This window comes from Phyllobates terribilis, unplaced genomic scaffold (assembly GCF_046119375.1).
Source record: "Phyllobates terribilis strain yellow unplaced genomic scaffold, ASM4611937v1 Scaffold_1__5_contigs__length_1240528914, whole genome shotgun sequence".
Classification (NCBI taxonomy): domain Eukaryota; kingdom Metazoa; phylum Chordata; class Amphibia; order Anura; family Dendrobatidae; genus Phyllobates; species Phyllobates terribilis.
This window is the reverse complement of record NW_027362761.1, coordinates 741165140-741309318: the sequence shown is the minus strand read 5'-3', so window position 1 is coordinate 741309318 and position 144179 is coordinate 741165140.

Below are 144179 nucleotides of genomic sequence, written 5' to 3'. Positions count from 1 at the left end.
TAGGTCCCTGATCTGAGACCACTCCTCCAGCGTGATTTGCCCCACCTCTGAATCTCGTTGGCCCAGGCTATACGTCAGAACGTATTGCACCAGGGCTTGTCGGTGCTGCCACAGTCGCTGCAACATGTGCAGAGTTGAATTCCACCAGGTAGGCACATCGCATTTTAGCCGGTGAAGTGGCAGGCCCAACGACTTCTGTAGAGATGTAAGTCGCTGAGCTGCGGGATGCGAACGGCGGAAGTGAGCACACAGCGACCGTGCCCTCTGCAGAAGGCCATCTAGTCTGGGATAGTGGGCTAAAAATTGCTGGACAACCAGGTTCAACACGTGAGCCATACAAGGCACGTGTGTGACATTGCCCCGGCGAAGGGCCGCACCCAGGTTTGCAGCATTGTCGCACACGGCCTTCCCTGGTTTCAGGTCCAGTGGAGACAACCATTCATGAAATTGGTTCTCCAGAGCTGACCACAACTCCTCAGCTGTGTGACTCACATTTCCCAGACATTTCAATGTAAAAACCGCCTGATGACGTTGAGCCCTACTGCCAGCATAGTAAGGAGGTGTGCAGGATCCCTTCTGCGCAGTTAGAAAGCTTGTGGCATGACCAGACAGGCATTGGGTGCAGGTGGAAGACCGAGAGGAGGTTGAGGAGGCAGAAGCAGTGGAGGAACTTTGACATAAAGAGGATTGACGCACAACTCGTGGGGACGGCAAGACTTGGACAGCAGCCCCTTGTCCTGCTGTCACCATAGTTACCCAGTGCCCAGTCAGCGACATGTAACGCCCCTGTCCATGCCTACTCGTCCAAGTGTCTGTGGTGAAATGCACCCTGTCACACACAGAGTTTCTCAAAGAAGCGGTGATGTTGTGTGCGACATGCTGGTGGAGCGCAGGCACACCTTTCTTTGAGAAGTAGTGCCGACTGGGCATCTGGTACTGGGGCACTGCGACGGACATAAGGTCTCGAAAATCCTCTGTGTCCACCAGGCGGAAAGGCAGCATTTCTGTAGCCAAGAGCTTGCAGATGGTGAAATTCAACCTCTTAGCTTTCTCATGGCTAGGAGGAAATGGTCTTTTACTTGTCCACATCTGAGGGACCGAGGGCTGGCTATTGTGCTTGGACGGGGTTGATAAGGGTGTCCCCGGCAAACTGCCGGTCTGTGAGGAAGATGCAGGCGGACATGTTAGGTTGCCTTGATCCAAAGGTGGTGCTATCGATGTCGGACAGCGCTCAACACCAGCTGGTGTTACCACCTCCAAAGAAAATGATGACCTGCCAATCACGCTGGCTGTTGCGGGTAAAGAGGTGGCAGGTCTGCGCCCCAAAACAGGTGTGACTGCTGTCCCCCCAGTCACAGAGGATGAAGAGGCCGCGGATGCACAAGATATGGCAGACGGTGATTGGCCCGGCTGGCTAGGCCGCATTGTAGCACACTGAGCTTCCCACTGCAACTTATGCTTCATGTCCATGTGCCGGTTCATGCATGAAGTACTCAAACTATGTATTTTTTGGCCTCTACTTAGCTTTTGCTGACAAATGTTACAGATAACACGAGTTGGGTCATCTTTATCGATCTGAAAAAATGCCCAGGCTATGCAAGGCTTAGCACCCATGCGACCTGAAGAGCCACCACGACTTGTGGTGAGAGGCAGAGTTGTGTTTGAGGATGCAGTTGTTGACGTGCTTCCAGTACTACGTCTCTGTCCAGGAAGGCGCAACCTGACCTCGTCGTCACTAGCATCTTCCTCCACCTCCTCTGCTGACCTCATCTCTTGGCTGACTGTGGGTTGACAGTAAGTGGGATCTCCGACCTCATCATCATCACCCTGTGCGTTATCACACCCGTCGTCCTCAGAGCCAACCTGTTCCTGCCCTGACAAAAAACTAAAGTTGTCGCTCCAATCAGGTATTTGAGTCTTATCATCGTCTTCCTCATTGTCTCCACCAACAGGAGTTACAGTTTGGGAATGAGGGTCTACATTATGGTCAGAACCTTCTGCGTCTGGTCCTGGATCCGACTCATAAAGATTCTGGGCATCAGTGCAGATCATTTCCTCGTCTGGATTCACAGAAGCGCTGGAGTCGACCTCTGATTCCCAGGCTATAGTATGAGTAAACAGCTCTGCAGACTCAACCATCTGTTCTACCTCATACTCAGACGGGCAGCTGGAGATTTGGGAGCTGTGAGGAAGCAAGTGCGATTTGGGTGACACCTTTGAGGACTGGAGTATTTGTGATGTTGAAGTTGATGTGGAGGAGAGCCCACTTAAAGGAGCACTTGATATCCGTTGAAGCACCTGCTGTTTTTGTGCCTCATCTGGAATTTGTAGCGATTGGCGTGGCCGTAAGAAAGGGATCTTATCACATTGTCCGCTAAAAGAAGTAGACATTTTAGTTTGGCTGGAAGATGGTCTTTCTTCTGCAGATGTTACTGTTGCTTTAACACCTACCCCACGGACACAACCTTTTTTCCCCTTCCCAACACGCCTATTCCCCTTTCCACCAGCAGCAGGCCTTTTTCCACTCATTTTGGTGGTTAACTAATTCACAACTCTGGAGTTGTTTGCACAAAAAAACAATGGATGGTAACCGAGCAGAGCTGAGTGGCCAAACTGTGGTATTAGGCCAAAACTATTGGCTGGGTTAGATGCAGATAAAAATTATTTTGAATTTGCAACCTGATGGAGGTCAGTATAGATGGACTAATACAAATAGTCCCACACACTGCTAGAAGCCCAAATATTTTTTCAGAGGTACTGTAGATGCAGATAAAAATTATTTTTAATTTGCAACCTGATGGAGGTCAGTATAGATGGACTAATAGACCAAGTCCCACACACTGCTAGAAGCCCAAATATTTTTTCAGAGCTAGATGCAGAAAAAAATTATTTTTAATTTGCAACCTGATGGAGGTCAGTATAGATGGACTAATAGACCAAGTCCCACACACCGCTAGAAGCCCAACTATTTTTTCAGAGCTAGATGCAGAAAAAAATTATATTCAATTTGCAACCTGCTGGAGGTCAGTATAGAAGGACTAATAGAACAAGTCCCACACACTGCTAGAAGCCCAAATATTTTTTCAGAGCTAAATGAAGAAAAAAATTATTTTTAATTTGCAACCTGATGGAGGTCAGTATAGATGGACTAATAGACCAAGTCCCACACACTGCTAGAAGACCAAATATTTTTTCAGAGCTAGATGCAGAAAAAAATTATTTTTAATTTGCAACCTGATGGAGGTCAGTATAGATGGACTAATAGACCAAGTCCCACACACCGCTAGAAGCCCAAATATTTTTTCAGAGCTAGATGCAGAAAAAAATTATTTTTAATTTGCAACCTGATGGAGGTCAGTATAGATGGACTAATAGACCAAGTCCCACACACTGCTAGAAGCCCAAATATTTTTTCAGAGCTAGATGCAGAAAAAAATTATTTTTAATTTGCAACCTGATGGAGGTCAGTATAGATGGACTAATAGACCAAGTCCCACACACCGCTAGAAGCCCAACTATTTTTTCAGAGCTAGATGCAGAAAAAAATTATATTCAATTTGCAACCTGCTGGAGGTCAGTATAGAAGGACTAATAGAACAAGTCCCACACACTGCTAGAAGCCCAAATATTTTTTCAGAGCTAAATGAAGAAAAAAATTATTTTTAATTTGCAACCTGATGGAGGTCAGTATAGATGGACTAATAGACCAAGTCCCACACACTGCTAGAAGCCCAAATATTTTTTCAGAGCTAGATGCAGAAAAAAATTATTTTTAATTTGCAACCTGATGGAGGTCAGTATAGATGGACTAATAGACCAAGTCCCACACACTGCTAGAAGCCCAAATATTTTTTCAGAGCTAGATGCAGAAAAAAATTATTTTTAATTTGCAACCTGATGGAGGTCAGTATAGATGGACTAATAGACCAAGTCCCACACACCGCTAGAAGCCCAACTATTTTTTCAGAGCTAGATGCAGAAAAAAATTATATTCAATTTGCAACCTGCTGGAGGTCAGTATAGAAGGACTAATAGAACAAGTCCCACACACTGCTAGAAGCCCAAATATTTTTTCAGAGCTAAATGAAGAAAAAAATTATTTTTAATTTGCAACCTGATGGAGGTCAGTATAGATGGACTAATAGACCAAGTCCCACACACTGCTAGAAGCCCAAATATTTTTTCAGAGCTAGATGCAGAAAAAAATTATATTCAGTTTGCAACCTGATGGAGGTCAGTATAGATGGACTAATAGAATGATGCTATGCCCAAAAGATTTTACTTCACTAGGTGCAGTAAAAAAATTGGTATTCTATACACAGGTGTTATATCTTGCAACACAGATAGGCTACTCCACTGACTAACACACTCTGCAATAGGCCAAAAAGGATTAGCTTTGCTAGATTCAGCCAAATGCTGTGAAAAAAACTTGCACAGCACTGGCACAGACCTGCCTGGCAAAAACTGATAGGAACTCATGTAACCTAGTCCTGAAAAGGACTCCAATTACAATTAGTCTTTACTCCCACAACCTATCTATTTAAGAGCACAGACCTCCCTGATAAAAGTCGTAGGAAATGCTGTAACCTAGTCCTTAAAAGGACTGCAATCACAACTATTCCCTACTCCCAAGCTATCTGTATATTTGTGCGAAAATTGGCTTGAAATTAACAAGGTATAGCGCACACAGCAACAGCGGTGCCGTCTAACACGCAGCTGCAGCAGTGAGAAAATGGTGGCGACGGGGAAAATGGCTTGGTCTTATAGGGCAAGGACATGTGACATACACTGCCAATGACACATGCCCTTGCTTGTGTGAAAAAAAGCACTTTGCTCCGTGTGTGCGCTGCTGATAGGCTGACAGATTGCACCTCCCCACTGCAAATGCGGGAAAGAGAAAAAAAAATGGAGATCTTCATTGTTCCTGCAGAGATCCATCCCCTGCCCCTCCCCCCACCCCGCTGTACACTCAAACTGCGTATTAACATTAATTTTCATCATTACTGAGAAAAAATCCAGTTATGATTTTGGTGCACGAACAGTTATCGAACATAACCTCGAACAGCCGAATTTTTCTCAAATTGTTCGTGTTCGCCGAACGGCTCGAACACCGCCCAAAACAGCTCGAATTTGAGATTGGCGAACAGTTCGAGTAGAACAACGCTCATCTCTAGTAATGATATGCAGATCCAAAAAATTGACTTCTCTCCCATACTGGTAGGTGAGTTTTATGTTAAGGTTGTTCCTATTCAGTTGTTCCATGAACTTCTCCAATTGGGTTATTGTACCCTCCCAGATGAACCAGATGTCATCGATGAACCAGTGGAGGTTGGGGCGATGTCACTCCACTCTCAGGAAAGAGATCGCAGGCTTTCCAAGGGATTGTGCTTTTACTGTGGTAAATCTGACCATTTAATTAAGAACTGTGAGCTTCGTTTAAGCAAAGAAAAAAAAAAGGTCAGTTACGCTAGTATTGCTTGTTTGAATTCTAAGGGAGTATTTCTTTCAAGGAGTACCTTATTGCAGGAAGATTTGATTGATTTTCAGGTATTTGTGGATTGTGGTTCAACACTTAATGTGATTGATAAGGGGTCTTTGGAAAAACTTAAATTGGAATCCAAACCTTTGTCATCATCTATTTCTGTGATTGCTATTGACAACACTCCTTTGAAATGTATTACTCACAAGGTTGCTGAATTTCCCCTCACTATCAATGGTATTCACCAGGAAAATTTGGATTAGGTGGTATTAAATAATTTACTTTCTCCAGTAGTTTTAGGTTTGCCTTGGTTAAAACTGCACAATCCTTTACTGGACTGGTCTACTAATGAGATTAAGTCATGGAGTCCTAAGTGCTATGATAAGTGTTGTAACGGTCGCATTGCGGCTGTGGAAAAAGGGAAATTACCTGTACCTATTCAGGATTTTTGGAAGTTTTTTTCAGAGGAGGAGTCGCAAGTTTTACCTCCTCATAGGGACTATGATTGCACAATTGAGTTTGTTCCTGGAGCTACTCTTCCCAAGAGTCGCTTATTTAATCTGACTATCCCTGAGAGAAAGGCCTTGGAGGAATACATACAGACGAGCTTGGCTGCTAGTCATATTAGACCTTCTAAGTCACCTGTGGCTGTTGGATTTTTTTTGTAAAAAAAAAGGACGGCGGTTTACGTCCATGTCTGGACTTTCGCGAAATTAATAAAATTACCGTACGCAATTCCTACCCATTGCCGTTAATTCCTGACTTGTTTAACCAGTTAGTGGGGGCCAAGTGGTTCTCTAAAATTGATCTCTGGGGGGCATACAATTTATTACGAATAAAGGAGGGTGATGAATGGAAAACTGCTTTTAACACTTCGGTAGGTCATTTTGAGAATCTGGTGATGCCTTTTGGTCTTACCAATGCACCCGCGTTTTTTCAGAACCTTATTAATAACATCCTGAGACCTTTGATTGGTAAGAATGTGGTTTTGTATTTGGATGACATTTTGATTTATTCGCCAGATCTGGAGTCTCATTGGCAGAGCGTACGTGAGGTATTGCAGTTATTAAGTGACAATTCAGTTTTTGCTAAGCTGGAGAAATGTGAGTCCGCTGTGCAGAGAATTAGTTTTTTGGGCTACATTATCTCCAGCGAGGGCTTTGAGATGGACCCGGTGAAGGTTCAGGCTGTGCAGGAATGACCTAGGCCTATTGGTTTGAAATCGATACAGAGATTTTTGGGTTTCGCCAATTATTACAGAAAATTCATTAAGAATTTTTCTATAATTGTTAAGCCGCTGACCGATCTCACCAGGAAAGGTGCGAATACGGTCCAGTGGACTACTGAGGCCATTGAAGCTTTTGTGTATTTCAAGGAGAGGTTCAGTTCTGCCCCTATCCTTATGCAGCCTGATGAGACCAAGCCTTTTTTGGTCGAGGTTGATGCTTCTTTGGTGGGGGTCGGTGCAGTTTTGTCTCAGTAGAACAAGGATGGAGTACATCCCTGTGCTTTTTTTTCGAAAAAAATTTCAGAAACCGAACTTAATTACGATGTTGGTAATCGGGAATTGCTGGCTCTTAAACTCGCGTTTGAACATTGGCGGCATTTCTTGGAAGGTGCTAAATTTCCGGTTCAGGTTTTCACTGATCATAAAAATTTGATTTATCTGGATGCTGCCAAGCGCTTGAATGCCCGTCAGGCTAGGTGGGCACTTTTTTTTTCTCGGTTTAATTTTTCTGCTACTTACATCCCTGGTACCAAGAATGTTAAAGCCGATGCTTTATCTCACAGTTTTTCTCCCATGGTTGGTACGGAGGAGGAGGAGAGCATTTTACAGGAAGGAGTTGTGGTAGCAGCATTGGACTCCATTTTGGAAGATGGAATTCTGAAAGCCCAGGAGGATGCCCCATCTAACACTCCCCATGGGAGGTTGTTTGTGCCTAGAACCTTTAGGAAAGATTTGTTTGTGGAATATCATGAGTCTCGGTTGGCAGGTCATCCAGGAATTTCTGAGACTAAGAGACTTATAAGTCGCAGTTTTTGGTGGCCTGGGTGGCAGAAGGAAGTCATCAAGTGGGTGCGTCAATGTACGGTGTGTGCTAGGTCAAAGGCTTCTCATACCCCTGCTGTGGGGTTGCTTTTCCCTCTGGAGGTTCCTAGTGCGCCTTGGACGCATCTGGCAATGGATTTTATTACTGACCTTCCTGTGTCCGAGGGTTTCACTGTCATCTGGGTGGTCGTGGACCGTTTTAGCAAGATGTGTCATTTGGTTCCTTTCATTACTACCCTGCACTAAGACACTCGCTAAGGCGTTTGTTAAGTAAATTGTCAGACTCCATGGCGTTCCCACCGACATTGTTTCTGATAGGGGACCTCAGTTTGTGGCTCGCTTTTGGCGTGCTTTTTGTGACAGGTTGGGAGTCCATTTGTCATTTTCATCTGGGTATCATCCTGAGTCTAATGGACAGACAGAAAGAAAGAACCAGGATGTTGAACAGTTTTTGCGTTGTTTTGTGGCAGACAATCAAGAGGGGTGTGGTCTGAGTTTCTGCCACTCGCTGAATTTGCTCTTAACAACCATACATCCTCTTCTGCTGGGTGTTCTCCTTTTTTTTGCTGTACTGGGAGACATCCGTCGTTTTGTTCGTTCTCCAAATTGGTGTTGGCTGTGCCGGAGGAGGAGAATTTTTCCGGTGATTTGGAGAGAGTTTGGACTGACGTACATTGTAACCTTCAAGCGGCTAACAAAAAGTCCAAGAAGTATTTTAACAGGAAGCGTAAAGAGGTTTTGTTTACTGTGGGTGACATGGTTTGGTTGTCCTCAAAGAATCTGCGATTGAGGATTCCCTCTAAAAGATTGGGTCCGAAGTTTGTGGGGCCATTTAAGGTGCTTCAGGTGGTTAATCAGTCTGCTGTTAGGTTGGAGGTCCCCACCTCCTGGAAGATTAATCCTATGTTTCATGTTTCCTTGTTGAAAAAGGCTGATGTATCGGATAGGGATGCTACTGTCACAGTTCCTCCAGTGGTGGAAGACGGCGAATATGAAATTTCTCGTATCCTGAATTCCAGAAGACATAGAGGGAGATTGCAGTATCTCGTCGCTTGGAAAGGTTTCGGTCCTGAGGATAACTCCTCGGTAAGGGCGGATGATGTCACTGCCCCTAGACTTGTCAGAGCGTTCTACAGGAGGTTTCCTGATAGGCCTGGGCCTGGAGGATCCGGAGGATCCTCATAGGAGAGGGGGTACTGTTAGAACTCTCCTGTTAGTTTTTTTCTATTTGTGGTCACGTGACCTGCTGCCTATTTATTCCAGCTCCGCCCTTCTGGCTTTGCTGGACTTCAGTGTTATTTGACTCTCTATCTAGCCAGGTGCTTTTGTACCTATCTCTCTAGTTCGCTTGGTCCTTTGGAGCTCTAATTACTTTTTGTCTGTTTGTCTTTTTGCTCTGCTACAACATCTGCTAGGAGGTGTCCAATTTTGTCCCAGTCCTTAGTTCTTTTAGGGACCCCTCCCTTTATTCTATAGGTCAGCATTCAGACTAGATGAGGAAGAAGGCGGGTCTGTTCACAAGGAACAGGTCGCCCGCTGCAACGTAGGGAATCAGCTTAGTCTTATTGTAGGGACAGATTCCCTTTCTTTCCTTAGTTCTTGTAGCAGATCATGACATTAACAAGACGGTTTTAATGCTCCTTGGAAAAGTGGTGGAGGTTGCAGTAGCTTAACAAGACGGTTTTAATGCCCCTTGGAAAAGTGGTGGAGGTTGCAGTAGCTTAAAAAGACGGTTTAAATGCCCCTTGGAAGAGACATGGTGGTCGAAGTAGCTTAACAAGACGGTTTTAATGCCCCTTTGAAAACTGGTGAAGGTCGCAGTAGCTTAACAAGACGGTTTTAATGCCCCTTGGAGACGTGGTGGAGGTCGCAGTAGCTTAACAAGACGGTTTTAATGCCCCTTGGAGAAGTGGTGAAGGTCGCAGTAGCTTAACAAGACGGTTTTAATGCCCCTTGGAAGAGACGTGGAGGTCGCAGTAGCTTAACAAGACGGTTTTAATGCCCCTTGGAAAAGTGGTGGAGGTCGTAGTAGCTTAACAAGACAGTTTTAATGCCCCTTGGAGAAGTGGTGGAGGTCATAGTAGCTTAACAAGACGGTTTAAATGCCCCTTGGAAGAGACGTGGAGGTTGCAGTAGCTTAACAAGACGGTTTAAATGCCCCTTGGAAGAGCCATGCAGTACAGCATCTTAAAAACATTATTCCCATTATTGGGGAGTGGGTCTCCCATAGTCTTTGCCTATGCCTTCCAAGCAGAGCGAGTTCATTCCAAGTGTCCAGCTTGGATAACTAATAATTAAAAGGAACGGAGGAATCACAGAGGATGCTGGTACGGTCGGCAAGGTACTCCCTCACCATCTTTTCAAACTTTCCACTCCTTGTGAGAGTACCCCGCGCCTCAGGGCCTGTAAGCTTGGCAGGTCTCAGAAAACTGTCCCAGAACGTTGACAGTGTTCCCCTGCCTCTGCTGGACTGGAGTTGCGTCTCTCTCGCCTGTATGCCTTGGTTGGTCAACGAACTGTGATCTCTGCCGCTAGCGTGTTCAGATGGGAATTTTTTTAACAGTTCTGCAGCAAGGGCCTTCTGGTACTGCCCCATTTTTGTAGACCTCTCCACCTCAGGAATAAGAGAGTGAAAGTTCTCCTTGTAGCGGGGGTCTAAAAGTGTCACCAACCAGTAATGACTGTCACCCAACATTTTTAGTACGCGAGGGTCACGGTTAATTCAGCGTAACATAAAGTCAGCCATGCGTGCCAGAATGGTAACGGGCAAGATTTCCGTGTCCTCATCAAGATGATGACTGACCATGCTCTCCTCCTCCTCCTCCTCCTCCCCCCAGTCCTCAGGCCACCCAAGCTGGACCGACGGTATGACAGTTGTACAGGTAGTACCGTTTACAGCTCATGATACCAGCTCCTCTTCTTCCTCCTCCTCCTCCTCTCCCTCATTGTCCCCCAATGCACGTTGGGATGAGATGAGGCTGGGCTGTGTGTAATAGCCCGCTACTGCTACTTGATCCATCTCATCATACTTTGGCTGCAATGCCTCCTCTTTAATTCTCTGCAGAGAACGTTGCAAAAGACAGACAAGTGGAATGCTGACGCTAATGATGGCGCCATCGCCACTCACCATCTTGGTGGACTCCTCAAAGTTTGTCAGGATGGTACATATGTCAGATATCCAGGTCCACTCCTGAGGTCTTATGTGTGGAGTCTGACCTGAATATCGACGGCCTTGTTGCAGCTGGTACTCCACAACTGCTCTCTTCTGCTCACAAATCCTTTGCAACATGTGGAGGGTAGAGTTCCAACGTGTGGGGACATCACACACCAGTCGGTGTGCCGGAAGCTGCAAACGCTGCTGCAACACAGCAAGGGCAGCGGAAGCTGTAGCCGACTTGCAAAAATGAGCTGACAGGCGGCGTACTTTGACGAGCAGAACTGGCAACTCGGGGTACGATTTAAGAAACCGCTGAACCACGAGGTTAAGCACATGAGCCAGGCATGGTACGTGTGTGATTTCGCCTCAGAGCCGCCACCAGGTTGCGGCGATTGTCACACACGACCATCGCTGGATGTAGGTTCAGCGGTCTCAGCCACAGATCTGCCTGCTCTTTCACAGCTGTCCACAACTCACAAGCAGTGTGAGGTTTATCCCCTAAGCTTATGAGTTTCAGCACGGCCTGTTGCCGCTTGGCTGAGGCAGTACTGCAGTGCTTCCAGCTTGTAGCTCATGTGGTGATATCTGAGATGGAGACTGAACATGAGGAGGAGGATGATGCGCAGGAGCTGTACACTGTGGGGGCAACTTTGACTGACATAGGGCCGCAATCCTCGGTGTGGGGAGGATGTGTTCCGTCCCAAGGTCCGACTGGGTCCCGTCTTCCACTATGTTTACCCAGTGTGCCGTCAGGGAGATGTACCGTCCCTGGCCACAAGCACTTGTCCACGTGTCCGTTGTCAGGTGGACTCTCCCACTAACTGCATTGTTGAGGGCACGGCAGATGTTTTGGGACACGTGCTTATGTAGTGCGGGGATGGCACACCGGGCAAAATAGTGTCAGCTGGGGACCGAGTACCGAGGGACAGCCACCGCCATAAGGTTGCGGAAGGATTCCGTCTCCACCAGCCTAAAACGCAGCATTTCCAACACAAGCAGTCGTGAAATGTGCGAATTTAGGACTGTGGCCTGTGGGGCGTTGGCTGCGAATTTGTGCTTTCGTTCAAAGCTCTGGGATATGGACAATTGAACACTGCAGTGGGACGTGGACGTGGACGTTGATGCTGTTTCTTGAGAAACTGCCATAACAAGTGAAGACTGAGAGGAGTGGGCATCTTTGCATGCAGTACGGACAGGGGATTGCCTTGCACGCACAACAGGGGGTTCTATTACACGCACAACAGCGGAAGAAGCACTGGTGACACCCGCTGACACTGGTCGTGGACTCTGGGGTTCGCCCCACAAAGTCGGGTGCTTTGCTGCCATGTGTCTGATCATGCTGGTGGTGGTCAGGCTGGTAGTTTTGTCACCCCTGCTGATGCTGGCATGACAGGTGGTACAAATGGCCTTCTTGGGGTTATCAGCAGAGTCTTTCTAAAAATTCCAGACTCTGGAAGACCTACAGGTTGTACTGGCAACGTCCCTCGTGTTGGTGTTACGGGAAACTATTGCCTGCCTTCTGTGTGCGGCCACCACACTGCTTCTTCCTGCCTGTTGGGGAACTCTGCCTCCCTCTCCCTCTGTGCTGCTGGCCTCGCTCTGCCACGTTGGGTCAGTTACTAGATTATCCACCGCCTCCTTCTCTTCCACTTGCGCACCACGATCCTCCTCCTCACTTCGTGGCAATTGTGTCTCGTCATCGTCCACCTCTTGTGACAAATTGCCAGCGTCGACTTCCTGTGGCCGTGGCTGTTCAAATATTTGGGCATCGCTACATGGGATCTCCTCTTCCACCACTTCAAGCGGAGCAGGCGAGGGGCACAAATCTGGAAATGGACCAGTGAACAGCTCTTCAGAGTGTCCAAGTGTGGGATCACTTGCTGTCTGACGACACTCGGCATGGTGGGAGGAAGGAGCATCAGGGTGAGGAGGAGTATGCGGTCGAGACTCACGGCTACTAAAACTTGACCGTGTGGAAGACAGACCGGAGGTGGTGGTGCCCAGGTAACTGGAAGTATTATCTGCTATCCAATTAATAACCTGTTCACACTGATCAGTTCGCAATACTGGTGTTGTAGTGTGGTTCCCTAGTAATTCGGTCAAGAAGTGGGAGCGAGAAGATGTGGCTGTTGGTTGTGGCACATTTTCACCTTGGCCACGGCCCCGTCCTCTACACGCACCATCACCAGAACGTCCAGTTCCACGTCCCTTGCCATGCGCCTTGCCAATTGTAAGTGAAGTAAAATAGCTTACACTCACACTATCAATGGAAAAAGGGTAATAAAAAGGAGATTAGAACCGTGGAAGAGGAAAACCACAGTTCTATTTCTCTGGCCTACACCAGAATCTTTTAACAGATATATTGTGACTGAACAGACAGGGAGACACTATTTTTTTTGGGGGGGGGGGGGTGGAATACCAAAAAGTTAATAAGACACGTATTTGGACAGTCTGACTGAGGAAAAAAAAAATACAGGATTTAGATGAAAAAAATTAAATTTTTCCTGGCCCCTGAGACCGGGGTGATAAGTCTAGCAATTTGACCAACAGGAGCACACAGGACTGTAATGCAGCATTTGCTGGTATAACCACTGCGTCTCCTATACAGCCTGCCCGCCTGCCTGCCTGCCTGATATTTGGGATGGATATTAGTCCTGAGAAGGACTGTTTGTTTGATTTGGCAGGCTTTAGAGACCCTACACTACCTATTTCGCAGTATAAATCTCTCCCTAGTTCAGCAGCACTGACCCTACACTGTCTGATCCGGAGCGACTGTGTCCAAGATGGCGGCGCCCGGTTTTAAATACTCGAGGTGACGCTGTGCGGCCAGCCAATCACTGTAATTCCCACAAACAACATGGCTGCGGCATTACATTGACTGGCTGGCAATCCCTGCATGTTCATTGGCTCTGTAAAGAGCGCCAAACGTGCAGGGCGGAGACCCGAGCTCCCGCCCGAGTAACCCGGAAATGCTCGGTGCTCGCCGAACATCCCAAGTAGTGAGATGCTCGGGCGAGTACCAAGCAGTGTCGAGCATGCTAGCTCAACACTAATGAACATACTGTTTAAAAAAAATTTTACGGACATCATAAACACTGTTTAAAAAAGTTATTTGGGTGTTGCATCACGGACCACGGTCACACTGGTGATATAGTGGTGGAAGATAAGGAGGAGGACAAGAGCAAATAGCCAAAATCAGGAAGCGTATACCCATGTGTGGGTGTTAAAAGGTGCATGGGAAAACACCTCCCAAAAAAAGACACTGGATTTGAGTTTATGTTACGCTGCTATCATTCGGTGGTATTGAGAAGTCTGGCACAATCCATCCAGGCGGATGCGCTTATCAGTTATAATTCCACCAGCGGCACTAAAAACCCGCTCTGATAAAACACTAGCGGCAGGGCAGGCCAGGACCTCCAAGGCATAGAGAGCCAGTTCATTCCACGTGTCGAGCTTGGATACCCAATAATTATAAGGCACAGAGGAATCACAGAGGACGTTAGTACGGTCGGCTAGGTACTCCCTCAGCATCTTCCGAAACTTTGCACTCCTTTTGAGAGTACCCCGCGCCTCAGGGCCTGTGCGATGGGAGGGGCTGAGAAAATTCTCCCAGAACTTTGACAGTGTTCCCCTGCCTCTGCTGGATTGGAGTTGTGTCTCTATCGGCTGTACTCCTTGGTTTTCCAACAAACTGTGACCTCTTTCGCCAGCGTTTTCAGATGGGAATTTTTTTAAATAATGCCGCAACAAGGGCCTTCTTGTACTGCCCCATTTTAGTAGACCTGTCCGCCGCAGGAATAAGAGATAGAAAGTTCTCCTTGTAGCATGGGTCTAGAAGTGTCACCAACCAGTAATGTCTGTCACCCAAAATTTGGAGAACCGGAGGGTCACGGGAAAGGCAGCGTAACATAAACTCAGCCATGCGTGCCAGACTGCTAACAGGCAAGAGGACAACTGACCATGCTCTCCTCCTCCTCCCTGTCCTCAGGCCATTCACGCTGAACAGACGGTATGACAGTTGTGCAGGTAGTACCGTCTATAGCGCATGAAACTAGCTCCTGTTCTTCCTCCTCCTCCTCTTCCTCATTGTCACCCAATCCACATTGGGATGAGATGAGGCTTGGCTGTGTGTAATCACCCTGTATGGTTCCTTGCTCCACCTCATCGTGCTCCGCCTGCAATGATTCCTCTTTGATTGTGAGCAGAGAGCATTTCAGTAGACAGAGAAGCGGGATGGTGACGCTAATTATGGCATCATCGCCGCTCACCATCTTGCTGGAGTCCTCAAAGTTTTGGAGAATGGTACAGATGTCTGACATCCATGTCCACTCCTGAGGTTTTATCTATGATGTCTGAACTGAATACCAATGGCCTTGTTGATGCTGGTACTCAACAACTGCCCTCTTCTGTTCACAAATCCTTCCCAACATCTGCAGTGTAGAGTTTCAACACGTGGGGACATCACATACCAGTCAGTGAGCCGGAAGCTGCAAACGCTGCTGAAGCTCGGCAAGGGTTGCGGAAGCAGTAACTGACTTTCTAAAATGGGCACACAGGCAGCGTACTTTGACAAGCAGATCCAGCAGCTCTGGGTAGCTTTTGAGAAACCGCTGAACCACGACGTTAAGCACATGGGCCAGGCATGGTACATGTGTGAGCTTGCCTCGCCTCAGAGCAGCCACCAGGTTCCGGCCATTGTCACACACGACCATGCCTGGCTGTAGGTTCAGCGGTGTCAGCCACATATCTACCTGCTCTTTCAGAGCTGTCTACAACTCTTCAGCATTTTGTCACCTAAGCATATTAGCTTCAGCACAGCCTGCTGCCACTTGGCCAAGGCAGTGCTGCAGCGCTTCCAACTTGTGATGGATATGGTCATTTTGGAGATGGAGGCTAAAGAGGAAGAGGAGGCTGAGGAGGATGAGGTGCAGTAGCTGTAGACTGTGGGGGCAACCCTAATTGACCTAGGGTCTGCAATCCTCGGCATCGGGAGGACGTGTTCCGTCCCAAGGTCCGACTGTGTCCTGGCTTCCACTATGTTAATCCAGTGTGCCGTCAGCAAGATGTACCGTACCTGCCCACAAGCACTTGTCCACATGTCCGTGGTTATGTTGACTTTCCCTGTAGCTGCATTGTTGAGGGCATGGCTAATGTTGTGGGACACGTGCTTGTGTAATGCGGGGATGGCACACCAGGAGACATAGTGGCGGCTGGGGACCGAGTACCGAGGGATGGCCGCCGCCATCAGGATGCAGAAAGCTTCCGTCTCCACGAGCCTAAAAGGCAACATTTCCAGCACAAGCAGTCGCAAAATGTGGGAATTTAGTAGTGTGGCCTGTGGGGTGTTGGTAGCTTATTTGCGCTTGCGTTCCAAGGACTGGGGTATGGACAACTGAACGCTTCCCTGAGACAAGGACGTGCTTGCTGATGGTGCTAGCTGAGAGTGTGCAATGACAGGTGCAGGGCAGTTGGCACTATGCACTATGGACAGTGGATTGGCTTGCACGCACAACAGCGGAAGAAGCAGTGGTGTCACCCGCAGACACTGTTCCTGGACCCTAGTGTTCGGCCTACAAAGTCGGGTATTTTGCTGCCATGTTTCTGATAATGCTAGTGGTGGTCAGGCTGGTATATTTGCTACCCTTGCTGATGCTGGCCTGGCAGGTGGTGCAAATGGCCTTTTTGGGGTTATCGGCAGAGTCTTTAAAAACAACCAAACTCGGGAAGACCTAACAATTGTACTGGCAACTTCCTTCGTGTTGGTGTTACGGGAAACGGTTGCCCACCTTCTGTCTGCGGCCACCACACTGCTTCTTCCTGCCTGTTGGGGTGCTCTGCCTCCCTCCTCCTGTGTGCTGCTGTCCTCGTTCTGCATGTCCTCCTGCCAGGTTAGGTCAGTTACTATATCATCCACCACCTCGTCTTCCACTTCCCCCCCCTGGTCCTCATCCTGACTTTATGATAATTGTGTCTCATCATCGTCCACCTCTTGTGACACTTTCCCACCATCACCTTCGTATGACCGTGGCTGCTCAAATATTTGGGCATCGCTAAATGCGATCTCCTCTTGCCCTGCTTCAAGTGGATTGGTCGAGAGGCCCGAATCTATAAATGGAAAAGTGAACAGCTCTTCGGAGTGTCCAAGTGTGGGATCAGTTGTCTCTGAGCACTCTGCATGGTGGGAGGAAGGCGGATCAGGGTGAGGAATATGTAGTCCAGACTCTCACAGCTTGTGAGACTTGACCGTGTGGAAGACAGGGAGGTGGTGGTGGCTAAGTTTTTCTTTTTTAATAAATTTGCAAAAATTTCTACATTTCTGGTTTTTTTTCAGTCAAGATGGGGTGCAGAGTGTACTTTAATGAGAAAAAAATGAACTTTTTAGAATTTACCAAATGGCTGCAATGAAACAAAGAGTGAAAAATTTAAAGGTGTCTGAATACTTCCCGTACCCACTGTATGTGTTCAATAGTGGTGTTCTGCGGTTCCCTATTAATTGGGACAGGAAGGTTGAGCGAGAAGATGTGGGTATTTGTTGTGGCACAATTTCAGCTTGCCCACGGCCTCGGCATCTGCATGCACCATCACCATCACGTCCAGTTTCCCATCCCTTGCCACGTGCCTTGCCCATTTTAAATGAAGGGACAATATCTTCCACGCTCACTACAAATGGCTGAATTTGGTGTGAACTTATATGTGATCCGTGTGACCGACAAACCACAGTTTTAAATAGCTGGCCTGTAGGTAACTTTTTTTAACAGCAAACTCGTGCCAATAGCTTCACTGACACACTGCAACATAATTTAAATGGAGGCAAGAAATGGCAATATTTTCAGCGCAATTATATATGATCCGTGTGACAGAGAAACCACAGTTTTACATACCTGGCATGTAGGTAACTATTTTTAACAACAAACTGGTGTCAATAGCTTCACTGACACACTGCAACAAAATTTCAATGGAGGCCAGAAATAGCAATATTTTCAGCGCAATTACACACGTGGTCAAAATTGTTGGTACTCCTCGTTTAATGAAAGAAACACCCACAATGGTCACAGAAATAACTTGAATCTGACAAAAGTAATAATAAATTAAAAATCTATGAAAATGAACAAGTGAAAGTCAGACATTGCTTTTCAGCTCTGCTTCCACAGATTTGTTTAAAAAATTAAACTCATGAAATAGGCCTGGACAGAAATGATGGTACTCTTAACTTAATATTTTGTTGAACAACCTTTTGAGGCAATCACTGCAATCAAATGATTCCTGTAACTGTCAATGAGACTTCTGCACCTCTCGACAGGTACAGTTAGGTCCATATATATTTGGACAGAGAAAACATTTTTCTAATTTTGGTTCTAGACATTACCACAATGAATTTTCAACAAAAAAATTCAGATGCAGTTGAAGTTCAGAGTTTCAGCTTTCATTTGAGGGTATCCACATTAAAATTGGATGAAGGGTTTAGGAGTTTCAGCTCCTTAACATGTACCACCCTGTTTTTAAAGGGACCAAAAGTAATTGAACAATTGACTCCAAGGCTATTTCATGGACAGGTGTGGGCAATCCCTTCGTTATGTCATTCTCAATTAAGCAGATAAAAGGCCTGGAGTTGATTTGAGGTGTGGTGCTTGCATTTGGAAGGTTTTGCTGTGAAGTAAACATGCGGTAAGAGGAGCTCTCCCTGCAGGTGAAACAAGCCATCCTTAAGCTGCAAAAACAGAAAAAAAACATCCGAGAAATTGCTACAATATTAGGAGTGGCAAAATCTACACTTTGGTACAACCTGAGAAAGAAAGAAAGCACTGGTGAACTCATCAATGCAAAAAGACCTGGGCACCCACGGAAGACAACAGTGGTGGATGATCGCAGAATAATCTTCATGGTGAAGATAAACCCCTTCACAACAGCCAACCAAGTGAACAACACTCTCCAGGAGGTAGGTGTATCAATATCCAAATCTACCATAAAGAGAAGACTGCATGAAAGTAAATACAGAGGGTTCACTGCACGGTGCAAGCCACTCATAAGCATCAAGAATAAAAAGGCTAGACTTGACTTTGCTAAAAAATATCTAAAAAAGCCAGCACAGTTCTGGAAGAACATTCTTTGGACAGATGAAACCAAGATCAACCTCTACCAGAATGATGGAAAGAGAAAAGTATGGCAAAGGCATGGTACAGCTCATGATCCAAAGCATACCACATCATCTGTAAAACACGGCGGAGGCAGTGTGATGGCTTGGGCATGCATGGCTGCCAGTGGCACTGGGTCACTAGTGTTTATTGATGATGTGACACAGGACAGAAGCAGCCGAATGAATTCTGATGTATTCAGAGCCATACTGTGTGCTCAGATCCAGCCAAATGCAGCCAAACTGATTGGTCGTCATTTCATACTACAGATGGACAATGACCCAAAACATAAAGCCAAAGCAACCCAGGAGTTTATTAAAGCAAAGAAGTGGAATATTCTTGAATGGCCAAGTCAGTCACCTGATCTCAACCCAATTGAGCATGAATTTCACTTGTTAAAGACTAAACTTCAGACAGAAAGGCCCACAAACAAACAGCAACTGAAAACCACCGCAGTGAAGGCCGGGCAGAGCATCAAAAAGGAGGAATCACAGCGTCGGGTGATGTCCATGAGTTCAAGACTTCAGGCAGTCATTGCCAACAAAGGGTTTTCAACCAAGTACTAGAAATGAACGTTTTATTTACAATTATTTAATCTGTCCAATTACTTTTGGTCCCTTTAAAAACAGGGTGGCACATGTGAAGGAGCTGAAACTCCAAAACCCTTCATCCAATTTTAATGTGGATACCCTCAAATGAAAGCTGAAAGTCTGAACTTCAACTGCATCTGAATTGTTTTGTTTAAAATTCATTGTGATAATTTCTAGAACCAAAATTAGAAAAATGTTGTCTCTGTCCAAATATATATGGACCTAACTGTATTTGGCCCACTCCTCATGAGCAACCCGCTCCAGTTGTCTCGTGTCTGAAGGTTGCCTTTTCCAGATGGCATGTTTCAGCTCTTTCCAAAGATGCTCACTAGGATTTAGGTCAGGGCTCATAGAAGGCCATTTCAGAATAGTCCAATGTTTTCCTCTTAGCCATTCTTAGGTGTTTTTAGCTGTGTGTTTTGGGTCATTATCCTATTGCAAGACCGATGAACTGCGACTGAGACCAAGTTTTCTGACACTGGGCAGCACATTTCTCTCTAAAATCCCTTGATAGTCTTGAGATTTCATTGTACCCTGCACAGATTCAAGACGCACTGTGCCAGATGCAGCAAATCAGCCCCAGAACATAACAGAGCCTCCTCCATGTTTCACAGTAGGGACAGTGTTCCTTTTTTTTTATATGCTTAATTTTTCTGTCTGTGAACATAGAGCAGATGTGCCTTGCCAAAAACTTCCATTTTTGTCTCATCTGCCCATAGGACATTCTCCCAGAAGCTTTGTGGCTTGTCAACATGTAGTTTGGCAAATTCCAGTCTGGCTTTTTTATGATTTTATTTCAACAATGGTGTTCTCCTTGGTCATCTCCCAAGAAGTCCACTTTGGATCAAACAACGACTGATGGTGCGATCTGACACTGATGTTCCCCTTTAATCTCTTTAGAAGTTATCCTGGTCTCTTTTGTTACCATTCGCATTATCCGTCTCTTTGATTTGTCATCAATTTTCCTCCTGCGGCCACATCAAGGGAGGTTGGCTACAGTCCCATGGATCTTAAATTTCTGAATAATATGTGCAACTGTAGTCACAGGAACATCAAGCTGCTTGGAGATGGTCTTATAACCTTTACCTTTAACATGCTTGTCTATAATTTTCTTTCTAATCTCCTGAGACAACTCTTTACTTTGCTTCCTCTTGTCCATGTTGAGTGTGGTACACACCATGTCACCAAGCAGCACAGTGAGTATCTGTAGCCCTATATACAGGCCCACTAACTGATTACAAGATTGTAGACACCTGTGATGCTAATTAATGGACACAACTTGATTTAACATGTCCCTTTTGTCACATTATTTTCAGAGTTTACCATCATTTCTGTCCAGGTCTATTTCATGAGTTTAATTTTTTTTTTAAATTCTGTGTAAGCAGGGTTGAAAAACAATGTCTGACTTTCATTTGTTCATTTTAATAGATTTTTAATTTATTATTACTTTTGTCAGATTCAAGTTATTTCTGTGACCATTGTATGTTTTTCTTTCATTAAATGAGGGGTACCAACAATTTTGACCACTTGTGTATATGTGATCCATGTGACAGACAAACCACAGTTTTAAATAGCTGGATTTTAGCGCTGTAATATGGAAAGGACCTGGCTGTATTCTGCAGTGCCAACAAGCAAATGGCCCTGATAAACAGTGTTCTCTGGATTGCTTTTTCGCAAATAATCAGGATTAAGATAAAATAAAATTATTGGCCCCTGATATCTGGGCCTATTTCTACAAATATCTGTAAAAGCACCAGCAGACAGAACTGGAACTCTTTTTTATTAGAAAAATACAAAATACAACACACAAAACATAAACACAAGCATCCCATAGAAAAAGTGAACCATATTATAACCCCATAAAGCCCAAAAGTCAAAAGTCCAGCAGAACTTGAAAGCAAAGAAACCCCCAGCAAGGGAAGAACTTAACTTTCCACCCTATTTTCTAGTATAGCTCTACAAAATTTTACAAAGACTTTACGAAATTTTACAAAAACTTTACCAACAACAATACCTACAACAATACCTTACCTGGGACAATACACACCATGTCATCACATTCACACCTATATTCCCTAATAATAAAAATAAGGGGAACCAAAATCTGGCCCACTGCCCAAAAAAGAAAAAGAAAGGCTGCCTGGCCAAAACTTAACACACCTATTTTTATATAATTTTTTTTTTTATACACACCTAAACTAGAGCCACCATCTCACCCAAAGGTCCCACGAAAGTTTGTGGCCTATCACTCCCCGCATACCACACCAAGGTCCACAAATGTTTATGGCCTCCATACCAAAAAGGTCCTCCTTGCCTTCTCGGCATCCCACAGGATGTCCATTTTTTAGAAAAACCCCACCCCCCACACACCTCACCTAAACTGAACCCCCTAAACATTACAGTATATACACAGGAAAGGCAACATACATGAACTTACGATAACAACTACCGAAAAATACAACTAAACATGACAAAACTTACCATAACAAACATGACAAAACTTGCCACAAGCTAACCACCAACTTTTCCAGACCCAAGTCTGGTGCCTGCAAGCCCTATATCCAAGATTCTGATACTACAAAACAAAAAACTATATGTGAGGGTAACAGCCCACCACCAGGAATTGGAGACTAAAGAGGCTCTCATCCTAACCTATTGCCTATTGCCCTGACCCTCTCTAACAAAGAAAAAGAAGGAAACTGCCCCTACTGCCCTACCAACCATTCCCTATCTCTCCCTATCTGTCCCTCACTGGCCCCTACTACCAAAACTAATACTAACCACTTATCCCTAGAGGCTGTCCCTACCTGTCCCTCTCTGTCCCTACACATCTACCTAACCCTACCAAAATAAAGGCAAAAAAGGGCTAAGCTCACCCTATCTCATATACACAGAAACTAACTCCCCCTAGGGCACATTAAAAGAGAACCTCCTCCACAGAAGGGAGGCTCTCCCTGCACCCAGCCTCTCAAACTCCAGAGTGTGCACTTTTGCCAGGTCACTCAGGATGTTCCTAATCACCTCTTCCCGGGGAGGGCTTTCTGCTAAGTGGACACTAAACACCGTGCGTTCCAAGTGTAGAACCTAGTCACTAGACTAACTAAGAGAACAGTGCCCCGATCTTGGCCACCAAGGGACCTGAATGCCCCATAGGCCCACTCCGCATAGGAAGGGCTTGCCAGCCTAGGCCAGCCAATGGAAGCACCCACCTTACTGTAGACCTCTGTATTAAAAGGACACTGAAGCAGGAAGTGCTCCATGCTTTCAAGCATGCCGCCACACTCCTCGCAGGGACAATCCCGGTCGTCAGAGTTTCTGTACTGCAGGTTGTCCCTCACATACAGTTTCCCATAGAAGCAGCGCCAAGCCAACTCCCAAAACTCCAAAGGGATCCGTGAAGAATTTAACAACCTGAGCCCAACCTCCAGATCCTGACTTGGGCAATCCTTGAGCACCAGAGGCTTCCAAAAGTGGGTCAGCAGGACCTTATTGTCAAGAAAACTCCTCTACATGGTCCTGATCTCCCACACTCCCAGACCCCACCGGTGGATCACCTTCAGAACCGAGGTAGCATAAGCCAGAAGATGTCCATGAGGCGTTCGAAGGTCCTTCACCTGCCCTCCTGTCTCCCATTCCTGGAAGAAAGGCTGAAACCACCCCCTACAGGAGAATACCCACAGAGGAGCCCTCTCTAAACAGAGGTTGGCCATGTTAGCCTTAAGAAAGGTGTTTATTAAAAACACCACTGGGTTGACCATACCCAACCCCCCTAGTCTCCTCGTGCGGTACGTGACCTCCCTCTTGATTAGGTTTAGCCTATTTCCCCATAATAATTGGAAAAACAGGCTGTAGACCCGTGTCCAAAGAGGTATTGGCAAGATGCAGACGCTGCCCAAGTATATTAACAAAAGGAGCAAATACCCCTTGGCCAGGCTAACCCTTTCCCTCAGGGTCAAGGACCAACCCTTCCACTGATCCACCTGCTGGGCGGTGATCTTGAGTCTGCCTTCCCAATTTTGCTGGGGATAGTCCTCCACGCCAAAATCGATGCCTAGAATTTTTGCTGTGGCCTGAGGCCCTGGAAGGGTGTCCGGGAGATCAAAACTTGGATCTCACCCTCCCAGGCAGAGACTATCACACTTATCCCGGTTGATCATGGACCCGGATGCCATGGAGTAGCGCTCAACCTCAGACATGACTAGTGATGAGCGAGCATGCTACTGCTCGGTGCTCGCCCTAGCATCTCACTGCTCGAGATGCTCGGCGCTCGCCGAGTATTTCCGGGATTGCTCGGAGGGAGCTCGGGTCTCCTCCCTGCATGTCTGGCACTCTTTACAGAGCCAATGAACATGCAGGGATTGCCTGCCACTCACTGTAATGCCGCAGCCATGTTGGTTGTGGCATTACAGTGATTGGCTGGCCGCACAGCGTCATCAGGTCTATATCAGACCTGGCGCTGCCATGCTCGTCACAGTCACTCCGGAATCAGACAGTGTAGGGAGAGGTGCTGCTGAGCTAGGGAGAAATTTTCTTGTTTCTAGTTATTGTAGGTGTACCAAGCTGTATTAGAGATACATATCCATCTCAACAAACAGTCCTTCTGAGGACTAATCCATCTGCAGAGATATCAGGCAGGCAGTGTATATAGGCAGGCAGGGTATATAGCAGACTGCAGTGTACATAGCACAAGAGGCTTCATTCCAGTTTTGTCTGCTGCTGCTGTTAGATATTTCTAGAAATAGGCCCAGGTCTCAGGGGCCAGGAATAATTTTTTTGGGATCTTAATCCTCATTATTTGCTTAAAAAGCAATCCAGAGAACACCGTTTTTCTGCGCCATTTGGTTGTTGGCACTGCAGAAAACAGCCAGGTCCTTTCCATATTACAGCTATAAAATCCAGCTATTTAAAACTGTGGTTTGTCCGTCACACGGATCACATATAATTGCGGTGAAAATACTGCCATTTCTGTCATCCATTAAAAATTTATTTCAGTGAGTCAGTGAAGCAATTGAAACCAATTTGCTGTTCAAAATAGTTACCTACAGGCCTGGTATTTAAAATTGTGTTTTCTCCGTCACACGGATCATATATACGTTTTCAGAAAATACTGCAATTTCTGGCCTCCATTAAAAATTTGTTTCAGTGTGTCAGTGATGCAATTGACACCAGTTTGCTGTTCAAAACAGTTACCTACAGGCCAGGTATTTAAAACCGTGTTTTCTCCATAACATGGATCACATATACATTTTCAGAAAATACTGCCATTTCTGACCTCCATTAAAAAAAATTTCAGTGTGCCAGTGAAGCTATTGACACCAGCTTGCTGTTCAAAATAGTTACCTACAGGCCATGTATTTAAAACTGTGGTTTGTCCGTCACACGGATCACATACACATTTTCAGAAAATACTGCTATTTCTGACCTCCAATAACAATTTTTTTCAGTGTGTCAGTGAAGCAATTGACACCAGTTTGCTATTCAAAATAGTTACCTACAGGCCAAGTATTTAAAACTGTGGTTTGACCATTGCACGGATAAGATATACGTTTTCAGAAAATACTGCCATTTCTGAACTCCATTAAAATTTGTTTCAGTGTGTCAGTGAAGCTATTGACACCAGCTTGCTGTTCAAAATAGTTACCTAGAGGCCAGGTATTTAATACTGTGTTTTCTCCATCACACGGATCACATATGCGTTTTCAGAAAATACTGCCATTTCTGGCCTCCATTAAAAACATTTTTCAATGTGTCAGTGAAGCAATTGACACCAGTTTGCTGTTCAAAATATTTACCTACAGGCCAGCTATTTAAAACCGTGTTTTCTCCGTAACACGGATCACATATTCGTTTTCAGAAAATACTGCCATTTCTGACGTCCATTAAAAATTTGTTTCAGTGTGTCAGTGAAGCTATTGACACCAGTTTGCTGTTCAAAATAGTTACCTACAGGCCAGGTATTTAAAACTGTGTTTTCTCCGTCACATGGATCACATATACATTTTCAGAAAATACTGCCATTTCTGACCTCCATTAAAAATTTGTTTCAGTGTGTCAGTGAAGCAATTGACACCAGCTTGCTGTTCAAAATAGTTACCTACAGGCCAGGTATTCAAAACTGTGGTTTGTCCGTCACACGGATCACATTTACGTTTTCAGAAAATACTGCCATTTCTAACCTCCATTAACATTTTTTTTCAGTGTGTCAGTGAAGCAAATGACACCAGTTTGCTATTCAAAATAGTTACCTACAGGCCACGTATTTAAAACTGTGGTTTGACCGCCGCACGGATCACATATATGTTTTCAGAAAATATTGCCATTTCTGAACTCCATTAAAAAATTGTTTCAGTGTGTCAGTGAAGCTATTGACACCAGCTTGCTGATCAAAATAGTTACCTACAGGCCAGGTATTTAAAACTGTGCTTTGTCTGTCACACGGATCACACATAAGTTTGCTCCAAGTTCAGTCATTTGTAGTGAGCGTGGAAGATATTGTCCTCCATTTAAAATGGGCAAGGCATGTGGCAAGAGACGGGGAACTGGACGTGATGGTGCATGCAGAGGCAAGAGGTGAACGATGATGAGACACAATTGCCAGAAAGTCAGGAGGAGGACCAGAGTGCGGAAGTGGAAGACGAGGTGGTTGATGATATAGTAACTGACCCAACCTGGCAGGAGGAAATGCAGAGCGAGGAGAGCAGCACATAGAGGGGGGGAGGCAGAGCACCCCAACAGGCAGGAAGAAGCTGTGTGGTAGCTGCAGAAAGAAGGCAGGCAACCGTTCACCGTACCACCAACACGAAGGAAGTTGCCAGCACAATTGTTAGGTCTTCCTGAGTCTGGCTGTTTTTTAAAGACTCTGCCGATAACCCCAAAAAGGCAATTTGCACCACCTGCAAGGCCAGCATCAGCAGGGGTGGCAAAACGACCAGCCTGACCACCACCAGCACGATCAGGCACATGACAGCAATGCACCCGACTTTGTGGGCTGAACTCCTGGGTCCAGGAACAGCGTCTGCGGGTGGCACCACTGCTTCTTCCGCTGTTGTGCATGCAAGCCAATCCCCTGTCCATGGTGCATGCAAAGATGCCTCCTGCTCTGCATTTGTCATTGCACACTCTCAAGTAGCAGCATCAGGAAGCACGTCCATGTCCTTGTCCCAGCGCAGCATTCTGTTGTCCCTACCCCAGTCCTTGGAACGCAAGCGCAAATACGCAGCCAATGCCCCACAGGCCACACTACTAAATTCCCAAATTTTGGAACTGCTAGCGCTAGGAATGTTGCCTTTTAGGCTCGTGGAGACGGAAGCATTCCACAACCTGATGGTGGTGGCCGTTCCTTGGAAACTTGGTCGCCAGCGCCACTATTTCTCCCGGTGTGCCATCCCCGCATTAGACAAGCACGTGTCCCAAAACGTTAGCCATGCCCTCAACAACGCAGTTAATGGGAAAGTCCACCTAACCACGGACACGTGGACAAGTGCTTGTGGTCAGGGACGGTACATCTCGCTGACGGCACACTGGGTAAACATAGTGGAAGCCGGGACCCAGTTGGACCTTGGAATGGAACACATCCTCTAAAAAGCGCCAAACATGCAGGGAGGGGACCCGAGTTCCTGCCGAGCAACTCTGGAAATACTCAGCGAGCGCCGAGCATCTCGAGCAGTGAGATGCTCTGGCGAGCACTGAGCAGTAGCGAGCATGCTCACTCATCACTAGTAGTAAAATGTTAAAATGACATTTACCGGTAAATGTATTTTTCACCTTTGAAAGTGCAAAAAAGCATCAAAAACGCTACTTGTGAATGTAGTCCAAGTTGTAGAGGAGCATTTTTGTTTTTGGTTATTTATTTTACCTTATATACAAGTCATTATCCTGGAAAGGATGTTCCTTAACATTTTCCGAAGAAAATTCATTTTGGTTTCGTTTTTGTATTTATTTATTGTGAGTCCGTAAAAGTGACGTTATACTCTGACAATATTGTTCACAGCAGTGACCTGGGAGTCAGAAATGCTTCCAGGGGTCTTCCCCATGCTGTCCCCATGTCATTTGAGCACTATTCCCATTGATTTGGGCAATTTTTAGGTCCCCTGCAGACCTGCCATAGACTTACATTGGGCTCGTTGCTCGGGTCGAGCACTCGAGCATTCCAATTTGCTCGACTCAAGCAACGAGTAACCGAGCCTTTTAGTGCTTGCTCATCACTAGTCAAAATCATTAAGAAATGTCTCATTTCTAAAGATGGGCAAACCCGAATGGTAAAGTTCGGGGTCCATACCGAACATCTAGTGTCCGTGCATGGACCCTGAAAAAGGACTTCTCCAGGAAGTCCGTGTTACTGTTTGGGATTGGCAGCCCGATCAAAGTTTGTTGAACAGCTGCAGAGCAGCAAATCAACAAGCTTTGGTTTGTGTGGGCACTTCAGGCTCAATCACAGCCATGACAAGTATTGGCATGGCTGTGATTGGTCAAGGCACAGAGTGTAAAAAAAAAAAAAAGATGTGTGGTTTGCTCTATTTGTGCTAACCAACGCAAGTAAAGCTAACAGCTGCAGGCTGCAGCCCCTAACTGTCAGCTTTATATTGGCCGGTTATCAAAAATAGAGGGGTCCCACAGTATTTTTTTAAATTATTTAAATAAATAATTTTAAAAAATGACAAGGGTCCCCCCCATTTTCGACAACTAGCCAAGCTAAAGCAGACAGCTGGGGGCTTGTATTCTCACACTGGGAAGGGGCCATGGATATTGGCCCTCCTCAGCCTAAAAATGGCAGCCCACAACCTCCCCAGTAAAGGCGCATCTATGCACCAATTCTGGAATTTTGCCGTCTCTTCCCACTTGACCAGGTGCAGTGGCAAGTGGGGTAATATTTGTGGGGTTGATGTCAGCTTTGTCATGTCAGCTGACATCACGCCTAGAGGTTAGTAATGGAGAGGCATCTATTTGATGACCTCATTACAAACATCATAGTCAAATGTAATAAAAATACAGAGTAAAGTTCTTTAATTGAAATAAAAACACAGACTCCTTTATTTGAAAAAACACTCCCACCCCTTTTCACCTATTTATTACTGTAAAATAAAAATAATAAAATACCATATTCCTCACCTGCCCAATGATAAAGGCACAGTGAGCTGTCATAAGATCATATAGCTAAATATATAAGCAGAGCACCAGATAGAGCCCATCAAACAGGCCCGCCCCGGAGCACAGGCAGATCATTATCTCCAAACTGAAAGTAAAGATTACACAAGAACCACAGGATGGATTTCATCAACCAAGGTATCATTTTAATCAGTATAATGTCACCAACCTGACAGTGTATGTGGTTTACTGAGCACAATCTTGCTGACAGGTGCGCTTTAAAGGACTTTACTCTGTGTATGTTTTTATTACATTTGACTATAAGGTTAGTAATGGGGTTGTCTTATCAAAGCCTCTCCATTTCTAACCTATGGGCTTGATGTCAGCTGAAATTACAAAGCTGACATCAACTCCACAAATATTACCACACTTGCCACCGCACATGGACAAGTGGGAAGAGCCGGGCAAAGTGCCACAATTGGTGCCTTTAATAGAGGCACCTTTTCTGGGCCGGCTGCGGCCTGCTATTTTTAGACTGGGGAGGGTCAATATCTATGGCCCCTCCCCAGTCTGAGAATACCAGCCCCCAGCTGTCTTCTTTAGCTTGGCTGGTTGTCAAAAATAGGGGTGACCCCACTCCATTTTTTTAAATTATTTATTTAAATAATTTTAAAAAAAGGCGTGGGACCCCTCTATTTTTGATAACCAGCCAAGATAAAGCTAACAGCTGTAGGCTGCAGCCCATAGCTGTCAGCTTTACATGCACTGGTTATCAAGAATAGGGGACACCTCACGTCTTTTTTTTCTTTAATTTATTTATTTTTTTACATTCCATGCCGGAGCTTACTGTACATGTATTTTTTTAATAAATAAATTATTAAAAAAAAATTACATGGGGTCCACCTTAATTTTCTAAACCAGCTGAAGGAAAGTCTACAGCTTGGGGCTGGTGTTATTATTCTGGGAAAGGGCCAATATCCAGGAAGCTTCCAAGGCTTCTAATACCAGCTCACAGCTGTCTGCATAGCCTTTACTGGTTAGTAATGGAGGGATCCCCCCCCCAAAAAAATGAAGGGGGGTGCCCCCTAAAACTACTAACCAGCAAAGGCTAAACAGACAGCTACAGGCTGATATTAATAGTCGGTGAAGGGACTATGGATATTGGCCTCTCCCAGACTAAAAACACCAGCCTTCAGCCGCCCTAGAAATGGTGCATCTGACGCGCCCCTGGGCCTTCTGTGTCGTGCGGCATCGCGCGCACGGGGGCTTACCCGGAGCCGGATCAGATGGGGGTAGTAGTCTCGTGGCGGTGACCCGGTCCGTGCCCAGGGAGTCAAACTAAGTGGCGGTCTATTAGCAGTAGATGTTGGATGACTACGCCACCCGTTGAATGCAGCTTTGGGAGCTGCCGCTGCAGGGCAGACCGCTGAGGCCGGTGGAAGGATGGTGCAGCGGGGATGGTATAACCCCCAACGGGAGGGGTATGGCCTCAGGGCAGCAGGTGTAGATGATGGAGGTTGTGATGGTGCAGCAAGGAGAGTCAGAAAAGTATGGTGCAGTTTCAGGGTTTTTACTCACAGATGGTACTTCAGTCACTTCGGCCGGGAGTGACCACCCGAGCCGTACTGCGTTCACCAGGTGCGGGACTCGGCTAACCCCCAGGCAGTTCCGGAGCGTGGTCCTGAGCTCCCCTCTCTCTCTCTTTCTGCTGGCCGTCCCCACCAGGGATCCACCTTTGTCCGGCTCCCTCGGGCCTCTTGGTGGTTAAACCTTCTCTGGCTTTCCTGACCCTACTCGTGGTGTGCCTTCCTGGTGGATATGGTGAGGGTCGTGGCAAAACTTGACCACGACCTCCGGTTCCTGGCTGAGGATCATTAGCCTCCACCAGTTTGGGTTCCGGTACCCGTTTCCGCCAACCCTTCACCCGGTAACTTGTGGGATCTCAGGGTTCCCTCTGGCTCTGCGTCTCTGGGCCTTTCTTCCTCCTCTCTCTCCACTGCAGGCTTGGCCCTGGAGCTGGGCCCAGCCGGAGCCACAGCTCCCTGTCAACCCTCCTGGCTGAACTCCCTCTCAGAACTCTCCCTGTCTCTAGATGGTGCCCACCATATATACTCCCTCTATGTGTGAGCCCAGGTGACTAGCACCCAATGGGCTCCTATCTCTATGCCCAGAGCCCCTCCCCTATCTGCCCCTACACTACTGGGATGTTCCACCCCCCCTCCCACTCCAGCCAGGGACAGACACTGTCGTACCTGCACATTCACCTAGTGGGAGTACCATTGATCTGTCCCCCGGAAATGGGATGAGTGTAGTGCATGCAGCTAGCTGAGCTCAGTCCCACACTCCATCCTTACCCGGGAGTGGAATACCACACCTCTGGCTTGAGGTGCACTACCCCTGTAGCAGCCGAGTCCTCGGGGTGCTACATTCCCCCCTGGTAAACCACAGCACGTCCTCGGGCTGTAAAAGAGCAAAACATACAAACATACAAAAAAAATTTTTAAAGTGCACTTACATATAAGATATATTAACTTTCACTCATCCCTTTATGGGAGGTACTTTTCTCTTTTAACGTTACGAGTATAAAACATTACGAACACACACATTTATAAAATATCATTAACTCTTTTAGCATAATAAAAACTTTTTCATAAGAAACATTCTTGATCCCTGGCCACCGTGCAACTTGTGACCAGGTAAAGTGCAACAGTCACTTGTAGAAAAACAGTTTTTCTTTAAAACCGGTAGGGGGCGCTTTAGAAAGCGCAACTATATACAGGGTATGGCCGCTCTCAGTCCTCGGCCAGGTAGAGGGAAAGGACGACCGCTCTCAGTCCTCGGTCAGTGGGAATAGGGGAATGGCTGCTCACAGTCCTCAGTCTGTTTAAGGATAGGGGACACAGGTAACAGTTCACACTTGTCCCAACGGGGAACTCACTTTACTTCTAGCAGCATGACAAGTACCCTACGGGTAACTATGTACAGTTCCACTTTACCGTACTTCAGTAACGGCGTCCTCCTGCTCCTTTCTGAGGGTAATCTTCAAACCCGTCCGGGTCCTCTTGATCCTCCTCATACCGCAGCTCTTCCTCCGTCAACCGGTGTGCATGAAGGGCATACGGTCCTTTGGCACACTGATGCCGGGTGAAAGTGACCTCGTCACCCAGGTAAAGGTCACGACCACGGTGTCCCTCCGGCAGATGAGACTCGACATCCCTGCGGGTGACAAAGACGTCGCCGGGGGTTCGGTGATCCCGGATAAAGCCCCAACCGTGCTCCAGTTGGAACTTGATTACGGTCCCGGTGGCGCGGGGACCGTGGGCCGCACGGCGGTCTCGCCGGGTCCGGCTTTTCTGCTCCGCACTCTGAACTCGCAGCCGCTCCTCGCGGACCCGCCTCTCTTGCCGCTCTCTGTCGAAGACCTCTAGCTGTTGTCGGCAGCACTCCGCACGCTCGGCTGCGGCCGCCCGGGTCTCTTGGGTGAAGCCGATGAAGTTTTCTCCAGTGGGGTCCCATGCGAACTGCGCCTCCTCCAACGGGAGTGGGGTGATCTTGGCGGGTGCCGGAGCCGGGATCAGGGGCTCACACAGGGGCCTTTCCTTCCGGAGTCGGGGAGGTAGTACTCCGGTGGCCACTCAAAGGGCTGCCCATCCGGGCAAGTATGCTGGGCGGACAGATCTTCACCCAAGGGCAGAACTTTGAGGGTTGAGGGCGCGGTGATGGCAGCGGCGCCCGGATTCACCAGGCCTTGTGACCAGGCCGGTGGCACCTTAAAGGTGAAGGGCACTGCGGAGACGGCGGCGCCCGGGGGTACTCGACCTTGCGACCAGGCCAGTGACTTGGTGGAGATAGAGGGCTCTGTTGGAACTGCGGCACCCGGGGGTACTCGGCCCTGCGACCAGGCCGGTGGTGTCTCCTGCTTGGCCGCGCTCGGGGTTGAGGCGCGTGACGTCACAGGGGGCGTGGCCGCGGCTCCTGCTTGAGGCCTAGTCTGGAGCGGTGGCGGTGCAGCAACGGGCACGGTCGGTGGGATTTCGGGCTCTGCGACGGGGAGCTGGGGCAGGCTTACGGTTGCTGGGCTTGGGGTAGTAACGTCCCCTTTACCTGCCTCCGTCTCTTCAGCTTCTTCCACGGCGTCGTCTCTGGCCTTCATCCCCTCCGCACCGGCTTCAGGGGCAGGCGTGCTCCTCATTGCGGGTGGTGTCCTTTGCTGGTGGGTTCCAGCCTGCAGGGCCATCTCTCTGCTCCACTCAGCTAGTACTTCTCGCTGTACTCGGGCCATCTTCTGTGCCAGGCCCTCCAGCGCGGTCCGTGCATGCTCCCGATCTTTGGGGAGCTGTGCCAGAATCTCCACCAGGCCTTCTGGGGTGGTGGCCTGCAGCAGGCTCCTGACCACAGGGTCGGTGCTGCCTGACTCTCCCTCCATCTCCGGGTGCGAACTCTCCAGACTCCTCCAGGCTGCACCCATCCTCACTCTTTTGTTCTTGATCCGCCCACACTGAGGGTGGTCCCGGGGCAACTTGGTGATTGTCAGTTCCAGGGGCAGTCCCCCCACGCTGATGGACATCTCTATCATTGCAGTCTCTGCTGGTGGGGGCGGTCTTTGCTTTTGGTGCTCTTCTGGGACCAGGCCCACGATGGGAGGTAGTCTCTTGCCACCCTCTGGCACGCCCATAATGGCGTCCGCTCTGCCAGGGCGGGAAATCTTCTCAGATGGCGGGAACCGTCTCCCAATGGCGGGAAACTCTGTGGATAGCGGGAAAAGACTGCAGATGGCGGGCAAACGGCGGGAAACGATCCGAGATGGCGTCCGATGGCGGGGACCCTCCGGAACCGGCGGGAGACTTCTTCTTACGGTACAGATAAACTTTTCTTCAGGCACGCAGTACCCGGTGGTAGCGGGCACGTGATCCTGCCGACTACGCCAAAGTTGACGCGCCCCTGGGCCTTCTGTGTCGTGCGGCATCGCGCGCACGGGGGCTTACCCGGAGCCGGATCAGATGGGGGTAGTAGTCTCGTGGCGGTGACCCGGTCCGTGCCCAGGGAGTCAAACTAAGTGGCGGTCTATTAGCAGTAGATGTTGGATGACTACGCCACCCGTTGAATGCAGCTTTGGGAGCTGCCGCTGCAGGGCAGACCGCTGAGGCCGGTGGAAGGATGGTGCAGCGGGGATGGTATAACCCCCAACGGGAGGGGTATGGCCTCAGGGCAGCAGGTGTAGATGATGGAGGTTGTGATGGTGCAGCAAGGAGAGTCAGAAACGTATGGTGCAGTTTCAGGGTTTTTACTCACAGATGGTACTTCAGTCACTTCGGCCGGGAGTGACCACCCGAGCCGTACTGCGTTCATCAGGTGCGGGACTCGGCTAACCCCCAGGCAGTTCCGGAGCGTGGTCCTGAGCTCCCCTCTCTCTCTCTTTCTGCTGGCCGTCCCCACCAGGGATCCACCTTTGTCCGGCTCCCTCGGGCCTCTTGGTGGTTAAACCTTCTCTGTCTTTCCTGACCCTACTCGTGGTGTGCCTTCCTGGTGGATATGGTGAGGGTCGTGGCAAAACTTGACCACGACCTCCGGTTCCTGGCTGAGGATCATTAGCCTCCACCAGTTTGGGTTCTGGTACCCGTTTCCGCCAACCCTTCACCCGGTAACTTGTGGGATCTCAGGGTTCCCTCTGGCTCTGCGTCTCTGGGCCTTTCTTCCTCCTCTCTCTCCACTGCAGGCTTGGCCCTGGAGCTGGGCCCAGCCGGAGCCACAGCTCCCTGTCAACCCTCCTGGCTGAACTCCCTCTCAGAACTCTCCCTGTCTCTAGATGGTGCCCACCATATATACTCCCTCTATGTGTGAGCCCAGGTGACTAGCACCCAATGGGCTCCTATCTCTATGCCCAGAGCCCCTCCCCTATCTGCCCCTACACTACTGGGATGTTCCACCCCCCCTCCCACTCCAGCCAGGGACAGACACTGTCGTACCTGCACATTCACCTAGTGGGAGTACCATTGATCTGTCCCCCGGAAATGGGATGAGTGTAGTGCATGCAGCTAGCTGAGCTCAGTCCCACACTCCATCCTTACCCGGGAGTGGAATACCACACCTCTGGCTTGAGGTGCACTACCCCTGTAGCAGCCGAGTCCTCGGGGTGCTACACATCCATTAGGTGCGCCAAATCTGGTGCTTAGCCTCGGCTCTTCCCATTTGCCGCAGTATGGTGACAAGCGGGGTAATAGTTTTGGGGTTGATGTCAGCTGTTTTGTTTTCTGACATTAAGCCCAGGGGTTAATAATGTAGAGGCTAACCCAGTTATGAAAATTAAATAAAGACACACACATGAAAAAGTCCTTTAATTGAACAAAACACATATAAAATCCTTTATTTGAAAGAAGCACTCCCCACCCTCTTTTACCCATTTATTACATTATAATTAAAAATAATAAAACACCATATACCAAACATGTCCAACGACAATCCATTTGTCCCACGAAGAAGCCAACTCTGCTTCGCCTGGATTGAATGGCTGAATGATGCAACCGCTCAGCTGTGAATCCAGTAGACACTGAGCTGAGCCTGAAAACTCATGAGTGCTGACGTCAGTGAGGTGACTGGAGTTCATCGGCCTGTGACTGGCAGTGACGTCATTAAGGTTACCACTGGTCATAGGCAGAGCTTCTCACACTCTGCTCAGTGTGTTCCTGCTGGCGTGAACAGCGGTAGCATACTGATCAGACCACTCTCCAAATCTTCCGAATCGATGTGGGACATGGGCATGAATGGATTATCGGCAGAAAGGTGAGTATAACTTTGCTTTTTTATTTTTGGTGAATAAATGGGTATGGGTTGGGGAGTGTTTATTTCAAATAAAGAAGTCTGCATGCTTATTTCAATTAAATGACTTTACTCTGTCTCTGTCTTTATAACATTTGACTATGGGGTTAGTAATGGGGGCATCTGATAGATGCCCCCCCATTGCTACCCCCTGAGCTTGATGTCAGCTGACATTACAAAGCTGACATCAACCCCACAAATATTACCCACTTGCCTCGCACCAGATCAAGTGGGAAGAGCAGGGAAAAGTGCCAGAATTGGCATATCTAATAGATGCGCCTTTTCCGGGGAGGCTGCGGACTGCTATTTTTAGGCTGGGAACAGCCAATATCAATGGTCCATTTCCAATACCAGCTATCTGCTTTAGTTTGGCTGGTTGTCAAAAATGGGGGGATACCACACCTTTTTTTTAATTATTTGTTTAAATAATTTAAAAAATACGTTGTGGGGACCCTCTATTTTTGATAACCAGCCAAGATAAAGCTGACAGCTGTGGGCTGCAGCCCGCAGCTGTCCCTTTTGCCTGCACTGGTTAGCAAGAATAGAGGGGACCCCATGCCATTTTTTTATTTTATTTATTTATTTATAGCACAGGCGCCAGCTGGTGAATACTCTCATCATTGTACGTCTGCTCTTGATGCTATCAGCAAGGCCAGGGGTACAATGATGAGAGTAGGACTTTCTTTAGCCGATGCCTGTGACCGGCGGTAGCAAACTTGCCGCCAATCAGAGTCGGTGTTTCCAGCGCTGTTATACAGATGACAGATTGAGAAATGCTGGATGTTCGGGACCACTATTCATTTGAATGTGGTCCAGGTTCGGGTTCGAGTTCGGGTATACCGTTCTGGTACTCAAACCAAACTTTTTCTAAATGTTTGGCCGAACCCGACGGACCCAAACATCCACAGATCCGCTCATCACTACTCATTTCATAACTGAACCTGACAACTTTTGAAAATATGTAGAAAAGCGAGATACTTCAAGCACAGAAAACACTTCAGGCACAGGAGATACTTCAGGCACAGAAAGCACTTCAGGCTCAGGAGATACTTCAGGCACAGAAAACACTTCAGGCACAGAAGATACTTCAGGCACAGAAAACACTTCAGGCACAGGAGATACTTCAGGCACAGAAAACACTTCAGGCACAGGAAATACTTCAGGCACAGAAAACACTTCAGGCACAGGAGATACTTCAGGCACAGAAAACACTTCAGGCTCAGGAGATACTTCAGGCACAGAAAACACTTCAGGCACAGGAGATACTTCAGGCACAGAAAACACTTCAGGCACAGGAGATACTTCAGGCACAGAAAACATTTCAGACAGGAGATACTCATCCTTTGTGGCTACACCCCTGATATTGATGTTATTATTAATATTACAAAATGGTGCAGAATTATAAATAGTAAGTATGGAAATATTGAAAGAAGGGAGAGCTCAATGGAAAAATATCTTTGTGCTCAAAACAGTAGAAGAGAATGAACATAATCACAAATAGCTATCAGAAATAATTATGAATATGTTATTGAAAGCGTGAAGACTCAAACAGAGTTTCACATTCTTGTGAAGCATAGCTGAAAATTAGTTAAATCTGATTTGCTGGCTAAATTTAATAGATATTCAAATATGGAAATGGAATTTGTGTGCTATACAGTTTTATTTAATAGATATAAACTTTAATAAACTAGTTAACTTAAAGGGAATGTGTCACCAGAAAATGACCTACTGTTTAAATCAGGCTTCTATGTTATGTATGTTTTAAACATTTTGGTAATGTTTTTTTTTTCACATCATGAAATTTTAAAAAAAATCGAAATCCTGCAATTTTCAAGCCGGCCATTGGGTCTCATACTTTCAGGAAATCTACATGTACACCACACTTTACGCCTTTGATTTGAATTATCTAATGAGCACCTGCAAAGGTCATTGGAAGGATGGCGGAATAGGGTCAGCTGTGACAACGCCTATTGTGATTGGTGGATCTTGTTTTATCCACTGTGTATAGAGGTGTAATTGTAATCCTATCTGTGGTAATATTAATTAAACTTTGGAAAAAAATCTGTAAAGAACAGAAATTCTAAGTCTAAAAGGCCTCATTCACATAGCAGTGTGTCCAGTATGTGTGGTGACGGTTTTTACACGCACTGCAAACACTTATACAGGTTGACCCATTTTAATGAATGGGTCTGCACACATGTGAGAGTGTTTCTACAGACCATGTGTCAGCAGGCAAAACACGCTGACATGTACATTTTTGCATGCCACGCGGGCCGCAAAACGTCCAACACACATGCACACTGATGACACATGAATGACATCTGTGCGTCATCAGTGTGACACTTACTGGCACCTGGGAATCAGTGGTACAGTTAGCGCTGTTCCCAAGTGCCATGTGCTGGAAGCAAGTCTCATAATTGTTCCCTGCTGACGCTGATCAGCCCCAGCAGGGGACAATGTTGAGAGTTGTACTCAGCCCCCACTGTCTATAGGTGTAAAATGAAGAATAAAATAAAAAACACATTATACTCACCTTTTACATCGAATTCCCTGAAGTCATTGTCCCCTGTAAACAGACAAAAAATAAAAAAACACAATATCGCTCAACTGTCCGAAGTTTAAATAATCCAGTGTCCGACGACATATTCCATCTGCGACTCATGCTGAGGAGCAGGGGAGAATTACTCGATGTAGCGAGTGGGCGCCTGAACTTCGCTGAACTCACTGAGTGATAGGACACTCCTCACTGAGCTCAGCGCAGTTCAGGGACCCGCTTACTGCATTGAGTCATTCTCCCCTGCTCCTCAGCGTGAGTGGTTACCTCAAGCCACAGCTTAAGCTGATGAAGAAATGTCACAGATGGAATACGGTGTGGGACAGTTGGTTATTTAAACTTCGGACAGGTGAGGGATATTGTGTTTTTTAGTTTAGGTTTGTTTACAGGGGACAATGGCTTCAGGGATTTAGGTGTAAAGTTGAGTATAATGTGTTTTTTATTTATTCTTATTTTTACACTTGTTGTAGACAGTGGGGGCTGAATACAACTCTCAACATTGTCCTCTTCTGGTGATGATCTCAGCGCGAGCAGGGGACAATGATGAGAGATGCCCTCAGCAACTGATGCCTAATTGTACCACTGATTCCCATGTGCCAGTACATCTGATACTGATGCGGCACACGGTTGCCACACGTATGCCACACATGGTGTTAAGGGGACGGTTGCAAACAACTTTATTAATAATGGAAAGCAACCGAACCCGGGGTCCGCGATGCTGCCTGGAAGACTGCGGCCGAACACCTTCCGGGTAAGAAGGTAAAACAACCAATTAATATATAAATCCCTCCAGTGTTACTGCACACCAGAACGGGAAAAGGGATTCGCACGTGTGTGTGACTCACGCCGGCGTATACGTGCTCCCAGCCAGTGTGCTACCAGACTGCGGAGTAATTCTCCACGTGGCTAACAGGAGGTGCCGGGAATACGGAGTCCGCAGTCTGCTCGGGGTGTATAGAAACCCCCTAGTCGGAGCCAGACTGTCAAACGGAACTATCTGCCTCCCTCCAGCTAAGACTTCCTATCCCCAGCTAAACCTGCCTGTCCGAAGCTAAAGCAGCAAAAGAGCACATGGAGCTCAAACATACAAGCGTCCACACATGAACACAGCCTTAGCTCAATGATCAGAGTGCACCGCCATGTTTGTGGGCGGGCTTTTTTAAGACTAAGACCTGCCCACCGTCACATTATTGGTCGCGCTACTGATGACGTCACCCGCGGCCAATCAGGCTGTGCCAGGTCACCGGATCAGTTGACACCAAACCACCAATCACAGTCCGCCATGTCACGGGCACACTCAGTGAAGTGTATCCTGGACTTAGGCTGCAGCAGCCCTTGTTCCCCTCCGCAACCTATGCTTAACACTACTAGGAACAAGGACCTGAGAGACAGCGTGTACTTCTCGTGCACTGGCTAGGCGTTGGGACTAGTGTTGAGCAAACATGCTCGACACTGCTCGGTACTTGCCCGAGCATCACGCTACTCGGGATGTTCGGCGAACACTGAGCATTTCCGGGTTACTCAGGCGGGAGCTCCGGTCTCCGCCCTGCATGTTTGGCGCTCTTTACAGAGCTAATGAACATGCAGGGATTGCCAGCCAGTCACTGTAATGCTGCAGCCATGTTGGTTGTGGGCATTACATTGATTGACTGGCCGCACAGCCTCACCTCGAGTATTTAAAACCGGGCGCCGCCATCTTGGACACAGACGGCTGGGATCGGACAGTGTAGGGACAGCGCTGCTGATTTAGAGAGAGATATAAACTGCGAAATAGTTAGTGTAGGGTCTGTAAAGGCTGCCAGATCAAACGAACAGTCCTTCTCAGGACTAATATCCATCCCAGATATCAGGCAGGCAGGCTGTATAGGAGACGCTGTGGTTATACCAGCAAACGCTGCATTACAGTCCTGTGTGCTCCTGTTGCTGAAAATGCTGGACTTAGCTCCAGGTCTCGGGAGCCAGGAAAAATCCTTTTTTTTTCATCTAAATTCTCTTCTTTTTTTTTTCCCTCCTTCACACTGTACAAATACCCATCTTATTAACCTTTTGGTGTCCCCCCCCCAAAAAAAAAAAAGTGTGTCTGTGACAGTTCAGACACAAATATATATTTTTAAAAGAGTCTGGTGTAGGCCAGAGAAATAGAAGTGTGGTTTTGCAGTTCCACGGTTCAAACCTCTGTATTATCCACTTTTGGGCCATTTTTACCTTAAAAAAAACAGTTTGAGTGTGTCGCTCACTGTTCAGCGGCAAATATATCTATTTAAAAAAGTCTGGTATACACCAGTAAATTATAACTGTGGTTTTGCCGTTCCACGGTAAAAAATCTCTATTATCCTGTTTTTGGCATTTTTTGCCGTTAAAAAAAAACTGTAAGTGTCTCCCTGATTGTTCAGACACAAATATATTTGTTGAAAATAGTCTGGTGTAGGCCAGAGAAATAGAAGTGTGGTTTTGCAGCTCCACGGTTCAAACCTCTGTATTATCCACTTTTGGGCCATTTTTACCTAAAATAAAACAGTTTGAGTGTGTCGCTCACTGTTCAACCGCAAATATATCTATTTAAAATTGTCTGGTATACCCCAGTAAACAATAACTGTGGTTTTGCCATTCCATGGTAAAAAATCTCTATTATTCAGCTTTTGGTAATTTTTCCGTAAGGAAAAACAGTAATAGTTTCTCCCTGATTGTTCAGATTGTTTAAAAGAGTCGGGTGTAGGCCAGAGAAATAGAACTGTGGTTTTCCTCTTCCACTGTTCTAATCTACATTTTATTACCCTTTTTCAATTGATAGTGCGAGTGTAAGCAATTTTACTTCCTTTACAATGGGCAAGGCGCGTGGCAAGGGACGTGGAACTGGACGTTCTGATGATGGTGCGTGCAGAGGACGGGGCCGTGGCCAAGGTGAAAATGTGCCACAACCAACAGCCACATCTTCTCGCTCCCACTTCTTGACCGAATTACTAGGGAAGCACAGAACAACACCTGTATTGCGAACTCATCAGTGTGAACAGGTTATTAATTGGATAGCAGATAATACTTCCAGTTACCTGGGCACCACCACCTCCGGTCTGTCTTCCACACGGTCAACTCTCAGTAGCCATGAGTCTCGACCGCATACTCCTCCTCACCCTGATGCTCCTTCCTCCCACCATGCCGAGTGTCGTCAGACAGCAACTGATCCCACACTTGGACACTCTGAAGAGCTGTTCACTGGTCCATTTCCAGATTTGTGCCCCTCGCCTGCTCCGATTGAAGTGGTGGAAGAGGAGATCCCATGTAGCGATGCCCAAATATTTGAACAGCCACGGCCACAGGAAGTCGACGCTGGCAATTTGGCACAAGAGGTGAACGATGACAAGACACAATTGCCAGGAAGTGAGGAGGAGGATCGTGGTGCGCAAGTGGAAGAGGAGGAGGTGGTGGATGATCTAGTAACTGACCCAACGTGGCAGGAGGACACGGAGAGCGAGGCCAGCAGCACACAGGGGGAGGGAGGCAGAGTACCCCAACAGGCAGGAAGAAGCAGTGTGGTGGCCGCACACAGAAGGCAGGCAACAGTTCCCCGTAACACCAACACGAGGGACGTTGCCAGAACGACCTGTAGGTCTTCCAGAGTCTGGAATTTTTTTAAAGACTCTGCTGATAACCCCAAAAAGGCCATTTGTACCACCAGCCATGCCAGCATCAGCAGGGGTGACAAAACTACCAGCCTGACCACCACCAGCATGATCAGGCACATGGCAGCAAAGCACCCGACTTTGTGGGGCGAACCCCAGGGTCCACGACCAGTGTCAGCGGGTGTCACCACTGCTTCATCCGCTGTTGTGCATGTAAGAGAACCCCCTGTTGTGCGTGCAAGTCAATCTCCTGTCCATACTGCATGCAAAGATGCCCCCTCCTCTCAGTCTTCACTTGTTATGGCAGTTTCTCAAGAAACAGCATCAACGTCCACGTCCACGTCCCACCGCAGCGTTCAATTGTCCATATCCCAGACCTTTGAACGAAAGCGGAAATTCGCAGCCAATGCCCCACAGGACACAGTCCTAAATTGGCACATTTCACGACTGCATGCATTGGAAATGCTTCCTTTTAGGCTGGTGGAGACGGAATCCTTCCGCAACCTTATGGCGGTGGCCATCCCTCGGTACTCGGTCCCCAGCCGACACTATTTTGCCCGGTGTGTCATCCCCGCACTACACAAGCAAGTGTCCCAATACATCTGCCGTGCCCTCAACAACGCAGTTACTGGGAGAGTCCACCTGAAAACGGACACGTGGACAAGTGCTTGTGGCCAGGGATGGTACATCTCCCTGACGGCACACTGGGTAAACATAGTGGAAGCCGGGACCCAGTCGGACCTTGGGATGGAACACATCCTCCCCACACCGAGGATTGCGGGCCCTATGTCAGTCAGAGTTGCCCCCACAGTGTACAGCTCCTGTGCATCCTCCTCCTCCTCCTCCTCCTCCTCATGTTCAGCCTCCATCTCAGATATCACCACATCAGTTACAAGCTGGAAGCACTGCAGTACTGCCTCCGCCAAGCGGCAACAGGCTGTGCTGAAACTCATAAGCATAGGTGAGAAACCTCACACTGCTTGTGAGTTGTGGACAGCTGTGAAAGAGCAGGCAGATCTGTGGCTGAGACCGCTGAACCTTCATCCAGGCATGGTCGTGTGTGACAATGGCCGTAACCTGGTGGCGACTCTGAGGCAAGGCGAGATCACACACGAACCATGCCTGGCTCATGTGCTTAACCTCGTGGTTCAGCAGTTTCTTAAATCGTACCCCGAGTTGCCAGATCTGCTCATCAAAGTATGCCGCCTGTCAGCTCATTTTCGCAAGTCGGCTACAGCTTCCGCCGCCCTTGCTGTGTTGCAGCAGCATTTGCAGCTTCCGTCACACTGACTGGTGTTTGATGTCCCCACACGTTGGAACTCTACCCTCCACATGTTGCAAAGGATTTGTGAGCAGAAGAGAGCAGTTGTGGAGTACCAGCTGCAACAAGGCCGTCGATATTCAGGTCAGACTCCATACATAAGACCTCAGGAGTGGACCTGGGTGTCTGACATATGTACCATCTTGACAAACTTTTAGGAGTCCACCAAGATAGTGAGTGGCGATAACGCCATCATTAGCGTCAGCATTCCACTTGTCTGTCTTTTGCAACACTCTCTGCAGAGAATTAAAGAGGAGGTATTGCAGCCAGAGTATGATGAGATGGATCAAGAAGCCATAGCGGGCGATTACACACAGCCCAGCCTCATCTCATCCCAACGTGCATTGGGGGACAATGAGGGAGAGGAGGAGGAGGAGGAAGAACAGGAGCTTGCATCATGCGCTGTAGACGGTAGTACCTGTACAACTGTCATACTGTCGGTTCAGCGTGGGTGGCCTGAGGACAGGGGGGAGGAGGAGGAGGAGGAGGAGAGCATGGTCAGTCGTCATCTTGATGAGGACACGGAAGTCTTGCCCGTTACCAGTCTGGCACGCATGGCTGACTTTATGTTACGCTGCCTTAACCGTGACCCTCGCGTTGTCATAATGTTGGGTGACAGTCATTACTGGTTGGTGACACTTTTAGACCCCTGCTACAAGGAGAACTTTCACTCTCTTATTCCTGAGGTGGAGAGGTCTACAAAAATGGGGCAGTACCAGAAGGCCCTTGCTGCAGAACTGTTAAAAAAATTCCCATCTGAACACGCTAGCGGCAGAGGTCACAGTTCGTTGACCAACCAAGGCGTACATGCAAGAGAGACGCAACTCCAATCCAGCAGAGGCAGGGGAACAATGTCAACGTTCTGGGACAGTTTTCTCAGACTCTCCCTTCGGACAGCCCCTGAGGCGTGGGGTACTCTCACAAGGAGTGGAAACTTTCAAAAGATGGTGAGGGAGTACCTTGCCGACCGTACCAGCATCCTCCGTGATTCCTCTGTGCCTTTTAATTATTGGGTATCCAAGCTGGACACTTGGAATGAACTCGCTCTGTACGCCTTGGAGGTCCTGGCCTGCCCTGCCGCTAGCGTGTTATCGGAGCGTGTTTTTAGTGTCGCTGGGGGAATTATAACTGATAAGCGCACTCACCTGTCAACTGACAATGCTGACAAGCTGACCCTTATCAAAATGAACAAGAGCTGGATTGGGCCAGACTTCTCATCACCACCAAATGACAGCAGAGTAACATAAAGTCAAATCCACTGTGTTATTTCGGGAGGTGTATTCTCATGCACCGCTTCGCACCCACACATGGGTATAAGCTTCCTCATTTCGGCTGTTTTATGTTCTTCTCCTTATCCTCAGCCTCCACCACCACTATACCACCAGGGTGACCGTGGTCTGTGTTGCCATTATTGAAAGTTCCTCCGTCCTTATTTTTGTTAGCTTTTGCTTGGAAGGCATAAGCAAAGACTGTGGGAGACCCACTCCCCAATAATGGGAATAATATTTTTAAGATGCTGTACTGTATGGCTCTTGTAAGGGGCATTAAAACCATCTTGTTAAGCTACTGTGACCTCCACCACTTTTCCAAGGGGCATTAAAACCATCTTGTTAAGCTACTGCGATGTCCACGTCTCTTCCGAGGTGCATTAAAAGTGTCTTTTTAAGCTACTGGGACCTCCACGTCTCTTCCAAGGGGCATTAAAACCATTTTGTTAAGCTACTGTGACCTCCACCACTTTTCCAAGGGATATTAAAACCATCTTGTTAAGCTACTGGGACCTCCACGTCTCTTCTGAGGGGCATTAAAAGCATTTTATTAAACCACTCTGAACTCCACAGCTCTTCCAAGGGGTATTGAAATGTTGTTTTTAATTAACTCTAACCTCCACGACTCTTCGAACGGGCATTGCATTTCCTCCTAATTTTTGGTAGCTTTTGCTTGGAAGGCATAAGCAAAAACTATGGGAGACCCACTCCCCAATAATGGGAATAATGTTTGTAATATGCTGTACTGCATGGCTCTTGTAAGGGGCATTGAAAGTTACTCCGTCCAAATTTTTGGCAGCTTTTGCTTGGAAGGCATAAGCAAAGACTATGGGAGACCCACTCCCCAATAATGGGTATAATGTTTGTAATATGCTGTACTGCATGGCTCTTGTAAGGGGCATTGCAAGTTCCTCCATCCTAATTTTTGGCAGCTTTTGCTTGGAAGGCATAAGCAACGACTATGGGGGACACACTCCCCAATAATGGGAATAATGTTTGTAATATGCTGTACTGCATGGCTCTTGTAAGGGGCATTGCAAGTTCCTCCGTCCTAATTTTTGGCAGCTTTTGCTTGGAAGGCATAAGCAAAGACTATGGGAGACCCACTCCCCAATAATGGGAATAATGTTTGTAATATGCTGTACTGCATGGCTCTTGTAAGGGGCATTGAAAGTTACTCCGTCCAAATTTTTGGCAGCTTTTGCTTGGAAGGCATAAGCAAAGACTATGGGAGACCCACTCCCGAATAATGGGTATAATGTTTGTAATATGCTGTACTGCATGGCTCTTGTAAGGGGCATTGCAAGTTCCTCCATCCTAATTTTTGGCAGCATTTGCTTGGAAGGCATAAGCAACGACTATGGGGGACACACTCCCCAATAATGGGAATAATGTTTGTAATATGCTGTACTGCATGTCTCTTGTAAGGGGCATTGCAAGTTCCTCCGTCCTAATTTTTGGCAGCTTTTGCTTGGAAGGCATAAGCAAAGACTATGGGAGACCCACTCCCCAATAATGGGAATAATGTTTGTAATATGCTGTACTGCATGGCTCTTGTAAGGGGCATTGCAAGTTTCTCCGTCCTAATTTTTGGCAGCTTTTGCTTGGAAGGCATAAGCAAACACTATGGGAGACCCACTCCCCAATAATGGGAATAATGTTTTTAAGATGCTGTACTGTATGGCTCTTGTAAGGGGCATAAAAACCGTCTTGTTAAGCTACTGCTACCGCCACCACTTTTCCAAGGGGCATTCAAACCGTCTTGTTAAGCTACTGTGACCTCCACCACTTTTCCAAGGGCATTAAAACCATCTTGTTAAGCTACTGTGACCTCCACGTCTCTTCCAAGAGGCATTAAAACCATCTTGTTAAGCTACTGTGACCTCCACCACTTTTCCAAGGGGCATTCAAACCATCTTGTTAAGCTACTCTGACCTCCACCACTTTTCCAAGGGGCATTAATGCTGTCTTGTTAAGCTACTGCGACCTTCACGACTCTTCCAACGGGCATTGCATTTCCTCCTAATTTTAGTCAGCTTTTGCTTTTCAATGCATAGGCGAACACTAAGGGAGACCCACTCCCCAGTAATGGGTAGAAGGTTTTTAGTACACTGCAATCCACGTCTGTTTCAAGGGGCATTGCAGTTCCTCATAATTTTTGGAAAGCCTTCCTTTCACTGCTTAGGCCAACAGTGTACAGGAGACACAGTTGCTATAAATGGAAAAAACGGTTTAGTTAAGGCCCTCTGATCTCCATGTCACTTCCAAGGGGCATTAGAGTGCCTCGAAATTTTTGGTAGGCATTGAACTCACTGTATGCCCTATAACTGTGTAGCCGAACCGCTCCTTTTGGTACAGAAACATATCCTACAAGACATGTGTGGTTGACTGGCCTGATATTGATGTGAATGGTCTCTGTTCCTCCTGCTCTTTCTCCTTTGCCACCACCTCATCCATCATTTATCACCTGAAGCTTTGTTTTAACGGGAGTCATAGAACTTGGATAGTGGCAGGAAAACATCCAGCAATCCTCGGAGGAGGTAGGATATGCACCAAAACGCTGACCACCTCAGGCCTAGCCGCTACTATATACATGCGCTTGCATTCCAAGGAACAGAAAGCTAAGGAGATGGATGGCCTCTTGATCATGAATAATTTACTTGTTGTGTAGGAGGCCGACCACTGCTGCTGTCTACCTTCTGAACTTTGTGTTGAAGCCTGATTGACCCAGGACCCGCAATCCTCTATGTCTGGAAGACGTGTTGCATCCCAGTGTCCAACTGTGTCCTGGCTTCCACAATATTAACCCAGTGTGAAGGCGTCAGTGAGATGGACCATCCCTGGCCACATTCACTTGTCCACGTGTTTGTGGTTAGGCTGTTCTTCCCACTAAATGCACTGGGGAGGGCACAGGTAATGTTTTGGTATGCGCGCTTGTGTATAAGGCGCACCGGGACAAATAGGGGCGTCTGGGGACTGGTTATGGACACCTGGCCGCCCCCAGGCGGCTGGGGACCAAGAGTGGACACCCGGCCCCCGGGCGGCTGGGGACTGAGTATGGATACCAGGCCGCAGACGCAGCCATGACGTGGTGGCCAGATTCCGCCTCCACATGCCTAAAAGGCCCAATTTCAAGTGCAAGCAAGCAAGCAGTATGGTATTGCAGCCTGGGGGTGGGTGGGTGGCAGGCTGCATACTTGCGCTTGCATTGCAAGGAATGGGGGAGGTACAATTGAACACTGCCCTGGGACAAGGACTTGCACGGGGATAGTTGCAAGTCTACAACGACAGGTGCAGGGCGGGAGGCATCTTCGCATTTTCCATGAACAGGGTGTTGGCGTGCACACACTACAGCAAAATAGGCTGTCCTTCCCACTAAATGCACTTGGGAGGGCACAGGTAATGTTTTGATATGCGCGCTTGTGTATAAGGCACACCGGGACAAATAGGGGCGGCTGGGTCCGAGTATGGACACCAGGCCGCCCACTGGTGGCTGGGGACTGAGTGTGGACACCCGGCCGCCGGGCGGCTGGGGACTGAGTATGGATACCAGGCCGCCGACGCAGCCATGACATGGTGGCCGGCATCTGCCTCCACAAGCCTAAAAGGCCTCATTTCAAGTGCAAGCAAGTTAGCAGTATGGTATTGCAACCTGGGGGTGGGTGGCATGCTGCACAATTACGCTTGCATTCCAAGAAAACAAAGCAGATGCTAACTTCTATCATCATCATCATGCTCCTCACCTTGGCGCTCTCAACTCCCCTGATGGAGAAGGCAGGGCCCACCGGAGGAGTCTGGTTGTCTGGTGGGCTCGTCCAATGCTGCCCTAAAGCAGGCCAGACTAAGAAAAGTATGGGGAAGGTTATCGGGACAAATAGTGGCGGCTGGGGACTGAGTATGGAGACCTCGCTGCCGAAGCAGCCATGAGCTAGTGGCCAGCTTCGGCCTCCTCCAAACTAAAAGGCCCCATTTCAAGTGCAAGCTAGCAGTATAGTATTGCATCCTGTGGGTGGGTGGGTGGTTGGCTGCATATTTGCACTTGCATTGCAAGGAATGGGGGAGGTACAATTGAACACTGCCCTGGGACAAGGACTTGCACGGGGATAGTTGCAAGTCTGCATCTTCTGATGCAGCAAGGATCACTTCTGTTTGGCCCACTTTTAGGCAGTGACCTTGGTGTCAGAGATGCTTCCAGGGGTCTTCCCCATGCTGTTCCCATGTCTTTTCAGCACTGTCTGCATGTGTCACACAGCACATGGCCAGATAAGGTTGTAAAATGTTAAAATGACATTTCCTGGTGAATGCATTTGTCACGGTTGAAAGCAATACAAAAGTGCAAAAACGCATAAAAATGCTACTTGTGAACATAGCCCAAGGTGTGGTGGAGCATTTTTGGTTTTGGTTATTTATAGTGCTGAGCGAACATGCTCGACACTGCTCGGTACTCGCCCGAGCATCACGCTACTCGGGATGATCGGCGAGCACCGAGCATTTCCGGGTTACTCGGGCGGGAGCTCGGGTCTCCGCCCTGCATGTTTGGCGCTCTTTACAGAGCCAATGAACATGCAGGGATTGCCAGCCAGTCACTGTAATGCCGCAGCCATGTTGTTTGTGGGCATTCCAGTGATTGGCTGGCCGCACAGCGTCACCTCGAGTATTTAAAACCGGGCGCCGCCATCTTGGACACAGTTGCTCCGGATCAGACAGTGTAGGGACAGCGCTGCTGATTTAGGGAGAGATATATCCTGCAAAATAGTTAGTGTAGGGTCTGTAAAGGCTGCCAGATCAAACAAACAGTCCTTCTCAGGACTAATATCCATCCCAGGTATATCAGGCAGGCAGGCAGGCAGGCTGTATAGGAGACGCAGTGGTTATACCAGCAAACGCTGCATTACAGTCCTGTGTGCTGCTCCTGTTGCTGAAATTGCTGGACTTAGCTCCAGGTCCCGGGGGCCAGGAAAAATCCTTTTTTTTTAATCTAAATCCTCTTTTTTTTTCCTTTTTCACAATGTACAAATACCCATCTTATTAACCTTTTGGTGCCCCCCCCCCCCCCCCCAAAAAAAAAAGTGTGCCTCTGATTTTTCAGACACAAATATATCTGTTGAAAATAGTCTGGTGTAGGCCAGAGAAATAGAAGTGTGGTTTTGCAGTTCTATGGGCCATTTGCATCTAAAAAAAACAGTTTGAGTGTGTCGCTCACTGTTCAGCCGCAAATATATATATATTTTAAAAAGCCTGGTATACACCAGTAAATTATTACTGTGGTTTTGATGTTCCACGGTAAAACATCTCTATTATCCTGTTTTTGGCATTTTTTGCTGTATAAAAATAATAATAGTGTCTCCCTGATTTTTTAGACACAAATATATCTGTTGAAAATAGTCTGGTGTAGGCCAGAGAGACAGAAGTGTGCTTTTGCTGTTCCACGGTAAAAAATCTCTATTATCCTGCTTTTTGCATTTTTTGCTGTAAAAAAAAAAAAATAGTGTCTCCCTGATTTTTCAGACACAAATATATCTGTTGAAAATAGTCTGGTGTAGGCCCGAGAAATACAAGTGTGGTTTTGCAGTTCCACGGTACAAACCTCTGTATTATCCACTTTTGGGCCATTTGTATCTAAAAAAAACAGTTTGATTGTGTCGCTCACTGTTCAGCCACAAATATATATATATTTTAAAAGCCTGGTATACACCAGTAAATTATTACTGTGGTTTTGATGTTCCACGGTAAAACATCTCTATTATCCTGTTTTTGGCATTTTTTGCTGTATAAAAATAATAATAGTGTCTCCCTGATTTTTCAGACACAAATATATCTGTTGAAAATAGTCTGGTGTAGGCCAGAGAGACAGAAGTGTGCTTTTGCTGTTCCACGGTAAAAAATCTCTATTATCCTGCTTTTTGCATTTTTTGCTGTAAAAAAAAAAAATAGTGTCTCCCTGATTTTTCAGACACAAATATATCTGTTGAAAATAGTCTGGTGTAGGCCCGAGAAATACAAGTGTGGTTTTGCAGTTCCACGGTACAAACCTCTGTATTATCCACTTTTGGGCCATTTGTATCTAAAAAAAACAGTTTGAGTGTGTCACTCACTGTTCAGCCGCAAATATATATATATTTTAAAAAGCCTGGTATACACCAGTAAATTATTACTGTGGTTTTGATGTTCCACGGTAAAACATCTCTATTATCCTGTTTTTGGCATTTTTTGCTGTATAAAAATAATAATAGTGTCTCCCTGATTTTTCAGACACAAATATATCTGTTGAAAATAGTCTGGTGTAGGCCAGAGAGACAGAAGTGTGCTTTTGCTGTTCCACGGTAAAAAAATCTCTATTTTCCTGCTTTTTGCATTTTTTGCTGTAAAAAAAAAAATAGTGTCTCCTGATTTTTCAGACACAAATATATCTGTTGAAAATAGTCTGGTGTAGGCCCGAGAAATACAATTGTGGTTTTGCAGTTCCACGGTACAAACCTCTGTATTATCCACTTTTGGGCCATTTGTATCTAAAAAAAAACAGTTTGAGTGTGTCGCTCACTGTTCAGCCGCAAATATATATATATTTTAAAAAGCCTGGTATACACCAGTAAATTATTACTGTGGTTTTGATGTTCCACGGTAAAACATCTCTATTATCCTGTTTTTGGCATTTTTTGCTGTATAAAAATAATAATAGTGTCTCCCTGATTTTTCAGACACAAATATATCTGTTGAAAATAGTCTGGTGTAGGCCAGAGAGACAGAAGTGTGCTTTTGCTGTTCCACGGTAAAAAATCTCTATTATCCTGCTTTTTGCATTTTTTGCTGTAAAAAAGAAAAAAAATAGTGTCTCCCTGATTTTTCAGACACAAATATATCTGTTGAAAATAGTCTGGTGTAGGCCAGAGAGACAGAAGTGTGCTTTTGCTGTTCAACGGTAAAAAATCTCTATTATCCTGCTTTTTGCATTTTTTGCTGTAAAAAAAAAAAAAAAATAGTGTCTCCCTGATTTTTCAGACACAAATATATCTGTTGAAAATAGTCTGGTGTAGGCCCGAGAAATACAAGTGTGGTTTTGCAGTTCCACGGTACAAACCTCTGTATCATCCACTTTTGGGCCATTTGTATCTAAAAAAAACAGTTTGAGTGTGTCGCTCACTGTTCAGCCGCAAATATATATATATTTTAAAAAGCCTGGTATACACCAGTAAATTATTACTGTGGTTTTGATGTTCCACGGTAAAACATCTCTATTATCCTGTTTTTGGTATTTTTTGCTGTATAAAAATAATAATAGTGTCTCCCTGATTTTTCAGACACAAATATATCTGTTGAAAATAGTCTGGTGTAGGCAAGAGAGACAGAAGTGTGCTTTTGCTGTTCCATGGTAAAAAAAATCTCTATTATCCTGCTTTTTGCATTTTTTGCTGTAAAAAAAAAAAATAGTGTCTCCCTGATTTTTCAGACACAAATATATCTGTTGAAAATAGTCTGGTGTAGGCCCGAGAAATACAAGTGTGGTTTTGCAGTTCCACGGTACAAACCTCTGTATTATCCACTTTTGGGCCATTTGTATCTAAAAAAAACAGTTTGAGTGTGTCGCTAACTGTTCAGCCGCAAATATATATATATATTTTAAAAAGCCTGGTATACACCAGTAAATTATAACTGTGGTTTGGCTGTTCCACGGTAAAAAATCTCTATTATTCAGGTTTTGGTAGTTTTTTCCGTAAAGAAAAACAGTAGTGTCTCCTGACTGTTGTGACACAAAAATATATCTTTTGAAAATAGTCTTGTGTAGGCCCGACATCCCAGTGTGGTTTCGCAGTTCCACGGGTCAAATCGCTGTACTATCCAGTTTTGGGCCTTTGGTATCTAAAAAAAAAGCAGTTTGAGTGTGTCGCTCACTGTTCAGCCGCAAATATCTCTATTTAAAAAAGTGTGGTATACCCCAGTAAACAATAACTGTGGTTTTCCTCTTCCACGGTTCTAATCTACTCTTTATTACCCTTTTTCCATTGATAGTGCAAGTGTAAGCTATTTTACTTCATTTACAATGGGCAAGGCGCGTGGCAAGGGACGTGGAAGTGGACGTTCTGGTGATGGTTCGTGCAGAGGACGGGGCCGTGGCCAAGGTGAAAATGTGCCACAACCAACAGCCACATCTTCTCGCTCCCACTTCTTGACCGAATTACTAGGGAAGCACAGAACAACACCAGTATTGAGAACTGATCAGTGTGAACAGGTTATTAATTGGATAGCAGACAATACTTCCAGTTACCTGGGCACCACCACCTCTGGTCTGTCTTCCACACGGTCAACTCTTAGTAGCCGTGAGTCTCGACCGCATACTCCTCCTCACCCTGATGCTCCTTCCTCCCACCATGCCGAGTGTCGTCAGACAGCAAGTGATCCCACACTTGGACACTCTGAAGAGCTGTTCACTGGTCCATTTCCATATTTGGGCCCCTCGCCTGATACGCTTGAAGTGGTGGAAGAGGAGATCCCATGTTGCGATGCCCAAATATTTGAACAGCCACGGCCACAGGAAGTCGACGTTGGCAATCTGTCACAAGAGGAGGACGATGACGAGACGCAATTGCCAGGAAGTGAGGAGGAGGATCGTGGTGCGCAAGTGGAAGAGGAGGAGGTGGTGGATGATCTAGTAACTGACCCAACGTGGAAGGAGGACATGCAGAGTGAGGCCAGCAGCACACAGGGGGAGGGAGGCAGAGTACCCCAACAGGCAAGAAGAAGCAGTGTGGTGGCCGCAGACAGAAGGCAGGCAACCGTTCCCCGTAACACCAACACGAGGGACGTTGCCAGTACAAGCGGTAGGTCTTCCAGAGTCTGGAATTTTTTTAAAGACTCTGCTGATAACCCCAAAAAGGCCATATGTTCCACCTGCCATGCCAGCATCAGCAGGGGTGACAAAACTACCAGCCTGACCACCACCAGCATGATCAGGCACATGGCAGCAAAGTACCCGACTTTGTGGGGCGAAACCCAGGGTCCACGACCAGTGTCAGCGGGTGTCACCACTGCTTCTTCCACAGTTGGGCGTGCAATAGAACCCCCTGTTGTGTGTGCAAGGCAATCCCCTGTCCATACTGCATGTAAAGATGCCCCCTCCTCTCAGTCTTCACTTGTTATGACAGTTTCTCAAGAAACAGCATCAACGTCCACGTCCACGTCCCACCGCAGCGTTCAATTGTCCATATCCCAGACCTTTGAACGAAAGCGGAAATTCGCAGCTAACGCCCCACAGGCCACAGTCCTAAATTCGCACATTTCACGACTGCTTGCATTGGAAATGCTGCCTTTTAGGCTGGTGGAGACGGAATCCTTCCGCAATCTTATGGCGGTGGCCGTCCCTCGGTACTCGGTCCCCAGCCGACACTATTTTGCCCGGTGTGCCATCCCCACACTACACAAGCACGTGTCCCAAAGCATCTGCCGTGCCCTTCACAACGCAGTTACTGGGAGAGTCCACCTGACAACGGACACATGGACAAGTGCTTGTGGCCAGGGACGGTACATCTCTCTGACAGCACACTGTGTAAACATAGTGGAAGCCGGGACCCAGTCGGACCTTGGGACGGAACACATCCTCCCCACACCGAGGATTGCGGGCCCTATGTTAGTCAGAGTTGCCCCCACAGTGTACAGCTCCTGCGCATCCTCCTCCTCCTCTTCATGTTCAGCCTCCATCTCAGATATCACCACATCAGTTACAAGCTGGAAGCACTGCAGTACTGCCTCAACCAATCGGCAACAGGCTGTGCTGAAACTCATAAGCTTAGGTGATAAACCTCACACTGCTTGCGAGTTGTGGACAGCTGTGAAAGAGCAGGCAGATCTGTGGCTGAGACCGCTGAACCTACATCCCGGCATGGTCGTGTGTGACAATGGCCGTAACCTGGTGGCGGCTCTGAGGTGAGGTGAGATCACACACGTACCATGCCTGGCTCATGTGCTTAACCTCGTGGTTCAGCGGTTTCTTAAATCGTACCCCGAGTTGCCAGATCTGCTCGTGAAAGTACGCCGCCTGTCAGCTCATTTTCGCAAGTCAGCTACAGCTTCCGCCACCCTTGCTGTGTTGCAGCAGCGTTTGCAGCTTCCGGCACACCGACTGGTGTGTGATGTCCCCACACGTTGGAACTCTACCCTCCACATGTTGCAAAGGATTTGTGAGCAGAAGAGAGCAGTTGTGGAGTACCAGCTGCAACAAGGCCGTCGATACTCAGGTCAGACTCCACACATAAGACCTCAGGAGTGGACCTGGATGTCTGACATATGTACCATCCTGACAAACTTTGAGGAGGCCACCAAGATGGTGAATGGCGATGACGCCATCATTAGTGTCAGCATCCCACTTGTCTGTCTTTTGCAACGCTCTCTGCAGAGAATTAAAGAGGAGGCATTGCAGCCAGAGTATGATGAGATGGATCAAGAAGCCGTAGCGGGCGATTACACACAGCCCAGCCTCATCTCATCCCAACGTGCATTGGGGGACAATGAGGGAGAGGAGGAGGAAGAGGAGGAGGAGGAGGAGGAGAGCATGGTCAGTCGTCATCTTGGTGAGGACAGGGAAATCTTGCCCGTTAACAGTCTTGCACGCATGGCTGACTTTATGTTACGCTGCCTTAACCGTGACCCTCGCGTTGTCAAAATGTTGGGTGACAGTCATTACTGGTTGGTGACACTTGTAGACCCCCGCTACAAGGAGAACTTTCACTCTCTTATTCCTGAGGTGGAGAGGTCTACAAAAATGGGGCAATACCAGAAGGCCCTTGCTGCAGAACTCTTAAAAAAATTCCCATCTGAACACGCTAGCGGCAGAGGTCACAGTTCGTTGCCCAACCAAGGCGTACAGGCGAGAGAGATGCAACTCCAATCCAGCAGAGGCAGGGGAACACTGTCAACGTTCTGGGACAGTTTTCTGACACCCGCCCAGCTTACAGGCCCTGAGGCGCGGGGTACTCTCACAAGGAGTGGAAAGTTTCAAAAGATGGTGAGGGAGTACCTTGCCGATCGTACCAGCGTCCTCCGTGATTCCTCTGTGCCTTTTAATTGTTGGGTATCCAAGCTGGACACTTGGAATGAACTCGCTCTGTACACCTTGGAGGTCCTGGCCTGCCCTGCCGCTAGCGTGTTATCGGAGCGTGTTTTTAGTGCCGCTGGGGGAATTATAACTGATAAGCGCACTCGCCTGTCAACTGGCAATGCTGGCAAGCTGACCCTTATCAAAATGAACAAGGGCTGGATTGGGCCAGACTTCTCATCACCACCAAATGACAGTAGAGTAACATAAAGTCAAATCCACTGTGTTATTTCGGGAGGTGTATTCACATGCACCGCTTCACACCCACACATGGGTATACGCTTCCTCGTTTCGGCTGTTTAATCTTCTTCTCCTTATCCTCAGCCTCCACCACCACTATACCACCAGGGTGCCAGCATTGCAAGTTCCTCCGTCCTAATTTTTGTCAGCTTTTGCTGGGAAAGCATAAGCAAATACCATGGGACACCCACTCCCCAATAATGTGACTTATGTTTGTAATATGCTGTACTGCATGGCTCTTGTAAGGGGCATTGCAAGTTGCTCCGTCCTAATTTTTGGCAGCTTTTGCTGGGAAAGCATAAGCAAATACTATGGGAGACCCACTCCCCAATAATGGGACTTATGTTTGTAATATGCTGTACTGCATGGCTCTTGTAAGGGGCATTGCAAGTTGCTCCGTCCTAATTTTTGGCAGCTTTTGCTGGGAAAGCATAAGCAAATACTATGGGAGACCCAATCCCCAATAATGGGACTTATGTTTGTAATATGGTGTACTGCATGGCTCTTGTAAGGGGCATTGCAAGTTGCTCCGTCCTAATTTTTGGCAGCTTTTGCTTGCAAGGCATAAGCAAATACTATGGGACACCCACTCCCCAATAATGGGACTTATGTTTGTAATATGCTGTACTGCATGTGACACGCCCCCTGGGCTGTGTGTACACGTGTGTGGGATACCCGGTGCCGGGTCTCTGGGGTCTGTAGTCTCCGTGGCGGTGACCCGGTCCCGTGGCTCAGGCTGGTCAAACCAGTGGCAATCTTTCTTAGGTTTTGAGGTTAATTGTCCGACTGCGCCACCCGTGGATTGCGGTCAGGGAGTACCACCGCTGCGAGGCAGACCGCTGAGGCTGATGCTGTGTGCGCAGCATAAAATGGGATAACTCCCCTCGGGAGGAGTATAGCCTCAGGGCAGTGAGTGTGGATGATGGGGGTGATGGTGCACGAGCGCAGCAGGAATGACTCAAAGTCTTTGCAGTGCAGTTCAGGGTCTTTACTGATGATTATAAGGTAGACCCTCCGGGGAGTACTGGCTAGCATAAGAGGCCTGGTCAGTCTGTGAGCAAGCAGGAGTTCCCCTGGCCAGGTGGAGTTGTAGGCCTCCCCGTCTGTCTGCACTCTTCCTGGCTACCTTGCTGTAAGCGGGTAGAAGTAGCCCACGTCCCTGAGTGTACCGTGTAGTGCTCACCCGTATGGCTGGTGACTTGGGGCCTTCTGTTAGCCTCCGCTCCACGACGGCGGTGCTGGTCCCTTGCTTGTGACTGAGCCTCCGGTCTTCTATGGCCAGAGGACCTGAAATCCCCTGCCGGCTGGTTTCTGCTGCTGGATATATAAGTCCTCACAGCTTCGGACTCCTGTGTCCGGTTCCTATTGTCTTCTGCCAGGGCGAGCTCTGCTCAGCTTCCAGCCCCTCGTCTTTAGCTCCTAGCTCCTACAGAGCTCCTTGCTGTTACTTTCCCTTGCTCTCACTCTGACTCTGACTGTTCTCTGTTCTCTGACTCACTCAACTCCACCCCAGATCCAGTTTATAAGGGCAGAATTCTCCCCTCCCAGGACTGGGGCAGGAGGATGTTGCATGTTTAAGGGATCCTGACCAGAAAACCTCCCACTTGCTCTCCGACGTAATCTCTATTACTGTGGTGACCAGACCCCTGGGGTGCCACACATGGCTCTTGTAAGGGGCATTGCAGTACCTCATAATTTTTGGAAAGCATTCCATTCACTGCTTAGGCCAACAGTGCACAGGAGACCCAGTTGCTATAAATGGAAAAAAAGGTTTAGTTAACGCCCTCTGACCTCCATGTCATTTCCAAGGGGCATTGGAGTGCCTCGAAATTTTTGGTAGGCATTGCACTCACTGTATGCCCTATAACTGTGTAGCCGAACCGCTCCTTTTGTTACAGAAACATATCCTACAAGACATATCTGGTTGACTGGCCTGATATTGATGTGAATGGTCCCTGTTCCTCCTGCTCTTTCTCCTTTGCCACTACCTCATCCATCATTTATCACCTGAAGCTTTGTTTTAACGGGAGTCATAGAACTTGGATAGTGGCAGGAAAACATCCAGCAATCCTCGGAGGAGGTAGGATATGCGCCAAAACGCTGACCTCCTCAGGCCTAGCCGCTGCTACATACATGCGCTTGCATTACAACAAAACAAAGCAGATGCTAACTTCTATCATCCTCATCATGCTCCTCACCTTGGCACTCTCAACTCCCCTGATGGAGAAGCCAGGGCCCACCGGAGGAGTCTGATAATCCGGTGGGCTCGGCCAATGCTGCCCTAAAGCAGGCCAGGCTAAGAAAAGTGTGGGAAAGGTTACCGGTACAAATAGGGGTGGCTGGGGACCGAGTATGGACACCCGGCCACCCCCTGGACGCTGGGGAGCAAGCGGGGACACCCGGCCACCAGGCGGCTGGGGACTGAGTATGGATACCAGGCCGCCGACACAGCCATGGCGTGGTGGCCAGATTCCGCCTCCACATGCCTAAAAGGCCCAATTTAAAGTGCAAGCAAGCAAGCAGTATGGTATTGCAGCCTGGGGGTGGGTGGGTGGGTGGCAGGCTGCATACTTGCGCTTGCATTGCAAGGAATGGGAGAGGTACAATTGAACACTGCCCTGGGACAATGACTTGAATGGGGATAGTTGCAAGTCTGCAACGACAGGTGCAAGGTGGGAGGTATCTTCGCATGTACCATGAACAGGGGTTTGGCATGCACACACTACAGCGGAATAGGCTCTCCTTCCCACTAAATGCACTGGGCAGGGCACAGGTAATGTTTTGGTATACGCGCTTAATCTTATGTATAAGGCACACCAGGACAAATAGGGGCGGCTGGGGACTGAGTATGGATACCTCGCTGCCGAAGCAGCCATGAGGTAGTGGCCAGCTTCGGCCTCCTCTAAACTAAAAGGCCCCATTTCAAGTGCAAGCTAGCAGTATGAATTGCAGTCTGGGGGTGGGTGGGTGGCAGGCTGCACACTTACACTTGCATTAAAAGAAAACATAGCAGATGCTAACTTCTGTCATCATCATCATGCTCCTCACCTTGGCACTCTCAACTCCACCGATGGAGAAGTCAGGGCCCACCGGAGGAGTCTGGTTCTCTGGTGGGCTCGTCCAATGCTGCCTAAAGCAGGCCGGGCTAAGAAAAGTGTGTGGGGGGATGTTCCAAGGAGAAATGGGGGCGGCTGGGGACCGTTTATGGACACCCGACTGCCCCCAGGCGGCTGGGGACCGTGTGGACACTCGGTCGCGGGGCGGCTGGGGACTGAGTATGGACACCCGGCCGCCGGGCGGCTGGGGACTGAGTATGGATTCCAGGCCGCCAACACAGCCATGACGTGGTGGCCAGATTCCGCCTCCACATGCCTAAAAGGCCCAATTTCAAGTTCAAGCAAGCAAGCAGTATGGTATTGCAGCCTGGGGGTGGGTGGGTGGCAGGCTGCATACTTGCGCTTGTATTGCAAGGAATGGGGAGGTACAATTGAACACTGCCCTGGGACTAGAACTTGCATGGGGATAGTTGCAAGTCTGCATCTTCTGATGCGGCTAGGATCACTTATGATGGGCACACTTTTAGACAGTGACCTGGGAGTCAGAGATGCTTCCAGGGGTCTTCCCCATGCTGTTCCCATGTCTTTTCAGCACTTTATGCATGTGTCACACAGCACATGGCCAGATAAGGTTGTAATATGTTAAAATGACATTTCCCGGTGAATGCATTTGTCATAGTTGAAAGTGACGCGCCCCCTGGGCCATATTCTTTAGGGGAATACCCGGAGCCGGATCAGATGGGGGTTGTAGTCTCCGAGTGGCTGTGACCCGGTCCGTGCCCAGGGTGTCAAGCTCAGAGTATGTGGCAGTCCTACAGATGTTACAAAGTTCGTTATGTCGACTACGCCACCCGTTGGATTGCGGTCACTACGGCCGCCGCTGCAGCAGGGTCCGCTGAGGCTGATGGTGTTGGTGCAGCTTTAGATAGTATAACCCCCAACGGGAGGGGTATGGCCTCAGGGGGTCAGGTGCAGAGGATGGGGGTTGTGGTGGTGCAGCGTAGATGATAATTAAAGACAGAGTCGGGTTGTGCAGTTCAGGGTGTTTACTTACTGCAGATATTCCGGTCACTCCGGCCTTGAGTGACCACCCGAGCCGTGCTGCGTCCACCAGGTCCTGGATTCAGCCAACCCCCAAGCAAGTCCGGAGCGTGTCCCTGAGCCCTCCTTCTTGTCCTTTCTTCTGGCCGTCCCCACCAGGGATCCACCTAGGTCCAGCTCCCTCGGGCCTTCTGTTGGGAGTCCCTTGGCCTTGGGTTCCCTGACCCTACACGTGGTTTGCCTTCAGGGTGGATGTGGTGGGTGGCCGTGGCAGATCCTGCCCACGGCCTCCGGTCTCTGGCTGAGGTATGCTTTAGCCCCCACCAGTTTGGGATCCGGTACCCTGTTGCCAACTCTTCACCCTTGGGTTGTACTTGGGTTCTCAGAGTTCCTTCTGTCTCCCCCTCTGGGTCTTTCTTTCTCCTCTCTCACTCTCTCTGGGCCTGGGGCTGCTCTGCTCTTCTGCTCTCTTTCTCTACAAAGACTCACAGACTGACCTCTCACAGACTGACTGACTGACCCTGATCTTAGATGGTGCCCACCTTAAATACTCCCTCTATGTGTGAGCTCAGGTGACCAGCACCCAATGAGCTCCTAACTTTACCCAGGCTGCTCCCCCTATCTGCCCCTACACTACTGGGATGTACCACCCCCCTCCCACTCCAGCCAGGAACAGACTCGGTCGTACCTGCACATTTCTAAGTGGGAGTACCGTTGGTCTGTTCCTCGGAAATGGGATGTGTGTAGTGCATGCAGCTTTCTGAGCTCAGTTCCACACTCCATCCTTACCCGGGAGTGGAATATCACACCTCTGGGTTGAGGTGCAATACCCCTGTAGCAGCCGAATCCTCAGGGTGCTACATTCCCCCCTGGTAAATCACAGCACGTCCTCGGGCTGTAAGATATAAAAACACCAAAACATACAATTTTTGCATAAACAACATAATAAAAACATATAAAACATATATATCAGCAATAAAACTTTTTTTTTTCTTTCATAAATAACATTCTCGTCTTCTAGCTCCTCCTCCGGACACTGTGCAACGTGTGCCCGGGAAAAGTACAACAGTTTCTCTAGAAAAATGGTCTTCCTATAAAACCGGTAGGGGGCGCTTTAGGAAGCGCAACTATATACAAGGGGGATATGGCCGCTCTCAGTCCTCGGCCAGGTATTTAGGAAAGGGATGACCGCTCTCAGTCCTCGGTCAGAGGGATTAAGGGAAATACGGGTAACAGTTCAATTCTCTGGTCCCAACGGGGACTATATTAGCAACAGTTCACTGTGCCCCGACGGGCAACTATATACAGCTTCTACTCTGCTGTACTCAACGACGACGTCCTCCTGCTCTTTCTTTGTGGTTACCTTTAGCTTCAGACCCGTCCGGGTCCTCTTGCTCCTCCTCACACCGCAGCTCCTCCTCCGTCAGGCGATGCACATGGAGGGCGTAGGGTCCTTTGGCACACTTGTGCCGGGTGAAGGTGACCTCGTCCCCTATATACAGGTCACGTCCTCTGTGTCCCTCCGGTAGGTGGGACTCAACGTCTCTCCTGGTCACGAAGACGTCGCCTGGGGTGCGGTGATCTCGGATGAAGCCCCACCCGTGCTGCATATTAAACTTGATCACAGTCCCGGTGGAAGGGGGACCATGAGCTGCACGGGGACTCCTCCTGGCCCGGCTCTTCTGCTCCGCGCTCTTTATTTGGGCTTGTTGTTCCCGGACCCGCCTCTCTCTCCGCTCCCTCTCGAAGACCTCGAGTTGCTGCCGGCAGCACTCTGCACGCTCCGCTGCAGCTGCCCGGGTCTCCTGAGTGAACCCCATGAGGTCTTCTCCGGTGGGGTCCCACTCAAACTGTGCCTCCTCTAGCGGGGGCGAGGTCCTTTTTACGGGCTTTGGAACCGGAATCAGGGGCTCGTCTAGGGGTCTCTCTTTCCGGAGTCGGGGATGGTGAAACTCCGGTGGCCATATAAAGGGCTGCCCATCCGGGCACGTATGTTGGGCGAACAGATCTTCTCCCAGATGCGGCACTCTTGGTTTTATGGGCACGGTGGTGGTGGCGCCCGGGTTGCCCAGGCCTTGCGGCCAGGCCTGAGGCACCTGGAAAGTGAAGGGCACCGTAAGGACGGTGGCGCCCTGGGCTACTTGGCCCTGCGACCAGGCCGGTGGCTCCGCGGAGGTAGGGGGCGCTGTTGGTATTGCGGCGCCCGGGGGTACTAGGCCTTGCGACCAGGCTGGTGGTACTTCCTGCTTGGTCACGCTCGGGGTCGAGGCGTGTGACGTCACAGGGGTCGCGGCTGCGGCTTCCGGTTGAGGCCTAGTCTGTGGCGGTGACGTTGCGGTTACGGGCACGGCAGGGGGTACTTCGGGCTCTGCGACGGGGAGCTGGGGCAGGTACGCGGTTTCCCGGTTTGGGGTAGAGACGTCCCCTTTACCTGCCTCCTTTCGTTCGGCTCCCTTCTCGGCGCCGTCTCCGGCCTTCAGTCCTCCTGCGCCGTCCTCAGAGGCGGTCTGTCTCCTCGTCTCGGGTGGCGTGCTCCGCTGACGAGTTCTTGTCTGCTGGGCCATCTCACGGCTCCACTCCGCCAACGTCTCTCGCTGCACCCGGGCCATCCTCCGTGCGAGGCCCTCCAGCGCGGTCTGTGCACACTCCCGATCTCGGGGGAGCTGTGCCAGGACCTCCACTAAGCCTAGTGGGGTCGTTGCTTCTAGCAGGCTCCTGACCAACGGGTCGGTGCTTCTCTGCTCTCCTCTCGTTGTCTCCAGCAGGCTCCTGGCCAGCGGGCCGGTGCTGCTCTGCTCTTCTTCCATCTCCGGGTAAGCTTCTTCTGGACTCAGCTCTAGGCTTCTTGTCTCCGTGTGCGCTCTCTCCAGACTGCTCCAGGCGACACCCATCTTTGTTCTCTTGTTCTCAGTCCTCCCACTTCGAGGGCGGTCCCGGGGCCACTTGGTGATTGTCAGCTCCAGGGGCAGTTCTTTCACGCTGACAGACACCTCTAGCATCACAGTCTCTGTTGGTGGGGGCGGTTTCCACTTTTGGCGCCATTTTCGGTCCTGGCCCACGATGGGAGGCGGCCTCTTGCCACCCTCTGGCACGCCCATAATGGCGTCCGCTCTTCCAAGGCGGGAAATCTTCGGAAATGGCGGGAATCGTCTCCCAGTGGCGGGAAACTCTGCAGATGGCGGGAAAAAGCTGTTAATGGCGGACAACCGGCGGGAATCGACCTGTGATGGAGTCCGATGGCGGGGACCCTCCGGAACCGGCAGGAGACTTCTTTTTGAGGTAAACTTGTTCTTCTCTTCAGGCACGCAGTACCCGGGTGTTGCGGGCACGTTATCCTGCCGACTACGCCAAAGTTGACGCGCCCCCTGGGCCATATTCTTTAGGGGAATACCCGGAGCCGGATCAGATGGGGGTTGTAGTCTCCGAGTGGCTGTGACCCGGTCCGTGCCCAGGGTGTCAAGCTCAGAGTATGTGGCAGTCCTACAGATGTTACAAAGTTCGTTATGTCGACTACGCCACCCGTTGGATTGCGGTCACTACGGCCGCCGCTGCAGCAGGGTCCGCTGAGGCTGATGGTGTTGGTGCAGCTTTAGATAGTATAACCCCCAACGGGAGGGGTATGGCCTCAGGGGGTCAGGTGCAGAGGATGGGGGTTGTGGTGGTGCAGCGTAGATGATAATTAAAGACAGAGTCGGGTTGTGCAGTTCAGGGTGTTTACTTACTGCAGATATTCCGGTCACTCCGGCCTTGAGTGACCACCCGAGCCGTGCTGCGTCCACCAGGTCCTGGATTCAGCCAACCCCCAAGCAAGTCCGGAGCGTGTCCCTGAGCCCTCCTTCTTGTCCTTTCTTCTGGCCGTCCCCACCAGGGATCCACCTAGGTCCAGCTCCCTCGGGCCTTCTGTTGGGAGTCCCTTGGCCTTGGGTTCCCTGACCCTACACGTGGTTTGCCTTCAGGGTGGATGTGGTGGGTGGCCGTGGCAGATCCTGCCCACGGCCTCCGGTCTCTGGCTGAGGTATGCTTTAGCCCCCACCAGTTTGGGATCCGGTACCCTGTTGCCAACTCTTCACCCTTGGGTTGTACTTGGGTTCTCAGAGTTCCTTCTGTCTCCCCCTCTGGGTCTTTCTTTCTCCTCTCTCACTCTCTCTGGGCCTGGGGCTGCTCTGCTCTTCTGCTCTCTTCCTCTACAAAGACTCACAGACTGACCTCTCACAGACTGACTGACTGACCCTGATCTTAGATGGTGCCCACCTTAAATACTCCCTCTATGTGTGAGCTCAGGTGACCAGCACCCAATGAGCTCCTAACTTTACCCAGGCTGCTCCCCCTATCTGCCCCTACACTACTGGGATGTACCACCCCCCTCCCACTCCAGCCAGGAACAGACTCGGTCGTACCTGCACATTTCTAAGTGGGAGTACCGTTGGTCTGTTCCTCGGAAATGGGATGTGTGTAGTGCATGCAGCTTTCTGAGCTCAGTTCCACACTCCATCCTTACCCGGGAGTGGAATATCACACCTCTGGGTTGAGGTGCAATACCCCTGTAGCAGCCGAATCCTCAGGGTGCTACAAAAGCAATACAAAAGTGCAAAAACGCATAAAAAATGCTACTTGTGAACATAGCCGAAGGTGTGGAGGAGTATTTTTGTTTTTGGTCATTTATTTTAACTTATACACAAGTCTTTTCCCTGGAAAGGATGTTCCTTAACATATTTCACAGGAAAAAAGTTTCACTTTCGTTTTATTGTGAGCCTGTAAAAGTGGCTTAATACCTCTGACCACGTTGTTGACAGCAGTGACCTGGGGGTCAGAAATGCTTCCTGGGGCAATCCCCATGCTGTCCCCATGTCATTTGAGCACTGTCACTATCGTTTTGGGCACTTGTTAGGCTTTTAAAAGATTGCCGGGGGTGCCACCGCAAAAATGCTCAGGTCTCCCATAGACTAACATTGGGCTCGTTGCTCGGGTCGAGCACCTGAGTATCACGGCGAGCTCGGCCCGAGCTTTGAGCACCCGAGCATTTTAGTGCTCGCTCAACACTAGTTATTTATTTTACCTTATACACAAGTCTTTACCCTTGAAAGGATGTTCCTTAACCCCTTTCCGACCTGGTAAGTAATAGTACGCACCAGGTTGGCAAGGCCGGTTCAGCGGGGGCTCCGGCGGTGAGCCCGCACTGAACCGAGCACATGTCAGCTGATTATTACAGCTGACATGTGCCCGCAACAGCCGCGGGTGGAATCGCGATTCACCCGCGGCTATTAACATGTTAAATGCCGCTGTCAATCTCTGACAGCGGCATTTAACTCGCGCTTCCGGGAAGCGTGTCCTAAGCCCCGCCCATCGGTGACCCCGTCACGTGATCGTGGGTCACCAATGGGTGGGCATGACAATCCAGGGTCTGCAGCAGACGCCTGTGGTTGTCATGTCTCAATTGCTATGAGCGCCACCTAGTGGTCAGCGCTCATAGCAAGTGAGTATTTCTCCTGCATACAAGTGATCTGCTCATCGCTTGTATTCAGTAGAAGCAATCAGACAACTGCTGCTTCTAGTCTCCTATGGAGACTATAGAAGCAAGCAGAAAGTGTAAAAAAAAACTTTTTAAAAATATTAAAAAAATAAAAAATATATAAAAGTTTAAATCACCCCCCTTTCGCCCCATTCAATAAAATATATATGTATAAAAAAAAAATACACATATTTGGTATTGCCGCGTTCAGAATCGCCCGATCTATCAATATAAAAGAAGAATTAATCCGATCAGTAAATGGTGTAACAAGAAAAAAATTCTAAACGCCAGAATTACGTTTTTTTGGTCGCTGCAACATTGCAATAAAATGCAATAACGGGCAATCACAACATCAGATCTACCCCAAAATGGTATCAATAAAAACGTCAGCCCGGCGCACAAAACATAGGTGCTCACACAGCCCCAGATCACGTATAATGGAGACGCTACGGGTTCTGGAAAATGGCGTCACTTTTTTTTTTTTTTTAGCAAACTTTGGATTTTTTTTTCACCACTTAAATAAAAAAGAACCTATACATATTTGGTGTCTACGAACTTGTAATGACCTGGAGAATAATGATGGCAGGTCAGTTTTAGCAATCAGTGAACATGGTAAAAAAAGGACCCAAAAAACAACTGTGGAATTGCATTTTTTTTGCAGTTTCACCGCACTTGGAATTTTTTTCCTCTTTTCCAGCACACGATATGGTAAAACCAGAGATGGCGTTTAAAAGTACAACTCGTCCCGCAAAAAATAAGCCCTCACACGGCCATATTGAACGAAAATTAAAAAAGTTCTGGCTCTGGGAAGAAGGGGAGCAAAAAATGAAAACACAAAAACAGAAAGAACCAAGGTCGTTAAAGGGTTAACATATTTCACAGGAAACACAGTTTCAGTTTTGTTTTTGAACGTTTTATTGTGAGCCCATAAAAGTGGCTTAATACCTCTGACCACATTGTTGTCAGCAGTGACCTGCGATGCCCATGCAGTCCCCATGTCATTTAAGCACTGTCACTATCGTTTTGGGCACTTTTTAGGCTTTCAACAGACTGCCGGGGGTGCCGCCGCAAAAATGCTCGGGCCTCACATAGACTAACATTGGGCTCGTTGCTTGGGTCGAGCACCCGAGTATCACGTTGAGCTCAGCCCGAGCGTCGAGCACCCGAGCATTTTAGTGCTCGCTCAACACTAGTCGGGACTGACGGCGATGCTAAGCAGCATCTGCCATGGCTGGACCAGAATGGGAGACCACAGATGAATCTGACCCAATTTCTGGTCCAGCATCCACCCGATGCCTTACACACGGGCCCGGATATCTCCAGTACTGTTTTTTCCAGTACTGAAAATATCAGGACCGTGTGGAAGAGTCCTATGGGGGCCCGCCAGAAGCGGGGGGCCACTGGTTGAGGTAGTCGGCCCTGAAAGTCTCCAAAGTCGCTGCTGTTCTTCCCCAGGTGGGCGGAGAAGGAAGGATGAGACTGTGTAATGTTGTACCATCTTGGGTATTTGCTGGGACTGTTCTATGTGTTTATTTCCTCTTTGTGGTTCAGCAAAGTATTGCCACGTTGTTTTACTATCACCCTGTGTAATCTGAGTAGCGTCAAGACCACGGAAGACCCCAGGTCTTCACATTTTGGTGGCAGTGATGGGATACTAGTAGGCCCAGCTGATCTGGAGGACCTGCAGGGGACTGGGGTTCGCACACGCTGCCCAAAGGGCTCCACAACCAGGGAGGCATGTACACAGACCCAGCAGACCATAGGTGAGGCATACACAGCGGGTTTCAGATGCTACCATGTCCAACCCCACCAGCCCGGCCTTGGGAGGAAGATCGGAGAGGATGTACAGCAGCAACAAGAAATGGTAACTTCAGGAGCTGTAGCAGCTTCAACAGATTGAATACCAGGCCACCGACACTCATCGGATTTAATTCAGGAACCACAGGATGCGGAGGATGGCATGTGTGGACACAATGGATACCAGTCTGTTTTCTTCAATTACGTGTGGACTTTATTCGTAAGGAAGAGATGGAATATGCTCTGAGGAAACTGGATGATGCAACGTTTTGTTCTCATGAAGGTGAGACCTCTTACATTCGTGTCTGTGCTTAAAGACACGCTGATGGACTGTCTCCAATAAGTGGAGAAAGATGATTGGGATCCGATCATGTCTGGCTAATTAAGATTGGGCGAGCAATGTGACGATACAGCTTGAAAACTTAATTAGCCAGACAATTTGATTTGTTAAGTCAAGAGAAATACACTATTGTGTTGTGCTGACTTATAAATGTATTTGTATTTCTCTTGCTGATCAAAAAGGCCATACTATTTGTATAACCCTGAATGTTGACTTATCTTTGTTTGGAAACAATGATGTTTACTATGCTAATGACAAATTGTACTAAAAGTCAGCTAGATGTTTATTTACAAGAGCCCCTGTGATGCCAACTATGTAAATGAATTAGCTCAGACAATGAGACCTGTTGAGCCATGCACCTTTGCCTTTTACCTGTGAAGGATGACCTTACACAGATGTAAATATAAACAGGGATGTCTGTAGTGCTGCAAGCAGAATCAAGGAGAGACAGAAAGACTTTACAAAGAGAATGAGAGACATCTTCAGGACTGCAGATGGATTGCATGGCATCCAAAGAGACACAGATTTGAATTTTATATGATTCTAGCCTAAGGGTATGGGCCCTGACTCGAAAGATTCAGATCTTCTCGATTGACCATCAGAGAGACATGGATACATTTTTGGGAGACCAGGGTGTGACAAGGAAGTCACCTGGCCCCATGGATATGTTGTTGGGGTTGCTAGGAGGGACCCACGGTCGCCTGGAACCCATGGAGACATTCGGAGAAGCCAGTTTGTGACCAGCCGGTCATCTGGCCCCATGGAAACTCTCAGAGAGGCCAGGGTGGGACCCTCGAGTCTCCTGGCCTTGTACCTCAATGGACTGCTAGCTTCCTAAGCTTGCCACTACATTCTCTCTGTGGGGGCCCACCAGAAGCGGGGGGCCACTGTTTGAGGTAGTCAACCCTGGAAGTCTCCAAAGTCGCAGCTGTTCTATCCCAGGCGGGCGGAGAAGGAAGGGTGAGACTGTGTAATGTTTACCATCTTGGGTATTTGCTGGGACTGTTCTATGTGTTTATTGTCTGCTTTGTGGTTCAATAATGTATTGCCACGCTGTTTTACCCTCACCTTGTGTTGTCTGAGTAGCGTTAAGCCCGGGTCTTCACATCCTCCATAATCATTGTGAAAATAACAAGATTTCTGTCTTTTTAATATAGTTTGTGAAATGAAAAAAAAAAAAAAAAAACTTTACCACCTTCAAAAATACATTTTAAAATAAAACCAGATTTAAACAGTGGGCCATTTTCAGATGAAACATTCCCTTGATATTTCCGTACCCAGTAATTTTTATTGTTTTTCTGTAATTAACAAGGTCTTGAATGTTCAGCTGAGGGCTGAACTTAATTTCCACATGTATTTATATTAACATATGGACATTAGTTCATATTAGTTCATTTGAGGATTTTACTTACCCTGATTTACAACTTCCTATATAGTTTATAAAAGGGAGCCAGTGGTTTAATATATGGCAGACATATAGACCATCCTGTAATAGGTCACACATAGGTTAATTTGATTGAATCACTTGTTGGATGACACATACCAATGGGATTCTCCGTACAGACTATAATATGATTCTATTTATAATCATACTATTACTGGAAGTTTAACTGGATTACTGATCAAAATTATAGAACAGAAACACTGTGTTCTTAATGAGGCCATTAATAACCCCAGGTGTAAAGTGAACCTGGTAATTGCATCTATTCTCTAATTATGCCAAGGTCCCTGTATTTATCTCGTCATTACTTGCCTAACTTCATCATAAAGGGGCTAATTGGCAGATCTTATTATTTGCAAAGGAAATTATAAGTCTAATCTGTGCGTCTGTTCTTTAAATTTCAAGGACAACACACAGCAAGATACGAGAATAAGCAGAATAAGCATCACGCTGCAGTGGTTTTTAATTTACCTTTTTACATGGGTGGACAGAGTCATTTCTTAAGCTCTTACACATGAGCCGGGAGTTACCACACATGCACCCTAGTCATTAGATGTAATTCATTGCAAACATTATTTATTGCCCACTGAGGTCTCAGAATTAGGTCTACTCTTACAACCCAGTTGAGCTAGTCTCATGTATTGATTTATTGCTGCCGACTGGAGCTCTACATTATGATTCTTGCTTGTCCTATCTTTTACATAATCTCTCTTTTACTGTATTTGTCATTTGGCCTTGACCTTTCTTATTTGCTTTGAGTTATTGCTTAGTAAATTTGATTTCCATTTTGGCCAGGGATCCTAGACACATTCACAAATCCTAATGGTGAGACGGAAAGGCAACAGCACATAGTTTCTCTAATGCTTTGTTAGATTCACTTTCCTGTACATTATCTTCACATTTAATTTGAATATATAGAAAATATAGAATGCTTAGATCCTGATTGTATGGATAACCAAAGCGGATTTCCTGGTTCATGTGTAGTAAATGGTCACTACAGCCCTATTTTATTCTTTAATATCAGGCTTAATCCACAATATAAAAATAAAGAAATTACATATTAATCAGTCTTCCCAATATAGCACGGATTAGTTATGCAACATTTACTAAAAGGAGCAACTTAAGTCCATAATAACCAAGCAAATAACATGCAAAGCAGAATGAACATGAGAAGGTTTTGACAATGCACAGGAAAAGAACTGTACATTATTGAGCAATACAAGTAATAATTTACTACATGGTTGAACACGGTTTTGAAAATTACAGACCTCAAGATGAGATAGGTGGACTCATGTAATTTCTCACAAATCAGCTAACTTGTCAAGTATGTTTCTTGAGCTGTAACTTCATTTCCACTCTGCCCTTCAGACAGAACTCCCAAGATGTTACCACTTCCTGGAGGAGCGTAACTAGTGCGCAGTAGGCAGGGCATGTGCCCCAGGCGCAGTTAGCAGAAGAACATCAAAGATACAGCTGTCCACAGTAGTGATTGGTAGCCACTGAACACACTGAGTGACTCTCATGAACAACAGTTAGAATAACATGGTAGGAACAGAAAGTTGTCTTTATTGTGGTGTGTGCTAGGTTCCTCCTCTCTAATGTCTTTAGATTACTCCTTTTGTTTCTGACTCCTCCATGGCTCTATTGGTATGTGGGAAGTAAAGAAGAATCTGCAAAATTGTACATAGAGTTAGTATTTACTGTATGTCAGATCCATCATACAGTTTATATATATATATATATATATATATATATATATATATATATATATATATATATATATATATATATATATATATATACCCACACACGTGGTCAAAATTGTTGGTACCCCTTAGTTAATGAGAGAAAATCCCACAATTGTTACAGAAATAACTTGAATCTGACAAAAGTAATAATAAGTTAAAAATCGATGAAAATGAACAAATGAAAGTCAGTCATTGCTTTTCAACCCTGCTTCCACAGAATTTAAAAAAAAAATAAACTCATGAAATAGGCCTGGACAGAAATGATGGTACTAGTGTTGAGCGAGCACTAAAATGCTCGGGTGCTCGAAGCTCGGGCCGAGCTCACCGTGATACTCGGGTGCTCGACCCGAGCAACGAGCCCAATGTTAGTCTATGGGAGACCCGAGCATTTTTGCGGCGGCACCCCCGGCAGTCTGTTGAAAGCCTAAAAAGTGCCCAAAACGATAGTGACAATGCTCAAATGACATGGGGACAGCATGGGGATCTCCCCAGGAAGCATTTCTGACCCACAGGTCACTGCTGTCAACAATGTGGTCAGAGGTATTAAGCCACTTTTACGGGCTCACAATAAAACATTCAAAAACTAAACTAAAACTGTTTTCCTGTGAAATATGTTAAGGGTAAAGACTTGTGTATAAGGTAAAATAAATTACCAAAAACAAAAATACTCCACCACACCTTGGGCTATGTTCACAAGTAGCATTTTTTATGCGTTTTTGTACTTTTGTATTGCTTTCAACCGTGACAAATGCATTCACCGGGAAATGTCATTTTAACATTTTACAACCTTATCTGGCCATGTACTGTGTGACACATGCATACAGTGCTGAAAAGACATGGGAACAGCATGGGGAAGACCCCTGGAAGCATCTCTGACACCCAAGTCACTGCCTAAAAGTATGCCCATCAGAAGTGATCCTTGCCACATCAGAAGATGCAGACTTGCAACTATCCCCGTGCAAGTTCTTGTCCCAGGGCAGTGTTCAATAGTACCTCCCCCATTCCATGCAATGCAAGTGCAAATATGCAGCCAACCACCCACCCACCCGCAGGCTGCAATACTATACTTCTAGCTTGAACTTGAAATGGAGCCTTTTAGTTTGGAGGAGGCCGAAGCTGCATCTGCGGTGAGGTCTCCATACTCAGTCCCCAGCCGCCACTATTTGTCCCGGGAACCTTCCCCACACTTTTCTTAGCCTGGCCTGCTTTAGGGTAGCATTGGACGAGCCCACCAGACAACCGGAGACTCCTCCGGTGGGCCCTGGCTTCTCCATCAGGGGAGTTGAGAGTGTCAAGGTGAGGAGCATGATGATGATGATAGAAGTAAGCATCTGCTTTGTTTTCTTGGAATGCAAGCGTAAGTGTGCAGCCTGCCAGCCACCCACCCCCAGGCTGCAATACCATACTGCTAGCTTGCACATGAAATGGGGCCTTTTAGTTTGGAGGAGGCCGAAACTGGCCACTACCTCATGGCTGTTCGGCAGCGAGGTCTCCATACTCAGTCCTCAGCCGCCACTATTTGTCTCATTAACCTTCCCCACACTTTTCTTAGCCTGGCCTGCTTTAGGGCAGCATTGGACGAGCCCACCAGCAAACCAGAGACTCCTCCGGTGGGCCCTGGCTTCTCCATCAGGGGAGTTGAGAGTGCCAAGGTGAGGAGCATGATGATGATGATAGAAGTTAGCATCTGCTTTGTTTTCTTGGAATGCAAACGTAAGTGTGCAGCCTGCCACCCACCTACCCTCAGGCTGCAATACCATACTGCTAGCTTACTTGTAGAGATGAGCGTTGTTCTACTCGAACTGTTCGCCAATCTCAAATTCGAGCTGTTTTGGGCGGTGTTCGAGCCGTTCGGCGAACACGAACAATTTGAGAAAAATTCGGCTGTTCGAGGTTATGTTTGATAACTGTTCGTGCACCAAAATCATAACTGGATTTTTTCTCAGTAATGATGAAAATTAATGTTAATACGCAGTTTGAGTGTACAGCGGGGTGGGGGGAGGGGCAGGGGATGGATCTCTGCAGGAACAATGAAGATCTCCATTTTTTTTTCTCTTTCCCGCATTTGCAGTGGGGAGGTGCAATCTGTCAGCCTATCAGCAGCGCACACACGGAGCGAAGTGCTTTTTTTCACACAAGCAAGGGCATGTGTCATTGGCAGTGTATGTCACATGTCTTTGCCCTATAAGACCAAGCCATTTTCCCCGTCGCCACCATTTTCTCACTGCTGCAGCTGCGTGTTAGACGGCACCGCTGTTGCTGTGTACGCTATACCTTGTTAATTTCAAGCCAATTTTCGCACAAATCTACAGATAGCTTGGGAGTAGGGAATAGTTGTGATTGCAGTCCTTTTAAGGACTAGGTTACAGCATTTCCTACGACTTTTATCAGGCAGGTCTGTGCTCTTAAATAGATAGATTGTGGGAGTAAAGACTAATTGTAATTGGAGTCTTTTTCAGGACTAGGTTACATCAGTTCCTATCAGTTTTTACCAGGCAGGTCTGTGCCAGTGCTGTGCAAGTTTTTTTCACAGCATTTGGCTGAATCTAGCAAAGCTAATCCTTTTTGGCCTATTGCAGAGTGTGTTAGTCAGTGGAGTAGCCTATCTGTGTTGCAAGATATACCACAGGTGTATAGAATACCAATTTTTTTACTGCACCTAGTGAAGTAAAATCTTTTGGGCATAGCATCATTCTATTAGTCCATCTATACTGACCTCCATCAGGTTGCAAATTGAATATAATTTTTTTCTGCATCTAGCTCTGAAAAAATATTGGGCTTCTAGCTGTGTGTGGGACTTGTTGTACTTGTCCATCTATACTGACCTCCATCAGGTTGCAAACTGCATATATTTTTTTCTTCATCTACCTCTGAAAAAATATTGGGCTTCTAGCTGTGTGTGGGACTTGTTCTATTAATCCATCTATACAGACCTCCATCAGGTTGCAAACTGAATATATTTTTTTCTGCATCTACCTCTGAAAAAATATTGGGCTTCTAGCTGTGTGTGGGACTTGTTCTATTAATCCATCTATACAGACCTCCATCAGGTTGCAAACTGAATATATTTTTTTCTGCATCTACCTCTGAAAAAATATTTGGCCTTCTAGCTGTGTGTGGGACTTGTTCTATTAGTCCATCTATACTGACCTCCATAAGGTTGCAAACTGAATATAATTTTTTTCTGCATCTACCTCAGAAAAAATATTTGGCCTTCTAGCTGTGTGTGGGACTTGTTCTATTAGTCCATCTATACTGACCTCCATAAGGTTGCAAACTGAATATAATTTTTTTCTGCATCTACCTCTGAAAAAATATTTGGCCTTCTAGCTGTGTGTGGGACTTGTTCTATTAGTCCATCTATACTGACCTCCATAAGGTTGCAAACTGAATATAATTTTTTTCTGCATCTACCTCTGAAAAAATATTGGGCTTCTAGCTGTGTGTGGGACTTGTTGTACTAGTCCATCTATACTGACCTCCATCAGGTTGCAAACTGCATATATTTTTTTCTTCATCTACCTCTGAAAAAATATTGGGCTTCTAGCTGTGTGTGGGACTTGTTCTATTAATCCATCTATACAGACCTCCATCAGGTTGCAAACTGAATATATTTTTTTCTGCATCTACCTCTGAAAAAATATTTGGCCTTCTAGCTGTGTGTGGGACTTGTTCTATTAGTCCATCTATACTGACCTCCATAAGGTTGCAAACTGAATATAATTTTTTTCTGCATCTACCTCTGAAAAAATATTTGGCCTTCTAGCTGTGTGTGGGACTTGTTCTATTAGTCCATCTATACTGACCTCCATAAGGTTGCAAACTGAATATAATTTTTTTCTGCATCTACCTCTGAAAAAATATTTGGCCTTCTAGCTGTGTGTGGGACTTGTTCTATTAGTCCATCTATACTGACCTCCATAAGGTTGCAAACTGAATATAATTTTTTTCTGCATCTACCTCTGAAAAAATATTTGGCCTTCTAGCTGTGTGTGGGACTTGTTCTATTAGTCCATCTATACTGACCTCCATCAGGTTGCAAATTGAATATAATTTTTTTCTGCATCTAGCTCTGAAAAAACATTCTGCTTCTAGCTGTGTGTGGGACTTGTTGTACTAGTCCATCTATACTGACCTCCATCAGGTTGCAAACTGCATATATTTTTTTCTTCATCTACCTCTGAAAAAATATTGGGCTTCTAGCTGTGTGTGGGACTTGTTCTATTAATCCATCTATACAGACCTCCATCAGGTTGCAAACTGAATATATTTTTTTCTGCATCTACCTCTGAAAAAATATTGGGCTTCTAGCTGTGTGTGGGACTTGTTGTATTAGTCCATCTATACTGACCTCTATAAGGTTGCAAACTGAATATAATTTTTTTCTGCATCTACCTCTGACAAAATATTTGGCCTTCTAGCTGTGTGTGGGACTTGTTCTATTAGTCCATCTATACTGACCTCCATAAGGTTGCAAACTGAATATAATTTTTTTCTGCATCTACCTCTGAAAAAATATTGGGCTTCTAGCTGTGTGTGGACTTGTTCTATTAATCCATCTATACAGACCTCCATCAGGTTGCAAACTGAATATATTTTTTTCTGCTTCTACCTCTGAAAAAATATTGGGCTTCTAGCTGTGTGTGGGACTTGTTCTATTAATCCATCTATACAGACCTCCATCAAGTTGCAAACTGAATATATTTTTTTCTACATCTACCTCTGAAAAAATATTGGGCTTCTAGCTGTGTGTGGGACTTGTTCTATTAATCCATCTATACAGACCTCCATCAGGTTGCAAACTGAAAATATTTTTTTCTGCATCTACCTCTGAAAAAATATTTGGCCTTCTAGCTGTGTGTGGGACTTGTTCTATTAGTCCATCTATACTGACCTCCATAAGGTTGCAAACTGAATATAATTTTTTTCTGCATCTACCTCTGAAAAAATATTTGGCCTTCTAGCTGTGTGTGGGACTTGTTCTATTAGTCCATCTATACTGACCTCCATAAGGTTGCAAACTGAATATAATTTTTTTCTGCATCTACCTCTGAAAAAATATTTGGCCTTCTAGCTGTGTGTGGGACTTGTTCTATTAGTCCATCTATACTGACCTCCATAAGGTTGCAAACTGAATATAATTTTTTTCTGCATCTACCTCTGAAAAAATATTTGGCCTTCTAGCTGTGTGTGGGACTTGTTCTATTAGTCCATCTATACAGACCTCCATCAGGTTGCAAATTGAATATAATTTTTTTCTGCATCTAACCCAGCCAATAGTTTTGGCCTAATACCACAGTTTGGCCACTCAGCTCTGCTCGGTTCCCATCAATTGTTTTTTTGTGCAAACAACTCCAGAGTTGTGAATTAGTTAACCACCAAAATGAGTGGAAAAGGGCCTGCTGCTGGTGGAAAGGGGAATAGGCGTGTTGGGAAGGGGAAAAAAGGTTGTGTCCGTGGGGTAGGTGTTAAAGCAACAGTAACATCTGCAGAAGAAAGACCATCTTCCAGCCAAACTAAAATGTCTACTTCTTTTAGCGGACAATGTGATAAGATCCCTTTCTTACGGCCACGCCAATCGCTACAAATTCCAGATGAGGCACAAAAACAGCAGGTGCTTCAACGGATATCAAGTGCTCCTTTAAGTGGGCTCTCCTCCACATCAACTTCAACATCACAAATACTCCAGTCCTCAAAGGTTTCACCCCAATCGCACTTGCTTCCTCACAGCTCCCAAATCTCCAGCTGCCCGTCTGAGTATGAGGTAGAACAGATGGTTGAGTCTGCAGAGCTGTTTACTCATACTATAGCCTGGGAATCAGAGGTCGACTCCAGCGCTTCTGTGAATCCAGACGAGGAAATGATCTGCACTGATGCCCAGAATCTTTATGAGTCGGATCCAGGACCAGACGCAGAAGGTTCTGACCATAATGTAGACCCTCATTCCCAAACTGTAACTCCTGTTGGTGGAGACAATGAGGAAGACGATGATAAGACTCAAATACCTGATTGGAGCGACAACTTTAGTTTTTTGTCAGGGCAGGAACAGGTTGGCTCTGAGGACGACGGGTGTGATAACGCACAGGGTGATGATGATGAGGTTGGAGATCCCACTTACTGTCAACCCACAGTCAGCCAAGAGATGAGGTCAGCAGAGGAAGTGGAGGAAGATGCTAGTGACGACGAGGTCAGGTTGCGCCTTCCTGGACAGAGACGTAGTACTGGAAGCACGTCAACAACTGCATCCTCAAACACAACTCTGCCTCTCACCACAATTCGTGGTGGCTCTTCAGGTCGCATGGGTGCTAAGCCTTGCATAGCCTGGGCATTTTTTCAGATCGATAAAGATGACCCAACTCGTGTTATCTGTAACATTTGTCAGCAAAAGCTAAGTAGAGGCCAAAAAATACATAGTTTGAGTACTTCATGCATGAACCGGCACATGGACATGAAGCATAAGTTGCAGTGGGAAGCTCAGTGTGCTACAATGCGGCCTAGCCGGCCGGGCCAACCACCGTCTGCCATATCTTGTGCATCCGCGGCCTCTTCATCCTCTGTGACTGGGGGGACAGCAGTCACACCTGTTTTGGGGCGCAGACCTGCCACCTCTTTACCCGCAACAGCCAGCGTGATTGGCAGGTCATCATTTTCATTGGAGGTGGTAACACCAGCTGGTGTTGAGTGCTGTCCGACATCGATAGCACCACCTTTGGATCAAGGCAACCTAACATGTCCGCCTGCATCTTCCTCACAGACCGGCAGTTTGCCGGGGACACCCTTATCAACCCCGTCTAAGCACAATAGCCAGCCCTCGGTCCCTCAGATGTGGACAAGTAAAAGACCATTTCCTCCTAGCCATGAGAAAGCTAAGAGGTTGAATTTCACCATCTGCAAGCTCTTGGCTACAGAAATGCTGCCTTTCCGCCTGGTGGACACAGAGGATTTTTGAGACCTTATGTCCGTCGCAGTGCCCCAGTACCAGATGCCCAGTCGGCACTACTTCTCAAAGAAAGGTGTGCCTGCGCTCCACCAGCATGTCGCACACAACATCACCGCTTCTTTGAGAAACTCTGTGTGTGACAGGGTGCATTTCACCACAGACACTTGGACGAGTAGGCATGGACAGGGGCGTTACATGTCGCTGACTGGGCACTGGGTAACTATGGTGACAGCAGGACAAGGGGCTGCTGTACAAGTCTTGCCGTCCCCACGAGTTGTGCGTCAATCCTCTTTATGTCAAAGTTCCTCCACTGCTTCTGCCTCCTCAACCTCCTCTCGGTCCTCCACCTGCACCCAAAGCCTGTCTGGTCATGCCACAAGCTTTCTAACTGCGCAGAAGGGATCCTGCACACCTCCTTGCTATGCTGGCAGTAGGGCTCAACGTCATCAGGCGGTTTTTACATTGAAATGTCTGGGAAATGTGAGTCACACAGCTGAGGAGTTGTGGTCAGCTCTGGAGAACCAATTTCATGAATGGTTGTCTCCACTGGACCTGAAACCAGGGAAGGCCGTGTGCGACAATGCTGCAAACCTGGGTGCGGCCCTTCGCCGGGGCAATGTCACACACGTGCCTTGTATGGCTCACGTGTTGAACCTGGTTGTCCAGCAATTTTTAGCCCACTATCCCAGACTAGATGGCCTTCTGCAGAGGGCACGGTCGCTGTGTGCTCACTTCCGCCGTTCGCATCCCGCAGCTCAGCGACTTACATCTCTACAGAAGTCGTTGGGCCTGCCACTTCACCGGCTAAAATGCGATGTGCCTACCCGGTGGAATTCAACTCTGCACATGTTGCAGCGACTGTGGCAGCACCGACAAGCCCTGGTGCAATACGTTCTGACGTATAGCCTGGGCCAACGAGATTCAGAGGTGGGGCAAATCACGCTGGAGGAGTGGTCTCAGATCAGGGACCTATGCACCCTTCTGCACAGTTTTGAAATGGCGACGAAGATGTTTAGTGCTGACGATGCCATTATCAGCATGACTATTCCGGTGATTTACATGCTGGAGCACATGTTAAATAGAATTCGGAGTCAGGTGGTGGCACAAGAGGAGGTGGAGGAAGTAGAGGAGGAGGAGTTGTATGCGGAAGGGCTAACATCTGCAAGGTCCAGACGGTCGGCAGCACCAAGGCGGCAGGCATGTGAGGGTGGGGGAGATGGTTTTACCAGGGCGCATGGTAGCAGCCAAACTAGTGAGGAAGGTGCAGGAGCCCAGGAAGAAGTGGAGGACGAACTGATGGAAGACTCATCAGATGAGGGAGACCTTGATCACATTTCTTTTGTGCGAGGTTGGGGGGAGAGGACAGAGGAAGGAAGCATGATTGTTACCTCGCCACCAACACAACAGGGACTTGGTGCTTCTGGATGCGCAACACACATGAGTGCCTTCTTGCTGCACTACCTGCAACATGACCCTCGAATTGTGAGAATTAGAAATAATCCTGACTACTGGGTTGCCACACTGTTAGATCCCCGGTACAAAAGTAAATTTGCAGAAATTATTCCTGCCATAGAAAGGGATGCACGCATGCAGGAGTATCAGCAGAGACTGTTGCAGAATCTTACATGTGCTTTTCCACAAAATACCAGTGGTGAACGTAGTGAATCTCACAGTTCCAACTTGCCAACCGTGGGACCGTCAAGTGTTCAGCACTCAAACCGTAACAGAACCACAGTATCTGCTGGTAACATCAATTTTGCGGAATCATTTCACCACTTTTTTAGCCCATCCTTTGCAAGGCCACAGGAGACAAGAAGTCTGACACATAGTCAACGCCTAGAGACGATGGTACAGGAGTATCTCCAAGTAAACATTGAAGCCACAACTGTGTCACTGGACCCTTGCTCTTTTTGGGCTTCCAATCTGGATAAATGGCCGGAGCTAGCCACTTACGCCTTGGAGATCTTGTCATGCCCCGCAGCCAGCGTTCTGTCTGAACGTGTGTTCAGCGCTGCTGGTGGTGTGCTGACAGATAAGCGCACGCGGCTCTCCACTGATAATGTAGACAGACTCACGTTCATAAAGATGAACAAATCATGGATCCGAAACGACTTTTCTACCCCTGTGTCATCCTGGGGAGAGTAAAAGCTTGATGATTGGTTAAAATCACCCTACCAACCGTTTTAAGCTTTCAAATTACTAATCATGTTTATCTGTATCTTGGCTGGAAAATAATTTGGGCTTTGTAGCAGTGTGCAGCACTGATTCTATTAGGCCATCTATAATAAGCTCCACCAGATTTAAAATTACTAATCATGTTTATCTGTATCTTGACTGGAAAATAATTTGGGCTTTGTAGCAGTGTGCAGCACTGATCCTATTAGGCCATCTATACTAAAGCTTCACCAGATTTAAAATTAATAATAATTTTTAGCTGCATCTAGCCCGGAAAATAATTTTGGGGCTCCGAGATGCGCAAGACACATAAGTGCCTTCTTGCTGCACTACCTGCAGCATGACCCTCATATTGTCAGAATTCGAAGTAATCATGACTACTGGGTTGCCACACTCTTAGATCCCCCATACTTTTCGATCAACCTTTTCATTTTAATAAAGACCAAAAAAATGGTCATTTTTGAAATTATAAGCATTAGCAGGTTGTTAGAAACTGAAATCAAATAGTTTTCAACTCAAAACTTTATTCTAGGTGATGTTACATTTTCACATAGGACCCCTTGTTCGAAAGGAGCTTCTGAACTCTCTCGTCCATTGAATTTGTCAGGTTTTGGATGGTTTCTGCTTCAATTGTTTTGCATGAGGACAGAATACCCTCCCAGAGCTGTTGCTTAGATGTGAACTGCCTCCCGCCATCATAGACACTCCTTTTAATGATGCTCCAAAGGTTCTGAATGGGGTAGAGGTCAGGGGAGCATGGGGGTCACACCATAAGTTTGTCCCCTTTTATGCCCATATCAGCCAGAGATGCAGATGTTTTATGTGCAGCATGAGATGGTGCATTATCATGCAGAAAAATGATCTTGCTGTGAAATACACGGTTCTTCTTCTTGAACCATGGCAGGAAGTGCTGTTTGAGAAAATCCACATACATTATGGAGTTCATCTTTAGCGCCTTCAGGGATCCTAAAGGGGCCGACAATCTCTCTCCCCATGATTCCAGCCCAAAACATTACTCCACCTCCTCCTTGTTGGCGCTGTAGCCGTGTTTGCGTGGGGTGTCCATCAACCAGCCATCCTCCACTCCATCCATCTGGACCATCGAGCGCTGCACGGCACTCATCCGTGAACAAAACAGTTTTGAAATCAGTCTTCATGTAATGTTTGGCCCACTGGAGCCGTTTCTGCTTGTGTGAAGTGGATAGAGGAGGTCGACAGGATGGCGTATGCACAGCTGCAAACCTCTGAAGAACCCTGTATCTTGTTGTTCGGGGGACGTTGGAGGCACAAGCAGCTTCAAAAACTTGTCTGCTGCTATGACAAGGCTTTTTTGCCGCTGCTCTTTCAACCTGACGTAATTGCCTGTAGGAAAGAGTCCTCAATTTGCCCTTATCAGCACGCACACGTGTGTACTGTGAATCAGCTACATACTTCTTGATTGCCAAGACACTTCATCCTGATCATCGCACAATGTTGATTGTAGTCATGCCATGACCTAAACACTCCACAATTTGTTGCTTCTCAGCAGCCGACACATCCTTTTTCTTTCCCATTTTGGCAGAAAATGTAGGCTGCTTAATAATGTGAGAGAGCCTTCTTAAGTAGTCTTGCCTTTCATTGGACACACCTGCCAAACTAATTAGCACAGGTGTCTGCAATTGCTTACAGTGATATAAAGAGCCCTGACACACATCACCATCAATGAGTTTAACTGACAAACAAACAAATTCTTCCCTTATCACTCCTAAACACTTTTTGCATAATAATTTGGAACGCAGTGTACATGTGCTTTTCCACAAAACACCAGTGGTTCACGTAGTGAATCTTACAGTTCTAACTTGCCAACCGTGGTCTGTATGGCGTTGTTCAATAAAGGGCCCAAAATTAAGATAACATAGATGGGAGAGGTCTCTATGAATAGGAATTCCTAAGTATTTGATACCCTGTGAGGGCCAGGCAAAGGGAAAGTTGGACTGGATGGAATCCTATATGGATTTGGGGAGGGAGACATCGAGGGCCTCAGACTTCGCTGCATTGATTTTAAAATTTGACCATGTAACAAAGTGATCTATTTCAGCCATAACAGCATAGATGGATATATGTGATTGAGTGATATATACTAGGACATCATCAGCAAATAGAGAGCACTTGTACTCGGTGCCTCCCACTTCAATCCACCTAATATTGGGGTTATGGCGAATTGATGAGAGCAGGTGCTCCGTCACTAGGATGTATAAGAGAGGGGACAGAGGACATCCCTGCCTTGTCCCATTGGTGATTGTGAAAGGTGATGAAAATGTTCTGACGCACCCCCTGGGCCTTGGGACAACCGGAGCCGGACCCTTTTTGGTGGATGCTGGTGGTTGTAGTCTTCGTGGCGGCGACCCGGTTCCGTGGTTCAGGGTGGTCAAACCAGTGGCGGAACTATTTATGTGGTTTTGATGTTTAAATGTCCGACTACGCCACCCGTGGATTGCGGTCAGAGTGAACGGCCGCTACAGGGTAGACCGCTGAGGCTGGTGTTGTGGGTGCAGCAGAGCGTAGCATAACTCCCCACGGGAGAAGTATAGCCTCAGGGCAGTGTATGCGGAGGATGGGGGTGATGGTGCAGGGCAGCAGCAGTAACGACACGGAGTCAGTGATGCAGTTCAGGGCCTTTACTCACAGTTCTTATTATCCAGACCACGTCTGCAGGTAACGGCTGCCCACGTCGTACTGTGCTCACCAGGTGAGGGGCTCAGACAACTCCCAGATAACTTTGGAGCGCTTCACAGGACCCCCTTTGTGTGTCCTTTGTCTGGCCTTTCTTACCAACACTTCTGTCCGGCTGCCTCGGGCCTCCTCTTGGTAAACTTGGCGCCAGTTTCCCTGACCCTATGTGGTGCCTTCCTAGCGGGTGTAGCGAGGGGCTGCGCCACATAAAATGTCAGAGCCTCCGGTTTCTAGCTGAGGGTCGTTTCCTGCCTCCACTAGTTCGGGGACCGGTCTCCCCCTTTGGCCTGACCCCTCCACGCAGGTGGATTCGGGCGTGCGGTGGCGACTCGCCCGTCCGCACCCCTGGGATCCCTTCATTCCTCGTTCCTGGAGCCTTCTCCGCTCCTCTTCCTTCCTTCTCCCTCTTGCAGGCCTGGGCCTCTGTTACTAGGCCCGCCTCCGGAGCAGAGCTCATGCAGAGCCCCTGCTCCCTGCCACTTCTGCTCAGACTTCTCTGCACTGAACTAAGATGGTGCCCACCTTTTATACTCCCTTCTCAATGCACCCAGGAACTGCTTCCTCCCTGCTCCTGCACTACAGGGTTCCCCTTCCTCAGTGTTCCCTCCCCCCACTCCAGCCAGGGACAGGGACTGTCGTGCCCATCTCAGGGGCATATTGGTCGCCCTGCCCCACGGCAATGTGGTGTAATGCATGCAGGTGTCGGGTCCTGATCCACACTCCATCCTTACCTGAGAGTGAGATATCACACCTCTGGGTGAGGTGCAATACGTCTGTAGCAACCGAGCCCTCAGGGTGCTACAGTTCCATTTATCTTCAGCCTAGGTGACGTATTGTGATACAGGGCCGTGATTTTGGCTATAAAAGGGTCCCCTAGACCCCTACCCCAAGCTTTTTAAGAGAATCATATATGGCGTGCCAGGAGACTCTATGGAATGCTTTCTCAGCATCCAACGAGAGTATCTAATTACAAATTTTTAACTGCATCTAGCCCAGGAAATACTTTGTGCCTAGTAGCAGTGTCTGCTAGTCAGCGGATTATCCCGGCTGTTAAGCAAGCTACACCACCTGTAGTTTGGACACTTAATTTTTTCAAAGGAAATGCTTCGGGACCACGGGATACTCAGTGAAGAGCATCAGGAGGCACCCCAAGGCATAGGGGCTGGGACTGGCAGTAGGATGCCTTGCGGTGGACAGCCGAGCTCGATCCTTATAAAAGCTTTTTAACTGCAGCAGCTTTAGTGGACGCTACTGGAGCTGGAATTACGCGGCTGCTGGCATGAGACTTGCCCTCCAATAGATCCTTGTAAATGGATTTAAAGTGTATTCATTCAAATTAGAGAGACAATTTAAATTAAAAAACTTAGAGCTGCCTCCACCACAGGGGGGCTCGCTCGACCCACCAGCGGACAGGCAACAGTATTGGGAGAGGGGGGCTGGCCATCAGGGTTCACCGCGGCTCTGGCACAAACCCGGCGACACGGAGGTGGCACGGGCAGGAGCGGACTGAACGTATCGGCTTCTCACTTTTTGGATTTTAGAAGGGCATGACATGCCTATATCTGTGTCTCCCCCTCCTTTTACTCCTCCACCTCTTTTCTTTTCTCATGACTATATGTACTTGTCACTTTTCCATGTGTTAGTTGTGTCTTCTGAGCAGTTTGTCAGCTTTTGGACACCTTTGAAGGTGTTTTCTATGTGTTTCTATGTGTTTTTGTTTGCCTGCCATTGGTTTTAACGGTGTTCGAAGGTGTTCGACGAACAGTTCGGCGAACACACGGGTGTTCGACGAACCGAACCGAACTCGAACACTACGGGGGTGGCTCAACACTACTTACCTGCACTTGAAATGAGGCCTTTTAGGCTTGTGGAGGCAGACGCCGGCCACCAAGTCATGGCTTCATCGGCGGCCTGGTATCCATACTCAGTCCCCAGCCACCCGGCGGCTGGGTGTCCACACTCAGTCCCCAGCCGCCGACGGGCTGCCGGGTGTCCATACTCAGTCCCCAGCCGCCCCTATTTGTCCCGGTGTGCCTTATACATAAGCGCGCATACCAAAACATTACATGTGCCCTCCCCAGTGCACTTAGTGGGAAGGAAAGCCTATTCCGCTGTAGTGTGTGCACGCCAACCCCCTGTTCATGGCACATGCGAAGATGCCTCCCGCCCTGCACCTGTCGTTGCAGACTTGCAACTATCCCCGTGCAAGTCCCTGTCCCAGGGCAGTGTTCAATTGTACCTCCCCCATTCCTTGCAATGCAAGCGCAAGTATGTAGCCTGCCACCCACCCACCCACCCCCAGGCTGCAATACCATACTGCTTGCTTGCTTGCACTTGAAATTGGGCCTTTTAGGCATGTGGAGGTGGAATCTGGCCACCACGTCATGGCTGCGTCGGTGGCCTGGTATCCATACTCAGTCCCTAGCCACCCGGCGGCCTGGTGTCCACGCTTGGTCCCCAGCAGCCAGGGGGTCGCCAGGTGTCCAAAACTCGGTCCCCAGCCGCCCCACGGCCGGGTGCCCACACACTGTCCCCAGCCTCCTGGGGGCAGCCGGGTGTCCATAAACGGTCCCCAGCCGCCCCTATTTGCCCCTGTGCGCCTTATACACAAGCGCGCATATCAAAACATTACCTGTGCCCTCCCCAGTGCATTTAGTGGGAAGGACAGCCTAACCACAAACACGTGGACAAGTGAATGTGGCCAGGGATGGGCCATCTGACTGACGCCTTCACACTGGGTTAATATTGTGGAAGACGGGACACAGTTGGACACTGGGATGCAACACGTCCTCCAGAAGTAGAGGATTGCGGGTCCTGGGTCAATCAGGCTTCAACACAAAGTTCAGAAGGTAGACAGCTGCAGTGGTCGGCCTCCTACACAACAAGTAAATTATTCATGATCATGAGGCCATCCATCTCCTCAGCTTTCTGTTCCTTGGAATGCAAGCGCATGTATATAGTAGCGGCTAGGCCTGAGGTGGTCAGCGTTTTGGCGCATATCCTACCTCCTCCGAGGATTGCTGGATGTTTTCCTGCTACTATCCCAGGTCTATGACTCCCGTTAAAACAAAGCTTCAGGTGATGAATGATGGATGAGGTGGTGGTAAAGGAGAAAGAGCAGGAGGAACAGGGACTAGTGTTGAGCGAATATGTTCTATTAACCCTTTTGCCGAGTATGCTCGGGCCGAGCTCCGAGTATTTATAGCTGCTCGGTGATATGGTTGAATCGCTCCCGTGTGCATGATTTGCAACTGTATGACAGTTTTATTACATGAGAGGAATGTCTATTTCTTAGTCGGACAGAACATACTCGCTCAACACTAACACGGATCATTCACATCAATATCACGCCAGTCAACCACACAAGTCTTGTAGGTTATGTTTCTGTACCAAAAGGAGCGGTTCAGTTACACAGTTATAGGGCATACAGTGAGTGCAATGCCTACCAAAAATTTCGAGGCACTCCAATGCCCCTTGGAAGTGACATGGAGGTCAGAGGGCCTTAACTAAACCTTTTTTCCATTTATAGCAACTAGGTCTCCTGTACACTGTTGACCTAAGCAGTGAATGGAAGGCTTTCCAAAAATTATGAGGTACTGCAATGCCCCTTGAAACAGACGTGGATTACAGCGTATTAAAAACCTTCTACCCATTATTGGGGAGTGGGTCTCCCTTAGTGTTCGCCTATGCATTGAAAAGCAAAAGCTGACTAAAATTAGGAGGAAATGCAATGCCCGTTGGAAGACTCGTGGAGGTCCCAGTGGAATAAAAAGACAATATCAACGCCCCTTGGAAGAGTGGTGGAGGGCCCAGTGGAATAAAAAGACAATATCAATGCCCCTTGGAAGAGTGGTGGAGGTTGCAGTGGAATAAAAAGACAATATCAATCCCCCTTGGAAGAGTGGTGGAGGTCGCAGTGGAATAAAAAGACAATATCAATGCCCCTTGGAAGAGTGGTGGAGGTCCCAGTGGAATAAAAAGACAATATGAATGACCCATGGAAGAGACGTGGAGGTCACAGTAGCTTAACAAGATGATTTTAATGCCCATTGGAAGATACGTGGGGTTCAGAGTGGTTTAACAAGACGGTTTTAATGCCCCTTGGAAGAGACGTGGAGGTCACAGTAGCTTAACAAGACGATTTTAATGCCCCTTACAAGAGCCATGTAGTACAGCATATTAAAAACATTATTCCCACTATTGGGGAGTGGGTCTCCCATAGTCTTTGCCTATGCCTTCCAAGCAAAAGCTGCCAAAAATTAGGACGGAGGAACATGCAATGCCCCTTAAAAAAGACATGCAGTACAGCATATTAAAAACATTATTCCCGTTATTGGGGAGTGGGTCTCCCATAGTCTTTGCCTATGCCTTCCAAGCAAAAGCTGCCAAAAATTAGGACGGAGGAACTTGCAATGCCCCTTACAAGAGCCATGCAGTACAGCATATTAAAAACATGATTCCTATTATTGGGGAGTGGGTCTCCCATAGTCTTTGCCTATGCCTTTCAAGCAAAAGCTGCCAAAAATTAGGACGGAGGAACTTGCAATGCCCCTTACAAGAGCCATGCAGTACAGCATATTAAAAACATTATTCCCATTATTGGGTAGTGGGTCTCCCATAGTCTTTGCCTATGCGTTCCAAGCAAAAGCTGCCAAAAATTAGGACGGAGGAACTTGCAATGCCCCTTACAAGAGCCATGCATTACAGCATATTAAAAACATTATTCCCATTATTGGGGAGTGGGTCTCCCATAGTCTTTACCTATGCCTTCCAAGCAAAAGCTGCCAAAAATTAGGACGGAGGAACTTGCAATGCCCCTTACATGAGCCATGCAGTACAGCATATTAAAAACATGTTTCCTATTATTGGAGAGTGGGTCTCCCATAGTCTTTGCCTATGCCTTTCAAGCAAAAGCTGCCAAAAATTAGGACGGAGGAACTTGCAATGCCCCTTACAAGAGCCAAGCAGTACAGCATATTAAAAACATTATTCCCATTATTGGGGAGTGGGTCTCACATAGTCTTTGCCTATGCCTTCCAAGCAAAAGCTGCCAAAAATTTGGACGGAGGAACTTGCAATGCTGGCAACACGGAACACGGTCACCCTGGTGGTATAGTGGTGGTGGAGGCTGAGGATAAGGAGAAGAGCAAAAAACAGCCAAAATGAGGAAGCGTATACCCATGTGTGGGTGTGAAGCGGTGCATGGGAATACACCTCCCGAAATAACACAGTGGATTTGACTTTATGTTACTCTGCTGTCATTTGGTGGTGATGAGAAGTCTGGCCCAATCCAGCCCTTGTTCATTTTGATAAGAATCAGCTTGTCAGCATTGTCAGTTGACAGGCGAGTGCGCTTATCAGTTATAATTCCCCCAGCGGCACTAAAAACACGCTCCGATAACACGCTAGCGGCAGGGCAGGCCAGGACCTCCAAGGCGTACAGAGCGAGTTCATTCCAAGTGTCCAGCTTGGATACCCAATAATTAAAAGGCACAGAGGAATCACGGAGGATGCTGGTACGGTCATCAATGTACTCCCTCACCATCTTTTGAAACTTTCCACTCCTTGTGAGAGTACCCCGCGCCTCAGGGCCTGTAAGCTGGTCGGGTCTCAGAAAACTGTCCCAGAATGTTGACAGTGTCCCCCTGCCTCTGCTGGATTGAAGTTGCATCTCTCTCGCCTGTACGCCATGCTTGGGCAATGAACTGTGACCTCTGCCGCAAGCGTGTTCAGATGGGAATTTTTTTAACAGTTCTGCAGCATGAGCCTTCTGGTACTGCCCCATTTTTGTAGACTTCTCCACCTCAGGAATAAGAGAGTGAAAGTTCTCCTTGTAGCAGGGGTCTAAAAGTATCACTAACCAGTAATGACTGTCACCCAACATTTTGACAACGTGAGGGTCACGGTTAAGGCAGCGTAACATAAAGTCAGCCATGCGTGCCAGACTGGTAATGGGCAAGACTTCCATGTCCTCGCCAAGATGACGACTGACCATGCTCTCCTCCTCCTCCTCCCCCCTGTCCTTAGGCTACCAACGCTGAACCGACGGTATGACAGTTGTACAGGTACTACCGTCTACAGCGCATGATACCAGCTCCTGTTCTTCCTCCTCATCCTCCTCTCCCTCATTGTTCCCCAATGCACGTTGGAATGAGATGAGGCTGGGCTGTGTGTAATCACCCGCTACGGCTTCTTGATCCATCTCATCATACTCTGGCTGCAATGCCTCTTCATTAATTCTCTGCAGAGCGCATTTCAAAAGACAGACAAGTGGGATGCTGACGCTAATGATGGAGTCATCACCACTCACCATCTTGGTGGACTCCTCAAAGTTTGTCAGGATGGTACATATGTCAGACATCCAGGTCCACTCCTGAGGCCTTATGTGTGGAGTCTGACCTGAATATCGACGGCCTTATTGCAGATGGTACTCCACAACTGCTCTCTTCTGCTGACAAATCCTTTGCAACATGTGGAGGGTAGAGATCCAACGTGTGGGGACATCACACACCAGTCGGTGTGCCAGAAGCTGCAAACGCTGCTTCAACACAGCAAGGGCAGCCGAAAATGAGCTGACAGGTGGCGTACTTTGACGAGCAGATCTGGCAACTCGGGGTACGATTTAAGAAACCGCTGAACCACGAGGTTAAGCACATGAGCCAGGCATGGTACGTGTATGATCTCGCCTCGCCTCAGAGCCGCCACCAGGCTATGGCCATTGTCACACATGACCATGCCTGGATGTAGGACGTGGACGTGGACGTTGATGCTGTTTCTTGAGAAATTGCCATAACTAGTGAATATGCAATATGGACAGAGGATTGCCTTGCACGCACAACAGGGGGTTCTCTTACACGCACAACAGCGAAAGAAGCAGTGGTGACACCTGCTGACACTGGTCGTGGACCCTGGGGTTCACTCCACAAAGTCGGGTGCTTTGCTGACATGTGCCTGATCATGCTGGTGGTGGTCAGGCTGGTAGTTTTGTCACCCCTGCTGATGCTGGCCTGGCAGGTGGTACAAATGGCCTCTTTGGGGTTATCAGCAGAGTCTTTAAAAAAATTCCAGACTCTGGAAGACCTACCAGTTGTACTGGCAACGTCCCTCGTGTTGGTGTTACGGGGAACAGTTGCCCCCTTTCTGTATGCGGCCACCACACTGCTTCTTCCTGCCTGTTGGGGTACTCTGCCTCCCTCCCCCTGTGTGCTGCTGGCCTCGCTCTGCATGTCCTCCTGCCACGTTGGGTAAGTTACTAGATCATCCACCACCTCCTCCTCTTTCACTTCCGCACCACGGTCCTCCTCCTCACTTGGTGGCAATTGTGTCTCGTCACCGTCCACCTCTTGCGACAAGTTGCCAGCGTCGCCTTCCTGTGGCCGTGGCTGTTCAAATATTTGGCCATCGTTACATGGGATCTCCTCTTCCACCACTTCAAGTGGAGCAGGCGAGGGGCCCAAATATGGAAATGGACCAGTGAACAGCTCTTCAGAGTGTCCAAGTGTGGGATCAGTTGCTGTCTGACGACACTCGGCATGGTGGGAGGAAGGAGCATCAGGGTGAGGAGGAGGAGTATGCGGTCGAGACTCACGGCTACTAAGACTTGACCATGTGTAAGACAGACCGGAGGTGGTGGTGCCCAGGTGACTGGAAGTATTATCTGCTATCCAATTAATAACCTGTTCACACTGATCAGTTCGCAATAGTGGTGTTGTTGTGTGCTTCCCTAGTAATTCGGTCAAGAACTGGGAGCGAGAAGATGTGGCTGTTGGTTGTGGCACATTTTAACCTTGGCCACGGCCCTGTCCTCTGCACGCACCATCACCAGAACGTCCAGTTCCACGTCCCTTGCCACGCGTTTTGCCCATTGTAAATGAGGTAAAATAGCTTACACTCGCACTATCAATGGCAAAAGGGTAATAAAAAGGAGATTAGAACCGTGGAAGAGGAAAACCACAGTTCTAGTTCTCTGGCCTACACCAGAATCTTTTAAACAGATATATTTGTGTCTTAACAGTCAGCGAGACACTCAAACAGGTTTTTTTTATGTAAAAAAGGCAAAAAGGTGGATTACACCCAGATTTGAACCGTGGAAGAGGAAAACCACAGTTCTAGTTCTCTGGCCTACACCAGAATCTTTGAAACAGATATATTTGTGTCTGAACAGTCAGCGAGACACTCAAACTGTTTTTTTTATGTAAAAAAGGGCAAAAAGGTGGATAACACCCAGATTTAAACCGTGGAAGAGGAAAATCACAGTTCTATTTCTCTGGCCTACACCAGAATCTTTTAAACAGATATATTTGTGTCTGAACAGTCAGCGAGACACTCAAACTGTTTTTTTTTTATGGAAAAAAGGCAAAAAAGTGGATAATACAGAGATTTGAACCGTGGAACTGCAAAACCACAGTTCTAGTTATCTGGCCGAAACCAGACTCTTTTAAACAGATATATATTTGTGTCTAAACACTCACAGACACACTCAATTTTTTTTAGGGGGGGGGGGAATGCCAAAAGGTTAATACGACGGGTATTTGTACAGTCTGACTGAGGTAAAAAAAAAGAGGATTTAGATGAAAAAAAAAAAGATTTTTCCTGACCCCTGAGACCTGGCGCTAAGTCTAGCAATTTGAGCAGCAGCAGCACACAGGACTGTAATGCAGTGTTTGTTGGTATAACCACTGCATCTCCTATACAGCCTGCCTGCCTGCCTGATATCTGGGATGGATATTAGTCCTCAGAAGGACTGTTTGTTTGATTTTGCAGGCTTTAGAGACCCTACACTACCTATTTCGCAGTATAAATCTTTCCCTAGCTCAGCAGCACTCTCCCTACACTGTCTGATCCGGAGCGACTGTGTCCAAGATGGCGGCGCCCGGTTTTAAATACTCGAGGTGACGCTGTGCGGCCAGCCCATCACTGTGATGCCCACAACCAACATGGCTGCGTCATTACAGTGACTGGCTGGCAATCCCTGCATGTTCATTGGCTCTGTAAAGAGCGCCAAACATGCAGGGCGGAGACCTGAGCTCCCTCCCGAGTAACCCGAAAATGCTCGGTGCTCGCCGAACATCCCGAGTAGTGAGATGCTTGGGCGAGTACCGAGCAGTGTCAAGCATGCTCTCTCAACACTAGATGGTACTCTTCACTTAATATTTTGTTGAACAACCTTTTGAGGCAATCACTGCAATCAAACGATTCCTGTAACTATCGATGAGACTTCTGCACCTCTCGACAGGTATTTTGGCCCATTCCTCATGAGCAAACTGCTCCAGTTGTCTCGTGTTTGAAGGTTGCCTTTTCCAGATGGCATGTTTCAGCTCTTTCCAAAGATGCTCAATAGGATTTAGGTCAGCACTCATAGAAGGCCACTTCAGAATAGTCCAATGTTTTCCTCTTAACCATTCTTGGGTGTTTTTAGTTGTGTATTTTGGGTCATTATCCTGTTGCAAGACCCATGACCTGCGACTGAGACCAAGCTTTCTGACACTGGGCAGCACATTTCTCTCTAGAATCCCTTGATAGTCTTGAGATTTCATTGCACTCTGCACAGATTCAAGACACTCTGTGCCAGATGCAGCAAAGCAGCCCTAGAACATAACAGAGCCTCCTCCATGTTTCACAGTAGGGACAATGTTCTTTTCTTGATATGCTTCATTTTTCCATCTGTAACCATAGAGCTGATGTGCCTTGCCAAAAACTTCCATTTTTGTCTCATCTGTCGATAGGACATTCTCTTAGAAGCTTTGTAGCTTGTCAACATGTACTTTGGCAAATTCAAGTCTGGCATTTTTATGATTTTTTTTCAACAATGGTTTTCTCCTTGGTAGTCTCCCATGAAGTCCACTTTGGATCAAACAACGACGGATGGTGTGATCTGACACTGATATTCCTTGAGCTTGAAGTTCACCTTTAATCTCTTTAGAAGTTATCCTGGGCTCTTTTATTACCATTCGTATTATCCATCTCTTTGATTTGTCATCAATTTTCCTCCTGTGGCCACGCCCAGGAAGGTTGGCTACATTCTCATGCATCTTAAATTTCTGAATAATACAGTGCATTGTGAAAGTATTTGGCCCCCTTGAACTTTTCTACCTTTTGCCACATTTCTGGCTTCAAACATAAAGATATAAAATTCTAATTTTTTGGGGAAGAATCAACAACAAGTGGGACACATTCGTGAAGTGGAACAAAATTTATTGGATCTTTTAAACTTTTTTAACAAATTAAAAACTGAAAAGTGGGGCATGCCATATTATTCGACCCCTTTACTTTCATTGCAGCAAACTCCCTCCAGAAGTTCAGTGAGGATCTCTGAATGATCCAATGTTGTCTTAAATGACTGGTAATGATAAATAGAATCCACCTGTGTGTAATCAAGTCTCCGTATAAATGCACCTGCTCTGTGATAGTCTCAGGGTTCTGTTTCAAGTGCAGAGAGCATCATGAAGACCAAGGAACACACCAGGCAGGTCCGAGATACTGTTGTGGCGAAGTTTAAAGCCGAATTTGGATACAAAAAGATTTCCCAAGTTTTAAACATATCAAGGAGCACTGTGCAAGTGATCATATTGAAATGGAAGGAGTATCAGAACACTGCAAATCTACGAAGACCCGACCGTCCCTCTAAACTTTCATCTCGAACAAGGAGAAGACTGATCAGAGATGCAGCCAAAAGGCCCATGATCACTCTGGATGATCCATCCAACCTCAATGAGCTCGAGCTGTTTTGCAAGGAAGAATGGGCAAGAATTTCATCGATGTGCAAAACTGATAGAGGCCAGATTTCTGCAGTGTACGACTGATTGTTGTCCTATGGACAGACTCTCTCACCTCAGCTGTAGATCTCTGCAGTTCATCCAGAGTGATCATGGGCCTTTTGGCTGCATCTCTGATCAGTCTTCTCCTTGTTCGAGATGAAAGTTTAGAGGGACAGTCGGGTCTTCGTAGATTTGCAGTGTTCTGATACTCCTTCCATTTCAATATGATCGCTTGCACAGTGCTCCTTGATATGTTTAAAACTTGGGAAATCTTTTTGTATTCAAATCCGGCTTTAAACTTTGCCACAACAGTATCTCGGACCTGCCTGGTGTGTTCCTTGGTCTTCATGATGTGCTCTGCACTTGAAACAGAACCCTGAGACTATCACAGAGCAGGTGCATTTATACGGAGACTTGATTACACACAGGTGGATTCTATTTATCATTACCAGTCATTTAGGACAACATTGGATCATTCAGAGATCCTCACTGAACTTCTGGAGTGAGTTTGCTGCACTGAAAGTAAAGGGGCCGAATAATATTGCACGTCCCACTTTTCAGTTTTTCATTTTTTAAAAAAGTTTAAAAGATCCAATAAATTTTGTTTCACTTCACGATTGTGTCCCACTTGTTGTTGATTCTTCCCCAAAAAAATAGAATTTTATATCTTTATGTTTGAAGCCAGAATTGTGGCAAAAGGTAGAAAAGTTCAAGGGGGCCAAATACTTTCACAATGCACTGTAAATATATATATGGATAGATAGATATATAGACAGATAGTATATGGATAGATAGATAAACATATAGATATATGGATAGCTAGATATATAGATAATAGATATAAAGATAGATAAATAATAGATAGATAGATATACAGATAGATAAACCTATGTGAGATATATAATGAGTGCTTTGCGTGTGTACCTTACTGTTCATGTAATTTATTAATAAATGATTACATTTCTGAAAAAAAAATGGCGTGGGGTCCCCCGTAATTTTATTAACCAGCAGAGGGAAAGCGGACAGCTGGGGCTGATGTTTTAAGCCTGGGAAGGGGGTAATACCTATGGAGCTTCCCAGGCTACTAATATCAGCCCCCAGCTATATATTTAGCCTTTACTGGCTATTAAAATGGGGGACCGCAAAAAAATTGATGTGGGGTCCCCCTATTTTAACAGCCAGCAAAGTCTAGGCAGACAGCTGGGGGCTGATATTAATAGCCTAGGAAGGGGCCATGAATATTGGCCCCCTCCCAGACTAGAAATGTCAGCCCTCAGCTGCCCAAGAAATGGCGCATCCATAAGATGCGCCAATTCTGGCACTTAGCCTCGCTCTGCCCACTGCCGTGTAACGGTGTCGAGTGGGATTATAGGGCTGGGGTTGATGTCAGCTTATAATGTCAGCTGAAATCAAGCCCAGGTTAGTAATGGAGAGGCGTCTATAAGACGCCCCCATTACTAACCCCATAGTGAGCATGAAATGTTAAAAAAAACACCCACATCCAGAATAAAATATTTTATTTGAAATAAAGACACACTCCTTTAATATTCTAAATTAAACCCTACTTACCATCATGCCTATTCCATCTGAATCCCTTGTCACCTGCAATAAAAATAAAATAATAAACCAACCTCATCCTCACCTTCACGTGTCCCGCAATGGGTCCAGCTCTGCTACATCTAGATGGTTGGCTGCATAATAGCTGGACGCGACCATTCAGCCTGCCATCCTGCAGAGAGGCTGAGGAGAGCGTGCTGAGGGCTGACGTTTCTAGTTTGTGAGGGGGCCAATATTCATGGCCCCTTCCTAGGCTATTAATATCAGCCCCCAGCTGTCTGCCTAGCCTTTGCTGACTGTTAAAATAGGGGGAACCCATGTCAATTTTTTTTGGGGCCCCCTATTTTAATAGCCAGTAAAGGCTAAGTATACAGCTGGGGGCTGATATTAGTAGGTTGAGAAGCTCCATGGGTATTACCCCATTCCCAGGCTAAAAACATCAGCCTTAGCTATCCGCTTTCCCTCTGCTGGTTAATAAAATTACGGGGGACCCCACGCCATTTTTTTTTTCAGAAATGTAATCATTTATTAATAAATTACATGAACAGAAAGGTACACACGCAAAGCACTGATTATATATCTCACATATTTATATCTATCTTATATCTATCTATTATCTATCTATCTGTGTATTTTTGGACTTTTACCTGGGCGAATTGGTAAATCTTTACATTTACCAGCATGTGTTGGTAAAAGTAACTACCAGCATGTGTTGGTAAAAGTAACTTTGAGTCACCCTTCTCAGCTACATTTACCAAGAAGCCGTGGTAAATGTGCACATTTGCCAACTGCGCTTGGTTAAAGTCAGATGTTCCATCTTCACACCTGATATTTCTGACTTTTACCACGCTCGACGGTAAATGTTAACATTTACCAAGACTTCACAGGTAAAAGTCCAATTTTACTTTTCATTTTGAGCTTTTACCGACGGCCTCGGTAAATGTCCAGATTGACCGGTAAATCCTAGGTTTTACCGGCCTTCTGACTTTTACAGTAACATGATCACCGAACAATCAAGCGTTTCATGGCAAATAGACAACAGGGTCGCAAGAAGTGTGTTGGCCAAAAAAGGCGCACAATAACTGCCCATGAATTGAGGAAAATCAAGCGTGAAGCTGCCAAGATGCCATTCGCCACCAGTTTTGCCATATTTCATAGCTGCAACGTTACTGGAGTATCAAAAAGCACAAGGTGTGCGATACTCAGGGACATGGCCAAGGTAAGGAAGGCTAAAAAATGACCACCTTTGAATAAGAAACATAAGATAAAACGTCAAGAATGGGACAAGAAATATCTTAAGACTGATTTTTCAAAGGTTTTATGGACTGATGAAATGAGAGTGACTCTTGATGGGCCAGATGGATGGGCCAGAGGCTGGATCAGTAAAGGGCTGAGAGCTCCACTCCGACTCAGACGTGAGCAAGGTGGAGATGGGGTACTGGTATGGGCTGGTATCATCAAAGATGAACTTGTGGGACCTTTTCGAGTTGAGGATGGAGTGAAGCCCAACTCCCAGACCTACTGCTAGTTTCTGGAAGACAACTTCTTCAAGCAGTGGTACAGGAAGAAGTTGGTATCGTTCAAGAAAAACATGATTTTTATGCAGGACAATGCTCCATCACATGCATCCAACTACTCCACAGTGTGGCTGGCCAGTAAAGGTCAAAAAGAAGAAAAAATAATGACATGGCCCCCTTGTTCAAGTGATCTGAACCCCATAGAGAACCTGTGGTCCATCATAAAATGTGAGATCTACAGGGAGGGAAAACAGTACACCTCTCGGAACAGTGTCTGGGAGGCTGTGGTGGCTGCTGCATGCAATGTTGATTGAAAACAAATCAAGCAACTGACAGAATCTATGGATGGAAGGCTGTTGAGTGTCATCGTAAAGAAAGGTGGCTATATTCATCACTAATTTTTTTTGTTTTAGTTTTTGCATGTCAGAAATGTTTATTTCTAAATTTTGTGCACTGATATTGGTTTACCTGGAAAAAATAAACAAGTGAGATGGGATTAGATTTGGTTTTTATTAAGTTGCCTAATAATTCTGCACAGTAATAATTACCTACACAAACAGATATCCTCCTAAGATAGCCAAATCGAAAAAAAAGCCCACTCCAGCTTCCAAAAATATTAAGCTTGGATATTTATGAGTCTTTTGGGTTGATTGAGAACATAGTTGTTGATCAATAATAAAAATAATCCTCTAAAATACAACTTGCCTAATAATTCAGCACACAGTGTATATACCATTCTTTCCAATGACCCAACGGCATTTTTTCAGGAAAAACTCATCAAATTAGTACAAGAGGGCTTTTCTTTGGACTTTTTCACTAAAAAAAGAATCAGAATTCCTCATTGTGGATTCTCCAACTATTCCCATCTTACATGCCTTACCTAAGACTCACAAGAATGAACGACCACGACCCATGCGCCCAATTATTTCAGGAATTGGCTCGCTGGGAGAAAGATTAGGTCAGTGGTTGGACTCTGCTTTACAGCCACTTGTCATGCGTATTCCAGGTCATCTTGAGGACTCATATGGCGTCCTTAATTTATTTGATATTACTACCTGGTCACATTCATGGTCATGGCTTACCTGTGACATTACGGCACTGTACACTAGCATTCCTCACCACATAGCAATCTCTGCCATAGATCACCATATGTTCAAATATAGTTCTTACTCCCATGAACTTCAATCGTTCATTAAAACAGTTTTATCTTTTCTATTAACACACAATTATTTTATGCTCAATGGAAAATTTTTCTCCAAACTGGTGGAGTTTCTATGGGAGCTAAATTTTCCCCTTCGGTTGCTAATCTTGTTATGGCTTGGTGGGAGGAATGCTATGTGTACAGTGCCCATAACCCATTTTGAACATCCCTCATTTATTACTCAAGATTTATTGATGATATTTTAATGGTTTGGGGGGGCAACATGGATGACATTCCAGAATTAATATCGTATTGGAATAATAATGAATTTAATTTACGATTTACATACACCATCAACCGTAACTCTATTACTTTTTTGGACTTAGAACTAAATGGCCAAAATAATGAACTAATCACTTCTAAAACATTCAGGAAACCCACATCAGGGAATACAGTTTTGCATGCGCACAGTTTTCACCCACCCCATGTCCTAGAAGCCATTCCAGTAGGAGAAATTACTAGAGCTAGGAGGAATTGTAGTGACTCCATTTCCTTCTCAAAAGAATGTACCACCGTTAATTCTAGACTATCATGTAGAAGTTATCCAAAATGGACCTTAGATAGAGCAAGAAAAATAGTAGATAGTAAATCTAGAAGCAATCTCATTACTAAAAGGAACCACCACAACAACACCAGCTCTAATATTCCAACGTTAGTTCTCACCTATAACACTCACTTTTCTGCAATATCTAATATAGTAAAACGTAACATAGATATTCTGAGAGAGGATTCAGTCATGGATGCAATATTAAAGGACGGAATTAGGGTAGTTCCACGTAGAGCACCAACAATAGGCAACCAAATCTCTCCAAGTTTATACAGAGGAAAGCCCATCAAAACGACTGGTAACTGGCTATCAACTAGTGGCTACCATAAGTGCGGTTTTACCAACTGCAAATCATGTCTGGTTTCATGAAAAAATTTAACATTTACAGATAAAAATAGTTCCAAGGTATATCCAATAAAAGGGTTTCTGAATTGTAACACTGATCATGTTATTGACATGATTGAGTGCACTATTTGTAATCTAAAATATATCGGATCAACTACTAGGAAATTTAAAGTACGCCTGAGGGAACATTTATATGATATTTCCCATCAATCTAATCGTAGTATGTCTGGTGCTTCCAGACATTTTATTAATTGTCATAATAAATGCACTAAAGGCTTATTAGCTTATGCTAAAGAACATGTTCCCCGCCACATCCGTGGAGGAGACAGACAAAATACTCTCAGAAATAGGGAGGCGTTTTGGATTTTTGTACTGGATACTAGAATTCCCTCAGGCTTAAACTATAGAAAAGAGTTCATGTTACATTACTGACTTGGTGTCTCATTCTTGTTTTAAAAATTCCCGTTGCTTTTTAATTCACTACTCTTACAAAAAAAAAAGTTTTTTTTTTTTCTGTTATCTTGGGTTGCTACACACCTGCAGCACCTTTTCTTGATTAGTGCCAGCATAAGAAGGGTTCCTCACCTTATATCTGAGACTTATTCATATCAAGTTTAAGAGCGGTCTTCGCTCGAAACGCGTCTGGTAGTGCACCCCTCCTTGGTGCCCCTGTGTTTCCCTTCTAGTATCGTTCTTCTACCAGCTGGAGTTACATTATCGCCATCTGGATATTTTTAAAAATTCTAAATAAAAGACATTTGTTTTTACTATTGGAGTCTGTGGAGCTGGATCATCGTCTTTCCTATTACCTGTCTACTGAGCGCAAGCAGCAGCGCTGATCACGGATCCCGGAGACACCCAGCTGGTTTATGGAGGTGAGCTGTTTTTTTTTCTTTTCCCTTTCCATTTGGTTGTTGTTGACACCCTTGTTCCGAAAACACATCCTCGTAATCATACAAAAACTCTGGTAGAGGTCTGGTAGTTATCAGGGATAAACGAGTGAACATTCAGTTATTTCAACAGTAATTGCTCCACCTCACTACCTCTTGTTTACCCTTGAGAAAGTGTGTGTTTAACACATGGAACGTGCGTACGTAGGGCTCTGCACTTTCTGCTTGTGCATTCCCTGGGGGGACTTCACCTGCCACATGGGTAAAGTTTCTTTTCATTGAATTATTCGATGGTGTTTTTTCTGTAATGCTTTTATTTACACATGTGTGACATAGGACAGATTGTATACATGTCAAGATTCCACCTGTCAGTCATAATATAATACCTTCTATACTTGCATGTTGCATGTGTTTTCCCTACCCCAGGGTTTTTGCTTGTTGCTATTTTGCCTGTCCTGGTTACTTGTAAGAATGTTTTTAACAAGTATTTAATAAAATATTTATATTTTATACACACTCCCTTTGCTCCTCCTCTTTTCAAGTATTCATTTAGGAGTGTTCTAGATTTCTTTACATGCATGAATAATCTATAATGATCTAATTACTTGTATTTCATTATGCCTATGGAACTTGTATTTTCTAACCTCACTACCTCTTGTGCCTGCTAGTCCACTACAGGATTATGTAACATTAGCCAAGGTAGGCCTAGAACCACTGAGGAGGGTAAGCCCTTTAACACATAACTTTTGATGGATTCAGTTGTATGGCCCCTACCTGAAGACGTATATCCTGAACGACCTGAATGAAATGCCCCTTACTCAAGGGTGCAGAATTTATTGTGATTATTGGAATAGGTCTTGACAACTTATGAGGAATATGGCCCTGGGTAGGGACGAACGGGGCATCAACCAGATTAAATCCCGCACCATTGTCCAAAGAGGCAGAAATAGACACCTTTCTTCCACTCACAATGATTTTGGGAATTGCAAAAGAATTGGGCCCTACCAACGGAGGAGATATGTACACCCAGGTTGCTAATGTGACGCCCTGCTGTGCATGGAGCCACAGATCCTGGAGGGGTGCATTTCAGGTTTTCTCCACAAGAGGCCCTCAGAGCATACACACACCTCCATCCTACCTCAGACCACCAGAGGGAGCCCGGATAGGGATATAAATACGGAGGGTGGAGCTAGGCAGAGTCAGTCTGCTCCAGAGTTAAGAACAGAGAAGAAGAGTCTGTGAGTAAGTTCTCCTCAAAAATTGAGTGGAGACAGAACAGTCTGGAGTCCACAACCAGTTCCTGCAGAGTGAGACACAAAGAAACAGGTCAGTCTGCAGTGGAGCTCAGTCAGACTCAAGCAGCTCAAGTTAAGTGAGCTAGGAGCGTTGCTGACGCTCAGAGAGCAGCAGAAGAGGCAGCCACCTAACTGCCAGTGTGTATAGCCTAGTGAGGGCCCGAGTAGGCCGGAGGCTAGAGGAGTGAGTAGCATTGGGGGCAGAGGAGCTTTATAAGCTCACCCCAGAAACCATATACCGGACATCGGGTCCGAGTCTGCAGGGATTCTTTACACCCAGCAGAAGACAACCAGAACCCCTGGCGAACTATATGTCCCAGGAATACCAAACGCTGACTGTTATACCAGGGTCAGGAGTTACCAAGGCCCCATATACCAGGGAGTGTGTACTCCAACAGAAGGCCCTACCACAGGATCAGCCGGTGCAGAACAGAGACTAAGTTAGGCCTAGCTCCAGGCAGGCCAGAGACTAACACTAAGCGGCGAAGAAATAGGAGGCCCTACACCTGCTCACTGGGGAGAGTCCTGCAGTGCACCCCTCACCCTACAGTGCTCCCGACGGTATCTGCATTTCCACCAGTAAAAGGTACAGAAGCAAACAGTGTGTGTGTGTCCCCTGTCCTTCCTTGGACCCGGTTGGGTCACCGCCATATCGTGCACCTCGCCAAACATCACTGCCCTGAGGCCTAGCTCCACCTGTGGGGAGCTACACCATCAAAGCTGCCGTAACACCGGCCTCAGTGGGCTGCCTCAGTGCTGGTGATCCTCGCCAGACACCACAGGTGGCGTCACGAACTTTGACATTTCATTTTTCCCCTTTTTTAAGAGAGACCCCAGGGTATGGGCCTGGGAGCCGACCACCGTGACATACCCAAAGACCAGGCATCAAGGCCCGGGCGCTGAGTAGTCCCCATCCCCTGGGCGCCACACTAACCTCCACGCAACCTGGGCTTCTTAGTTTTTCAGCGGCTGTTTGTGGTAACAAATGGATGGGCAGGTACCAACTAAATGACTTATCCTCTCACAAAATAACACACTCCCCTTTTGCGCTGAACTGCTGGATGACCAGTGCAATGAGTTGCCCCCCCCACCCAACTGCCTGTGCTCCCCAGTGGACTCAGACCTAGGTTTATTAGACACATAACTCCCTGAAAATTGAGGTGTCACCTTTTGTCTCTCCCTGAGATGTCAGTTTACACGGATCTATAAAGGGAAACTGGGGTCTCTTACAAGACAAAGGCATCTTTTACCTTTTCAGATAGCCCCTGAAAAATTGACTTCGGAGCACAGGGTCATTCCATCTAGTGTCCCTGGATCACGTACGGAACTCGGAGCAAAACTCCTCCCTAGCCGATCTCCCTACTGAAACTGATGTAATTTAGTCTCAGCCAGAGAGACTCGGTCGGGATCATCATAGATTAGACCCAGAGTTTTAAAAAATTCCTCAACCGTCTGGAGCTACTGGGAATCAGATGGGAGAGAAAAGGCCAAGGCTTGAGAGTCACCCTGGAGTAGTGAAATTACAATCCCCACCCATTGCTCCTCAGTACCCGAGGAGTGAGGACGTAAACTAAAATAAAGTTTGCAGGCCTCGCTGAAAACCACAAACTTGTTGGTATTGTCAGTACTATTCGTATTGTCAGTATATTCATTATTGTCAGTGTGATGACACAGCATTTAATCTTAATTATGCCAGACGTATATTTGCAGTAGGTCAAGAAACATAGACTATCGTTCATATTGCTTTAACGTTGAATGTTGAGTTGACATTTGTTGCAGCATATTGTGTTGCTATCCTCGGATGAAAGGGACGCCGGGTCATTGAACAATTGATATTTGCTAATATGTTTATTACCATTGTATAAGCCCATGCAACTTGTTGACCTGCAAGCAGGGAACGACAAGCTATGCAGATTGATTAAATACTCGAACAATGAGGTTGACCTGTGGATGATGGCCTGAATGAATTATGAAAGGGGGATCCGCCTCTGTTTCCGGTGTGACTTGACAGAACAACAGCCAATCACTATGGCTACAGCCAGAGGAATACAGATTTGATCCACTGTTCATCAATGAACCTATGGAAACATTTGGAGCACCCAGGTTGGGACAATCAGGTCACCTGGTTATGTACCTCAACGGACCGTCAGCTTCCTAATCTTGCTGCTGCCTCCTCTCTATGGGTGCCTGCCCAAAGCGGGGTGCCACTGGTTGAGATAGTTGGCCCTGGAAGCCTTGAAGTCACAGCTGCTCTAATCCCGGCTAGCTAGCGTAAGGGTGAGACTCTATAATTTGCACCATCTTGGGTATTTGCTGGGACTGTTCTATATGCTATTGTCTATTGGTGGTTCAATAAAGTATTGCCACACTGTTTTATCCTTACCCTGTGTTGTCTGAGTAGTATTATGCCCACAGGAAAAGAGAGTAAGCATTCAGTTCGATGAGTCCTGATCCATGCGATCTCAGACCAGCAGACCCACTGATATCCGTGTTTCCACAGCATTGTTTTTCTGCTTTTTTTTTTATAGTAATCGAGGCAAATACCTTGCGGTTCAACAGTGGCAAAAAAATCACAACATTGCTGCCACATGTGAACGCAGCCTAACCATCAATTAAAAAGAATGTTGCAGCTGTACAAGGACATGACATGACCATTCTTCCTCTATACTCGGAGGCTGTGTTTAGGAGGAGGCACTAAACTGAATATTTGGCCTTGGTGTAGGAAAACCTAGATCTGCCTTGCCTCTGTAGAATGAATGATAATGCCATTATAAAACCAAGACCACAATGACAAATCATTCAGGTCACAAAACATTTACCACACACAAAACAATAGGATGTAGCTCACTGTCAGTTCGCTTCATGACTTCATATGAAAACGATGGTAAATGGGAAGATGAACTCAGCCAAATCCCCTTTACTGAATGGTCTACTCTAACCTGGTGCCACATTTTAGCATTTGGTGGGTTATTAGATAACTTACCTGAAGCACTGAAGATAAACTATTCCTGGTACATAAGAGAATGTATCTCACAGTCAAGGATACTTAAAGGGGTTCTCCAGAAATCAAATAATTAGTAACTAAAAGATATGTCATGATATACACTGACAAGCAAAAGGGCAACAATGTTTTGAACGTTGAGGGTATGTGCCCACCATGCAGATTTTAAGCAGAAATTTCCTGAGTGTGTTTTCCTCTCCCTGGCAGAAAAAACGCATATACATTTTGCATGCGTTTTTTCTGCCAGGGAGAAGCATTTTTTAAGCGTTTTTACATGCGTTCATGCATGCATTTTTTCAACCATTTTTCCAAGCGATTTTGACCATCACTTGGAAAAGAGCTTGACAAGTTGGTCACACAATATAAATCCATGCAACTGTCATGGATTTATATCGTGTGACCGAGATTTCTGCTTAAAATACTGCACCTATAGTAAACAAAAAAGAATTATAAAGTAAAAAATAAAAAAATATATTCATACTGACCTCTCCGGCGGCACCCGGTCTCCTCCCGGCGGCGTCCTCTTTCTTCGGCGGCCCGCGGTGTACTGGCAGGACCTGTGGTGACATCATTTAGTCAGCTGATGGTCACGAGACCATCACCTGACCGCTATATATAATATATATATATATATATATATATATATAAATATATATTTTTTTTTTTTTACATATTGTGGTAAAGCAACTTGCTCGGCTCTCACAGAGGCAGACACAGGACACACGTCTCGGGTTAACTTCCTGATGGTTTACTATATGACAATAACTCCAGCAGCGTTCCACAAAAATAAGCAAGTCCTCTCCCGGATAACGGGAAAACAAGAGATAAAGTATAACAGAGTCCATAAGCGAGCGAGGTTTCGCCCGTTCCGGGTAGCACAGAGAAGTCCCATCAAACACCAGTCCTTCGGTGTTGCTCTCTGGCTTCACCACACACAGCCTGGAGACTTCAGTCTCCAGACCACACTACCTCCCCTCAGTCACACCCTGAGGGGAGGTAGGTTAAATGACTTCCCACTCGATCTCTATGCCATTCACACAAAACCACTCCCTTCACAATAGTGATTACACCCCCAACACATAACATGCTGGGGAAAAGTTGTTGGTTCAGTTCACACAGGCTAGCAGCCGTAGTGACGCATACCTCCCCTCACATATAACACCAGTGACTCTGTCACAATATATACACTATATATATGCAAAGAAGGAGGCAGCACATCCAAAATAGTGAATAGCTGCTTGAGAAAGGAAGGCTCCATAGAGAGAGCTGGTGCTGATTAATAATGGATCCGTAATCCTTACTGTTTTGTATTTTTAGATCTTTAGTAGGAAGCTTTTCCAGTTTCCTTTGTGGGAGTTTTGCACCCATTTAGGCAGTGTTGCTGTTTTTCTGGATCTATATATATATGCCTTACTATTTATGCTCCGGTCCTTTGCCGCTGGTCTCCTGCCACTTGTGTTGCCTATCCATGCATGATGATGTCCATATAAATCAGTCTAAAGAACTAGAATCTTAGCTGTAGGGAATGGCCTCCAAAACGCTCATTGTTGCTTTGATTCATTCTTATATTGATTACTGTAATTTATTTCTAATCTGTTTTCCCATCATTAAATTCCAATTTATTCTGAATGCAGCAACCAGACTTACAGTACAGACCAAAAGTTTGGACACACCTTCTCATTTAAAGATTTTTCTGTATTTTCATAACTATGAAAATTGTACATTCACACTGAAGGCATCCAAACTATGAATTAACACATGTGGAATTATATACTTAACAAAAAAGTGTGAAACAACTGAAAACATGTCTTATATTCTAGGTTCTTCAAAGTAGTCACCTTTTGCTTTGATGACTGCTTAGCACACTCTTGGCATTCTCTTGAATGAGCTTCAAGAGGTAGTCACCGGAAATGGTTTTCACTTCACAGGTGTGCCCTGTCAGATTTAATAAGTTGGATTTCTTGCCTTATAAATGGGGTTGGGACCATCAGTTGTGTTGTGCAGAAGCCAGGTGGATACACAGCTGATAGTCCTACTGAATAGACTGTTAGAATTTGTATTATTGCAAGTAAAAAGCAGCTAAGTAAAGAAAAACGAGTGGCCATCATTACTTTAAGAAATGAAGGTCTGTCAGTCCGAAAAATTGGGCAAACTTTGAAAGTGTTCCCAAGTGCAGTTGCAGAAACCATCAAGCGCTGCAAAGAAACTGGCTCAAATGAGGACCGCCCCAGGAAAGGAAGACCAAGAGTCACCTCTGCTTCTGAGGATAAGTTTATCCGAGTCACCAGCCTCAGAAATCGCAGGTTAACAGCAGCTCAGATTAGAGACCAGGTCAATGCCACACAGAGTTCTAGCAGCAGACACATCTCTACAACAACTGCTAAGAGGAGACTTTGTGCACCAGGCCTTCATGGTAAAATAGCTGCTAGGAAACCACTGCTAAGGACAGGCAACAAGCAGAAGAGACTTGTTTGGGCTAAAGAACACAAGGAATGGACATTAGACCAGTGGAAATCTGTGCTTTGGTCTGATGAGTCCAAATTTGAGATCTTTGGTTCCAACCACTGTGTCTTTGTGCGACGCAGAAAAGGTGAACGGATGGACTCTACATGTCTGGTTCCCACCGTGAAGCATGGAGGAGGAGGTGTGATGGTGTGGGGGTGCTTTGCTGGTGACACTGTTGGGGATTTATTCAAAATTGAAGGCATACTGAACCAGCATGGCTACCTCAGCGTCTTGCAGCGGCATGCTATTCCATCCGGTTTGCGTTTAGTTGGACCATCATTAATTTTTCAACAGCACAATGACCCCAAACACACCTCCAGGCTGTGTAAGGGCTATTTGACCAAGAGTGAGAGTGATGGGGTGCTACGCCAGATGACCTGGCCTCCACAGTCACCAGACCTGAACCCAATTGAGATGGTTTGGGGTGAGCTGGACCGCAGAGTGAAGGCAAAAGGACCAACAAGTACTAAGCATCTCTGGGAACTTCTTCAAGATTGTTGGAAGACCATTTCCGGTGACTACCTCTTGAAGCTCATCAAGAGAATGCCAAGAGTGTGCAAAGCAGTCATCAAAGCAAAAGGTGGCTACTTTGAAGAACCTACAATATAAGACATATTTTCAGTTGTTTCACACTTTTTTGTTAAGTATATAATTCCACATGTGTTAATTCATAGTTTTGATGCCTTCAGTGTGAATGTACAATTTTCATAGTCATGAAAATACAGAAAAATCTTTAAATGAGAAGGTGTGTCCAAACTTTTGGTCTGTACTGTATCTTGCTCTCCAATAGCAAAACAAATGATTTTATCCTGTTACTTTTTATTTAAAAGGTAGCTAATAGTGATGAGCGAACGTGCTCGCCACTGCTCGGTACTGGCCCGAGCTTCACGGCGCTCGAAAAGCTCGGAGCTCGGCGAGTATTTTGGGAAATGGGGCCCAGCCCTGCATGCTTGGTACTCTTTAGAGAGCCAATGAACATGCAGGGTTTGCTTGATAAGCACTATAATGCCGTAGCCATGTTGGTTGTGGGCATTACAGTGATTGGCTGGCCGCACAGCATCAGCAGGTCTATATAAGACCAGGCACCGCTATGCTCGTCACAGTCTACCCCGGAACCAGGCAGAGTAGGGAGAGCTGCTGCTGAGTCAGGGAGAGATTTGTTTGTTTATAGTTAGTATAGGTATTTCACAATAAATATATATATATATATATATATATATATATATATATATATATATACAGTATATCCATCTGAACTAATAGTCTTTCTGAGGACTAATCCAGCTGCATATATTCAGTGGTGATAAAAGGAGTTAGGCAGGGTATGTGGCAGACTACAGTGCCTGATAAAGCACAAGAGGGTCCATTGAACATTCTGTCTGCTGATGCTGTTCTTACAGATATTTGTAGACTTAGCCCCAGGTATCAGAGACCAGGGCAATTTTTTTTTAATCTTAATCTTGGTTATTTGTTTAAAAAGCAATCCAGAGTACACCACTTTTCTGCTCCATTTGCTTGTTAGCACTGCAGAATTCAGCCCGATTTTTTCCATATTACAGTGATAAAAATCCAGAAATTTGAACTGAACATGGAAAGTATTGGCCTCCTTTTCCATTTTGTTGCAGTGTGTCGGTCAAACTGTTCACACAAGGTCTCTGTAAAGAATAGTATTAGTAAACTACAGGCCTGCTATTTAAAACGGTGGATCTCTGTCAGACATATCACATATAACAGCGTTCCAAAATCAGCCATTTCTCCCTTCCGTTTCGTTGCAGTGTGTCAGTCAAGCTATTCACACTAAGTCTCTGTGAAGAATAGTATTAGTAAACTACAGGCCTGCTATTTAAACTGTGGTTCTCTGTCAGACGTATCACATATAACAGCATTCCCAAATCAGCCATTTCTGCCTTCCATTTCGTTGCAGTGTTTCGGTCAAGCTATTGACACTAGGTCCCTGTGAAGAATAGTATTAGTAAACTACAGGCCTGTGTGTCGGTCAAGCTGTTTACACTAGGTCTCTGTGAAGAATAGTATTAGTAAACTACAGGCCTGCTATTTAAAACCTTGACTCTCTGTCAGATGTATCACATATAACAGCGTTCCAAAATCAGCCATTTCTGCCTTCCATTTCATTGCATTATGTTGGTCAAGCTAGTCACACTAGGTCTCTGTGAAGAATAGTCTTAGTAAACTTTGCTACCACCACCACCACCCTGTCTTCCACACGGTCAAGTCTCAGTAGCCGTGAGTCAGGACCACATATTCCTCACCCTGATCCCCCTTTCTCCCACCATGCTGAGTCCCCGGAGACAACTGATCCCACAAATGGAGACTCAGTAGAGCTGTTCACTTTTCCATTTGTAGATTCGGGCCTCTCGCCCGGCCAGCTTCAAGTGAGTCAAGAGGAGAATGCGTGCAGCGATGCCCAAATATTTGAGCATCCAAGGTCACAGGCAAAGGCAGCGGTGGGAAAGTCCAATTACTGTTGCAAAAGGTGGATGATGATGTTGAGACACAATTGCCAGAAAGTCAGGAGAAGGACCAGGGTACAGAAGTGGAAGACAAGGTGGTGAATGACTGACCCACCCTGGCAGGGGGACATGCAGAGTGAGGACAGCAGCACACAGGGGGAGGGAAGCGTAGCACCACAACCGGCAGGAAGAAGCAGTGTGGTGGCCGCAGACACAAGGCAGGAAAACGTTCCCCGTAACGCCAACATGACGGAAGTTGCCAGTAAAACTGTTAGGTCTTCCGGAGTCTGGTTGTTTTTTAAAGACTCTGCAGATAACCCCAAAAAGGCCATTTGCACCACCTGCCAGGCCAGCATCAGCAGGGGTAGCAAAACTAGCAGCCTGACCACCACCAGCACAATCAGGCACATGGCAGCAAAGCACCCGACTAAGTGGGCCGAACCACAGGGTCCAGAAACAGTGTCTACGGGTGACACCACTGCTTCTTTCGCTGTTGTTCGCGCACGCCAATCCCCTGTCCATGGTGCATGCGAAGATGCCTCTCGTCCTGTATGTGTCGTTGCACACTCTCAACTAGCACCGTCAGCAAGCATGTCCACGTCCTTGCCCCTAATCAGTCCTTGGAACGCAAGTGCAAATACGCAGCCAACGCCCCACAGGCCACATTACTAAATTCTCACATTTAGCGAATGCTTGCGCTCGAAATGTTGCCTTTTAGGCTCACGGAGACGAAAGCATTCCGCAAGCTGATGGCGGCGGCTGTCCCTCGGTACTTGGTCCCCAGCCGCCACTATTTCTCCCTGTGTGCCGTCCCCACATTACACGAGCACGTGTCCCAAAACATTAGCCATGCCCTCAACAACGCAGTTACTGGGAGAGTCCACCTAACCGAGGACACGTGGACAAGTGCTTGTGGGCAGGGACGGTGCATCTTGCTGATGGCACACTGAGTTAATATAGTGGAAGCCGGGACCCAGTCGGACCTTGGGACGGAACACATCCTCCCGACGCTGAGGATTGCGGGCCCTGGGTCAATCAGGGTTCCCCCCACATTCTACAGCTCCTGCACCTCCTCCTCCTCCTCTTCAGCCTCCATTTCCAAAATGACCACAGCAGTCACAAGCTGGAAGCACTGCAGCACTGCCTCGGCCAAGCGGCAACAGACTGTGCTGAATTTAATATGCTTAGATGACAAACCGAACAATGCTGAAGAGTTGTGAACAGCTCTGAAAGAGCAGGCAGATGTGTGGCTGACACTGCTGACCCTACAGCTAGGCATAGTTATGTGTGACAATGGCCGGAACCTGGTGGCGGCTCTGAAACGAGGTGAGCTCACATATATACCATGCCTGGTCCATGTGCTTAACCTTGTGGTTCAGCGGTTTCTCAAAAGCTACCCAGATCTGCCAGATCTGCTTGTCAAAGTACGCTGCCTATGTGCCCATTTTAGTAAGTCAGCTACAGCTTCTGCCGCCCTTGCCATGCTTCAGCAGCGTTTGCAGCTTCTGGCTCACTGACTGGTGTGCAATGTCCCCATGTGTTGGAACTCTACATTGCAAATGTTGGGAAGGATTTGTGAGCAGAAGAGGGCACTTGTTGACTACCAGTATCAACAAGGCCTTTGGTATTCAGGTCAGACTCCACACATAAGACCTCAGGAGTGGACATGGATGTCAGACATTTGTACCATCCTCAAAAACTTTGAGGACTCCACCAAGATGGTGAGTGGCGATGACCTCAGGAGGAGGAAGTACAGGAGCTAGTTTCCTGCGCTATAGACGGTACTACCTGCAAAACTGTCATACCGTTGGTTCAGCGTGGATGGCCTGAGGACAGGGAGGAGGAAGAAGAGGAGGAGGATGAGGAGGAGAGCATGGTCAGTCATCCTCTTGGTGACGACACGGAAGTCTTGCCTGTTAGCAGTCTGGCACACATTGCCATGGAGTTTATGTTACACTGGCTTTCCCGTGATCCTCGCGTTGTCCAAATTTTGGGTGACAGTCATTACTGGTTGTTAACACATCTAGACCCACACCTCAAGGAGAACTTTCTGTCTCTTATTCCCACACAGGACAGGCCAAATAAAATGGGGCAGTACGAGAAGGCCCTTGTCGCGGAATTATTAAAAAAATTCCCAACTGAAAACGCTGGCAGTCAAGGTCACAGTTCGTTGGACTACCAAGGAGTACAGGTGAGAGAGACACAATTGCAATTCAGCAGAGGCAGGGGAACACTCTCAAAGTTCTGGGAGAGTTTTCTCAGACCCTCCCATTGCACAAGCCCTGAGGCGCGGAGTACTCTTACACGGAGGGAAAAGTTTCGGTAGATGGTGAGGGAGTACCTTGCCGACTGTACAAATGTCCTTCGTGATTCCTCTGTGCCTTAAATTATTGGGTATTCAAGCTGGACACGTAACATGAACTGGCTCTCTACGCCTTGGAGGTCCTGGCCTACCCTGCCACTGGTGGAATTATAAGCGATAGGTGCATCCGCCTGTCAACTGAAAATACTGACTGACTGATTCTTATAAAAATGAACAAGAGCTGGATTGGGCCAGATTTCTCAACACCATTGAATGCTAGCAGCGTAACATAAACTCTAGTGTTGAGTGAGCACTAAAATGCTCGGGTGCTCGAAGCTCGGGCCGAGCTCGCCGTGATACTCGGGTGCTCGACCTGAGCAACGAGCCCAATGTTAGTCTATGGGAGACCCGAGCATTTTTGCGGCGGCACCCCCGGCAGTATGTAGAAAGCCTAAAAAGTGCCCAAAACGATAGTGACAGTGCTCAAAAGACATGGGGACAACATGAGCATCACCCCAGGAAGCATTTCTGACCCCCAGGTCACTGCTATCAACAACGTGGTCAGAGGTATTAAGCCACATTTACGGGCTCACAATAAAACGTTCAAAAACGAAACTGAAACGGTTTTACTGTAAAATATGTTAAGGAACTTCCTTTCCAGGGTAAAGACTTGTGTATAAGGTAAAATAAATAACCAAAAACAAAAATACTCCTCCACACCTTGGGCTATGTTCACAAGTAGCATTTTTTATGCGTTTTTGCACTTTTGTATTGCTTTCAACCGTGACAAATGCATTCACCGGGAAATGTCATTTTAACATTTTCCAATCTTATCTGGCCATGTGCTGTATGACACATGCATACAGTGCTGAAAAGACATGGGAACAGCATGGGGAAGACCCCTGGAAGCATCTCTGACACCCAGGTCACTGCCTAAAAGTGTGACCATCAGAAATGATCCTTTCCGCATCAGAAGATGCAGACTTGCAACTATCCCCGTGCAAGTCCTTGTCCCAGGGCAGTGTTCAATTGTACCTCTCCCATTCCTTGCAATGCAAGCGCAAGTATGCAGCCTGACACCCACCCACCCCCAGGCTGCAATACCATACTGCTAGCTTGCTTGCACTTGAAATGGGGCCTTTTAGTTTGGAGGAGGCCGAAGCTGGCCACTACCTCATGGCTGCTTCAACAGTGAGGTATCTATACTCAGTCCCCAGCCGCCCGGCGACCGGGTGTCCACGCTTGGTCCCCAGCTGCCCCGCGGCCGGGTGTCCACACGTGCTCCCCAGCCACCTGGGGGAGGCCGGGTGTCCATAAATGGTCCCCAGCCTCCCCAATTTCTCCTTGGAACATCCACCCACACACTTTTCTTAGCCCGGCCTGCTTTAGGGCAGCAATGGACGAGCCCACCAGAGAACCAGACTCCTCCGGTGGGCCCTGGCTTCTCCATCAAGGGAGTTGAGAGTGCCAAGGTGAGGAGCATGATGATGATGATAGAAGTTAGCGTCTGCTTTGTTTTCTTGGAATGCAAGCTTAAGTGTGCAACCAAACACCCACCCCCAGGCTGCAATACCATACTGCTAGCTTGCTTGCACTTGAAATGGGGCCTTTTAGTTTGGAGGAGGCCGAAGCTGGCCACTACCTCATGGCTGCTTCGGCAGCGAGGTATCCATACTCAGTCCCCAGCCGCCCGGCGGCCGGGTGTCTGCTTTGTTTTCTTGGAATGCATGCGCATGTATGTAATGAGAAACACAATAGCCCACATTTTGAGATTCAAAATAGGGTGGTGTGGATAAATAGCCACTCACACCCCATATTATGTAGCCAACTTGAACAAAATATAATGAAACAGGAGAAAAGGCAAGTATATTGGCATACAAAAGTTTATTATAATTTCATGATAAAAAAACAAATCCATATATAGATGGTAAAACAGTAAGATGCAGACAAACAAATCCAAAAGAAAAATAAATAAAAATAAAAATAATAATCCAGATAATCAAAAAGAAATAGGGATAACAGTAGAGTAGAACAGAGTAAGGAAGAATGTGACACTTAGTATATGGGGATCACATATACCATAGTCCTGTACAGTAACTCCATTGCTACAGTGAATATATTCTACATGGTATAGGTAACTCACCCCAGAGTATCTGTAACATACCTGGCGGCGTCCTTGCATGGTGGTCCATCTCCCACTGTGCAAGAGCGCGCACTTGATCTCCAGTCCAGAATGTCTCTCTGGCTTCCCTCCATGCTGTCTGTTTGTGTCTGTTTCTGCTGCTTAAGGGCGGCGCCCGATCACTTCCTACTTTTTGTACCTGCTGTGGGTCACACCCCTTGTGCGTCCTCAGCCTATTGCTGTCTGTCACCTGGTATATAGCTCAGCTGCTCCCATCTATCCCTGCCTGAGCATAGTGTTTCTTTCAGTGTGTGCTTGCACTCTGAAGGTGCCAGGTCCCGTTCTGTGTTCTCTTGTCTGCCTATCCTGGAGGCTGTATTTCCAGGCCTGTCTGAACACGCTCCTAGCCTGTTCCTCCTGCCTTCTAGGGGCCGATTACCTAGACCTGTTCCTGTATCTTGTCTGACCTGTCTGAACACGCTCCTAGCCTGTTCCTCCTGCCTTCTAGGGGCCGATTACCTAGACCTGTTCCTGTATCTTGTCTGACCTGTCTGAACACGCTCCTAGCCTGTTCCTCTCGCCTTCTAGGGGCTGATTACCTAGACCCGCTCCTGTATCTTGTCTGTCCTGTCTGAACACGCTCCTTGCCTGTTCGTCCTGCCTCTCTGGGGGCCGTATTCCCAGACCCGCTCCTGTATCCCGCTGCAGTGTCGGTCTCCTCCGTACACTCAGTTCCAGTCTGAACTCTCTCCTATCCTTTACCTGTTTTGCCTCTATGTCCGTTCCCTTCCTTTTTCTGCAGAGTCTGAACTCGTACCTAACTCCTGCTTGTTGTCTCTGTACTCCCGTTTGTGAGTTTGTGGTCCACTCGCTACTTCACTGCAAGTACCCTGTGGGTGTCTGGCTCTGCCTTTCCCTTCCTGTCTGTTCCGTGTGAACAGAGCCCTGTCCCCCCTACTCAGCCTAGCCTGCTCTGACTCCTTTGCTCACCGCTCCGGCGGTTCTAGCCTGCTCTGACTCCTTTGCTCACCGCTCCGGCGGTTCTAGCCTGCTCTGACTCCTTTGCTCACCGCTCCGGCGGTTCTAGTCTGCTCTGACTCCTTTGCTTACCGCTCCGGCGGTTCTAGCCTGCTCTGACTCCTTGCTCACTGCTCCGGCAGTCCTGTCCTGCCCTGCTTCTGCCCGCTGCTCCGGCAGTCCTGTCCTGCCCTGCTTCTGCCCGCTGCTCCGGCAGTCCTGTCCTGCTCTGTTCTTGCCCACCGCTTCGGGCGTTCCCTCTCTGCTGTGGTTGTCTACCGCATCTGCGGTTCTGTGACCCAGTCTGTACTGGGTCTTAACCTTTCTGTGCTCCAGCCCGTCCTTTCGGCCAGTACCTCCCTGCCTGCATACTCGCCTGTATCCACCCATCTGCATACCTGCCGTGTTTGCTTATATCCACCAGTCTGTGCCAGCCTAACCTGCCTGTTCCTGAGTCCCAGTGTGTACTGGGTCCTATCCCGCCTGTGTTCCTACCTGCTAGAGCCTCCCTGTCTGCACTCTAGCTGTGCTTGCCTGTACCCCTCTACCTGTATTGTTCCTGAGTCCCAGTGTGTACTGGGTCCTATCCCGCCTGTGTTCCTACCTGCTAGAGCCTCCCTGTCTGCACTCTAGCTGTGCTTGCCTGTACCCCTCTACCTGTATTGTTCCTGAGTCCCAGTGTGTACTGGGTCCTATCCCGCCTGTGTTCCTACCTGCTAGTGCCTCCCTGTCTGCACTCTAGCTGCGCTTGCCTTTACCCGCCTGCCTGCATACCAGTCGTGCCTGCCTATACCCTCCAGTCTGTGCGCCAGCCTAACCAGCCTGATCCAGTAATCCCTGTGTGGGTCAACCCCCGTGTCCGGAGTTTGACCTGGAGTAGCACCTGGTCCCTCTGCCCGGTTTCTCCCTGGTGCACTGGCGTCGTATGCCGTCGTGCCATCTTGGTCGGATCGGCCAGATACTTAGTCACGCCCCTCCAGGCACTCTCCGGTTCATGGTCCAGTGGAATCACTACAATCACACGCACACGCCGCTCAGCCCGGGCGTGTGCATAACAGCATGCTCAGGCCATGGTTCCCGTTGAGCCCCACGGCCTTCGCTCTCTGAGAAGTTTTCCAGCGAATACATGCATTTAAATAAATAAATAAATATTTTTTTTTTCCCTTAGCTGAGTTCCAGGCGAATTACGCACCGTCCAGATGGATATATCAGCTCTCGTTCCTGCGGATCCGCCACGTTACTATGGGGATCCAAGACAGTGTCGTGCATTTGTGGAGCAATGCATGCTACACTTTCAGGCCTACCCTCTCTATTTTCCTTCCGATTGGGCCAAAGTGGTCTTTATGATTGACTACCTAGCGGGTGATGCCTTGAAATGGGTCACCCCCCTATGGGAAGCATGGGATCCTGTCGTCCTTGACCTGCAGGCCTTCCTGGTGGCCTTTCGTATGGTCTTCGAGGACCCTAACCCTGAAGCCCCTGCTGAAGCTTCACTTCCCAATATCCCGGAGCAGCCCCGACGGGTAATGTGTGTGGGTAGCGCAATAGTCCTCCAGCCCAATGAGACTACTGCCCACCCAGAATCCTCACAGGGTGACTACGCTTTCCGGAATACTTCTCCCAACCTCAAGAGGCAGTCCAGACGTGCTAGACATAGAGGCAAGCCGTCACGCCAGGGTCTGTCCTCCCTGAGACCTCCTGACCCCAACCTTGAAGTCCCTACTGAAGCTTCATCTCCCTGTATCCCGGAGAAGCCCCAACGGGTAATGTGCGTGGGTAGTGCACCAGTTCTCCTGCCCGAAGAGACTTCTGCCCATCCAGACTCCACACAGGAGAACTTCCTGCACCCGGCATCAGATGCTTCACCCACTTTAACCGGTGTGCATGTCCAAGGATGCTCCAAAGCTGTGGTTACCTCAGAGTCTGTGCACCTCTACTACCTGGTGGAGGACCCCCTGTTGCCTCCTGAATCCTCCGGGATACCACTCGATGACAAATGGAGAGAGACTTCTCTACACCCGGTACTCGATACTTTGTCCGCTTCGTCCTGTGAGCCTGACAATGGGTACCCCAAAGTGGTAGTTACCCCCGAGTCTCTACACCCCTCCGACCAGGCGGAGGACCTCCAGTTGTCTCCTGAACCCTTCGGGGTGCTACCTGGTAGCGAAAGGACAGAGACTCTCCTATACTCTGTACCTGATACCTCGCTCGCTTCGTCCAGTGAGTCCAACCTAGTGTACTCCGAAGCAGAGGTTACTCCCGAGTCTCTACACCCCTCCGACCAGGCGGAGGACCTCCAGTTGTCTCCAGAACCCTTCGGGGTGCTACCTGGTAGCGAAAGGACAGAGACTCTCCTATACTCTGTACCTGATACCTCGCTCGCTTCGTCCAGTGAGTCCAACCTAGTGTACTCCGAAGCAGAGGTTACTCCCGAGTCTCTACACCCCTCCGACCAGGCGGAGGACCTCCAGTTGTCTCCAGAACCCTTCTGGGTGCCACCTGGTGGTGAATAGACAGAGACTCTCCTATATCCTAGATCTGATACCTCGCTTGCTTCGTTCAGTGAGTCCGACCTAGTGTACTCTGAAGCAGAGGTTACCCGTGAGTCTCTACACCCCTCTGACCAGGCGGAGGACCGCCAGTTGTCTCCAGAACCCTTCGGGGTGCCACCTGGTGGTGAATGGACAGAGACTTTCCTATACTCGGTACCCGATACCTCGCCTGCTTCGTCCAGTGAGTCCGACCTAGTGTACTCTGAAGCAGATGTTTTCTCTGAGCCTCTGCACTCTTCTGACCCGGCGGAGGACCTCCAGTTGTTTCCTGAATCCTCCGGGGTACCACCAGATAACAAAGAGACAGTGACTTTTCCTCATTATGTACCTGATAACCCGTCTATTTCTTCCTGTGAGCTTGACAAGATGTACCTCGAAGCAGAGATTACCCCCAAGTCTCTGTCCCCCTCCAACCCGGTGAAGGACTTCCAGTTGTCTCCTGTACCCTCTGGGGTGCCACCTGAAAATATGTGGAGAGAGACTTCCTTGTGTGCTGTTCCTGGTACTCCACCCGTTTCGTCTGTTGCTGAGGATGGCTGGATAGGAGGTAGCATCCTAGCTAACCAGATGAGATCAGTTTTTCCTGTGGACAGTGGAAGTGATCTCCTTGAAGTGAACGACTGGTCCTCGAATTCCCTGCGGAAGATTCTGGCAGGCCTGAAGAAGAGGGGGCGTAAGGGGGGGGTACTGTAACATACCTGGCGGCGTCCTTGCATGGTGGTCCATCTCCCACTGTGCAAGAGCGCGCACTTGATCTCCAGTCCAGAATGTCTCTCTGGCTTCCCTCCATGCTGTCTGTTTGTGTCTGTTTCTGCTGCTTAAGGGCGGCGCCCGATCACTTCCTACTTTTTGTACCTGCTGTGGGTCACACCCCTTGTGCGTCCTCAGCCTATTGCTGTCTGTCACCTGGTATATAGCTCAGCTGCTCCCATCTATCCCTGCCTGAGCATAGTGTTTCTTTCAGTGTGTGCTTGCACTCTGAAGGTGCCAGGTCCCGTTCTGTGTTCTCTTGTCTGCCTATCCTGGAGGCTGTATTTCCAGGCCTGTCTGAACACGCTCCTAGCCTGTTCCTCCTGCCTTCTAGGGGCCGATTACCTAGACCTGTTCCTGTATCTTGTCTGACCTGTCTGAACACGCTCCTAGCCTGTTCCTCCTGCCTTCTAGGGGCCGATTACCTAGACCTGTTCCTGTATCTTGTCTGACCTGTCTGAACACGCTCCTAGCCTGTTCCTCTCGCCTTCTAGGGGCTGATTACCTAGACCCGCTCCTGTATCTTGTCTGTCCTGTCTGAACACGCTCCTTGCCTGTTCGTCCTGCCTCTCTGGGGGCCGTATTCCCAGACCCGCTCCTGTATCCCGCTGCAGTGTCGGTCTCCTCCGTACACTCAGTTCCAGTCTGAACTCTCTCCTATCCTTTACCTGTTTTGCCTCTATGTCCGTTCCCTTCCTTTTTCTGCAGAGTCTGAACTCGTACCTAACTCCTGCTTGTTGTCTCTGTACTCCCGTTTGTGAGTTTGTGGTCCACTCGCTACTTCACTGCAAGTACCCTGTGGGTGTCTGGCTCTGCCTTTCCCTTCCTGTCTGTTCCGTGTGAACAGAGCCCTGTCCCCCCTACTCAGCCTAGCCTGCTCTGACTCCTTTGCTCACCGCTCCGGCGGTTCTAGCCTGCTCTGACTCCTTTGCTCACCGCTCCGGCGGTTCTAGCCTGCTCTGACTCCTTTGCTCACCGCTCCGGCGGTTCTAGTCTGCTCTGACTCCTTTGCTTACCGCTCCGGCGGTTCTAGCCTGCTCTGACTCCTTGCTCACTGCTCCGGCAGTCCTGTCCTGCCCTGCTTCTGCCCGCTGCTCCGGCAGTCCTGTCCTGTCCTGCTTCTGCCCGCTGCTCCGGCAGTCCTGTCCTGCTCTGTTCTTGCCCACCGCTTCGGGCGTTCCCTCTCTGCTGTGGTTGTCTACCGCATCTGCGGTTCTGTGACCCAGTCTGTACTGGGTCTTAACCTTTCTGTGCTCCAGCCCGTCCTTTCGGCCAGTACCTCCCTGCCTGCATACTCGCCTGTATCCACCCATCTGCATACCTGCCGTGTTTGCTTATATCCACCAGTCTGTGCCAGCCTAACCTGCCTGTTCCTGAGTCCCAGTGTGTACTGGGTCCTATCCCGCCTGTGTTCCTACCTGCTAGAGCCTCCCTGTCTGCACTCTAGCTGTGCTTGCCTGTACCCCTCTACCTGTATTGTTCCTGAGTCCCAGTGTGTACTGGGTCCTATCCCGCCTGTGTTCCTACCTGCTAGAGCCTCCCTGTCTGCACTCTAGCTGTGCTTGCCTGTACCCCTCTACCTGTATTGTTCCTGAGTCCCAGTGTGTACTGGGTCCTATCCCGCCTGTGTTCCTACCTGCTAGTGCCTCCCTGTCTGCACTCTAGCTGCGCTTGCCTTTACCCGCCTGCCTGCATACCAGTCGTGCCTGCCTATACCCTCCAGTCTGTGCGCCAGCCTAACCAGCCTGATCCAGTAATCCCTGTGTGGGTCAACCCCCGTGTCCGGAGTTTGACCTGGAGTAGCACCTGGTCCCTCTGCCCGGTTTCTCCCTGGTGCACTGGCGTCGTATGCCGTCGTGCCATCTTGGTCGGATCGGCCAGATACTTAGTCACGCCCCTCCAGGCACTCTCCGGTTCATGGCCCAGTGGAATCACTACAATCACACGCACACGCCGCTCAGCCCGGGCGTGTGCATAACAGTATCACACGTAGCTAGGGACAGGTAAGGGCCAGTGTCTGTCAGGAAGGGCAGCATCGACACGCCTTTCACGGGTGCTTTTTCGAGAGGCGTTATCTATGTAGTAGCGGCTAGGCCTGAGGTGGTCAGCGTTTTGGCGCATATCCTACCTCCTCCGAGGATTGCTGGATGTTTTCCTGCTACTATGCCAGTTCTATGACTCCCGTTAAAACAAAGCTTCAGGTGATGAATGATGGATGAGGTGGTGGCAAAGGAGAAAGAGCAGGAGGAACAGGGACCATTCACATCAATATCAGGTCAGTCAACCACACATGTCTGGTAGGATATGCTTCTGTACCAAAAGGAGAGGTTCGGCTACACAGTTATAGGGCATGCAGTGAGTGCAATACCTACCAAAAATTTCGAGGCACTCCAATGCCCCTTGGAAGTGACATGGAGGTCAGAGGGCCTTAACTAAACCGTTTTTTCCATTTATAGCAACTGGATCTCCTGTGCACTGCTGGCCTAAGCAGTGAATTGAAGGCTTTCCAAAAATTATGAGTAACTGCAGTGCCCCTTGAAACAGACGTGGATTACAGCATACTAAAAACCTTCTACCCATTATTGGGGAGTGGGTCTCCCTTAGTGTTCGCCTATGCATTGAAAAGCAAAAGCTGACTAAAATTAGGAGGAATAGTAATGCCCATTGGAAGAATGGTGGAGGTCGCAGTGGAATAAAAAGACAATATAAATGCCCCTTGGAAGAGTGGTGGAGCTCGCAGCAGCTTAACAAGACGGTTTTAATGCCCCTTAGTGAAGTGGTGGAGGTTGCAGTAGCTTAACAAGATGGTTTTAATGCCCCTTAGAAGAGACGTGGAGGTCGCAGTGGAATAAAAAGACAATATCAATGCCCCTTGAAAATGTGGTGGAGGTAGCAGTAGCTTAACAAGACGGTTTTAATGCCCCTTGGAAGAGACGTGGAGGTCACAGTGGAATAAAAATACAATGTCAATGCCCCTTGAAAATGTGGTGGAGGTTGCAGTAGCTTAACAAGACGGTTTTAATGCCCCTTGGAAGAATGGTAGAGGTCGCAGTAGCTTAACAAGACGGTTTTAATGCACCTTGGAAGAGTGATGGAGGTCGCAGTAGCTTAACAAGACAGTTTTAATGCCCCTTGGAGAAGTGGTGGAGGTCGCAGTAGCTTAACAAGACGTTTTTAATGCCCCTTGGAAGAGACGTGGAGGTCGCAGTGGAATAAAAAGACAATATCAATGCCCCTTGAAAATGTGGTGGAGGTCGCAGTAGCTTAACAAGACGGTTTTAATGCCCCTTGGAAGAGACGTGGAGGTCGCAGTGGAATAAAAAGACAATATCAATGCCCCTTGAAGATGTGGTGGAGGTCGCAGTAGCTTAACAAGACGGTTTTAATGCCCCTTGGAAGAGACATGGAGGTCGCAGTGGTATAAAAAGACAATATCAATGCCCCTTGAAAATGTGGTGGAGGTCGCAGTAGCTTAACAAGATGGTTTTAATGCCCCTTGGAAGAATGGTGGAGGTCGCAGTAGCTTAACAAGACGGTTTTAATGCCCCTTGGAAGAGCGGTGGAGGTTGCAGTAGCTTAACAAGACGGTTTTAATGCCCCTTGGAGAAGTGGTGGAGGTCGCAGTAGCTTAACAAGATGGTTTTAATGCCCCTTGGAAGAGACGTGGAGGTCGCAGTGAAATAAAAAGACAATATCAATGCCCCTTGGAAGAGTGGTGGAGGTCGTAGTAGCTTAACAAGATGGTTTTAATGCCCCTTGGAAGAATGGTGGAGGTCGCAGTAGCTTAACAAGACGGTTTTAATGCCCCTTGTAAGAGCGGTGGAAGTCGCAGTAGCTTAACAAGATGGTTTTAATGCCCCTTGGAAGAGTGGAGGAGGTCACAGTAGCTTAAAAAGACAGTTTAAATGCCCCTTGGAAGAGACGTGGAGGTCGCTGTGGAATAAAAAGACAATATCAATGCCCCCTGGAAGAGTGGTGGAGGTCGCAGTAGCTTAATAAGACGGTTTTAATGCCCCTTGGAAGAATGGTGGAGGTCGCAGTAGCTTAACAAGACGGTTTTAATGCCTCTTGGAAGAGCGGTGGAGGTCACAGTAGCTTAACAAGACGATTTTAATGCCCCGTGGAAGAAAGGTGGAGGTCGCATTAGCTTAGCAAGACAGTTTTAATGACCCTTGGAAGAGCGGTGGAGGTCGCAGTAGCTTAAAAAGACAATATCAATGCCCCTTGGAAGAGTGGTGGAGGTCGCAGTAGCTTAACAAGACTGTTTTAATGCCCCTGGGAAAAGTGGTGGAGGTCGCATTAGCTTAACAAGACGGTTTTAATGCCCCCTGGAAGAGCGGTGGAGGTCGCAGTAGCTTAAAAAGACAATATCCATGCCCCTTGGAAGAGTGGTGGAGGTCGCAGTAGCTTAACAAGACTGTTTTAATGCCCCTGGGACAAGTGGTGGAGGTCGCATTAGCTTAACAAGACGGTTTTAATGCCCCTTGGAAGAGACGTGGAGGTTGCAGTAGCTTAACAAGACGGTTTAAATGCCTCTTGGAAGAGCCATGCAGTACAGCATCTTAAAAACATTATTTCCATTATTGGGGAGTGGATCTCCCATAGTCTTTGCCTATGCCTTCCAAGCAAAAGCTGCCAAAAATTAGGATGGAGGAACTTGCAATGCTGGCAACATGGACCAAGGTCACCCTGGTGGTATAGTGGTGATGGAGGCTGAGGATAAGGAGAAGAGCAAAATACACCCGAAATGAGGAAGCGTACACCCATGTGTGGGTGTGAAGCGGTGCATGGGATTACACCTCCCGAAATAACACAGTGGATTTGACTTTATGTTACTCTGCTGTCATTTGGTGGTGATGAGAAGTCTGGCCCAATCCAGCCCTTGTTCACTTTGATAAGGGTCAGCTTGTCAGCATTATCAGTTGACAGGCGAGTGCACTTATATGTTATAATTCCCCTAGAGGCACTAAAAACACGCTCTGATAACACGCTAGCGGCAGGACAGGCCAGGACCTCCAAGGCGTACAGAGCGAGTTCATTCCAAGTGTCCAGCTTGGATACCCAATAATTAAAAGGCACAGAGGAATCACGGAGGACGCTGGTACGGTCAGCAAGGTACTTCCTCACCATTGTTTGAAACTTTCCACTCCTTGTGATAGTACCCCGTGCCTCAGGGCCTGTAAGCTGGGCGGGTCTCAGAAAACTGTCCCAGAACGTTGACAGTGTTCCCCTGCCTCAGCTGGATTGGAGTTGCGTCTCTCTCGCCTGTACGCCTTGGTTGGTCAATGAACTGTGACCTCTGCCGCTAGCGTGTTCAGATGGGAATTTTTTTAACAGTTCTGCAGCAAGGGCCTTCTGGTACTGCCCCATTTTTGTAGACCTCTCCACCTCAGGAATAAGAGAGTGAAAGTTCTCCTTGTAGCGGGGGTCTAAAAGTGTCACCAACCAGTAATGACTGTCACCCAACATTTTTACAACGCGAGGGTCACGGTTAAGGCAGCGTAACATAAAGTCAGCCATGCGTGCCCGACTGGTAACGGGCAAGACTTCCGTGTCCTCACCAAGATGGCGACTGACCATGCTATGCTCCTCCTCCTCCTCCCGCCTGTCCTCAGGCCACCCACGCTGAACCGACTGTATGACAGTTGTACAGGTACTACCGTCTACAGAGCATGATACCAGCTCCTGTTCTTCCTCCTCCTTCTCTCCCTTATTGTCCCCCAATGCACATTGGGATGAGATGATGCTGGGCTGTGTGTAATCGCCCGCTACGGCTACTTTATCCATCTCATCATACTCTGGCTGCAATGCCTCTTCTTTAATTCTCTGCAGAGAACGTTGCAAAAGACAGACAAGTGGAATGCTGACGCTAATGATGGCGTCATCGCCACTCACCATCTTGGTGGACTCCTCAAAGTTTGTCAGGATGGTACATATGTCAGACATCCAGGTCCACTCCTGAGGTCTTATGTGTGGAGTCTGACCTGAATATCGACGGCCTTGTTGCAGCTGGTACTTCACAATTGCTCTCTTCTGCTCACAAATCCTTTGCAACATGTGGAGGGTAGAGTTCCAACGTGTGGGGACATCACACACCAGTCGGTGTGCCGGAAGCTGCAAGTGCTGCTGAAACACAGCAAGGGCGGCGGAAGCTGTAGCCGACTTCCGAAAATGAGCTGACAGGCGGCATACTTTGACGAGCAGATCTGGCAACTCGGGGTACGATTTAAGAAACCGCTGAACCACGAGATTAAGCACATGAGCCAGGCATGGTATGTGTGTGATCTCGCCTCGCCTCAGAGCCGCCACCAGGTTACAGCCATTGTCACACATGACCATGCCTGGATGTAGGTTCAGCGGTCTCAGCCACAGATCTGCCTGCTCTTTCACAGCTGTCCACAACTCACAAGCAGTGTTAGGTTTATCACCTAAGCTTATGAGTTTCAGCACAGCCTGTTGCCGCTTGGCTGAGGCAGTACTGCAGTGCTTCCAGCTTGTAACTGATGTGGTGATATCTGAGATGGAGGCTGAACATGAGGAGGAGGTGATGCGCAGGAGCTGTACACTGTGGGGCAACTCTGACTGACATAGGGCCCGCAATCCTCGGTGTGGAGAGGATGTGTTCGGTCCCAAGGTCCGACTGGGTCCCAGCTTCCACTATGTTTACCCAGTGTGCCGTCAGGGAGATGTAAGGTCCCTGGCCACAAGCACTTGTCCATTTGTCTGTTGTCAGGTGGACTCTCCCAGTAACTGCGTTGCTGAGGGCACGGCTGATGTTTTGGGACGCGTGCTTGTGTAGTGCGGAGATGGCACACCGGGCAAAATAGTATCGGCTGGGGACCGAGTACCGAGGGACGGCCACCGCCATAAGGTTGCGGAAGGATTCCGTCTCCACAAGCCTAAAAGGCAGCATTTCCAACGAAAACAGTCGTGAAGTGTGCGAATTTAGGACTATGGCCTGTGGGGCGTTGGCTGCGAATTTGCGCTTTCGTTCAAAGCTCTGGGATATGGACAATTGAACGCTGCGGTGGGACGTGGACGTTGATGCTGTTTCTTGAGAAATTGCCATAACAAGTGAAGACTGAGAGGAGGGGGCATCTTTGCATGCACTATGGACAGGGGATTGCCTTGCACGCACAACAGGGGGTTCTATTACACGCACAACAGCGGAAGAAGCAGTGGTGACACCCGCTGACACTGGTCATGGACCCTGGAGTTCGCCCCACAAAGTCGGGTGCTATGCTGCCATGTGCCTGATCATGCTGGTGGTGGTCAGGCTGGTAGGTTTGTCACCCCTGCTGATTCTGGCATGGCAGGTGGTACAAATGGCCTTTTTGGGGTTATCAGCAGACTCTGGAAGACCTACCAGTTGTACTGGCAACGTCCCTCGTGTTGGTGTTACGGGGAACTGTTGCCCGCCTTCTATGTGCGGTCACCACACTGCTTCTTCCTGACTGTTGGGGTACTCTGCCTCCCTCACCCTGTGTGCTGCTGGCCTCACTATGCGTGTCCTCCTGCCACGTTGGGTCAGTTACTAGATCATCCACCACCTCCTCCTCTTCCACTTGCGCACCACGATCCTCCTCCACACTTACTGGCAATTGTGTCTCGTCATCATCCACCTCTTGTGACAAATTGCCAGCATCGACTTCCTGTGGCCATGGCTGTTCAAATATTTGGGCAACGCTACATGGGATCTCCTCTTCCACCACTTCAAGCGGGGCAGGCAAAGGGCACAAATATGGAAATGGACCAGTGAACAGCTCTTCAGAGTGTCCAAGTGTGGGATCAGTTGCTGTCTGACGACACTCGGCATGGTGGGAGGAAGGAGCATCGGGGTGAGGAGGAGTATGCAGTCGAGACTCACAGCTACTAAAACTTGACCGTGTGTAAGACAGACCGGAGGTGGTGGTGCCCAGGTAACTGGAAGTATTATCTGCTATCCAATTAATAACCTGTTCACACTGATCAGTTCGCAATACTGGTGTTGTAGTGTGGTTCCCTAGTAATTCGGTTAAGAAGTGGGAGCGATAAGATGTGGCTGTTGGCTGTTGGTTGTGGCACATTTTCACCTTGGCCATGCCCCGTCCTCTACACGCACCATCACCAGAACGTCCAGTTCCACGTCCCTTGCCACGCGCCTTGCCCATTATAAATGAAGTAAAATAGCTTACACTCGCACTATCAATGGAAAAAGGATAATAAAAAGGAGATTAGAACAGTGGAAGAGGAAAACCACAGTTCTATTTCTCTGGCCTACAACAGAATCTTTTAAACAGATATATTTGTGACTGAACACACAGGGAGACACTATTTTTTTTTTTTACGTAAAACAGGCCAAAAGCTGGATAATACAGAGATTTGAACCGTGGAACTGCAAAACCACAGTTCTAATTTACTGGCGTATACCAGACTTTTTTTAACCCCTTTACAGCCCATGACGTATTAATACTCGTCTGTGCCCTGGGCTTTAAGAGTCTGACCCGTATTAATACGTCATGGCGATCGCGCGCGCACACAGGCTGTGCGGGCGCGATCGCTGCCGGGTGTCAGTTGATTGTCACAGCTGACTCCCAGTACTATGTGCAGGGAGCGGTCCTGCACCGCTCCCGGCACATTAACCCCCGCAATGCTGCGATCGAAGTCGATCGCAGCATTGCGGTGGCTAAGGGGAGGTGACCGCAATACTCACCTCCTCTTCCGGCCTCCAGCGCTGTCTGCTTCGCGGGTGTTGCCATGACGACCCGATGTCGTCATCACAACATCCGGGTCACTAGACAGCAGGAAGATTGTTTGCTCATGCGCAGTGCATGAGCAAACAATCGTCTCGCTGTGCAGCACTGACTGCCTGCATAGCACAGGGATGGTGCTCCATCCCTATGCTATGCAGGCGATCAGAATAAAAAAAGTGAATGTCCCAGAGTGGGACAAAGTAAAAAAAGTGTATAAACTCTCAGAAAGTGAAAAAAAAATTGTAAAAATATTTAAAAAAAAATTTAAAAAAAGAATCCACCAAAAATAAAAATATAATGTACCCATCAATAAATATTATGAAAAAAAAACTATAAAAGTACACATATTTGGCATCGCCGCATCCGGAGCGACCCGACCTATAAAACTGTCCCACTAGTTAACCCCTTCAGTGAACACGGTAAAAAAATAAAATAAAAAACAAAGCAAAAAACAATGCTTTATCATCATTCTGCCAAACAAAAAATGGAATAGCACGCGATCAAATAGACGAATATAAATAAACATGGTACCGCTGAAAACGTCATCTTGTCCCGCAAAAAACAAGCCACCATACAGCTCCATCATCCGAAAAATCAAAAAGTTATAGCTCTCAGAATAAAGCGATGCAAAAAAATTATTTTTTCTATAAAATGGCTTTTATTGTGTAAAAGCGCCAAAACATAGAAAAACTATATAAATGTGGTACCGCTGTAAATGTACTGACCCGAAGAATAAAGCTACCTTATCAATTTTACCACACGCAGAGTAGAATAAAAAAATTTAAAAAAAAAACAATTCCTGAATTGTTGGTTTTTGTTTATTCTGCCTCCCAAAAGCTGGAATAGAAAGCGATCAAAAAATGTCACGTGCCTGAAAATGGCACCAATAAAAACGTCAACTTGTCCCGCAAAAAACAAGCCATAACATAACTCTGTCGGCCAAAATATGGAAAAATTATAGCTCTCAAAATATGGCGATGGAAAAACTAGATTTTACAAAATACAGTTATATGAAAAAGTTTGGGCACCCCTATTAATCTTAAGCTTAATGTTTTATAAAAATTGGTGTTTTTGCAACAGCTATTTCAGTTTGATATATGTAATAACTGTTGGACACAGTAATGTTTCTGCCTTGAAATGAGGTTTATTGTACTAACAGAAAATGTGCAATCTGCATTCAAACAAAATTTGACAGGTGCATAAGTATGGGTATAACAGCCTCTAGTCGCTTCCTGTAGCTTTTAATGAGTTCCTGGATCCTGGATGAAGGTATTTTTGACCATTCCTCTTTACAAAACAATTCCAGTTCAGTTAAGTTTGATGGTCGCCGAGCATGGACAGCCCTCTTCAAATGATCCCACAGATGTTCAATGATATTCAGGTCTGGGGACTGGGATGGCCATTCCAGAACATTGTAATTGTTCCTCTGCATGAATGCCTGAGTAGATTTGGAGCGGTGTTTTGGATCATTGTCTTGCTGAAAGATCCATCCCCTGCGTAACTTCAACTTTATCACTGATTCTTGAACATTATTGTCAAAAATCTGCTGATACTGAGTGGAATCCATGCGTCCCTCAACTTTAACAAGATTCCCGGTGCCGGCATTGGCCACACAGCCCCAAAGCATGATGGAACCTCCACCAAATTTTACTGTGGGTAGCAAGTGTTTTTCTTGGAATGCTGTGTTTTTTTGCTGCCATGCATAACGCCTTTTTGTATGACCAAACAACTCAATCTTGGTTTCATCAGTCCACAGGACCTTCTTCCAAAAAGAAATTGGCTTCTCCAAATGTGCTTTTGCATACCTCAGCCGACTCTGTTTGTGGCGTGCTTGCAGAAACGGCTTCTTTCGCATCACTCTCCCATACAGCTTCTCCTTGTGCAAAGTGCGTTGTATAGTTGACCGATGCACAGTGACACCATCTGCAGCAAGTTGATGCTGCAGCTCTCTGGAGGTGGCCTGAGGATTGTCCTTGACTGATCTCACCATTCTTCTTCTCTGCCTTTCTGATGTTTATCTTGGCCTGCCACTTCTGGCCTTAACAAGAACTGTCCCTGTGTTCTTCCATTTCCTTACTATGTTACTCACAGTGGAAAGTGACAGGTTAAATCTCTGAGACAGCATTTTGTATCCTTCCCCTGAACAACTATGTTGAATAATCTTTGTTTTCAGATCATTTGACAGTTGTTTTGAGGAGCCCATGATGCCACTCTTCAGAGGAGATTCAAACAGGAGAACAACTTGCAAGTGGCCACTTTAAGTAGCTTTTCTCATGATTGCATACGCCTGGCTATGAAGTTCAAAACTCAATGAGGTTACAAAACCAAAAAAAGTGCTTTAGTAAGTCAGTAAAAAGCAGGTAGGAGTATTTAAAACAAGAAAATAATAAGGGTGCCCATACTTATGCACCTGTCAAATTTTGTTTGAATGCAGATTGCACATTTTCTGTTAGTACAATAAACCTCATTTCAAGGCAGAAACATTACTGTGTCCAACAGTTATTACATATATCAAACTGAAATAGCTGTTGCAAAAACACCAATTTTAAGAAAACATTAAGCTTAAGATTAATAGGGGTGCCCAAACTTTTTCATATAGCTGTATGTGTCTTTTAGTGTGTGACAGCTGTCAGTCATAAAAACCCGATATGATTCTGGTATCTCTGTAGTCGCATCGACCCGAAGAATAAAGTAATCTCATCACTTATACCGCACGAGGAACGGCGTAAAAAATAAATGCTAGGGCTGGGGTTGGGCTTAGGGTTGTGCTAATGTTAGGGTTGGGGTCAGGGTTGGGCTAGGGTAGAGTTAGGGTTGTTTTTTTTTTCTTAAAAAAAAAAATTACGATATGACAACTAGTGTTGAACCCAAGTGCTCGCTACTTGAGTTTGCATCGGGTGCTCGGGTATGCATTGAGTATCGCTGGTGCTCGAGTCTCCGCCCCATATGCTTCGCGGCCAAAAAAGCCTCGCGGGGATTGCCTGCCATGCTCGAGCGATCCCCGCATTTTTTTTTTGGGGTGTCTAATAACCGTGAAACATGCGGGCGGGGACTCGAGCATTTCACTTGATCGCCCGTCATACATGGTGCACACCTGGGTACCCGATGCAAACTCAAGTAGCGAGCACTTGCGCTAATGACTAATGACAACTTATTCAATATGATGACCTAATGTCATAAAATTCTGTGTCGTACCTCTGGGTTCAAAATGTTCACTATACCCCTTGATAAAATCCTTGAGGGGTGTAGTTTCCAAAATGGGGTCACTTGTGGGGGGTTTCAACTATTTAGGCACATCAGGGGCTCTTCAAACGCGACATGGCGTCCGCTCTCGATTCCAGCCAATTTTGCGTTCAAAAAGTCACACAGTGCTCCTTCCCTTCTGAACTCTGCCGTGCGCCCAAACACTGTATTTTCCCCACATATGGGATATTGGCGTACTCAGGAGAAATTGCACAAAAGTTTTTGGGGTCCATTTTCTCCTCTAACCCTTGTGAAAATAAAAAAATTGGGGCTAAAACATCATTGTTGTGGAAAAAGTTTGATTTTTTTTATTTTCACGGCTCCATGTTATAAACTTCTGTAAAGGACTTGGGGGTTCAAGGTGCTCACCACACATCTAGATAAGTTCCCTGAGGGGTCTAGTTTCCAAAATGGTGTCACTTGTGGGGGGTTTCCACTGTTTAGGCACATCAGGGGCACATCCGCTAATTATTCAAGCAAATTTTACATTCAAAAAGTCAAATGGCACTCCTTCCATTCCGAACCCTGCTGCGCGCCCAAACAGTGGTTTTCCCCTACATATGGGGTATCTGCTTACTCAGAAGAAATTGAACAACAAACTGCATGGTGCAATTTCTCCTGTTACCCTTATGAAAATGCAAAAGTGGGGGCTGAAAAACATTTTTGTGGGAAAAATGTGAACATTTTATTTTTACGGCACAATGTTATAAACTTCTGTGAAGCACCTGGGGATTCAAGGTGCTCACCACACATCTAGATAAGTTCCCTGAGGGGTCTAGTTTCCAAAATGGTGTCACTTGTGGGCGGTTTCCACTGTTTAGGCACATCAAGGGCACATCTGCTAATTATTCAAGCAAATTTTACATTCAAAAAGTCAAATGGCACTCCTTCCCTTCCGAACCCTGCCGCGCGCCCAAACAGTGGTTTTCCCCCACATATGGGGTATCTGCTTATTCAGGAGAAATTGATCAACAAACTGCATGGTGCAATTTCTCCTGTTACCCTTAAGAAAATGCAAAAGTGGGGGCTGAAAAACATTTTTGTGGGAAAAATGTGAAAATTTTATTTTTACGGCTCAATGTTATAAACTTCTGTGAAGCACCTGGGGGTTCAAGGTGCTCACCACACATCTAGATAAGTTCCCTGAGGGGTCTAGTTTCCAAAATGGTGTCACTTGTGGGGGGTTTCCACTGTTTAGGCACATCAGGGGCACATCCGCTAATTATTCAAGCAAATTTTACATTCAAAAAGTCAAATGGCGCTCCTTCCCTTCCGAACCCTGCCGTGCACCCAAACAGTGGTTTTCCCCTACATATGGGGTATCTGCTTACTCAGGAGAAATTGAACAACAAACTGCATGGTGCAATTTCTCCTGATACCCTTATGAAAATGCAAAAGTGGGGGCTGAAAAACATTTTTGTGGGAAAAATGTGAAAATTTTATTTTTACGGCTCAATGTTATAAACTTCTGTGAAGCACCTGGGGGTTCAAGGTGCTCACGACACATCTAGATAAGTTCCCTGAGGGGTCTAGTTTCCAAAATGGTGTCACTTGTGGGGGGTTTCCACTGTTTAGGCACATCAGGGGCTCCCCAAATGCAACATGGTGTCCGCTAATTATTCAAGCAAATTTTACATTCAAAAAGTCAAATGGCGCTCCTTCCCTTCCGAACCCTGCCGTGCGCCCAAACAGTGGTTTTCCCCCACATATTGGGTATCTGCTTACTCAGGAGAAATTGCACAACAAATTTTGGGGTCCATTTTTTCCTGTTACCCCTGCAAAAATAAAAAAATTGGGTCTAAAGTAACATTTTTGTGAAAAAAGTTAAATGTTAATTTTTTTCTTCCACATTCCAAAAATTCCTGTGAAGCACCTGAAGGGTTAATAAAGTTCTTAAAAGTGGTTTTGAGCACCTTGAGGGGTGCAGTTTTTAGAATGGTGTCACTTTTGGGTATTTTCTGTCATAAAGACCCCTCAAAGTGACTTTAAATATGATGTGGTCCTTAAAAAAATGGTTTTGTACATTTTTTGGTAAAAATTAGAAATCGCTGGTCAACTTTTAACCTTCATAGCTCCCCAATAAAAAAAAATTTTGGTTCCAAAATTGTGCTGATGTAAAGTAGACCTGTGGGAAATGTTATTTATTAACTATTTTGTGTAACATATCTCTCTGATTTAATGGCATAAAAATTCAAATTTTGAAAATTACAAAATTTTCAAAATTTTCGCCAAATTTCTGTTTTTTTCACAAATAAACGCAAGTGATATCGAAGAAATTTTACCACAATCATGAAGTACAATATGTCACGAAAAAACAGTCTCAGAATCAGGGGGATCCGTTGAAGCATTCCAGAGTAATTACCTCATAAATTGACAGTGGTCAGAATTGTAAAAATTGGTCTGGTCATTAACGTGCAAACCACCCTCGGGGGTAAAGGGGTTAATAGATATATTTGGGGCTGAACAGTCAGCGACACACTCAAACTGCTTTTTTTATGTAAAAAAGGCCCAAAAGTGGAAAATACAGAGATTTGACCCTTGGATCTGCAAAACCACAGTTATATTTTTCTGGCCTACACCAGAATCTTTCAAACAGATATATTTGTGTCTGAACAATCAGGGAGACACTATTACTGTTTTTCTTTACGGAAAAAATACCAAGAGCTGGATAATACAGAGATTTGACCCGTGGAACTGCAAAACCACAGTTATATTTTTCTGGCTTACACTAGACTCTTTTAAACAGATATTTTGGTGTCTGACCAGTCAGGGAGACACTATTACAGGTTTTTTTTACGGCAAAAAATGCCAAAAACAGGATAATACAGAGATTTGACCCGTGGAACTGCAAAACCACAGTTATATTTTTCTGGCCTACACCAGACTCTTTTAAACAGATATATTGGTGTCTGACCAGTCAGGGAGACACTATTACTGGGTGTTTTTTCGGCAAAAAATGCCAAAAGGTTAATAAGACGCGTATTTGGACAGTCTGACTGAGAAAAAAAAATACAGGATTTAGATGAAAAAAAAAAAATTTTTCCTGGCCCCTGAGACCGGGGTGATAAGTCTAGCAATTTGACCAACAGGAACACACAGGACTGTAATGCAGCGTTTGCTGGTATAACCACTGCATCTCCTATACAGCCTGCCTGCCTGCCTGCCTGCCTGCTTGCCTGATATCTGGGATGGATATTAGTCCTGAGAAGGACTGTTTGTTTGATTTGGCAGGCTTTAGAGACCCTACACTACCTATTTCGCAGTATAAATCTCTCCCTAGCTCAGCAGCACTCTCTCTACACTGTCTGATCCGCAGCAACTGTGTCCAAGATGGCTGCGCCCGGTTTTAAATACTCGAGGTGACGCTGTGCGGCCAGCCAATCACTGTAATGCCCACAAACAACATGGCTGCGGCATTACAGTGACTGGCTGGCAATCCCTGCATGTTCATTGGCTCTGTAAAGAGCGCCAAACGTGCAGGGCGGAGACCCGAGCTCCCGCCCGAGTAACCCGGAAATGCTCGGTGCTTGCTGAATATCCCTAGTAGTGAGATGCTCGGGCGAGTACCGAACAGTGTCGAGCGTGCTCGCTCAACACTAATAAACTCAAATACAGTGTCTTTTTATGGGAGGTCTAACTCTATTCCCATGCACCTCTGTCTTCATATGCAGACATGGGTATACGCTTCCTGATTTTGTCTATTTGCTCTTGTCCTCCTCCTTCTCCTCATCCTCATCCTCCACCACCATATCACCAGAATATCTACCATATCACCATATCTACATCTCTTGTAAGGGACATTGGAGTTTCTCCAAATCTTTGTCAGCCGTTGCATTCACTGCATAGGCAAACAGTATGGGAGACCCACTTCCAAATAATGGGAACATTGTTTTCAGGAGGCCCTCCGACCTCTACATCTTTTGCAAGGGACATTAGAGTTCCTCCAAATTGTTGGCAGCCGTTGCATTCACTCCATACCCTATAACTGTATAACAGAACCATTCCTTTCTAATGGGAACATGTCATACTCGTTACTGTGGCCCAGCTCTATGTGTCTTTAAATGTTAGTAGGATTTTTCCAAAATTTTGGCAGCCGTTGGACTCACTGCGTACCCTATAACTGTATAGCAGACCCTCTCATTTCTAATGGAAATATGTCATACTCATTACTGTAGCCCAGCTCTATGTGTCTTTAAATTTCTATTGGGGTTTTTCCCAAATTTTGGCAGCCCTTACAGTCACTGCATGGGCATTACCACTATCGGAGACCCACTCCTTTATAATGGGAACATTTTTTTTACTGAGACCCTCCTCTATGTCTCTGTAAAGGGGTATTGGGGTGCGTCCAAATTTTTGGCAGCACTTGCAGTCACTGCATATGCAATAACAGTATAGGAGACCCACACTTTAATAATGGGAACAACAAAGCATAGCCGACTGCTGGCTCTTTAAGAATAGTAAGGGCCGCCTGATGGCCCTATAAAAATAGTCTTTGTGACTTTCAGAGTCCCTCCTTCATAAATGAAACAGGATGTGTCTGATGATGTCTCACACACCACATGGCCAGGTAAGGTAATAAAATGTTAAAATGACATTTCCCGGTGAATGCATTTTTCACCGTTGAAAGCAATGCAAAAGTGCAAAAAAGCATGAAAAACGCTACGTGTGAACATTGCCCAAGGTGTGGAGGAGCATTTTTGCATTTTTGTTTTTGTATATTTATTTTGCCTTATATACAAATCATTACCCTGGATGGATGTTCCTTAACATTTTTCCCAGGAAAATCCATTTTGGTTTTGTTTTTGTATGTTTTATTGTGAATCGGTAAAAGTGGCGTAATACCTCTGACAACATTGTTGACAGCATTGACCTGGGAGTCTCAGATGCTTCCAGCGGTCTTCCCAATGCTGTTCCAATGTAATTTGAGCACCTTTCCCATCGATTTGGGCAAATTTTAGGCCCCCTCAGACCGCCGGGGGGGGGGGAGGCCGCCGGAAAAATGCTCCAGTTTCCCATAGACTTACATTGGGCTCGTGGCTCAGACCGAGCACTCGAGCATTTCAATTTGTTCGACCCAAGCAACGAGTACCAGAGCATTTTAGTGCTCATTCATCACTAGTAGCTAAACTTCTGGACAATTTTTTTATGGTGTTGGCAGGCTCTTTAACCCCTCTACCCCCGAGGGTGGTTTGCACGTTAATGACCAGGCCAATTTTTACAATTCTGACCACTGTCGCTTTATAAGGTAATTACTCTGGAACGCTTCAACGAATCCCACTGATTCTGAGAATGTTTTTTCGTGACATATTTTACTTCATGATTGTGGTAAAATTTCTTCAACATCACTTGCGTTTATTTGTGAAAAAAACAGAAATTTGGCGAAAATTTTGCAATTTTCAAACTTTGAATTTCCATGCCCTTAACAGAGGGATATGTCACACAAAATAGTTAATAAATAATATTTCCCACATGTCTACTTTACATCAGCACAATTTTGGAACCAAAATTTTTTTTTGTTAGGGAGCTATAAGGGTTAAAAATTGACCATCGATTTCTCATTTTTACAACAAAATTTACAAAACCATTTTTTTAGGGACCACATCACATTTGAAGTGACTTTGAAGGGCCTTTATGACAGAAAATACCCAAAAGTGACACAATTCTAAAAACTGAACCCCTCAAGGTGCTCAAAACCACATTCAAGAAGTTTATTAACCCTTCAGGTGCTTCACAGGAATTTTTGGAATGTGGAAAAAAAATGAACATTTATTTTTTTTCACAAAAATGTTACTTTAGACCCCAATTTTTTATTTTCGCCAGGGTATCATTTAAAAATTAACCTCAAAATTTGTTGTGTAATTCCTCCTGAGCATGCTGATACCCCATTTGACTTTTTGAATGTAAAATTTGCTGGAATAATTAGCGGACGCCATGTTGCATTTGGGGAGCCCCTGATGTGCCTAAACAGTGGAAACCCCCCACAAGTGACCCCATTTTGGAAACTAGACACCCCTCTAGATGTGTAGTGAGCACCCTGAACCCCCAGGGGCTTCACATTGAGCAGTAAAAATAAAATGTTCACATTTTTCCAAAAAAAATGTTTTTCAGCCCCCAATTTTGCATTTTCATAAGGGTAGCAGGAGAAATTGTACAATGCAATTTGTTGTGCAATTTCTCCTGAGTAAGCCGATACCCCATATGTGGGGGAAAACCACTGTTTGGGCGCACGGCTAGGTTCGGAAGGGAAGGAGCGCCATTTGACTTTTTGAATGTAAAATTTGCTTGAATAATTAGTGGACGCCATGTTGCGTTTGGGAAGTTCCTGATGTGCCTAAACAGTGGAAACCCCCCCCCCCCCAAGTGACTCCATTTTGGAAACTACACCCCTCAAGGATTTTATCAACGGGTATAGTGAACATTTTGAACCCAGAGGTGCGACACAGAATTTGATAACTTATTCAATATGATGACCTAATGTTATCATCAGTCTTGAGTGCAAGTGCACGCTACTTGAGCTTGCATCGGGTACTCGGGTATGCCCCAAGTATCACGGGTGCTCAAGTGACATGCTCGAGTCCCCGCTTGCATGTTTCACGGTTATTAGACACCCAAAAAAAACATGTAAGGATCGCTTGTGCATGGCAGGCAATCCCCGCAAGTTTTTTTTGGCTGTATAATAGCTGCAAAACATATGGGGCGGAGACTCGAGCATGTCACTCGAACACCCGCTACACTCGGTGCATACCTGAGCACCCGATGTAAACTCAAGTAGCGAGCACTTGCGCTCAACATTAGTCGCCATATTGTCATCATTTTTTTTTCTTTACTTCTGAAAAAATCCCAACCCCAACACAAGTCTAACTCCAACCCTAATACCACCCCAACCCTAATACAACCCCAACCCTAACACAACCCTAACCTTAGCCCAACCCTAACCTTAGCCCAACCCTAACCTTAGCCCAACCCTAACCCTATCACAACCCTACCCCTAGCACAACCCTACCCCTACCCCAACCCTAATCCTAGCCCAACCCTAATCCTAGCCCAACCCTAACCCTAGCCCAACCCTAACCCTTACCCTAGCCCAACCCTAACCCTAGCCCAACCCTAACCCTAGCACAGCTCTAACCCTAGAGTTTATTTTTTACGCCGTTCCTTGTGCGGTATAAGTGATTAGATAACTTTATTCTTCGGGTCGGTGCAATTACAGCGATACTAGATTCATGTCGGGTTTTTATGATTGACAGCTGTCACACACTAAAAAAACCTTTTTTTTGCAAAGACTAGTTTTTGCAAAGCCATATTTTGAGAGCTATAATTTTTCCATATTTCGGCCGACAGAGTTATGTGATGGCTTGTTTTTTGCAGGACAAGTTGACGTTTTTATTGGTACCATTTTCGGGCACGTGACACTTTCTATTCCGATTTTTGGCAGGCAGAATAAGCAAAAAGCTACAATTCAGGAATTGTTTTTTTTGGATTTTTTTTATTCCGTTCTGTGTGGTAGAATTGATAAGGCAGCTTTATTCTTTGGGTGAGTACGTTCACAGTGGTACCACATTTATATTTTTTTTATGTTTTGGCTCTTTTACACAATAAAAACTATTTTATAGAAAAAAGAATTGTTTTTGCATCGCTTTATTCTGAGAGCTATAACTTTTTTATTTTTTGACCGTTGGAGCTGTATGGCAGTTTGTTTTTTGTGGGACAAGATGATGTTTTCAGCAGTACCATTTTTATTTACATTCGTCTTTTTGATCGCGTTTTATTCCATTTTTTGCTTGGCAGTATGATGATAAAGCATCGTTTTATGTTTCTGTTTTTTGTTTGTTTTTTTTACCATGTTCACTAAAGGGGTTAATTAGTGGGACAGTTTTATAGGTCAGGTCGTTCCGGATGTGGTGATATCAAATATGTGTACTTTTATTGTTTTGTTTTTTTTCATAAGATTATTTATTTATGGGTACATATGGGTTTCATATATATATTTTTTTTTTTTTTTTTTTTTTTTAATTTATGTTTTTGCAATTTTTTTTTTTTTCACTTTTTTACACTTTTTGATCTTTTACACTTTGTCCCACTACGGGACTTTCTCTTTTTGCAGCCTGATCGGCTGTATAGCACAGGAATGCAGCACCATCCCTGTGCTATGCAGCCTTTCAGCGCTGCACAGGGAGTAGTTACTTTGGTCGCGCACTGCGCATGTCCAAAGTAAGTTCCTGCCTCCTGGTGACCCGGATGTTGTCATGATGACATCAGGTCACCATGACAACATTCGGGACCAGACTCAGACTCCGCGGGATGCTGGCAGAGAAGGTAAGTTTCACGCTTACCTCCTCTTGCCACCAGAATGCTGCGATCGATTTCGATCGCAGCATTTCGGGGGTTAATGTGCAGCGAGCGGTGCGGGACCTCTCCCTGCACATAGCACCTGGTGTCAGCTGTGACAATCAGCTGACACCCGGCGGCGATCTCGCCCCCACCTCTTGTGTGTGGGCGAAATCGCCAAGGCGTACTAATAAGTATCTGGCCCATAAGGCCCAGAGCACAGATAAGTAATAGAACGCCTTGGGCTGGAAAGGGTTAAGCATGTACAGATCCTCCCTCCTAAGTTGTGCATTTCTAAAAGGTCTTATGAGCGATCAATGGGGGTCTCAGGATTTGGATCCCCACAAAATCTAAAAAATTATCTAAAAGTTTAGTTACTCTTTAATTTGAATTAAATATTTAAAATATTTTGGTTTCCATTACTGCCAAATTTATAAAAACTTGGTACACTTTTGATAGGTGAGTCTGTTATTGTTGAGTCCCTTTTGATGAAGTAGGCTTCGAAAATGTACCCAGGGCAGGTATGATCCAGCTATATTCTGTTCTAATTAAAACCTTCCTTGGACATAAAATAGAGATGCAGGCACCTCCAACCCTATATGGAAGATCGGCTCACTTGATTGCACACAGAGGTACTCAGGAACACTGTCTCTTTAAATCTTCTCTGGTTTATTAAGAGCACTTCTAAACCACAGCATTGTTAGCAAAATAAACAAGGACTTCCCGGCCTAACAGGAAAACAAAACCTTGTTGCTACAGATAACCGTCCACTTCGGGAACAAAAACAACCTAAGGTTTAGCTTTCCTTAACATGCACACCATAACTCCAGAGCTTGTGCCTCCAGGCCCTCCCCACGCCAAATGCTCTGAAAGGCTGTAATTTTATCCTCTGAGTTCCTCCCTCTCTACAGGTGTTCACTCACCCTAGCACTAAAGATGGCTGATTAACCCACTCATGTGCTGGAACCTTTTTCCTATGTATAATTGCTGCAGCTATTAATCACAGTGCTACATATCTCCCCTCCAGTACTTTTCCAGTGACTTTGTCACATATTCCCCCCCTCTGCCCAAAGCCATAGGTTTTGGCACCTTCAGTTACCAAACAGAGATGTCTAAACTGGCATCTGCATTTCTATGCAGCTTCTCAGGCCTGTTTTCACATGAAAGATGAAGTCCTGTAGCCCTGAGCTTCAACTCTTGGAATGCCATGTCTTCTTCAAGAGACCATTTGGCCATTGACGTCTTCGTGCCCTTAGGAAGGTTGGTCAGGGGTGCGGCTATCATGGCGAAATTCAGGATACACCGCTGATAGTATCCCACCAGTCCCAAAAATGCCTGAAGCTGTTTCTTGGAGACCCATTTTGGCCAACTTTGGATTGCCTCCACCTTATTCACTTGTGGCTTTACTTTGCTTCTTCCAACAATGTAGCCCAGGTATTTTCACTTCTTTTTCCTGATGACACACTTCTTTGGGTTTATGGTAAACCCCCCTTTCCTCAGCGCATCCAGCACGGCCTGGACCTTCTGCAAATGACTTCCCCAATCCGGGCTGAATATCACAATATTGTCAAGGTAAGCTATGGCGTGCTTTTTGTGAGGGGCTAAGATCTGGTCTATGACCCTCCAGAATGTAGCTGGGTCTCTTTGCAGGCCCAATGGGCTTCCGGTATGTTGGAAGCAAACATCAGGTGTAAAAGAGGTCGTCTTCTTCTTGGCACTTTGAGAGAAGAGGATTTGCCAGTAACCTTTCTTTAGGTCCAGGGAGGTGATGTATCTGACTGACCCTAGCTTCAATATGAGTTTGTCGCGGGGTATCGGATACACGTAATTTTTAGCCCCTTCCTTCAAAATCACCTTGTGGTGGACTTTGTGGATTCTATATGGCTTTTGCTTCACCTGCACATGTGGTTCTGTCAGGATTCCTTGTTCATCAACCTGCGTACATCTTGGTAACTCCTAAAACAGGTCTCGGTTCCGCTGAAGAAGTTCTCGGCACTGTTGCTTCTGGGCTGGTGACAGTGTCTCTGCCACAGGGACACCCTTAGTGTCACCTTCTGGTCTGTCCAGCTCACATGGAGTTCCAACTTTGTTTCTCTGTTGCCCAGCCTTGACGGATAGTGGCATGAGAGAATTTTGGAATAGAGAGGTGGTAGCGGTTAACTGGCAGGTGGGACAGGACTTGCTATGTTTTAGGATTTCACGGTGACATCTGGGCCAATAGTACCCCTGCATGACCCATTGTTGAGTTTTGTCCACCCCCAGATGGCGACCCAAGACATGAGAATGGGCCCTGTCCAACACCCTTTGTCTATAGGGACCAATAATTGCTCCACTATCTCCTCCCTCACTATTAACTCGGTACAACAAATCCCCACTCAATACAAAATAGGGAAACCTGGTGTCAGCCCCTGACTCCGGTATTATGCCGTTTATGACGGTTACCTTATTGAACGCTTCTTTTAGTGATAGGTCTCTATGTTGGGTGAGCCCCAAATTTTGTCTCGTCACCCCTATCTCAGGAATATCTGCCTCAGGGAATACTACTTTCTCCTCTTTTCTCATTACACAGAGGGAAACCCATCAAACTCTGGAGTTGGTGAGACTTTTTTAGGGCCAACTCATTTCTTACCCGAGTAATCCAGGTCTCTGCCCCTCCCCCACAAGTCCCAAAACAACACAAAGTCCTGGTCTATGATGATTGGGTGCAACAAATCTGGGACCACGCCGACCTCATGAAACTCAGTACCTCAGGCCGTCTCAATAACCACTCTGACCACCGGATAGTCATTAGCATCCCTGTGAATGTAGCGGATGCCAACCTTCTTCCCTGGGATCAATTGGAGAGGGAGTGTGGCCCTCACGAGGGTTTCGAAACTTCCTGAGTCTAGTAGTCTAGTCACTTGCAGACCATTCACTGTTACAGGACAAGTCTGGGGCCCCATTCCGGGTGGACAGTTCACATTGCAATCTGGATATGCGTAGAAGGAACACCGGCGTCCCATGCTATAGTCCATTTGCTCTGTGGTCAGGGGACAATGGGCTGCTATATGACCTGGACAGTGACATTTCCAGCAAATTACATACCCCGAGGGCCTTGGCATGACCTCTGCCGCCCCGTTGGACTTTGGACGAACCACCCCCTTTTTAACCTCTGCCCCCAGTATGGAATGGGTTGCCTCCCCACTGACCCTTCGACACCCTGATACCTTTCGACCAGTCCGAACAAGTCATCGGCATTCCGGGGATCTCCCTGGGCAACCCAGGTCTGCATCGGGCTTGGAAGGGAGTGCACGAACCGGTCCATTACAACATGCTCCACCATCTGTGCTGGGTTAGATGACTCCGCCTGTAACAACTTTTGGACGAGGTGCAGCAGATCAAACATGTGGGAGCGAGGGGGTTTATCAAGGTGATATGCCCAGCGGTGGACCCATTGTGCCCTGACAGTGTCATCCCCAAGTGTACCAAAATTTCTGCATTAAATTTTTCATATTCTTTGGCGTCCGGTAAAGCCAAATTATAGTAGGCCTTTTGTGGCTCCCCCTTTAAGTATGGCACCAGGACTTCCGCCCACTGATCTGGCGGGAGTTTCTCTCTATCGGCGACCCTTACAAAAACGGTTAAAAAGGCCTCTATGTTATCACCCGGGGTCATTTTCTGCAAGGCTCTACTCACCGCCTTTCGGACAGAGAAATCATCAGCTGACAGCAGTGCCATGAACCCGTCTCTGTGAGTAAATCAATCTGCTGCTGCTGTTATCGACTCTGTTGCTGGTACTGCTGCAGCTGTTGCATAAGTAGCTTATTTGTCTTCTGTTGTGCCAGCTGTTGCTGTTGCAGCTGCTCCCAATGCTGCTGTTGCTGCTCCCTCTGCTGCTGCTGCTGTTCCTGGTGCTGCTGCAGCTGTTGTAGATGCAGCTGGTGCTGCTGGTGTTGGCTTTGGACCAGGTGCTTGATCTGCTCCTCCATTTTGTCTGACCAATGTTCAATGCTCATAGCTGCCCTCACCCAGGAAATGCAGTCTGTCAACAGCTGTCGCACTTGCTTCCTGGCGGGATCTTGCCCTCACTTCTAGCACCAACAGTGGTAGATCGGCTCACTTGGTTGCACACAGAGGTACACAGGAACACTGTCTCTTTAAATCTTCTCTGGTTTATTAAGAGCACTGCATAAGCCACAGCATTGTTAGCAAAACAAACACGGCCTTCCCGGCCTAACAGGAAAACAAAACATAATGTATGGCACAGTCCTTGTTGCTACGGGTAACTGCCCACTTCAGGAACAAACTCAACCCAAGGTTTAGCTTTCCTTAACATGTTGTCACGCAAGGTGTGGGAAAGACTTAGTGTAACACAAAGGGAAGAGGGAAAGAGAGCCCAGACTCTAGAGAAAGGGGGAAGTGGAGACCTCCAAGGCTGATCTAATATCACTCTGTCTCCACTAACGTCCCTATATTGGTTCTTCACCTATCGCCACACGCGAACCTCGTCCTGTCTTTCCTTGGCGTTTGGTCCTGGCTAGGGAAGGGAGGAGGATGAGCACTAGTCGATCCCCACTGACAACTAAAGACAACAAGGGGGAACAAACAAGGGAAAATAGCTTCGCTTTTAGTCGACTTCAGAGAGATGAACACATGTACTCAAAGCTCCAGAGAGGAAGAAGTAATGCACTTGCTCTGAGCCTTCACAAGGGGTAATGTGAGTATAGCCGGCATCTCTCACTAGCAGACGGTATTTTAACACCCAGTGCAGAGTGTTAATTAGCAAGAGGAAGGTAGTCACTGGGTCCTAAAGAGATAGCCTCTAAGAAGGTGTCTGTAATGTCAAACAAATATATCTCCTGCAACCAACTGCAGGGTGACTGTCTGTCACTTCTGAAACACCAGTGACAGTACCCTCCCCTCTACGAGGGGCCTCTGGACACTCAGGACTGGGTTTCTCAGGATAAGAGGGGGGGAATAAACGAACCAACCTGGGAGTGTTCACCTCTGATGCTGAAACCCACATCCTCTCCTCTGGACCATAACCCTTCCAATGCACCAAGTATTATAGAGAACGATGTTGGAGATGAGAATCTACAATCCTTGAAATCTGGAACTCCAGATTACCATCCACCATTACTGGGGGCAGTGGTAGAGGTGAGGGCTCAAGAGGTTCCACATACTTCTTGAGTAAGGACCTGTGGAACACGTTGTGGACCTTAAGGGCCTGGGGAAGTTCAAGACAAAACGCAGCTGGGTTAATGATGGCGGTTATTTTATAGGGACCAATAAACCTATATCCCAGCTTCCAAGAAGGAACTTTCAATCTTATATTCCTGGTAGACAACCACACAAAGTCATTCACATTCAGGTCTGGACCTGGCAAGCGTTTTCTGTCAGCCATATGTTTATAGCTGTCTCCCATGATCTTTAAATTACTCAGAACACCCTGCCATACCAAGGAGAGTGACGAAGCAAACCGTTCCTCCTCAGGAACTCCCGAAGCTCCTCCCCCACTAAAGGTACCAAACTGTGGGTGATAACCTTATGCATCGAAGAACGGTGACCTGCCAGTGGATTCTTGACGATGATTATTAATGGCGAATTCTGTCAATGGTAAGTAGTATGCCCAATCCTCCTGATTTTCGGAGACAAAACACCTGAGGTAGGTCTGCAAATTCGGATTGACAGGCTCAGTCTGTCCATTCAACTGAGGGTGGAAGGCAGAGGAAAAGAACAACTGCACCCCTAGTCGAGAACAGAATGCCTTCCAGAACTTGGAAACAAACTGGGTCCCCCGATCTGACACCACATCGGGGGGAACCCAGTGAAGATTCACAATCTCATTTATGAACACCTGAGCAAGTGTCTTGACATTTGGAAGTGCAGGTAAAGCGACGAAGTGAACCATTTTACTGAAGCCATCTACAACCACCAAAGCCACCATTTTGCCTGCAGAAACCGGTAGGTCAGTAATAAAATCCATGGACAAGTGTGTCCATGGTCTACTAGGGATAGGTAGCGGAAGAAGAGTACCAGACGGATGGGTATGCAAAACCTTAGAAGTCATGCAAATAATACAAGTAGATACATGTTTAATCACATCCCGATGCAACCTCGGCCACCAAAAACAACGAGAGAGGAAGCCCATGGTTGTCTTACCACCTGTATGCCCAGCAAGCACAGAGTTATGATGTTTCTTAATTACTTTGCGGCTCAGATTAGATGGTACAAATAACCTTCCTGAAGGGCGGGAACCAGGGGCGTTCCCCTGAGCCTCCAACACCTCACCCTCCAGTTCAGGATACAGTACCGAAATGACTACCCCTTTCTGTAATATCGGGGCAGGGTTCTCATGGTCACCACCACCAATTAAGCTCCGGGACAAAGCATCAGCTTTGACATTTTTGACCCCTGGACGGTGACAACAAAATTGAGCCTAGTAAAAAACAGGGACCATCTGGCTTGCCTAGGGTTGAGACGTTTAGCTGACTGGAGATATGACAGGTTCTTATGGTCAGTAATAACAGTAATAGGATGGACAGCCCCCTCCAACCAATGTTGCCATTCTTCGAACGCCAATTTGATTGCCAAGAGTTCCCTATTACCCACATCATAATTTCTTTCAGCCAAAGACAATTTTTTAGAAAAGAACGCTCATGGACGCCATTTACCAGGGGACGGACCCTGAGACAACACAGCCCCAACCCCGACATCCAACGCATCAACCTTCACAATAAAGGGTTGGGAAACATTGGGTTGACTGAGTATAGGTGCAGTGGCAAAATGATTCTTTAAGGAAGTAAAAGCCTGGAGGGAGGCATCCGACCATTTGGAAAAATCAGACCTCTTCTTAGTCATCTCAGTAAGAGGTTTTACATTTACATAGTAATTTTGGATGCAGTTCCGGTAAAA